This window comes from Medicago sativa, chromosome 5 (genome assembly GCF_051527215.1).
Source record: "Medicago sativa cultivar Bolivia chromosome 5, Bolivia_mono, whole genome shotgun sequence".
NCBI classification, from domain to species: domain Eukaryota; kingdom Viridiplantae; phylum Streptophyta; class Magnoliopsida; order Fabales; family Fabaceae; genus Medicago; species Medicago sativa.
In genome coordinates this window covers 18,448,862-18,577,799 of record NC_140753.1, presented here as the reverse complement: position 1 = coordinate 18,577,799, position 128,938 = coordinate 18,448,862, and the positions used below count along the sequence as shown (strand labels likewise).

The window sequence follows — 128,938 nt, the reverse complement described above, 5'->3', positions numbered from 1 at the left end:
TCTTGCAACACCCTTTTCCACTAAGAGTGGGGGACCTTCGCCTTCAAATCTAGAACCTTGATTTCCTCAACTAGGAGACAAATCCTGAGGTCGCGATATGCCCATGCACATCCTTACCCCACCTTTTCAAGTCTCTTTTGAGCATCTTGAGCTTCTCCTTCAAGATGAAAACCATCTAGTCGGAGATGGGTCGAGGCCAACTCTAGATAACCATCACATCGATTTCCTTATCAAAAAGGCATAAAATCATTAAATTTGAAAGGTTTAGGCTTTCGCAACTACAAGGATTACCTAAGAACCAAAGAGTAATAATACGAGACATCCATAGAGAGGTCCCACTAACTTACAACAACATACATATCCCACACCTGACATCAAAGTGCGGTCAAGGCGGCTCGTAACACTCCCCATTGAGACATGTGAAAGACAAGAAATATTATGAATTATTTGGATCAAGTTAAAATCTAAAAACATAGATCATGTAAAACTAAGCGCTAATAAAAAAATCAAGTGGTTATTTAAATTTAAGTAAGTGAAAAAGAATTATATTTTTAAAAGAAACTTTTTGTTTATTGCTAGTTAGCAAAACCCTCTAAACTCCTAAAGAATAGAAATCTCCACATGATTTTTTTTTTCCATGTATATATCATTTAAAAATCAACACAAAAACAAAAAGATTAGAAACACGCTCACGTGTCTTATCATATATATGATCTGGTCATACTTTATATCTTCCATGCAAGCTAGCTAAACTGCTAAAGGCCCCCAAAATAGGCAAAAGTTATGGTGCATAAGTCATTTCTTATGCACCATGCATAAACATATCACAACCATCAGATCAGGGACACATGTTATAATCCTGTGCTTCAGCTCTACATTTCCCCATCTCTCTCTGCATTTAACCAACAAACTTCTCTTTCTACAAAGTTAATTCCTCTCTCTACTCTCTCTATTATCTCATGAACAACGCTACCTATCACCATCTTCTCCGGCGAATTGTTCTTCTCCGGCGCGGTGGCCGGTGGTGGCACCACCGCGCCGGAGTTACAAAACTCCGTCGTTTCAAAAAGTTTTCACATATTTAAACATCCTTTTCTTCCCTCTATTCATTTTTGAAATCAATTTTTAGCAAAAACACTTAATAAAGCCTAGATCTAGAAATTACAGTAAAGTAAAATTTCTCAATCCTTTTGTTTTTGACCTTCTTTTCACTTCTGGATTCGTTCTCAGTTTACGCTCTTCTCCTTTTGAGGCGCGAGATTTGGTGTACACAGGCTTGGAAACTGTTCCGTTTTGCTCCTTCTTCCCTGGTCCGAACAGCTTCTGTATGTATGAATCTGGCTCGGTTTCTGTTGCTGGAATCGAAAATGAATGGTGTGGTTATGGCTATGTTTGAATCCGACTTTGAATGGGTTGAAAAGAAACAATGCGTTGTTGTGATTCGAATTCGGTTTGAAGTTGTTGTGAGTGTGGAATTCGAACTGTTTGTGATGTTACTGTTGCTGGAAGAGAGTTTTGAGGATGATGATTGTGATGAACTAGAAATGATAATTGTTGGAAAATGTTCCTAGTGTTCTTGATGAATTTTTTTTGATGATTTTGTGTTTTGATCTATTTTTGGGCGCAGCCGAACACTAGATCGGTGTAGGAGTGGAGAGAGAAGGCGGAGGAGAGAGACACGGGCGGTTCTGTTTTCAATTGCACAAGAAAACCATTAAGTATATCTAATGGTTTTAGAGTACAACTCACAGAAACCATTCCGACAGCAAAATGGTTTTGGAGTCCAACTCACGGAAACCATTTTCAGTGCAAAATGGTTTTGGAGTACAACTCGCAGAAACCATTCCCACAGCAAAATGGTTTTGGGGTACAACTCACAGAAACCATACCCATAGCAAAACCATTAGACAATTATTTTGGTTTCTCATAGAAGACTATCAAAACCATTAAACCATAATTATGGTTTCAGTAATAATTTCAGTGTATAACATCTTAATCATTATTCAAAACCATCTAACAATAATAATTTCAAAATACCATTTCAAAATACCTTAATTTGATATACTAATATAGGTTAATCTGTACTGAGTATGGATTATGGATGTGATGATAGTGTTGGGTTGGTAACAGTTATAAAGGATTCGAAATACCATATTTTACATTACATGAATTAAGAAAATAATATAACTAATTAAATATAGTCGTGTGACCGAAGCCATGTGAACTGTCAAATGAAGAAGGTTAGACTAATGAAATAAATATGCAGAAAGTGTTGAATTAAACTCAACAGCTAATATATGTATTATACTTAAAAAAAACTAATATATGTATTAATTTGATATACTGATAGAATTAGAAAGGTTAAATTGTTTTTGTTGGACTAGGTGTTAATGGGCTGGACTTATGCAGGACTTATTAGAATTAAGTTTTCACTTGGGATGTAGAAAGCAATTATGTTGGGTGTATAAAGCAATTATGCACGGTGCATAAGGATCTCCTTATGCATCATAACCACACCCCCAAAATAAGTAGTTTTCAATTAATTCAGACGATTGAGTAGCACGTGGACAAAGAAGATAAAACAGTCCATATATAGTCACACATTCTCAATATCTTAACATTTGAATTTTCTCTCTTTTGATGAATACTTAACATTTGCATATGTTGCCGAAAATGTCATGTTATATACATTAAAAATATATAAGGTCGCCGAAAAATTAGATGTGGTTAACGGTTAACATCATTTTTTTTAATAAGGAATAGTTAAAATCATAGGATTTACTTACAAGTTATATCCATCTGCATTACTTTTTTTGGGTGGTGGCCGGGGTTTGAACCCGGACCTTGCATATATTATGCATTGTCCATATCAATTGAGTTAAGCTCACGAGGACTCCATCTGCATTACTAACAAAAAAAATAGTTTGATAAAATTTATTTCAACCAATAAAAATGATTTGTATCCGAATTCTTTCACTTATGTGTTTGAGTATTTTAATAATTATTGTCATTTCGTCTGATAAAAAACAAAAACATGCATCCAACTGCATTACACTGAGAAAATCATCATCTTGGCAACATACACGAAAAATCATAAATCCATTAACTTCTGTCCTTTGTTCTTCATTTTGTATGTCGATTCAAAAGCGGAAATTTCTACGAATTTAGTAAAATTCATTTTGGTATAGCTAGAGTAATCTAAACGCAACTCAATTTACGTGTTTCTACCCAACTGTTTTACATATATTTTTGTTACATTGATATATTTATTTTGTCCTTTTTTTTATTTTGTCCTTTTTTTTCTTTCTTCTATCAAATCGCTGTAATAAACTTCACATGACTTCCAACTCACTAAGTGATTCCTTTTTAATAACATACTAGTAGAGTGTACTCTTGGGTACCACATCAATAATTCTACTTAATTACTTCGGCGCCATAATGTCTCTTGCAACATCAAACACTTTTTCAGCTGAATCTTAGGGAATGCAATAGTATGGACTAAATAATGAAGAATAAGTGTAAAAATATTAGATTAGATTATGTTCTTTAAATACAACTTATAAATGATAAATGGTTGGATAAATATTTGTATGTTGGGGGCGCAAGTTTGAACTGAGATTCCTCTTTGAGCAATGCTATAATGCACGATATTATACACCCACGAACCACAAGACATATTATGTGGCATCAGCTACATTGTTTAAATAAATTTTAATTAAAATAAATGAAAAAATATGTGAGGGTGGAATATGGCTGGCAATGAACCGAACCAACTCGATTAAAGTTCGTAATTCGATTCGATAATTGATTCGTCGAACTTGGTTCATGAACCAAATGAGCCGAACTTGAGCTGAAAATTAAGTTCGTAAACTAATTGAGCTGAACTTAAGCTATATGTAGTTCGACTCGTTTTGTTCACGAGATGACTCGATTATATATATATATATATATATATATATATATATATATATCAATTAAAAATATTTTTAAATTTATATATAATTGATTTTACAGAATTATATATATTGATTATTTATAATACTTTAAAAATTAAGACAAACACTTAGCAATAATAGGATAAAAATGAGCCACATTAAAATTGATAGACAACGTCATGCACAATATTGTTGTACTCCCTCCGTCCCTTAATGTAACCCCCCTTTGCATTTTTCACATTTCTTAAGAAAAGTTGTCAGTGTAATTAATGTGTCTGTTTTGTGTATTAATATTACCAAATTGTCCTTTGTTTGTATGTGTATTAAATTTGACTATTTATATTTCAAGACAAGTTAGTAGTATTAATTAGAGGTATGTTTAGGAAAAAAGTAATAAATGCATCTAGTAATTTGAAAAGGGGGTTACATTTAGGGACAAAAATAAAATCAAATGGGTGGTTACATTAAGGGACGGAGGGAGTAGTTTGTAAGGATTTCAAAACTCAAAATAGTCCCGCATCAGAACATGCATGAAAAATGGAAGATACCATTATCTATAATAAGTGAAACATATGACACAAGAAGGCAAAACTGGATTTGGCAGTTGAATACTGGTGTTAATTACTATGTGTAAATAATAGCCTCATCTTGTCCATTAAAAATTGGTATAAATTCCAATATATTTATGGGTCAAAAATTTAAATTCTTTGACTTTTGAGTTACGTGGTTCAAGTGGTTTTACTCATTTCCATACCTAAAGTTACGTGCTTTGAACGAACGAATTGAACTTAATGAACCGAACCAAACTGTTCGTGAATTTTAAACGAGCCGAACTTGAGCTGAAAAAAAAGTTCGTGTCAAACTCGAACCGAGGTTCGAACCGAGAAAATTCTTAACGAGTCGAGTCAAACTTAGACAGGTTCGATTCGACTCGACTCATTTTCAGCCCTAGCGTGGAATACAAAGTTGTGTGGATTCCATGACAATCTCATACCGTGCAGTTTAGCGTTTTTCTTCCTCTTTTCTCTATACTTAAAATGACATGCTTTCTCCATTTGCGCTTTATAACAAAAATTATGTTGGTAAAATAATGTTATACTTTTCACTAGGAACCCAATCCTCTTTCATGTTTTCTCTATACTTAAATAGGACTTTTTACGTTTTTTTTTTTTTTTTTTACCTAAATTCATGAGGAACCCAGTCCAAAAGACTAATTCATTAACCGAGGAAGTTTATAGTTTAAGTATTACATTGATCTCTTTTATCTACTCAAAACATGACTCTAACAAAAATTCATGTCGTCGAACTCATTAATGTGAATTGTTTTATGCCATATATTTTGGTTAAGGATTTAATATGTTTTTAGCCCTTCTAAATATACAAACTTTAAGTTTTAATTCCTCTAAAATTTTCTGATTTTAGGTCATCTATATTTACACAAGTTCACGGTTCATGTTCCAAACGCCTTTTTTGTTGTTGTTACATATCATTAATAAGACCTTAAAATATCACCAGTTTAACAGTTTATCTATTTAATCTTTATTAATTCATCGATAACTTCAAATTAAAGATTAAATTGATAAATTTAAGATTAAATGCTTGATTATTAAACTAATGGTATTATAATATTCCTATTAATGATATGTCATATAAAGTCATTTAGAATGAGAATCATGAACTTTTGTATAAGAGTAGGGAGTAAAATTGATAGCAGAAAATTTAGCAACAAAAAAGCGAGTAAAAATGAAAATTGGTATATTTAGTGAGATCAAATATATAGTCAACTTTTGGTTAACTTAAAGTTGAATGAAACACAATTTTTCCGGATGAAAAATGTGTTTTGATGGGGATACCCCATTAAAAATGGTCAACCGAGTTCTTTAACAAGAATGAGTCTTGTTAATGAGTGTTCCTGAGTCACTTTTTAAATATTTTAAAATAAACAATTATTCTTTTAAAAAAGTTAAATATTTTAATTTCTATTACATTGAATACACACATTTTCATAAATATTTACCACTTATATTCCTTAAAGAGGGCCCCTGAGTACTTGTTAACATTTTCCTTAATTTTTATGTAAGCTGCGAAGATCATCTACGTGCAACTGCATAAACTAATCTTTTAAGTTGGATATGATCTCAATAAGTGACAAAGATATTTATCGATAAAGTTGTTGAATATTCACACAAATAACATGTCATACAAAGTACAACACATTTATGTTTGTATTTGATTGACTTTTTGTTGCTAAAATAAAACATAATTATTTTTTGACACAATTGTTAATATTGACACAAATTATATATAAAATACATAAGTTAATCTAACATCAAAATATAAATGAACAATGGTTCATCATCCATTAAAGAGGAGGTTTTGAACTCTATCCGGACCTACCTACTACGTACTACATGCAGTTGAGTGTGTTCTCATCTACAGAGTTTGTAACCAACTTAGCAAGCTCACTGGAAACTTTATTTGGAAATAAAAGCATTCATTTGGTTAGTTGGGAAACTATACTAAGCCAAAGAATCATAGAGGCCATGATATTCAACTCACTATAAAGAAGTCATTATTTCTATGCTTGGTAAATGGTTTTTTCTACATTACCCTATCTTGTTTAGAGGGTATTTACCCCTTCAAGATATCAACAAATCAAAATGTAATATACAAATGTAACATTAAATGTCAAATAAATGAGTCAATTTTTTCTATAAAAAAAATGAATTTTAATAAGGTAACTTTTAATTTTTATTTAATTATATTTAGGTATACAATCTTAATTAATTTACACTATAGGGCTTGTAACAATTAAAATTTCACATCAAATTCAACCCATCGTGGCTGTGTTAGGTAACACGAATAAGCTAGCTTATAGCTTGTTGGACTAGCTTATAAGTTTGTTTTGATATAATAAGATATGTTGGGTAACAAGCTTTTTCCACTAGCTTATAGTGTTTTTTGAGAAGCTATTCAAGTAGCTTTTGAGCTTATAGCTGGTAGTTTTTTATATTTTCTTCCAATTTTAACCCTATTAATTTAATTTAATTATTTTTTAATAAAACAACATGTTCATGGCTTAAAAAATAACGGCCAAGTTCATAGCTTATTTTTTAATAAAACAACTGTCACGTTTTCTCCTTTGAAAAAAAACGGTCATGCTTTATTTTATTTTTTAACTAGTAATAGACTCGTGCGGTTACGCACATGTTACGTAACATTGTGGTAATCATATAAAAAATAATTACTTTGTTAGTACTATCAAATGTTTTTTTTCCATATATTATATATAAAACAAATTTTTATATACACATATAAGAAAGTCAATAAAATAAATTTTTTAAAACTCATGATTATTTTCAAAATATCAACATCAATGTAGTGTTTCTATTAAATAACTTTTTATTTTATATGCAAAACACCGTTCAATGTTTTCACCGTACCCGTTGTAGATTTTATGCGATTTATCTGCAGAAATAATTTTTTATGTTAATATATGAGAAAGTTGATATGATAAAATCGTAGAAACTCATTAATATTGTCAAAATATAAACATTAATATAGTGTTTCTATTGAATAACTTTTTATTTTATATGCAAAACACCGTTCAATATTTGCACCGCTCCCGGTGCAGATTTTATGTGTTTATATATGCATAAATAAATTTTTATGTGCATATGAGAAAATCGATATGATAAAATTTTGAAAACTCGCAACTATTTTCAAAATATCAACATCGATGTAATGTTTCTATTAAATCACTTTTTATTTTATATTTAAAACACCGATAAATATTTGCATCGCACTCGTTGAAGATTTTATATACTTATATATGCAGAAGATTTTTTTTTAACAATGTGTAATAGTCAATATGATAAAATTTAGAAAACTCGTGACTATTTTTAAAAATATCAACATCACTGTATTGTTTCTCCAAAATACCGTTAAATATTTACACCGCACTCATTGTAGACTTTATGTGCTTATATCTCCAAAATCAAATTTTATGTATACCGATATGAGAAAGTTGATATGCTTAAATTTTGAAAACTAATGATTATTTTAAAAAATTTAACATTATTGTATCGTTTCTATTAATTTTTTAAATATGCAAATTATTAAGATTAAGAGATTAAAAGAGATGAGAACAAAATGACGATATAGAAAATTAGTTAGACATGGAAGTGATAAATCTGAAAAATGAAGATACATAGAGAATTAGTTAGGCTAGAAAGATAAACAAAAATATATATAATAATTCTTTCAAAATGAATAAATTTGTATTTTATTTTGTAAAATGACGATTAAACCCATAAAATTAAGAAGATTGTGAGGATAATTATGAAATTTTACTCGAGTAAGATTTTCTAATTTTCTTATTATAGTATTAGCAGTAGTAGACTAGTAGTAAAAGTAGATATTTAAATTTGTTGTGTGGAATTGAAAAATAGTTGTCCGTAATTATCATGATAATATATTGGCTTTTAAGAAGGACAATTATGAAATTTTGTTGGATTTTGATTTTGATATTTTTTTTTAATAAATATATTGTTTCTTTAATATTTTTTTTTATATATTGTTAGTAGATTTAAAAAACAAATAATATTTAAAATTTTAAAGTATTCTAAAGACTTATTAATTTTGCAACAAAAATACAAATATTGGTGGAAATTTGTTATATCAACTTATCCGTGGAAGTACAAATTAGGAACATTTTTTTTTTAGAGAAAAAAATTGGCTACACCTTTTTGTTTTTAATTAAAAAACAAATAATGTTTTAAAAGTATTCCAAAAACTTATTAATTTTGCATCCTAAAAAATAAATATTTATGGGTTGAATTTGATGTGAAATTTTAATTGTTACAAGTCCTATAGTGTAAATTAATTAAGATTGTATACCTAAATATAATTAAATAAAAATTAAAAGTTACTTATTAAAATTGATTTTTTTGTTATAGAAAAATTGACTCATTTATTAGACATTTAATGTAACATTTGTATATTACATTTTGATTGGTTGATATCTTGAAAGGGTAAACACCCTCTATACAAAAGAGGGTAATCTAGCACTCACCTTGGTAAATTGGTGTGATATTTGAATTATGGTGCGAACAAGGTTGGGTCAACATGCTTTTCTCAAAATATTTAAATAATGCTCGCATGATTAGTTCACCTTCTACTCATGGCTCTCCAACATAGAATTATATTTCCCAACTCCATGAATATTATATTTATGATAATTGGTTTTGTCATTTAAAAAAATCTAACGGCGCAGTTTATGTCTGTTTGTCTTCTATTCATGTGTAATTAATCATTGATATATAATTGTAAAAAGATAGCGTGCTTAAGGGCAATAAATAAATAAAAAAAGCTAATCATAGAGTTAATGAAGGATATCATTATAAGATTAATACTGGAAAATTAACCTATCTTTGGTATGCTCCTTGGCTTATAAAAGATCCTTTGTGCAACCACGTGAATCATGGATCATGTTGAAAATGGCACCCATGACCATGATGATCATGATTTTCTTTTTCTAGATGGCTTATATATGGTGGAATTGAAAATCTAGAAATGTTTGGTATGTTGGTAAGGCTTCACTTTAGTATTTATTTGCGACAACTAAGATTAAGAAACTTGACATCCTTTGACCATAGACTGTATTGTTTTAAATGTTGATGATGGGAGTTTTGTTTTGGAGTCGGGTAGGAGTGATTTTGGTGGTTTATCCAGAAATGGTGATGCCATATGGATTAGTGGTTTTAGTGGCAACCAGATGAAACTATGGCCATTTTGCATGACATTCTTATATATTGCTAGAAGAGTGAACATGAATCTTATATATTGCTAGAAGAGTGAACATGAATCTTATATATTGCTAGAAGAGTGAACATGAATCTTATTTGTTTACTACATTAACTCCTTGAAAACAGTGAATTTTATGTCTTCCACGTTGAATCATATGCATCACTATGCGATAGAAATCCTACCAATCCAAGATTTATTAAAGCTTGATTGGCATTGATCCACACCTTTGGAGAAGATAATCATTGTGATGATTTTCTTACAAAAACTAGTTCTCATATAGAGAAGATAAGTTTAGCGATGGCAAACAAAACATGTATTTAATTACATGTATCCGCGGATAAAACCCATAAAATATACAGGTAGGTACCTTAATGAATATCCACATGTAAAATAAACAAATATTTCAATTGCATGTTACTTTATCATTTTGATGCAGATTTAATGATATATGTATCTGTGGTTTTCCGTACACGTTAAAATGCACAAGTTTCGATACAATCTTTCTATTTTAAACTTCTTAACATGTGCAAATTTGCACATGATAGAAAAACTCATTAAATAAACTACCAAATCTCCTTACTTAAATTAAGTACCCTTGCTTAAATTGCTTATCATATGTTTTTGTAAAAAGAAAATGAATTTTTGTTGTTAAATTGGAAGTAAAATAAATGTGATCAACTTTTGTTATTAAATTTTAGAGGTAATTAAAAAAAACATTCTTTTTTACAAAAAATCGATATTTTTTTTAGAAAATATTATCTATTTCTTAAAAAAAAAAGAGCAATGATATTCTAACAACCAAAAATCAACAACTTTTGTGACAACCACCAATTTTCAAAGGAAAAGTAGATAGTGACACGGAAACCAAAGCAATAGAGAGAGAAAGTAAAAAGATAATGTGAGTATGAGAGATAAAGTTGTCACATAGGTTGTCACAAAATGGTTGTTAGAATATCATTTCTCAAAAAAAAAATTACCCATGAATATTCGTAAATACTTGCGGGTACATCAAAATATGTGGATTACCCGTTTTGGAGATACACATATATCGTATATTTTGGATAGGATGGACACAAATATCATGATATTTGTGCTCATTGATACTCATTTACATTCATATATAAGTTTATTTATTGAAGTGCTCTCTCCCATGGTCTCTCATCTTTTGGAAGTTGACACACTCCATGCTGGCTTCATGAGATTGTAGTTGGTTGTTGTTTTCTCTTTTTATTTTTCCATTATACCAAAAAAAAAAAATGAAATATATATCGAAGTTTTTTCTGAGTAATTTTATAAAATTAATCACAATTTTTTATTCTCATACAAGATTAACTAATTTCTTTTTATCAAGGATATTTAGTGACTACAATATTACAATTTTTAAATGTAAATATTTTCAGAGTCGTGGGTTTGAACTAATACCTCTGTAAACGGATGTCCTTCGAATGAGCTATGCTCATAAACCAATTACTTTTTCTTTATTTGTGTATAATGTGACAAAGTAAATATATTTGGCACGAATGGAGTACCAAAGTAGTAGAGCACAAATAATCAAAATGAAAATAAAGATATACACTTGATCTCAAATTTTGACATGACACGTTATAAGAACTAGAAAACAAAGGATAAAGACCATCATAATGGAGATTAGGTGACGATAACATAGCAGTAATGCGAAATGGTTGAGAGAAGAAAATATGGGCTAGCAGCATTAGTAGTTGGCATGCTTTAATTAATAGTTGAAATGTAACCAATAAATTGATGCTAATTAATGCAGTTGTGGACTATGATAGGGACGAGTTTGTGCTCTATCAAAAATAACTGACCTATACTATAAAAATACACATATATATGCCTTAATCAATAGCCAACTTACAATATTTTTCCTCTCAATATTTATTGTGATGGTTAAAAAAAAAAAAAATCTTATGATCCTATCAATATCAGATTTAATGTCTCACTTTATGTTGTGTTTCCTTAACATATATACGAGTACAACATTACTCTATTCCTTCTGACTCTCATTGTCCTACAAAGGCATATCTTTACAGTTTACACAGAATTACAGACATTGCATTTCCTCATGTGACTCATCATCACCCAAATAATTTTGATATTTTATTTTAATGGCAAATATATATATTATATATCATGTGTCCTTAAGGTACATGTTAAAAAACTTAAAATGAAAATTTTGTCTAGGAAATTATGCCAATTTATTCTTCTAAAGATTGAAAATTAATATTTTGTAATAAATATTTACCGTTTATGAAATCCTTAACATGCACTCTAAAGACACATGTTAGCATGACTCATCTATTAAAAATAAAAAGGAGAAGTCTCCTACAAGAGCACAAAGAAACATACAAATAATTTTGATATACTAAGTGAAATTTGTGAAAATTAAAGAGATAAAGAGTTCTTCAAATAGATACAATTTTCTATAAATACCACAATTTTTCATCCCCAATTATAGATGTTCTTATAAAATCAGTGGGACTATGGCAAAGACTTTAGTGGCCTTATACTATTGCTTCTGTCAACTGCTAATTAAAGTCAAGCCAAGTATACCACTTTGACCATGTCCCTATTCCGTTTCTTCATTAATAGAAAGATGAAGATAATGGAGATCTCAATTAACATAAGCAAAAAAGTGTCTAGATTTGTTGGACTCAAATATTAAATATAAATAAAATTGAAGTATTATATGTACTTTAATTTATTATTTTAAAAATCTCCTTATATTAATTTCTTAATATTATGAGTAGTTTTGTCAAAATAAATATTATTAGGGTAAGCTACTAAATATATATTGCTTTTATGCCAAGAAAATTGAATACACCTGACTATATTTTTACTATAGCGATGCTAACAACACACATTTTAACACAACATCCTCTTTAACTTAGTTAAAATTTACACGAGTCTCACCAAATTATATGGGTTCTATATAAATTTGGTAGGAATCATTTGAATTTTAACCAATCAAAAAGAATGCGTTGAAAAATTTATGTTTCTAGCCTCTTTTTTACTAATGGTAAGAATATGTATTTTTGCTTATAATTAAATCTAATGGAAATAGTACTACTTAGAAAATAAGAATATTTGAGAAAGAGGATATTCCAAAATCTAATTGTGGATGCACATGATGTCTATGTCTCCAACAACTAACTAAGTCTACTGTGATTATTAGACTTTGGAGGTGTGAATTTATAGTGATGTTAAGTGGGTCAAACAAATTTGAATTTTGCTCTCCACCCAGCAACTTTTACTCGCACCCTGCACTGCTTCCAAATATACCCTTGCGTTAGTTAAGTCACGCAGCGTGACTTAACTAACGCGCGTTGTAAGCCATGCGTGAGTTAAGTCACGCACGTTGGCCGGTGGTCAGAACTGAAGAACAAACGTTTTTTTGTCTGTGGTCAATGTTTCAACATTCAATCCACACGTTATCTACCAAATTTTACACGTTTTTTGACCACATTAATGGTATTTACCACATATACTACCATTTCTACCTATAAATACATCTACATATTTCCCTAATTCCTCACACCATCTCACTTTCTCCCCCTCATCACTCTCTCCCTCTATTTCTCTTCTTTCTTCTTTTTCTTTTCAATATTCTCTTTGGGGTAAAAGGTGATCAATTTTCGTCGGGCTAAAATAGTGAGTAGCCGACTTGGGGAAATGATCGACCCTTGGGATAATTTTAAACCTGTTTTTTTAACCGCAGAAACTTTTTACCGTGGGTAAAAAGAACTTCGTGTGGTAAAAAAAAACAGCTTTAAATTTAGCCCAAGGGTTGATGATGTATTTTCCCCAAGAAGGCTGCTCACTATTTTACCCCACGAAGATTGTTCACTTTTTACCCCAAGAAGGATAAAATAAGTAGATTTAGTGAATAAGTAGATTACTTTTTATCATATGAATTATTGTAATGTAATTTATGAATTATTAATAAAATGAGAGATTATTTATGCCTCAATTTTGTTCCTTTGTTTTATATTTGTTGTATTTACCTTTATTTATATTTGTATTGTATTTACCTTTATTTATATTTGTATTAATTTAAAGAATAATATTGAATCAATAATTTAGAATAAAATTAAGAAAATAATTTAGATTAATGTAAACAAAATAATTTCAAAATAAAGTTAATAAAATAATTTTGAATAAAGTTGATAAAGTTAAGAAAATAACATAATTTGAATAAAGTTAAAATAAACAAAATAATTTCGAATAAGTTAATAAAAATAATTTGAAAAAGTTTCCTTGCGCCACTTAACTTGCGTTGCGGAAGTTAACTTGCGCAAGTTAACTAGCGCATGGGCATTTTCGGCATGGCTGCAGGGTGCGAGTAAAAGTTGCTGGATGGAGAGCAAAAATCAACAAATTTAAGTTTCATTGATCATCTTGTCTGGCAAAGTACAATATTAGTTCAATAGATACATGTATAATTCCTTTCTCCTTTTTACATACTCCATAGTTCGTGGTAATGGTATGTAGTATTATTCTCATTGATATTTAATTTATTTTGATTTTTAAATTGTCGTTTTCTTTTATTTCTTCACGGCCATCTCTTACATCATTGAATAATTAATTAAATGATTATCAAGGGTAAGTAAAATATTCGTCAAAAAAGGAAAAGTGTAAAGTATAATAATAGTAAAAAAAAAGAAGTGAAAAGTATGATTAATAAATACTTAAAATTTCCTCTATCGAATCTCATTTAAATTGTTTTCTTGGGATGTGACGATCATAGAAAGATTTCTTGAATTGATTGGAACACCATTTATAAGGAGAGGGAGGTGGGTGGTTTAGGGATCATGAGGATTAGAGAGTTTAATATTGCTCTGTTTGGTAGATGGTGTTGGCGGATGGTGACTGAGAGATGGGATGTAGTTGCGAGGTATGGCGTGGAGGGCAGTCGGTTACGGGAAGGAGGGAGTGCTGGTTCTATTTGGTGGCAGCAAGTTGTGCGTATTAGAGATGGTATTGGTGTTCAGGCAGAGGGTTGGTTTGCGGAGAATTTGATTAGGAAGGTGGGGAATGGAAATGACACTTTCTTTTGGACAGATAGGTGGTATGGGGACGAAGAGTTGTGTGTTAGGTTTTGGCGTATGTTTGATTTATCTAATAACAAATGGACGTCGGAGGCGGAGATTGAGCAGTTAGGGTGGGGGGAAGGTGGGAGCGCTTGGCGTTGGAGGAGGAGTTTGAGGGCGTGGGAGGAGGAACTTATAATTGAGTGTCAGGTGTTGCTTCGTGATGTGTCTTTGCAGGATGTTTCTTCATATCGCTGGATTTGGTCTCTAGATCCTGCTGCTGGATATACTATGTGGGGCGCATATAGCATCATTAGCAGGGAGAATCTTCACCAGGAGGTAAACTATTCCAGATACTATTTGGCAGCGGCATATTCCTTTAAAGGTGTCTTTGTTCGTGTGGCGTATCTTGCGTGATAGAGTTCCTACTAAAGTTAATTTATGACGTATAATATCTTTCGAAGATTAGCTGAGAAATCAAACAGCGTCGCACAAGATGGCTAACAAAAAAACGCCACACTCAGACGACCAAATCACAAAAGAAACACAAAAGAAAAACTTGATACATGTGAAAATCACTTATTTAGATCGAAAGAAAGGGGAAAAAAGATGTAGAGTGGTGATTCTATGTCAAAAAATGACATAAAACCATTTATCTTTAATGAGTGAAAGAGAAAGAGAACATAAGAAGAAGTTGAAATTTCTCTCACTAAAAAACTAAGGCCGACTGATGAACTACAAATGTTAAATGGTTGGTTTTTTATGCTGAGGGGGAATACAACCCTTGGTTTTTTATGCTGAGGGGGAATACAACCCTTATCTCCATATCAATTCACTTTGTAACTCTTCTATCTCAGCACCAAATCATTTTTATATCCCATGGTGTTTGGCTTAATGTTTATTCAACAAGCTTTTGTAGTAATACAAAATTTTACTACTTCATGTTCAAATACATGAAGAAAAAAAAGTCATTTGCTGCAAAAAAAAAAATCATTAGAATTAGAGATGGTAAAAAGGTCAACTCGTCTGTCTCGTCCCGTCTGTAACCCATCTAAAAAGGAGTAGTGCCGGAAGGGTCAATTAAAGATGTAGGGTTGAAAATATCACCCCGCCTCGTTTTATGACGGACCAATGGGTTGAACCATCAATGTTTTTTTTTAAAAAAAAATATTAATTAAAAACTTCACATATTGTAAAAGTACATAAATTTAAAGTCAATTTAAAGAAATCTAAATATATAACTAATGACTCCACTAAAAATATGAAAATGATCATTCGAACATATAAATTACATCATCTAAAAATCTATAATAAATCAATAAAACATTCAAAATAAAAACTTCATGAGTTATCAATTGACTAACTATTAAAAATTTGAGGGTAAAATCATGAAACAAAAGTGATAAAATTAATTGCATTTTTCTTCACTATATGAAGGAGAAAACTAGAAAATTGATTGTGGCGTAGAAATAAAAAGAAGTGAAAAGGAGAGTTTCTTTTTAATATCAAACCCAATAGATCAACTCGCCTTGTCTTGTCACCGCCCCGTTTTTAGCGGGTTAGACGGCGCTGGCACCATACCAATAGAGGTCAAAATCTCAAACCACCCCACTAAAAACTGGGTTAAACGTTCGAACCCGACGGATCTAATCCATTTTATCATCCCTAATTTGAATAATTTGTCATTTTTTATTGTGGTGGTTGGAGTTCGAACCCCGGACCTTGTATATATTATGCATTATCCATACCAACTGAGCTCACGAGGACGAATAATTTGTAATTTGTCACTATTGTCAAGCACGCAAATTAAATGAGTTGTTTGCATTTTGATAAGGACATTGAAAAGTAACGTCCTTCACATATCTTTTTCCTTCGGCAAAATATCTTCCATTTATGTAGATATATTTTTTTTTTCTCCTAAATTTAGTTTTTCACTTATTCCACATTTTCTAAATGCTTGAAAGTGACATGAATAGTATTAACTAGATGATGCGATTAGTATTAAATGTTGCAATGAAAATATAAAATAATACTAGTTTTGAGACTTTTTTTAATTAGCGACTTGCCATGAACTAAAATGCTACTTTGATGTGATGCTTAGTTTACCTTGATATGATGGTTCGTTAATTTATAGTTAAACATCATCTTCTCTTCTAGGGGTGGGCATGGTTCGGTTAACCTAAAAAACCGAACCGAAATTTTGAAATGGTTCGGGAAAACCAAACCGAACCGTTTCAGGTATGGAGTTAACCGAACTGAACCAAAGTTATGGTTCGGTTAACCGTTTTCTTACCTATGAACCGAACCAAAACCAATATTTTGAACTGAAATGTATTTTTTTTATCCTTTTGTGAATTTAATTGTGTTTTTTTATCCAAAATGCAAAATATTTTTTTATTTACTTTTTTTTAAGAATATAATTTTTTTTATTAAAAACAACTTATTCAAAACAACTTATTTTATGAAAATACCTTATTAAAAAAAAACTGCTTATTCAAAACAGCTTATTTGAATAAGATCAAATAATAACCATTTTTCCTAATATATCATGCAGAATTCAAAAGTACTGCAAAATATGACAATTCACAGTAACCTTTTGAATGTTATGTGGATGGAAATGCAATATTTTGAATGTTCTATGGATCTAAACTCCGTTGACTCTTCTCGATTTTATTTATGTAACCTTTTCATTTAACTCCTCCCAGCTCTTTGTCCTTTTCTTTTCTTATTTATGTAACCTTTTCGATTGTTTCGTATAGACATGAAAATTAGTGAGAAAGAAAGGAATTGTTTCGGAATACATCACTATTGTTAAAGTTACTTTGTTTTGTGCTAGTTTTATTTAGTATAGTGACTGTAATCCACTGGCCATTGAGGATTTGTTGTGTGATAGACATAGTTACATCGTGGTTTTTTTGCTGCCAAAATAGTTTAATCATTGCCCGTTAATTTTCAGCTAAGCATCTCCTACAAAATTCTGCAGTGTTATGTTCTTCCCGTCCTTGGTTTCGTTCATGTTTTATTCACATTGCGACACAGTTGGTATTTCTGTTGCCATATTTATATTATCCAGGACAGTTTGAAACTTTACTCTTCTTGTTAAGAGGTTGTCTTCGTTTTATTTCAAGGTTATATGCCTCTATATATATGCAACAAGGCTCTTCCATCCTTCATGCAATTGAAACCGATGGCTTTGAAAATGTTAATGCATAGAGAGAAGGGACATACTTTGTTTTATGTTTAGTGTATGTGATATTAATTAATGAATCATGGCTTTAATGAATTTGGCCTTTAGTATAGTATTACAGTGATGCTATATCTCGCGACTTGTATCCTCGCGAATATATCACGAACCTGATTTTAACACACAATATACTACTTCTCTATGATAAATATTTGCCATAAGATTAAAATATTTACCACTAACTAATAACCGTTAAGCTGTTTTGAATAAGTTGTTTTTTAAAATAAGGTGTTTTCCATAAAATAAGTTGTTTTCAATAAGTTGTTTTTTTTTTAAAATTAGTTGTTTTGAATAAGCTGTTTTTCAAATAAGCTGTTTTGAATAAGTTGATTTTTTAAAATAAGTTGTTTTCATAAAATAAGGTGTTTTGCATAAAATAAGCTTTTTAAAATAAGCTATTTCAAATAAGTTGTTTTTTTGGAAAGATCCAACAAAGAGTTCAAGTGGTTTCCTTAAAAAAAAAAAAAGTTCAAGTGGTTTGGTTCGGTTCAAACGGTTCGGTTCGGTTCAAGATGGTTCGGTTATGGTTCAAGAACTGTTAATAAATTAACGGTTCGGTTTGTGAACCATTATAATGGTTCAGTTATTTTTGGTTCGGTTCGGTTCGCGCGGTTCGGTTCGGTTCATGGTTCTTTTTGCCCACCCCTATTCTCTTCTCAGGGGCGGATGCATTTGAGAGCAATGTGGAGCTAAAGCTCCACATGAAATTTTCCTCTTTTTTTTAATAAATAAAACACATGTTAAAAATAAGATCTTTTTGAATGTTTTGTCACTTGTTAATGATACCAAAAAATAATTATAAGAAATGAGGAACGAGGGATGAGAAGAACTTATATCTAAAGTTATTAAAATTTGCAATAAACATGATATTGATGTGTCTGCGCAAAGGAAGTAACTTTTCATTGAAAATCATCAATTGTTTATTAAAAAGTTATATATTTAATATAAAATACACAAGTTATAAGATAAACGTACCATTTTAAATTTCTTAACATATGCAAATTTACACATGATAAGAAAACATTCTTCTTATTTTTAACATAATTTGCAATATTGTTTCATCAAAATTTTAGCTCCGCTTATACTAAATGTCTGGATCCGCCCGTCTCTTCTATATGTTGAAAATTGTTGTGTTTACAAGTAACAGAAAGCAGAAGCATAAAACTGAAAGTGGAGAACTACTAAAAAAAAGTTCACTTACATGAACTTATCGAATAAAAGTTATAAAACAAAGCACTGAATAGCTTGCTTTATAGTAATATCATAACCAAAACTTTAAGTATGCTGATTTGAGAATACAAACTTATCTTAACTGATTTCAAATGAATCGATTGATTACATGAGTCTACCAACATAGGTAGCTCGGGGATACTGTTGTTGCAACTGCGGCCATTGAACAAAAACTTGATCAGCCATCCACAACTTGTATAGGAGCAAGCCACTCAACGAGAGCCTTCTCACTCTTGCAATACTCTCAATGTAGAAAATGGATGACCATCTGACTCCTAGTACCTATGCAAAAGTTAAACACATTTCACAACACTAATAATCAAAAGAATTGGATAAATGGAATTATGTAAAAGATAACAGACGAATGAAGGGAAAACGAACCTTAAATATAAATGCAATAACACAAAGGGGAATGCAAGTTCCAGGTCCATTGCAAAGTATCTGTTTATTAGCAAAACAATAAGGATATTGCTGAAATTGTAACAACTTAACATTAATTAATGATGTAGCCAAATAAGGATAGACATGGTGGTACCACTTCAGGTCTAATTTTAATTATCAGCCATAGTGCATGCACCATTGCAACTAAAGTAGTCCAAACTGAGGTTATATATGACTGACCAACTTCCCTGCTACGATATATCTTCATGAACTGTGCAATCTCAGCAACATTTGTTCCACTCTGCATTAAAATCTATTTCTGATCAGAATCTGTTAGCCAGTGTTGACAAGCACACGAAAAATTCAGAACCCATTATAAACTATTCGCAAAATTTCACATTTTTCACCTATGCTAATATAAATAAATAAAAAAATAGAAAATAGAGTAGGTAACGTCCCATTTACTTCCCGTGTTTTCTGTTTTCATTTCCACTTAAACTAATAAACACAAGAGAATAGAGATTTGAGATTTCCTCGTCATTATTTTCTTCAATTTTTTAAAACAGAAATGCCAAAACATTGGTTTTATAGTTTCTGAAAATGCATTCTTCTTAACTTGCCTTCCATATTCTCTCTATCATAATTGTTAATTACACGAGTCTTCGATCTCCTTATTTGCAATTTGAAACAAACATAAATTTTCGAAAATTTTAGAAAGTAAACAGGATCTAAAATTTCATAGAAATATACACTTTATGTCCAATCTCCCAGTCTGCAAGTGGAAAAGCTTCAACATTTGAAATTTGACAAGTTGCACGATTTGCAAACCAGAATGGCAGAAATATAAACTACTGGTACCGTACCGAAAACACCGACTTTGATGAAGATTTATTATTTGATTATAATTTCAAACACGGTTGATATCAGCCAATTGAATGACTACAAAATGCTCGCGACAAATAGACAGATTCCTAAATACACTTAAGCAAGCAATAAACCTACATGGAATCAGGGAGCATTCCCTTAAATTTAGTTATTCAAGCATCAATTGGTGAATAATAAATAGCTGCGTCTATAATCGTCAGTCAAGTCTAATTCTTTTCACACCCAAACAGGACTTCAGGCAATATAAATATAATATACCTAAACAGAAAGGGTTCCTTGGTAAAAGCAATCTAAGACATAAAATGTTCAACATATATTGCTCTAGTCCCTTACACATACTAATCCTGTCGCACATATGTCGCAATAAAGTTGCACCAACCAGGTAACCAACTATGCAATCTAATATTGCACCCCCACCCCCACACTCTATAAACAACAATAATGATAACATGAGGGAAAAAACATCTCATTAGATAAAAGGTACTTGTAGAGTGTAGAGGCAAGTTTGCAAAACAGTACCTCAGAAGCCAGAGAGTTTTCCAACAATAGAGCTTTTTGAAGACTCATATTATCAGTAGCAGCAGCAATGTAGAATCTCGGTTTAAACCTATCGTTTTGTAGCACTGCCAATAGATTAAGCATCTCGGCAGTATGACCACCTACAGTAGCATAAAACTAAAAATTGCAGAATTGTCGTAAAACGTTTTGATATGGATGGAAAAGAAGGAAGGTAATCTCAAACCTGATCCTAAAATAATAAGGGTACTAACAGGTTTTAAAGCTCTTTTGCTCAAGGGCTTTCCGCTACGATATATGACATGAATGACGCGAACCAAGATAAAGATGACAATAAAAGCGACACTTGAAATAATAGCAGTTGAAGATACACTAGAGAAGCAGCAGCCATTGCATCTTTCCATCAGAGACAGTTTCAAGACTTTAAGTTGGCACTACACATACATCTTCGCCACAAAATTCTAGAGAAAATCAATGTAGCAGAAATTATTAGTTTCATACGCATGTATTCAAATCACAAGGAAATACCTACTCATATGCTAAAGAGAGGCGCGTTGTAAATGCGAAATGAATCATAACCATAATTTAATTTCATCGTATATACACCAAGTTATATTATAAGATCCTAAAAATTGGTTACGAGGAATAAAAAGAATTGATTGAAAATGGTATTTGGCAAAATTAGGAAAAACCGAATCTTTTAAATGAAGAAGTTTAGAGAAGGGACTCACCAAGAAATGAGGAAGTTGGTGGAAGAAGCAATGTGCGACGATTTTTCTGTGAATCCACCAGTTTTCGGTCAGCCTAGACGGCGGGACGAAAAATATTGTGCCTTTTGTGAAAGAAACTTATTTCTCATTAACAAAACAAAAATTATGTTAAATATATGAGAAATGATATTTTGACAACAACTTTTTGACAACTTTCTCTCTCATACTCACATGATGTTGTTATTCTCTCTCTTCCTTTTTCTCTCTCCATTGTTTTTGACCAATAAGAAGTGAGAAAAACAAGGTTGTCAACAAAGTTGTCATCAAATGGATGTCAAAATATCATTACTCTAAATATATTAGGATTTGTATAAATATTTTAACTTTTCTTTTTAATTTTCTAAAATTTTCCTTCCACTTTTGCAAGAATGACAATGATATTATACTAAACATTCATTAAATATCAATTTTTAAATGAAAACATAAAAATTCATGTTAAATTCATTTGTTCTTAAAAAAAAATTTTTTTTTGCAAAAACGAATTTTATAATGCATTAAATTTGATTGTAAAATTTACTGTGAGTTTAACTCAGTTGATAAGGACAATGCATAATATATACATGGTTTGGGGTTCAAACTCTGGGCAACACAAAAAAAAAAAATTGATTGTAAAAATAAAATAAAATTCTGAATAATACACATTAATTATTGACTTAAAAGTAGAGGTAATTTAACTTAAAAGTAGAGGTCAAAAGTGGTAATGCCAAATTTTTTAGAGCCAAAGGTGAAAGGAAAATTTTAGAGGTATTAGAACAAAAGTTTGAATATTTACGGAGAAAAAACAAATTCAATTCAAAAATATATAATAAATAATAGATTACATATGCTCTTATTATTTATTTTTTTCGTTAAGAAGTATGGTAACTGGAAATTCTTCTTTTAAGATAAGGTGGGGAATTAAGGATTCAAACTACAACTTTTGCATATATAATACAATATTCATACTAACTAGTTAGGTTCATGGACCATGCACACCCTTATTTAATCCTTCTAAATAATTTTGTCCTTATTTAAAAAAGGAATAATTAAGTAAGTGATCTTTATAAAGATCTATAATGTTTTTTTTTCTTTCTCTTTTCTCTTGTGAACCGTCACCAAAATCATAGTTTTTTTTCTCCTTTATCCACTAAAGAGGGGTGATTTGGGGTTTTTTGACCCAAAATCACCCTAACTCGTTTTTCTCATTCCCTTTTATTGAAATAAGTGATTTTCACATCTATTTTGTTTTTATTTTGTGATTTCGTCGTCTTAGTGCGATGTTGGTTTGTTCATCGTCTTTATGCGGCGTTGTTTGTCTTTCTTGTTTCGTTCATGTATTTGTTCAGATTGTCAAATCAGTTTCGATCAAGTGCATATCCAATTAATGACTTTGGCGTCGTCCACATTGCAGATCCAGAGACATGAGTGTTCCAGAGACTTGAATATAGTCACATGTGTATGCTTTTGTACTTTGTCGTTTTATGTTATTAACATGGATGTTGTGAGTTTGATCGCAGATTCATCTTTTTTGTTTTTAGCGAATTTGTATTGCATCGATGTACTCAATCAATTTGAATGTATGAATATCATTTATTTTTGTAAAAAAAATCAATAATTTTGTTTTTAATCCTTACATAGTAAATTCATACTCCCTCCGTTTCAAAATATAAGCAAAATTCACTTTTTAGGTTCATTCATTTAATGATGTATGTGGTTCATAATATGGACCACATACATCATTAAATGAATGAACCTAAAAAGTGAATTTTGCTTATATTTTGAAACGGAGGGAGTAAAATTTAGTCTTTGTAACATTTTACTTAAGTATTTTAAAGACAAAAAATGCTTAATTTTTTTTCACAAGGACGAAAAATATTGGTGAAATTTTTTACAAGAGCGTCGACGAAAATTTCACAATCTAATTTTTTCAATAGAACTAAAAGCAAAATTCTGAATATTTCAACAATTATTTACTTTTTTTAAATAACAATTATTTACTTAATTAAACCAAAAAAAAAAAAAAAAACCATGTGATTAATGTGGAATAGTCAAAGTGAAGGGTTTTGTTTTAGACTTTGTGTGCATAAATATGTTTGAAACATCATTAACGGCGGAAACTTGAAATTGAGGAGGAGGTGAATTCAATTCCATCAAACATGAATGGTAGTAGATATCACCGCAACAAATCACAACAACAACATCGTACCAAATCGAAACTTCGCTACGTTAACAAATCCGAACTTATTGTTTCTTCACCTAACTCTGCGGCGGTTGAAGAACCAGTTTCCCCTGAGGTTGTTGATGTCAACAGTAATAACAACAAGAAGAACAACACCGTTGATGACGTGGCCAGTTCAAGCAAGACCAAGGAAGAAGATGATTATGATAATAATGATATTGATTTTGGTATGAATAATACTAATAGGCTTGATAAGTTGCTTTGTGATATTCAACAAATTGAATTATCCGAGGAAGAGATCACAATCAATGATCAATTGCAGCAAGATGAGGTAATTATCAATCTAATTGGCTTATTGCTCAATACTTTCCTTTTGATGTTATTAGTAGTATTAACATGTTTTGCAACTTCGATAAATCGCATAAGTGCTTATGTATAAGTTATAAGCTGTTTTCATAGGCTATCTTGTAGAATTTTTAAAAATAAGCTGATAAGAAGAATGGCATAAACTGTTATCATAAGTTTTTTTCGAACATAACAGTCTCACAATAAGCTATTCCAAGCAGGACTAACACTGACACGTAGACATCACTGATAGTTTAAGAAAATAGAAGTGATGACATGTGCTAGGAGACAGTTTCGCGTGTTAATTAAATTAAGAAGGTGATGACATGTTGTTGTAACTCGCAACAGAAATCTAAATAGAGTAAAAAATATACGCAAATAGCAACAACAACGGTTTATTCACGAGGTTCTACAACGTAATTATGTCTCCGGTGTCCTGAGAACAGAGCAGTTAGGTTTTCTGTTATTTCAAGTTTATGGTTACATTTACAACTCATATTTAAACAGTACATATTACATCATTAAACCATGTACCATACCACTCTGCTCCACTGCGCTCTAGCGTCTGTCCGCTTTTCACAAATAAGAGCCATAACAACATATGTGGTGGAGCAAAACACAATTTATTGATTGGTAATAGAGAGATAGATGGACGTGATATTTGGAAATTTATTTGGATGCTGAAAAATACCATTGCGCTCATGGTAATGACTGCATCAACTGAATATTATTTTATGTTTTGCAGTTACTTGTGGTGGAATCAATTTATCGAGAAAACGTTTTCAGCCTTGATACATGGAAAGGTCTGCGTTGTTTTCAGGTATTGATCTATGCCAATAACATAGTTTTGGCAAACTTATCTTTGTTTTTAATTACAAGAAATTTATCTGAAACCTATTCGTGACTCTTTTTTTTTGTGTCCTTTCCTCAGATACACATAAACATTGATGTTTTGGGTGAAATAGGCATTACTGCCAAGGTTAACTCTGTTAATGAACTTGAGACATTAAGCAACAATTCAGACGACTTCTTATACTCTTTCAAAGTTCAATATCTTCCACCGATTGTTTTGACATGTTTATTACCTAAGTCATATCCGAGTCACCAACCGCCTATATTTACAATCTCTGTTAAGTGGCTGGAATCTGCGAAGATTTTAAGTTTATGTTCCAAGTTGGATTTAATATGGACAGAACAACAAGGGCAGGAAGTGATTTACAGTTGGGTAGAATGGTTACAAAATTCTTCTCTTTCTCATTTGGGATTTGATGAGGAGATTAGATTAGGTCCTTATGGTGTGAATCGTGTTGTGGACGCACGCGTGGTTTCGGGAATTGGATGCATTGATGCTGATATTCCTTTTTTACAAAGCTACAACAATGAGAGACGCCATCAAAACTTCCTTAAAGAATTGCATGAATGTTGTGTTTGCTATAGTGAATATCCAGGTTATTTTCAACATATGCTTGACTTAATATTCCCACTATGCTTGACTTAATATTCGTAGTTGATGCTTTTTCCCGCGCTTGCTCAAATCAAATTAACTTTGACCATGGTTGTTATGTCTTTCACTTTATCCACCAATTTTTTTTATTTAATAACTTTCTTTTTCATCCAACAGGTACCGAATTCGTCCGGTTACCATGCAAACATTTTTTTTGCCGCAAATGCTTACAGACCTTTACACAGATACATGTAAAGGAAGGAAACGTTGGTAATCTTCGATGTCTTGATGCAAAATGCAAGGAGATGATTCCACCAGGCCTTTTAAAACACTTTCTTGGCGACGAGGAATACAAACGTTGGGAATCTATGATGTTAGAGAAAACACTTGCATCAATGTCTGATGTTGCTTATTGCCCGAGATGTGAAACACCCTGTATAGAGGAGGAAGACCAACATGCTCAGTGCCCGAAATGCTTTTTTAGCTTTTGTAACCTTTGCAGGGAACGCCGCCATGTTGGCATTGCATGCATGACCCTTGAAATGAAGCTTCAGTTTCTTCAGGTATGATATATATGTCCAGAAATCCATAGGAGCTGCTTCATTTTATTTGATGTTTGAGTTTCAATATGTTAATTATCAGCTTAAACTTTATTCATAAGAATCGTAAAGAATACACTTAACCAGTGATGTCAAATAGTGGCGCTATACCATAGCACATTTTGATTAACTCACTATCAAAACTGCGACACTACCTAGTTTTGCTATTAGGGCAATAATGTCCGCTACTCCAGTTGTTAGGGGCTTTAGAAATGATAAATTTGAAGAATCTGCATGTGTGGCAAATATGGCCTTTTTTTTTATAAAAGAAAAACTGAAGAATCAATGAGTATTACTTATTTACTCCTATTTGCTGTAATATGTAAACCTTGCAATATGTAAACCTTGCAATATGTCCATTCCCTTTTTATTTGTATGTAGGATGTCATTTTTTTTATATATAATAATTGACTTATTTCAACCGCCACGTGGCTTCGCTATTCACCCGCAACACTATCTGCTATATGACATAGAGGATTTTTGGTGTTCCTCAATTTTCCGCAATCCGCTACTGATAACACCGCTCTTAATCTTTGCCAGCTATGCCAATCATGTTTGAATCTCCCTTTGAAAATATCCAAACCATAGTTTGTCCAAAAGCTTTTTCCCAAACTATAGCTTTTAGCATTCCAAATGGGAATCCAAACACACATTTATACTTATTTATTGTAGATTTGATAAGAGTTCTATGTTTTTCCTCGTATATTAATTTTCACCAAAAACTTCGGAAATTTTTGTGGTTGAATAATATTCAATTATGAACTAAATGATAGAGTTTTCTAGTTTTCCTTACATCAACAACATAACTGTTTGGATCTTGTTCTAATTAGAATAGGATGATCCACTAGTTGTACCTGTGGGATTTCCTCATTAACTGTTATTATACGAGGCGATTATTTGAATGCTTGCATGCACTGTAGTCCATGATGTCCACAGAGACATGTACTTTGACATGTGTTTTTCCTGTAATTTTTTTAACCTAAAAAAGGCTTCAATTTTTCTGGATTTCGTCCTTGTCATAGGATCGTCAAAATTCATCTCGTTTAAAGGGGAATCAAAGGCAAATTGAACTTGCAAAAATCAATGAAATGCTCAGTATCAAAGCAATTCACAGTGATTCCAAGTTGTGCCCTTTTTGTGGTATGGCGATTTCTCGAACTGGAGGTTGTAACAAAATGAGGTGCGGTAATTGTGGAAAGTACTTCTGTTACCTCTGCAACAAAGCACTTGACTCATCAGATCCATATGGACATTACAGGTATGGCTTTAGAAATTCTTTTGCATGGTTTTCATATGCCAAACATTCCAATTTTAAGAAACCTGTTTTTGTCATTTAAGGAAATGTGAATTGTACCCACGAGAAATGGTTGACAATTGGCAAGCACGAATAAATCCTCGCCAGGAAGTACAACAAATACATGCTGAACTCTTTCACCTTCGTGGCTCAGCTTGTCCTAGTTGTCGCCAATTTAATGTAAAGGTATGTAAAGTTTTCTGTTTGTTTCCTAAAATAAAAATATGACATGAAATTATCTGTTTTATGCTCCAAAGACTAAAATGAATGGTTTAATGATTGCTGAGTTACTGGACTAACAATAACATGTGGAACGTTGAGACTTGTGGTTCTAGTATTGGGTTAGCCTGTGATATTGCTCTTGTAAACTAAAATCTATTTTAGTATCTAGAAGAGAAGTGACCTTCCAGTTTTTGTAGAGAATTTTAAGTTGTATGCAATGACAATGTACAGTAGTTTTACATAGACATTCAGCCAAATCTCACAATTATTTGTGTAGGTTATTTTGGAAATAATATTATATGTCCAAATAGTGAGATTTGATTGAAGGACTGTGTAAAATTACTAAACAGTGAAATCTGATTGGTCTGTGTAAAAACTATTTTACATTGTCATAGTATACAAATTAAACTCTTTTTCTGATGTATTTGCATATTTTGGAATACCTGACTTAGTACAGTGCAAAACCAGAAAGGCACGCTCGTGCATTATAATTCAATATATTGTTGCCGACATTTACACTGTGTATCAGCTATTTACTTGAGAAATCTCTAAAACATTTTTCTCTTCATTTTTAATGTGCTTTTGCTACTCAAAGGCATATCTTTTTATTTAATGATTAGGAAAACGTTGAACCTATGATTCCCTAAAAACTAACCAACTCTGTTAGAAAGTGGGGAAGATAAGTGCAGTTTAGAAAAGAACTGCGTGATGAATGTTTTTAATTTGACAAACCTTAGATACATTTCCATTAGGCGCTTTCCATGCTGAACAATTAAAATATCCATAATGACCATGATTTTCTCAAGTGGGACTCTAGAACTTGTCTCAAACTTATCTATTGATTGAAGCAAAGTTTTGTCTTCTATTTCTTCATCATCACTAAGAACTTTCTCTATTACCATTTTGAATTCATCAACAGATTGGAAACAATAATCGCATGTTTTGTGGGGCATGCCAAAGCCATTACTGCTACTTATGCAACAAGAATGTGAGGCGCGGGTCTAAACATTATGGACCAAAAGGTTGCAAACAGCACACTGAAGGATAGCATAAGCACAATGCCATGGACCATTTTTTCCTTGGCATTGTGAAATGTAACTCTTTCATTAAATTATTTTATGCCCAATGAGTTTTGTAATACAATAAATATAAATTAGGTGTGTTGCGATTATTATCAAATTTTCGAAGAGGAAGAGAATCAACAAGGTTCGAATTTAAGAACTCGATCGGATTAAATATGTACATGTATGTGTTATGTATTGTTGAATTCATTCTTTACCTAAAGTATCATAATGTTATTTGTTGCTGTTGTAAACCAGCGCACGAGATCAGTAAAAATGTAATGCTAGAAGCATCAAATGCTAGGCACACTAAATATTAAATCATTAGAAGAACATTTAGATGTGTGACCGTCATATTTGCAATAATGTTGTGAGACTGTGGTTGTTAATTGTAAAGAGCTACCAATAAAAAGTTAGGGTGATTCCGTGGCCGTGTTTCTGAGTAACAGAGAATAAACAATGTAAGTATGAAACACTTGCTAGATTATTTTCATGAATTTAATTAAAAAAACTCGGTTTTGAGAATTTGATATAATTTTCTGTAACCATACATCAAATCTATAAAATTAATTGTACATTGATTCAGTAACATAATATAAGAGGAGTGTTTGAAACGCCTCTTTCCAACACTCATTCAAACACTCTCTTTTTCATTGAAAGAAATTAACGTGGATAATTATAATGGAAGTGTTTAAGTGAGTGTTGAAAAGACAATCTTATTAGTATTTCTCATAATATAAATATTGGTCGAGATAAGTATTAAAATATATTTGGACTTTCAACAAAAAAAAAAATTAGTGCATTGTGTTCATAAATATGTTTGAAACATCATTAGCGGCGGAAACTTAAAATTGAGGAGGAGGTGAATTCAATTCCATCAAACATGAATGGTAGTAGATATCACCGCAACAAATCACAACAACAACATCGTACCAAATCGAAACTTCGCTACGTTAACAAATCCGAACTTATTGTTTCTTCACCTAACTCTGCGGCGGTTGAAGAACCAGTTTCCCCTGAGGTTGTTGATGTCAACAGTAATAACAACAAGAAGAACAACACCGTTGATGACGTGGCCAGTTCAAGCAAGACCAAGGAAGAAGATGATTATGATAATAATGATATTGATTTTGGTATGAATAATACTAATAGGCTTGATAAGTTGCTTTGTGATATTCAACAAATTGAATTATCCGAGGAAGAGATCACAATCACAATCCGAGATAGATGGACGTGATATTTGGAAATTTATTTGGATGCTGAAAAATACCATTGCGCTCGTGGTGATGACTGCATCAACTGAATATTATTTTATGTTTTGCAGTTACTTGTGGTGGAATCAATTTATGGAGAAAACGTTTTCAGCCTTGATACATGGAAAGGTCTGCGTTGTTTTCAGGTATTGATCTATGCCAATAACATAGTTTTGGCAAACTTATCTTTGTTTTTAATTACAAGAAATTTATCTGAAACCTATTCATGACTCTTTTTTTTGTGTCCTTTCCTCAGATACACATAAACATTGATGTTTTGGGTGAAATAGGCATTACTGCGAAGGTTAACTCTGTTAATGAACTTGAGACATTAAGCAACAATTCAGACAACTTCTTATACTCTTTCAAAGTTCAATATCTTCCACCGATTGTTTTGACATGTTTATTACCTAAGTCGTATCCGAGTCACCAACCGCCTATATTTACAATCTCTGTTAAGTGGCTGGAATCTGCGAAGATTTTAAGTTTATGTTCCAAGTTGGATTCAATATGGACAGAACAACAAGGGCAGGAAGTGATTTACAGTTGGGTAGAATGGTTACAAAATTCTTCTCTTTCTCATTTGGGATTTGATGAGGAGATTAGATTAGGTCCTTATGGTTTGAATCGTGTTGCGGATGCACGCGTGGTTTCGGGAATTGGATGCATTGATGCTGATATTCCTTTTTTACAAAGCTACAACAATGAGAGACGCCATCAAAACTTCCTTAAAGAATTGCATGAATGTTGTGTTTGCGATAGTGAATATCCAGGTTATTTTCAATATATGCTTGACTTAATATTCCCACTATGCCTGACTTAATATTCGTGGTTGATGCTTTTACCCACGCTTGCTCAAATCAAATTAACTTTGACCATGGTTGTTATGTCTTCCACTTTATCCACCAATTTTTTTTATTTAATAACTTTCTTTGTCATCTAACAGGTACCGAATTCGTCCGGTTACCATGCAAACATTTTTTTTTGCCGCAAATGCTTACAGACCTTTACACAGATACATGTAAAGGAAGGAAACGTTAGTAATCTTCAATGTCTTGATGCAAAATGCAAGGAGATGATTCCACCAGGCCTTTTAAAACACTTTCTTGGCGACGAGGAATACGAACGTTGGGAATCTATGATGTTAGAGAAAACACTTGCATCGATGTCTGATGTTGCTTATTGCCCGAGATGTGAAACACCCTGTATAGAGGAGGAAGACGAACATGCTCAGTGCCCAAAATGCTTTTTTAGCTTTTGTACCCTTTGCAGGGAACGCCGCCATGTTGGCATTGCATGCATGACCCTTGAAATGAAGCTTCAGCTTCTTCAGGTATGATATATATGTCCAGAAATTCATAGGAGCTGCTTCATTTTATTTGATGTTTGAGTTTCAATATCTTAATTATCAGCTCAAACTTTATTCATAAGAATCGTAAAGAATACACTTAACTAGTGATGTCAAATAGTGGCGCTATACCATAGCACATTTTGATTAACTCACTATCAAAACTGCGACACTACCTAGTTTTGCTATTAGGGCAATAGTGTCCGCTACTCCAGTTTTTAGGGGCATTAGAAATGATAAATTTGAAGAATCTGCATGTGTGCCAAATATGGCCTTTTTTTATAAAAGAAAAACTGAAGAATCAATGAGTATTACTTATTTACTCCTATTTGCTGTAATATGTAAACTGATAGAGGTTTGACAAGTGCACCAAATACTATCGAAGTAGTAAAAATATCGATCCCACGAGGACTGTTTTTAACTTCAATAATTCAATCGCGTTATAAAAATAGGATGTATAAAAGTTTATTTTAGTTTGCCACTAGGCAGTAGATTTGGTTTGATTTTATGAAATCAAATAAAAGAATTAGATTTGATTAAGAAAATATGAGAGAGATGAGATCAGGTCTTTGAATCCTCTATGTTTCCCCTAATTGGTTACTGCACCTATTGTTACTAATGATTTTCTAGTTTCACGATAGTTAACAAATTAGCCCTAATCAATCCCTTGAGTTAGGACCCTCTTCTTAAACTACAGCCCCTAATTCCTTAGGTGGTCTAATAATCCTTGAAGGTTTTATGAACGTTAACCTAATATCACTAACAAACGATTATCCATTCCTAGACTAACCATGTTTATTAGAACAATTCAATTAGGTCCAAGTCGAAAGCTATGGTCAGTAGTCATTCGTTCTCACAAAATCATGTTTATATTTGATCAGGATATAAAAAGCATTAAGAACAATTGAATTGAATAAAGACTAGAAATTCATTAATAAACAATAGAGTTTCACAGCAACATATGATCAATTAGGGTTACATAGGTTCATCTCCGACCTAATCTCTAAGAGATTTAGCTACTCATAATTGAGTTTACAAATAGCATAATCAATGAAAGAATTAAAACATACATAAACTGGGTTAGAGATGATGAAATCCTCTCCGCTGCAGCCTTCTGGGTGTTAAAATCGCACTTTAGTTCTCCAAAATCGTAATCCTTATGTTTGAGAGTGAGTTGAGCTTAAATAGGCAACTTCTGGATCGCCCAAAATCGCACTACGATTGGAAAATCGTACCACGATGGCTTCATTAAACCCTAAATTACCTTCTGCTCCTTCTTGAAATCGTATTGCGATTGGCTGGATCGTATTACGATTCAGCTCCTTCAAAAACATGCTCTCTGACTTCAAGAAATCGTATTGCGATGCTGAAAATCGCAATACGATTGACAGCTTCCAGATCTTCCAAATTTGTTGCTTTTAACTGCTCCTGGACACTTAATGTTGCTTAGAACTCTATCAAAATGTCAAAATAAGTCCTAAAAATTACATAATGACAGCATGTCATCATAAACCTTGCAATATGTAAGCTACACTCTGTCTCCATTCCCTTTTTATTTTGTATCTAGGATGTCATTTTTTTATATATAATAATTGACTTATTTCAACCGCCATGTGGCTTCGCTGTTCACTCGCAACACTATCTGCTATATGACAGAGGATTTTTGGTGTTCCTCAATTTTCCGCAATCTGCTACTGATAACACCGCTCTTAACTTAATCTTTGCCAGCTATGCCAATCATGTTTGAATCTCCCTTTGAAAATATCCAAACCATAGTTTGTCCAAAAGCTTTTTCCCAAACTATAGCTTTTGGCATTCCAAATGGGAATCCAAACACACATTTATACTTAGTTATTGTAGATTTGATAAGAGTTCTATGTTTTTCCTCGTATATTAATTTTGGCCAAAAACTTCGGAAATTTTTGTTGTTGAATAATATCCAATTATGAAATAAATGATAGAGTTTTCTAGTTTTCCTTACATCAACAACATAACTGTTTGGATCTTGTTCTAATTAGAATTTAGGATGATCCACTAGTTGTACCTGTGGGATTTCCTCATTAACTGTTATTATACGAGGCGATTATTTGAATGCTTGCATGCACTGTGTCGTAGTTTCTAGATGCTGTAGTCCATGATGTCCACAGAGACATGTACTTTGACATGTGTTTTTCCTGTAATTTTTTTAACCTAAAAAAGGCTTCAATTTTTCTGGATTTCGTCCTTGTCATAGGATCGTCAAAATTCATCTCGTTTAAAGGGGAATCAAAGGCAAATTGAACTTGCAAAAATCAATGAAATGCTCAGTATCAAAGCAATTCACCGTGATTCCAAGTTGTGCCCTTTTTGTGATATGGCGATTTCTCGAACTGGAGGTTGTAACAAAATGAAGTGCGGTAATTGTGGAAAGTACTTCTGTTACCTCTGCAACAAAGCACTTGACTCATCAGATCCATATGGACATTACAGGTATGGCTTTAGAAATTCTTTTGCATGGTTTTCATATGCCAAACATTCCAATTTTAAGAAACCTGTTTTTGTCATTTAAGGGAAGGGGAGGAGTCATGTGAATTGTTCCCACGAGAAATGGTTGAGAATTGGCAACCACGAATCAATCCTCGCCAGGAAGTACAACAAATACAAGCTGAACTCTTTCACCTCGGTGGCTCAGCTTGTCCTAGGTGTCGCCAATTTAATGTAAAGGTATGTAAAGTTTTCTGTTTGTTTCCTATAAAAAAATATGACTTGAAGTTATCTGTTTTATGCTCTAAAATGAATGGTTTAATGATTGCTGAGTTACTGGACTAACAATAACATGTTGCATGTTGAGACTTGTGGTTCTAGTATTAGGTTAGCCTCATAGCCTGTGATATAGCTCTTGTAATCTGAAATCTATTTTAGTATCTTCAAGAGAAGTGACCTTCCAGTTTTTGTTGAGAAGTTAATTTGTATGCAATGACAATGTACAATAGTTTTACATAGACATTCAACCACATCTCACAATTTAGATATTTGTGTAGGTAATTTTGGAGATAGTATTATATGTCCAAATAGTGAGATTTGATTGAACGACCGTGTAAAATTACTAAACAGTGAAATCTGATTGGATGTTTGTGTAAACTAAAAACTATTTTACATTTTCATAATATACAAGTTAAACTCTTTTTCTGATGTATTTGCATATTTTGGAATACCTGACTTAGTACACAGTGCAAAACCAGAAAGGCACGCTCGTGCATTATAATTCAATATATTGTTGCCGACATTTACGCTGTGTATCAGCTATTTACTTGAGAAATCTCTAAAACATTTTTCTCTTCATTTTTAATGTGCTTTTGCAACTCAAAGGCATATCTTTTTATTTAATGATTAGGAAAACGTTGAACCTATGATTCCCTAAAAACTAACCAACTCTGTTAGAAAGTGGGGAAGATAAGTGCAGTTTAGAAAAGAACTGCATGATGAATGTTTTTAATTTGACAAACTTTAGATACATTTCCATTAGGCGCTTTCCATGCTGAACAATTAAAATACCCATAATGACCATGATTTTCTCAAGTGGAACTCTAGAACCTGTCTCAAACTTATCTATTGATTGAAGCAAAGTTTTGTTTTCTATTTCTTCATCATCACTAAGAACTTTCTCTATTACCATTTTGAATTCATCAACAGATTGGAAACAATAATCACATGTTTTGTTGGGCATGCCAAAGCCATTACTGCTACTTATGCAACAAGCATGTGAGGCGCGGGTCTAAACATTATGGACCAAAAGGTTGCAAACAGCACACTGAAGGATAGCATAAGCACAATGCCATGGACCATTTTTTCCTTGGCATTGTGAAATGTAACTCTTTCATTAAATTATTTTATGTCCAATGAGTTTTGTAATACAATAAATATAAATTGGGTGTGTTGCGATTATTATCAAATTTTCGAAGAGGAAGAGAATCAACGAGGTTCGAATTTAAGAACTCGATCGGATTAAATATGTACATGTATGTGTTATGTATTGTTGAATTCATTCTTTACCTAAAGTATCATAATGTTATTTGTTGTTGTTGTAAACCAGCACACGAGATCAGTAAAAATGTAATGCTAGAAGCATCAAATGCTAGGCACACTAAATACTAAATCATTAGAAGAACATTTAGATGTGTGACCGTCATATTTGCAATAATGTTGTGAGACTGTGGTTGTTAATTGTAAAGAGCTACCAATAAAAAGTTAGGGTGATTTCGAGGCCGTGTTTCTGAGTAACAGAGAATAAACAATGTAAGTATGAAACACTTGCTAGATTATTTTCATGAATTTAATTAAAAAAAACTCGATTTTGAGAATTTGATATAATCTTCTGTAACCATACATCAAATCTATAAAATTAATTGTACATTGATTCAGTAACATAATATAAGAAGAGTGTTTAAAACGCCTCTTTCCAACACTCGTTCAAACACTCTCTTTTTCATTGAAAGAAATTAACGTGGATAATTATAATGGAAGTGTTTAAGTGAGTGTTGAAAAGACAATCTTATTAGTATTTCTCATAATATTAGTCGAGATAAGTATTAAAATATATTTGGACTTTCAACAAAAAAAATTAGTACATTGTGTTGTTACTACAAAAAATGTATTTTTCGTGTTAACTGTATGTTCTCTGCACCGCAACTACTGCAACTACATGCAGAGACTGATCCTTCGAGTCAAATAGAATCATCATAATACATTAATAAAAAAAAATATTTTCTATACATATATTAATCCATATCTATATTATATATAAAGAAAATAACCCTTTCAACTCTTTTGGGTTGACTTTTACTCTTTCAAAAAATGCTCTCAATTTTCAATGCAAATAACACATGTAACAAAAGAGATAAGAATAAATTTAAATATTAAAATAAAATTGTAACAAACACAAATGTTCATTTTATTCCTTTATCATTTCGCTAGTATTTATAGTGTAAATGTACTTTTGATTTCCATATTTTCAAAAAATAAAGTTTTATTGAATAAAATAAATTAAAGTTTTGATTTCTCAATTTTAAAAAAATAATGATTTGTGGTTGTCGCAAAGAAAGACAAACTCCCTCTAAAAATCCACTGAAAATGAGAGAAAAAAAAAGAGTAAAAGATAATAAATAAAATTGAAACTAAAACAGAAAAGATCACAGACAAAACACAAGTACTATGATGTTTCAAAAAGAACCAAATTGTTGAAACCAGAAATTGAAAAAACATAACAGCCGCAACGCCGTCGTCGGAAAACAGAACTCTCTCTCTATGATTAACCTGTAAACGTTAATGGCAGTGAAATGCTTACTCCGCAGAAGACTTCACTTCCACCAACAAACTTTCTTCAGGTTCTATTCTCCATCTTCTTCTGCATTAATGTTAAAACCTGAAACTGAAATTCCAATTTTCAACGCCCCACTTCCCAAAACCACCACAAAACTCTCTCGTTTAGTTTCCAAAGTCTTCAAAACCTTAAATTGGGGTGTTGCAAGAGAAATTAAATTCAAGGGTTGTGTTCAAATTCATGATTTTGAAAATTCAATCAATTCTTTAGTATCATTATTCACACTTATGCTTTAGCTGGTATGTCTTGGAAAGTTTTTATTTTGCTTAGAGATATTGTTACATTTTATAAGGAAGAGAATCGTGACGTGGGTGAATTGGTTTCGGTTTTGCTTGATGTGTAAAAGTCTAATGTTGTGTTTGATATGCTTATCAAAGTGTTTGCTTCGAATGCTATGCTTGACCATGCTTATTATGTTTTTATTCGTGCTAAGGATGCGGAGATTGAGCTGAATATAATGTCGTGTAATTTTTTGTTGAAGTGTTCAGTTGATGAGAATAGAGTGGATGACGTGGGATTTTTGTTTGAGGTTTTGATAAAGTTTGGTCCGAGGCCGAATATTCATACATATACGATCATGTTGAATCTTTTTGTAGAGGTGTTGGGTGTAGTGTTGAAATTAGACGTGCGTCCGAGATTTTAGGGAGGATTTTTAGGAGTGGAGAAACCCCGAATGTTGTTACGTATGGTACTTATATTAAGGGACTTTGTAAAGTTGGTTCACCTGGGGTTGCGCGGAGGTTAATTCAAAACTTGTGCCGTAAAAACCAGCCTCTCAATAACCATTGTTTTAATGCTGTCATATATGGATTATGTCAAAGAGGTCTAGTAGATGAAGCTTTAGAAGTTCTTAAAGAAATGAAGAACTCTGGAATGTTTCCCGATGTTTATAGGTATAGCATTTTAATCAATGGATTTTGCAGGAAAGGTAGAGTAGACAAAGCTTCAGAAGTTTTTAAAGAAATGAGGAACTCTGGAATATTGCCCAATGTTTATAGTTATAGCATTTTAATCGATGGATTTTGCAGGAAAGGTGATATGGATTCAGCCATAAAGATTTGGGAAGAGATGACTAGCAATAATTTTTCTCCTTCTGCTTTTAATTATTGCAGTTTAATTAAGGGGTTATACAAATCGAAACAATTCACTAACGCATTGAAAGAATTTTGGGTCATGCAAAAACATGGCATGTGGCCAGATACAATCGCTTGCAATCACATTCTTAGTATTTACTGCAGGAAGCGCGATTTCAATAAAGCCTTAGCATTGTCGGAGAAATTTCAAGAAAATGGAGTTTACTTCAACCCATATTCATATAATGAATTCATCCACAGGATTTGCAGAGAATGTCACGACCCAAAATTCAAAATCGTGACCGGCGCACGAACTAGAACATCCCATTTCGGCAAGCCTATTGACAACACTTAGCAAACTAAAATTTAGACTATTTCCAATTTGACTTTAATTTCAAAATAATATCCACTAAAATTTCAACAGAGCATCCTCTGTATTTTCAATATTTTTCCAAGATTTTAATCCTGTTTGTCAACCTGTATTATCATCCAGACTTTCAATATGATATATTTACATAACTGTACATCTCAAAAGAAAACATTCATACTTCAAATAGCTGCAGATACTCTGACTCCACATATGCATAAACAAAAGAGACATTCTTCAAAGAAACCTACCAAACAAGAGACGGGTAAACTTTGACTACTAGCAGCTTTTTACCTAGCTGCTTGGAAATCTGAAAAAAAAAATAGAAAATAAAAGAGTAAGTCACAAGGACTTAGTGAGGAGACAACAACCACTACCAACTAGAAGGGAAACACACAAGGACACGATTATTTATTTTTCTCAAATCTAATTTTTAACTTACAAGGCTAGTAACCGTATAAAAATATAATAAATTCACAATCAAGTGTACCATGAAAATTCATAAAACTTTGTAAATTTATCATCAAAATTTCAATGTCGTCAAGAGGTGAAACCAAATCCACAACTTTAAAGAAAATATAGAAATTGAGTATAATTAAAAGGAATCGTGATAATCAAATCCAAGTAGAATATAAAAATCGGACTTAATGAAATGGAATCAATATAATCACTTCAAAGAAAATATAAAATCATATTCAGTTTCATAATACCAAAATAATCAACTTTAAATAAAGTATAGAAATCTAACTTTAGTGAAAATAATCAAATGGGTGAATCGAGAACTAGCTTTATCTCGTTGATAGCCCTCCCCTCCTAATGGTGGCCTTTCCATGGGGGCAGCTCCATCTAACGGATAACTTTCCCAAATCGAAATCGCATACTAGGTGCACCTAGGACGTCGTCATTATATCCGAAATTCTCAAAACATTATTCTTAAAACCCAATGTTAAAACCATATTTCACAACATAATGAAACTTATCTCAAAATATGTATCATCAAAACTCAATCGAAAATCTACTACTTAGAGTCATAAGTAAATTCAAATCCAAATCAAAATCCAAATCGTATTCAATTTAACATCAAACCTTTGAAAAACGCATATTTCAAAATCACGTTTCACAACATATCAAACAACTACGAAAATACGTAAAATCAAATCCTCCGTTTCAATTTCTTTACTTTATAAATCACAAATACAATCCAAATCCAAATGAAGTGTATTTTAACATCGAAAATTCTCAAGAACATATATCTCAAAACCGTATTTCCCACATCTCAAAACTCATATCATTGTATATGCAACCAAATCTCAATTTCAAATCCTTTGCTCAATAAGTCAAAGATAAATCTTAATAGAGATCATAATAATATCAATGACTTTTAACATATGTATCAATGAGAGGAAAAAAATGTTCAAAAGGCGTGTTCCCCATTTTTGTAAACACTTTAACATATAAAATCATAAAGATATCAATAAAAATCATAAAGATATCAATAATAACGATAATGAAAATAAATGATAATGATCGTCATCAACTCACAACTTTGACGAATCCACTCCGTTCCTAGCAATGCCTTTCAAAATAACCACCGGAGCAATTCTCACCGAATCTGATCATCATACATTTATTCCAGCTCTTGTTAAAACCTCAAAGAGTTTCAATGAACAACTTTCAAGAAATGTGTATTCTTCTCCTTTTTCTTAGAGCACTGCCCATACTCCAAAATATTACCACATAGCACTTGTGTGGTATGAGAAAGCTTTTATTTGGAATATGAGTAGATTCTTGAGAGATGGGTGTTTAATTTTGAGCTTGTGAATTGAAATGTGAAGAGAAAGAAAAATGGAGAAGGTTCTGGTAACGAGAAGAAGAAGAAAAGAAAGGAAAAGAGAGATATGAGAAATGTGTTGAAAAATGTTTGGTGGGGTACGGTGGGTTTAAACATATATCTTTATTATTTTTTTATTTTTTTTTACTTAATAAAACGGTGCGTTTCATTCTTCCCCCCTTAAAAAAATTCGTCCTCGAATTTTAACCACTACCGGCCTTTGGTTTCAAATAAGCATGATTACTTTTCATGCATCACTTCTTCGGATTATATTGTTTCTTCATTGAACAATCCTTGCCATAGAATACTCACCGAAACAATATCCTAGTAATTATCATAATCATATATCCAAAATATCATATTCTCATATAGCTTATACTTTGGCATATTTATCTGAGTATGTCTCTGATCCTTTTCCGTTAACAACTAGTTTCGGCTAACTAAGCCGGAGTTCCATAATTAAAATTCCTCATTTCCAACTATTGGTAAAATGCCCATGAAATACTGCTTCGTAGCTAATTCATTCTAAACATAACTTTAATGTTAATGTGTGTATGCTATGTTAGTATTCATGTTGGAGGGTCCTTAGAATTTTTCCTTGGTTCCATAATTTTATTTTTGTTCTCTTTCAATTATTATTCGAATAATTCTTGACTTAAAATTTCATATCATTAATTATATATTTCATTCATTACTATGAGCCGTACCTCATAGGGTACATTATCTCTCGTTGTAGCAAACGGATTACTATGACCCGTACGTCATAGGCTACATTATCTCTCGTTGTAGCAAACGGATTACTATGACCCGTACGTCATAGGCTACATTATCTCTCGTTGTAGCAAACGGTGTTTTTCTCAATATTCTCATTTCTTTCTTTCTTTTTTTTTTCTATGAGCATGTTACTCATTTCAATTTTTCTCATCATTTCCATTTTCTGTGATTTTCTATAATCCACTATGAGCATGTTACTCATAGGTTGCATTTCAAATTTTCTTTTAAATCATTTCTATAATTTTATACATCAATTGTCTTGATAGAATTTCCCTCCAACATTTATACTAGCATAAACATACTTATTACCATAAAAGAAATTTTAGGATAAACAAGGGTGCCTAATCAAGATATAATCATTCTAACTATCTTATATTTATTCTACTGGATCCATCCTTTTGTGATATTACTATTTGTTGACCATCAAAATTCGTTTGTTAAAAATTAACAAGCTTCTTCCCAACAGAAACCCCAACAAGTTGTTGCAATAACATCAGCAAAGTTCGTCTTCCTATAGACACTACAATATTAGCTACTAATGTAACCAAGTCACGTTCGTCAACGTGAACGTCGCTACCTCCATCATCTGCTTTAAATCGACCACGAGTACGACCTAAACAACGACCTCTTAGACTAGGCTCTTAAGGTTAGGCAGTAGACCCAAAACGAACTATTTTCCCTTCTAGTGTTGTGCGGCATCCTCACCAAATGAAAGAAAATTGATCAAAAATAGGACGAGACGACAAGCAAAGTGAGACAATTCAAAGACCCAAAAGTAATCATAAGATTGAACAACAAGTGACACTACCATAGAATGCAAATAAATTTTTGCAAGTAAATGGTGCCGCGGTTCACAATTTACTAGCAAGAATCTATTTTCATTCTATGTCTGCAGCTATTAGGACCTACAACCGAGCTCTGATACCAACTTTGTCACGACCCAAAATTCAAAATCGTGACCGGCGCACGAACTAGAACATCCCATTTCGGCAAGCCTATTGACAACACTTAGCAAACTAAAATTTAGACTATTTCCAATTTGACTTTAATTTCAAAATAATATCCACTAAAATTTCAACAGAGTATCCTCTGTATTTTCAATATTTTTCCAAGATTTTAATCCTGTTTGTCAACCTGTATTATCATCCAGACTTTCAATATGATATATTTACATAACTGTACATCTCAAAAGAAAACATTCATACTTCAAATAGCTGCAGATACTCTGACTCCACATATGCATAAACAAAAGAGACATTCTTCAAAGAAACCTACCAAACAAGAGACGGGTAAACTTTGACTACTAGCAGCTTTTTACCTAGCTGCTTGGAAATCTGGAAAAAAAAATAGAAAATAAAAGAGTAAGTCACAAGGACTTAGTGAGGAGACAACAACCACTACCAACTAGAAGGGAAACACACAAGGACACGATTATTTATTTTTCTCAAATCTAATTTTTAACTTACAAGGCTAGTAACCGTATAAAAATATAATAAATTCACAATCAAGTGTACCATGAAAATTCATAAAACTTTGTAAATTTATCATCAAAATTTCAATGTCGTCAAGAGGCGAAACCAAATCCACAACTTTAAAGAAAATATAGAAATTGAGTATAATTAAAAGGAATCATGATAATCAAATCCAAGTAGAATATAAAAATCGGACTTAATGAAATGGAATCAATATAATCACTTCAAAGAAAATATAAAATCATATTCAGTTTCATAATACCAAAATAATCAACTTTAAATAAAGTATAGAAATCTAACTTTAGTGAAAATAATCAAATGGGTGAATCGAGAACTAGCTTTATCTCGTTGATAGCCCTCCCCTCCTAATGGTGGCCTTTCCATGGGGGCAGCTCCATCTAACGGATAACTTTCCCAAATCGAAATCGCATACTAGGTGCACCTAGGACGTCGTCATTATATCCGAAATTCTCAAAACATTATTCTTAAAACCCAATGTTAAAACCATATTTCACAACATAATGAAACTTATCTCAAAATATGTATCATCAAAACTCAATCGAAAATCTACTACTTAGAGTCATAAGTAAATTCAAATCCAAATCAAAATCCAAATTGTATTCAATTTAACATCAAACCTTTGAAAAACGCATATTTCAAAATCACGTTTCACAACATATCAAACAACTACGAAAATACGTAAAATCAAATCCTCCGTTTCAATTTCTTTACTTTATAAATCACAAATACAATCCAAATCCAAATGAAGCGTATTTTAACATCGAAAATTCTCAAGAACATATATCTCAAAACCGTATTTCCCACATCTCAAAACTCATATCATTGTATATGCAACCAAATCTCAATTTCAAATCCTTTGCTCAATAAGTCAAAGATAAATCTTAATAGAGATCATAATAATATCAATGACTTTTAACATATGTATCAATGAGAGGAAAAAAAATGTTCAAAAGGCGTGTTCCCCATTTTTGTAAACACTTTAACATATAAAATCATAAAGATATCAATAAAAATCATAAAGATATCAATAATAACGATAATGAAAATAAATGATAATGATCGTCATCAACTCACAACTTTGACGAATCCACTCCGTTCCTAGCAATGCCTTTCAAAATAACCACCGGAGCAATTCTCACCGAATCTGATCATCATACATTTATTCCAGCTCTTGTTAAAACCTCAAAGAGTTTCAATGAACAACTTCCAAGAAATGTGTATTCTTCTCCTTTTTCTTAGAGCACTGCCCATACTCCAAAATATTACCACATAGCACTTGTGTGGTATGAGAAAGCTTTTATTTGGAATATGAGTAGATTCTTGAGAGATGGGTGTTTAATTTTGAGCTTGTGAATTGAAATGTGAAGAGAAAGAAAAATGGAGAAGGTTCTGGTAACGAGAAGAAGAAGAAAAGAAAGGAAAAGAGAGATATGAGAAATGTGTTGAAAAATGTTTGGTGGGGTACGGTGGGTTTAAACATATATCTTTATTTATTTTTTATTATTTTTTACTTAATAAAACGGTGCGTTTCAGAGAAAGTGTTCCAGAAAAGGCACTGCAGCTTTTGCCAGTAATGCTGAAAAGGAACGTACTTCCTGATGTTGTTAATTATAGTACTCTTATATCATGCTTTGCCAAAAAGTCGAACTTTGAAAAGGCTTGGATGTTATTCACAAAAATGACAAAAGTAGGAATCACTTTCAATGTCAAAACTTATACAATTCTTATTAACCTATTCATCCGTAATTGTAAACTGCCTACGGCATATGAATTATTAAAGATAATGAAAGAAAGTGAGATAATGAAAGAAAGTGGTGTATATCCAGATCAGTTGCTGCTTTTTGTAATACTGGAGAAATGAATAAGGAGGAGGCGTTATTTCATGAAATGTCGAGAGAAGGTTGTTCACCAAATGTAGTTACGTATACCTGTTTCATTAATGCGTATTTGAAGTCAAACATGAACGATGAGGCTCATGAGTTGTACTCTCTCCATCCCTTAATGTAATCACCCATTTGATTTTATTTTTGTCCCTAAATGTAACCCCTTTTCAAATTACTAGATGCATTTATTACTTTTTTCCTAAACATACCCCTAATTAATGCTACTAATTAACTTGTCTTGAAATATGAATAGTCAAATTTAATACACATACAAACAAAGGACAATTGGTAATATTAATACACAAAACAGACACATTAATTACACTGACAACTTTTCTTAAGAAATGTGAAAAATGCAAAGGAGGGTTACATTAACGGACAGAGGGAGTATAAGAAAATGAAAAAAAGAGGTGTAAAGAGCACACTGAAGGATAGCATAAGCACAATGCCATGGACCATTTTTTCCTTGGCATTGTGAAATGTAACTCTTTCATTAAATTATTTTATGTCCAATGAGTTTTGTAATACAATAAATATAAATTGGGTGTGTTGCGATTATTATCAAATTTTCGAAGAGGAAGAGAATCAACGAGGTTCGAATTTAAGAACTCGATCGGATTAAATATGTACATGTATGTGTTTAAGTGAGTGTTGAAAAGACAATCTTATTAGTATTTCTCATAATATAAATATTAGTCGAGATAAGTATTAAAATATATTTGGACTTTCAACAAAAAAAAATCAGTACATTGTGTTGTTACTACAAAAAATGTATTTTTCGTGTTAACCGTATGTTCTCTGCACCGCAACTACTGCAACTACATGCGGAGACTGATCCTTCGAGTCAAATAGAATCATCATAATACAATAATAAAAAAATGTATTTTCTATACATATATTAATCCATATCTATATTATATATAAAGAAAATAACTTCTTTCAACTCTTTTGGGTTGGCTTTTACTCTTTCAAAAAATGCTCTCAATTTTCAATGCAAATAACACATGTAACAAAATAGATAAGAATAAATTTAAATATTAAAATAAAACTGTAAGAAACACAAATGTTCATGTTATTCCTTTATCATTTCGCTAGTATTTATAGTGTAAATGCACTTTTGATTTCCATATTTTTAAAAAATAAAGTTTTATTGTATAAAATAAATTAAAGTTTTGATTTCTCAATTTTAAAAAATTAATGATTTGTGGTTGTGACAAAGAAAGAAAGACTCCCTCTAAAAATCCATTGAAAATGAGAGAGAGAAAAAAAAGCGTAAAAGATAGTAAATAAAATTGAAACTAAAACAGAAAAGATCACAGACAAAAACAAGTACCATGATGTTTCAAAAAGAACCAAACAGTGGAAACCAGAAACTGAAAAAACATAACAGCCGCAACGCCGCCGGAAAACAGAACTCTATCACTATGATTAACCTGTAAACGTTAATGGCAGTAAAATGCTTACTCCGCAGAAGAGTTCACTTCCACCAACAAACTTTCTTTAGATAATGAAAGAAAATGAGATAATGAAAGAAAGTGGTGTATATCCAGATCAGATAGTGTATACAAGTCTAATTGCTCCTTTTTGTAATACTGGAGAAATGAATAAGGCGGATGCATTATTTCATGAAATGTTGCGAGAAGGCTGTTCACCAAATGTAGTTAATTATACATGTTTCATTAATGCATATTCGAAGTCAAACGTGAACGATCAAGCTCATGAGTTGTATAAGAAAATGAAAGAAAGAGGTGTAAACTGCACACTGAAGGATAGCATAAACACAATGCCATGTACCATTTTTTCCTTGGCATTGTGAAATGTAACTCTTACATTAAATTATTTTATGTCCAATGAGTTTTGTAATACAATAAATATAAAGTGGGTGTGTTGCGATTATTATCAAATTTTTGAAGAGAAAGAGAATCATCGAGGTTCGAATTTAAGAACTCGATCGGAGTAAATATGTACATGTATGTGTTATGTATTGTTGATTTCATTCTTTACCTAAAGTATCATAATGTTATTTGTTGCTGTTGTAAACCAGCGCACGAGATCAGTAAAAATGTAATGCTAGAAGCATCAAATGCTAGGCACACTAAATACTAAATCATTAAAAGAACATTTAGATGTGTGACCGTCATATTTGCAATAATGTTGTGAGACTGTGGTTGTTAATTATAAATAGTTACCAATAAAAAGTTAGGGTGATTCCGAGGCCGTGTTTCTGAGTAACAGAGAATAAACAATGTAAGTATGAAACACTTGCTAGATTATTTTCATGAATTTAATTAAAAAAACTTGGTTTTGAGAATTTGATATAATCTTCTGTAACCATACATCAAATCTATAAAACTAATTGTACATTGATTCAGTAACATAATATAAGAGGAGTGTTTAAAACGCCTCTTTTCAACACTCATTCAAACACTCTCTTTTTTATTGAAAGAAATTAACGTGGATAATTATAATGGTAGTGTTTAAGTGAGTGTTGACAATCTTATTAGTATTTCTCATAATATAAATATTAGTCGAGATAAGTATTAAAATATATTTGGACTTTCAACAAAAAAAAATTAGTACATTGTGTTGTTACTACAAAAAATGTATTTTTCGTGTCAACCATATGTTCTCTTCACCGCAGCTACTGCAACTACATGCAGAGACTGATCCTTCGAGACAAATAGAATCATCATAATACATTAATAAAAAAATGTATTTTCTGTACATATATTAATCCATATCTATATTATATATAAAGAAAATAATCTCTTTCAACTCTTTTGAGTTCACTTTTACTCTTTCAAAAAATGCTCCCAATTTTCAATGCAAATAACACATGTAACAAAATAGATAAGAATAAACTTAAATATTAAAATAAAATTGTAACAAACACAAATGTTCATGTTATTCCTTTATCATTTCGCTAGTATTTATAGTGTAAATGCACTTTTGATTTCCATATTTTCAAAAAATAAAGTTTTATTGTATAAAATAAATTAAAGTTTTGATTTCTCAATTTTAAAAAATTAATGATTTGTGGTTGTGGCAAAGAAAGGCAAACTCCCTCTAAAAATCCATTGAAAATGAGAGAGAGAAAAAAAAGAGTAAAAGATAATAAATAAGATTGAAACTAAAACAGAAAAATCACTGACAAAAACAAGTACCATGATGTTTCAAAAAGAACCAAACAGTGGAAACCAGAAACTGAAAAAACATAACAGCCGCAACGCCGCCGGAAAACAGAACTCTCTCTTTATGATTAACCTGTAAATGTTAATGGCATTGAAATGCTTACTCCGCAGAAAACTTCACTTCCACCAACAAACTTTCTTCAGATAATGAAAGAAAGTGAGATAACGAAAGAAAGTGGTATATATCGTGATCAGATAGCGTATACAAGTCTAATTGCTGCTTTTTGTAATACTGGAGAAATGAATGCGTTATTTCATGAAATGTCGCGAGAATGCTGTTTACCAAATGTAGTTACTTATACATGTTTCATTAATGCATATTTGAAGTCAAACATGAACGATCAGGCTCATGAGTTGTATGAGAAAATGAAAGAAAGAGGTGTAAACAGCACATTGAAGGATAACATAAACACAATGTCATGTACCATTTTTTCCTTGGCATTGTGAAATGTAACTCTTACATTAAATTATTTTATGTCCAATGAGTTTTGTAATATAATAAATATAAATTGTGTGTGTTGCGATTATTATCAAATTTTTGAAGAGAAAGAGAATCAACAAGGTTCAAATTTAAGAACTCGATCGGATTAAATATGTACATGTATGTGTTATGTATTGTTAAGTTCATTCTTTACCTAAAGTATCATAATGTTATTTGTTGCTACTGTAAACCAGCGCACGAGATCAATAAAAATGTAATGCTTGAAGCATCAAATGCTAGGCACACTAAATACTAAATCATTAAAAGAACATTTAGATGTGTGACCATCATATTTGCAATAATGTTGTGAGACTGTGGTTGTTAATTGAAAAGATCTACCAATAAAAAGTTAGGGTGATTCCGAGGTCGTGTTTCTGAGTAACAGAGAATAAACAATGTAAGTATGAAACACTTGCTAGATTATTTTCATGAATTTAATTAAAAAAACTCGGTTTTGAGAATTTGATATAATCTTCTGTAACCATACATCAAATCTATAAAACTAATTGTACATTGATTCAGTAACATAATATAAGAGGAGTGTTTTAAACGCCTCTTTTCAACACTCATTCAAACACTCTCTTTTTTATTGAAAGAAATTAAAGTGGATAATTATAATGGAAGTGTTTAAGTGAGTGTTGAAAAGACAATCTTATTAGTATTTCTCATAATATAAATATTAGTCGAGATAAGTATTAAAATATATTTGGACTTTCAACAAAAAAAATTTAGTACATTGCGTTGTTACTGCAAAAAATGTATTTTTCGTGTTAACCGTATGTTCTCTGCACCGCAACTACTGCAACTACATGCAGAGACTGATCCTTCGAGTCAAATAGAATCATCATAATACATTAATAAAAAAAATGTATTTTCTATACATATATTAATCCATATCTATATTATATTTAAAGAAAATAACCTCTTTCAACTCTTTTGGGTTGGCTTTTACTCTTTCAAAAAATGCTTTCAATATTCAATGCAAATAACACATGTAACAAAATAGATAAGAATAAATTTAAATATTAAAATAAAACTGTAACATCCCAAAATTTGTAAAGATTATTTTATATTAATTATTTGATAATTTTATATGATGAGTTATTTGTCATTATAAATATTTAATTAAAAGAAAAATTTGCTACCCACGTTTTTCTAAAGCCAGGTTGAAATTATGGTTAGTTAACACTCAGAGTTATTCTGATTCATTTGTTCCTATCTATTAGGTCATAACTTTGATTAATTAGAGTAGTTAGTGGCATTTACGGTTACCCCATAACCCACCCACGTTTAAGATTTGATGGAGTGGAGGCAAAGTTCTACTAATTAGCTATTTCATTCTATCACATGTAAAATCTCTTAGTTGTTTATTTCTCGGACTCTCAAAACGGTGCCCTTGCCAGTCTCTCACCAACATGTGTACGATACACTGCCTCTCTTATATCTATCACACACCATTCCCTATCACAATGTTCTCTGATTATTTTCCATAGCCTTTGACAGTTACTCACATTGATTTCATTCTCTCAATTTCATTAAACCTTCTGTGCTTGGTCCAACGTAACCATACCTTTAGTTTTCTTATGAATAAATCCATTAACCCAACTAACCCATTTGGTTGCATGTCTCTTCCCACATCGGCCTTGAATTCAAATACCATTCACATATATTATTCAGCCACACGAGTATATTAGTATGTTACAGTTTTAATAACCTTATCATATTCGACTCTTGTCTCATGAAATTGCAACCCAACACTTATACTTCTCTCCCTCTATGCCTTTGGATATTTTCTGCAATGGCCATACAATTTTATTGGTATTATATAGTATATCCTTGATATTTTTTCTGAACCATATAGTCTCCATCACTTTAAAATTCCCTTGCCACGCTAGTAGCAAATCTTACACTCTCATGACTGCAAACCTTATGTAGAAAGACATAGGAAATATACCCTAACAACCTCCTTGTCACGTTTATTAGAATGAGGGCACATGGTTCTCTATTATCAACGGTCAGATCGTCAAAATAATGTCGGGAGCGAGGGAAATTGTATATGCATTGCAGCAGTGAACATGTAGAATGAGCTTAGCGTATCAAAAGATCAATGTCTTTTGAGAGTTTTGCTAGGAAGTAAAGCGGCGTCTAAGGTAAGAGCTTTTTCCTCCATACGTCCATACTAAGTGCTAGGGCTGTGTTATTGAATAGTGATAGCAATTCTTGTCTTTTAAAAAGAAAAATAATTAAAATGTATTTTACGGTAAAAATTAATCTTTACTAAATGTGATTATTTTTTATTATGAGCGCTTATTCTTACTTGTGCTTTATATGAAAGTTGTGTATGATAATGTGGTGTGAATGGATATGTTCAACATTATTATGCTTTATATGTTTTGTGATGTTGGAAAAGAAATGTTACATTTTTTTATGAATTAAAGAAGAAAAAGATGAAGATGTGAGTTTGTGAAATGATTGACTTTTGGTTTGTGTACTTGATGATGCACTAATACTTGTAATTGCCTTAGTGGCGGGTTAATATCATATTTCTTAGTGGTGCCTAAGTGGCGGGATTTAGTTTGCATTTCTTAGTGGTGCCTAAGTGGCGGGATTGAGTTTTCATTATCATTATCATGCATGTCATATGCATCTGTGTGGTGCCTGTGTGGCGGGAAATTGCAATTATATTCTGTGTGGATGTCTGTGTGGCGGGAATTGCAATTATATTCTGTGTCGATGCCTTAGTGGCGGGAATTATATCCGGATCATATAGTTATAAGAGCATGCATCTTGCACATCATAGCATTGCATTTGGTCTATTATACATCTATGTGTTGTGTTGATAAGTGATTAAACTGTTATATATATAAAAAAGAAATGTGTATGAACTTTACCTTAAAGCCTTAAATGTATCTTTCTTATTTCTTTTTGATTGGGAAGTTTTGATACTATCTATTTTGTGGCATTGTTCTTGTGCTTTGAGTATGAACCAATTTGGATAAGGAAATTGACCCTTACAACTAACATTTTAGGTACCAAAGAAGAGATGGTCTATGCTTTGAAGTTTTTGCTTGAAGTGCGTACGGGGGACAAATTGGGTTTTTATTTGAATTGTAATTTAGAAGTAATTTTGAAGGATATTAGTCTAAGAATTTTTAATTAAATTATGTAAATAATTTTGTATATATTTTGCTAAGAATTTATTATTGAGGAAAGAAAAATAGTAGTGTTTTTCAGAAAAAGAAAATGATTTAGGCGTAATGTCTTGGACCAAAATCCGGGGCGTTACATTATGGTATCAGAGCAATAATCCTCGGACAAATATTTTTGGGTGGGACGTTTTTGAATGACGCATGCTTTGATTGATGTGTATGTGTGGATGTTTTGATCCTTGTGTGCTTGGTTTTGATATCCTTCTCTATTCTTGTTATTTGGTGATATAAAGTTACTGGTATTCATATGTAAACTGTTGCATTGGTTTTGCAAATTTTGAATCAAGGTTAATCTTGAGATGATGTTTTTATGTGGTTTTGTGAGTGTTAGATTGTTCCTTATTTTGATGGCTATGTTTTGGTGTAGTAGGGGTACATGCCTGTTTTATTCTAGATTTGCACTGCAACAACTTTATTTAGCGCTGTCTCTAAGAAACTGTTAGGCCAATTCTTATTTTTATTTAGGTCTTGCTGTACAATGGGTTTTACCTTGGTCCCCATTCTTTTGTTTGCTTTCCCTTTTGGTTTGATATTTTCTTGGCTTTCGTTAAAAAAAAAAAATAAATGAACGGTTTCTAATAAATCTATTTCTTTTATAAAAAGAATAACTTTTATGAAATAAATAGTTTTGTGTTGTATGAAGAGAAACATACATCAAGAGAATAGTATCAACTGTACTCTAGATTATAGAAAATTTAATGCAAGTAACATATTCAAAGGTTCATCTATTTTGCTTCCTTTTTGGCCTTGTTGTGAAAGCTCTCCTAATTTTCTAGCTTGTGCTAATCTGCATTTTTCTTTCCGGAAAGTCTTTCTTTATTAATCTAAGTAGTGGTAGCCATATCATATATGCAAGACAATTAGATAACAGGATTAGTACTCACTCACTCGAATTCAGTGGTCCTATCCTTGTATTGTGATATATTCTTTTGTTCAATCATGTTGTGATGGTATGAGTATATATTTTAATGATCATAATCAGTGAATTAAAAATGATTTAAATGATGATATATTAGCTTATAAATGATTTTTATAGGATTGGCTTCAGGGGCGGAGCCACTCACATGGTTGTGGGGGCTCCTGCCTGCACAAATTTTGCTATTTTTTTTTTCATATACATATACATATACTGATATTAACACCCCACCCACAATTGTTTTAGTAATTTCAAATATATCAAACACTTTCAACCCAACTTCCCAAGCCCAAGGCCCAATTGGCTAACAAAAATCTGCTTCACCAAACAGCACAAAACAGCCGCCCCATCAGTTCACAAAATCACAGCAAGCTTCTTTCTTTCATTCTATGTCACAAGGCACAAACAAATTCCCTCTCTGTTTCAACAACATCAAAAATTCAACCACATCCACATCCTTCTTACAAAATAAAACTTCCTCTTCCTTGTTTCTTGGTCTCTAATCTTCTTTTTTTTTTTTTCTCTCTTCCTCCATTGGTGGTGATCTAAGAGGTACACTATCTTCCTTATTTTTATGATTTTAAACTTATTTGTTTTATTAGTTTATTATTGTAATGAGAGTTAACATCTATTATTACCTTGTTGATATTGAATTTATGTTGATTGTGTAAACTTTATTGTTAGGGTTTGATAAGTGATTATTTGAAATTATTCAACAATCTTAAACTTTACTGTTATTTTATTGTTTTAAGTGTTTGTGTTGATGATTTTATGTTCTTTTTATGATTGATTTCCTATGATTTTTATGTACTCATGAGTAGTGTTTATAGGGTAGTTATAACTTCTAAAAAAAAGTAGTGTTTTTAGAATTATAAATTGATTCTACTCTGATGAATAAACTTGTAATTTGCAGCAGTAAACATTCAATGAAGAGATTTTACAAACCAATTTCAGAATCAGGACAATCATCAACTCCAAAATAGGTGTTTATTTGCCTTTTGCTGCAGTGCTGTTGTGTTTTCCTGCTAAATATTCCAGCGGCCTATTATAGGTGTTTATTTGTGTTTTCTGTTCTTAGTTTTTTGACACTTTGTTGTTAATATATATATTCCTGCTATGTAAAAAAAAAATAGTGCCTCCACTAGTTGAAATTCCTGGCTCCGCCCCTGATTGGCTTATCAATTTTTCTTTGTGTTGATGTTCTCATTATTATAATTAGTATTGTTGTTGTTTGTCACTAAAAGTCATCTTATATGAAATTGTGTTTTTGTTGTTTGTCACTAAAACCATTTTAGTGTGTATTTATGTTTTCTGGTGTCTGTCACTAAATGTATTGTCTGTTTTTGTGGCTTCTGCTTTCTACAAAACTGGTGTTGCTGAAAAAAAAAAATTAATTAATGTATTTATTATGTTAAATTGGTTGGATTAGTTGGAATAAAAAAAAATTGATTATGTGTAAATGTATGTCTTGAAAGGATATCATTTTGACTGTGGTTGAAAGGAAAGAGCTGAAAAACTAAAAACTGATTTGATTGTGTAACTTGTGTGTTCTATTGAGAAAATGATAATAATAAAATGTGTATCTTGTGTGTTGCATGCATACAACCTGTTGTTAAGTTGGTTGATTCTTTTATTGTTAGTGGCTTTGTGGTTGAAATTTTTAGTAAAACATTGCTAGTTGTAAGTTAGATGTTACTTTTGGAAGCTCCTAGAGCTAAGATTAAATTGTAAATATCTTTTCCGACTCAAATAAAATTGTAGGACTTAGATGACTCTTCTCTCATCTTCAAGAGATGGTGTGTGTTTGTTCCACCACTACTCAAACCTTGTCTCAAAGTTTCTCTTGTCAAATAGTGTATGTTTTAGGTACAAGTTTGCGAAAATCTTGACCTTAGTTGTTATATGTCTTCTTAGTTCTGGATGAGAGTAAACCAAGAGTGTTGAAGACTAGCGGAAATTCGGCGAACTTTGAGTGCAAGTTGTAGAGAATAGTATGATTGTTGGGGTAGGATAGTATGTTCCACCATTAGGATTGTTGACTAACCGGTTAATATCAAAGTGCGCAACGGAAGCTTTGGTGTTTTATTTTAATCGACATTGTTTGTTTTAATCAATTCTTCAATTTTCTTATTTGTCGTTATCTTTGTGAAAGACTACTTTTACACTAGATTTTTCATCTTTTGAAAATTATTTAAAAATATTTTGGACGAAATTATTATTATTACTATTTTTAGTTGACGAATAGTTTTACAATAGATTTTTGTTATATATATCATAATCTTTTATTATTATCTAGTTTCGAGGACGAAACTATTTTTAGGTGGGTGGAATGTAAGACCCTGTAATTTTCTTTTAACATATACATATATATTTTGTTCTATTTATGTTCAAGAAAATTTTATTTTCATGACTTTATCTTGGGAAACTCTAATTTTGGCATTTTTCTGACTATTTAGTTTCGAGGACGAAACTATTTTAAGGGGGTAATAATGTAACATCCCAAAATTTGTAAAGATTATTTTATATTAATTATTTGATAATTTTATATGATGAGTTATTTGTCATTATAAATATTTAATTAAAAGAAAAATTTGCTACCCACGTTTTTCTAAAGCCAGGTTGAAATTATGGTTAGTTAACACTCAGAGTTATTCTGATTCATTTGTTCCTATCTATTAGGTCATAACTTTGATTAATTAGAGTAGTTAGTGGCATTTACGGTTACCCCATAACCCACCCACGTTTAAGATTTGATGGAGTGGAGGCAAAGTTCTACTAATTAGCTATTTCATTCTATCACATGTAAAATCTCTTAGTTGTTTATTTCTCGGACTCTCAAAACGGTGCCCTTGCCAGTCTCTCACCAACATGTGTACGATACACTGCCTCTCTTATATCTATCACACACCATTCCCTATCACAATGTTCTCTGATTATTTTCCATAGCCTTTGACAGTTACTCACATTGATTTCATTCTCTCAATTTCATTAAACCTTCTGTGCTTGGTCCAACGTAACCATACCTTTAGTTTTCTTATGAATAAATCCATTAACCCAACTAACCCATTTGGTTGCATGTCTCTTCCCACATCGGCCTTGAATTCAAATACCATTCACATATATTATTCAGCCACACGAGTATATTAGTATGTTACAGTTTTAATAACCTTATCATATTCGACTCTTGTCTCATGAAATTGCAACCCAACACTTATACTTCTCTCCCTCTATGCCTTTGGATATTTTCTGCAATGGCCATACAATTTTATTGGTATTATATAGTATATCCTTGATATTTTTTCTGAACCATATAGTCTCCATCACTTTAAAATTCCCTTGCCACGCTAGTAGCAAATCTTACACTCTCATGACTGCAAACCTTATGTAGAAAGACATAGGAAATATACCCTAGCAACCTCCTTGTCACGTTTATTAGAATGAGGGCACATGGTTCTCTATTATCAACGGTCAGATCGTCAAAATAATGTCGGGAGCGAGGGAAATTGTATATGCATTGCAGCAGTGAACATGTAGAATGAGCTTAGCGTATCAAAAGATCAATGTCTTTTGAGAGTTTTGCTAGGAAGTAAAGCGGCGTCTAAGGTAAGAGCTTTTTCCCCATACGTCCATACTAAGTGCTAGGGCTGTGTTATTGAATAGTGGTAGCAATTCTTGTCTTTTAAAAAGAAAAATAATTAAAATGTATTTTACGGTAAAAATTAATCTTTACTAAATGTGATTATTTTTTATTATGAGCGCTTATTCTTACTTGTGCTTTATATGAAAGTTGTGTATGATAATGTGGTGTGAATGGATATGTTCAATATTATTATGCTTTATATGTTTTGTGATGTTGGAAAAGAAATGTTACATTTTTTTATGAATTAAAGAAGAAAAAGATGAAGATGTGAGTTTGTGAAATGATTGACTTTTGGTTTGTGTACTTGATGATGCACTAATACTTGTAATTGCCTTAGTGGCGGGTTAATATCATATTTCTTAGTGGTGCCTAAGTGGCGGGATTTAGTTTGCATTTCTTAGTGGTGCCTAAGTGGCGGGATTGAGTTTTCATTATCATTATCATGCATGTCATATGCATCTGTGTGGTGCCTGTGTGGCGGGAAATTGCAATTATATTCTGTGTGGATGCCTGTGTGGCGGGAATTGCAATTATATTCTGTGTGGATGCCTTAGTGGCGGGAATTATATCCGGATCATATAGTTATAAGAGCATGCATCTTGCACATCATAGCATTGCATTTGGTCTATTATACATCTATGTGTTGTGTTGATAAGTGATTAAACTGTTATATATATAAAAAAGAAATGTGTATGAACTTTACCTTAAAGCCTTAAATGTATCTTTCTTATTTCTTTTTGATTGGGAAGTTTTGATACTATCTATTTTGTGGCATTGTTCTTGTGCTTTGAGTATGAACCAATTTGGATAAGGAAATTGACCCTTACAACTAACATTTTAGGTACCAAAGAAGAGATGGTCTATGCTTTGAAGTTTTTGCTTGAAGTGCGTACGGGGGACAAATTGGGTTTTTATTTGAATTGTAATTTAGAAGTAATTTTGAAGGATATTAGTCTAAGAATTTTTAATTAAATTATGTAAATAATTTTGTATATATTTTGCTAAGAATTTATTATTGAGGAAAGAAAAATAGTAGTGTTTTTCAGAAAAAGAAAATGATTTAGGCGTAATGTCTTGGACCAAAATCCGGGGCGTTACATTATGGTATCAGAGCAATAATCCTCGGACAAATATTTTTGGGTGGGACGTTTTTGAATGACGCATGCTTTGATTGATGTGTATGTGTGGATGTTTTGATCCTTGTGTGCTTGGTTTTGATATCCTTCTCTATTCTTGTTATTTGGTGATATAAAGTTACTGGTATTCATATGTAAACTGTTGCATTGGTTTTGCAAATTTTGAATCAAGGTTAATCTTGAGATGATGTTTTTATGTGGTTTTGTGAGTGTTAGATTGTTCCTTATTTTGATGGCTATGTTTTGGTGTAGTAGGGGTACATGCCTGTTTTATTCTAGATTTGCACTGCAACAACTTTATTTAGCGCTGTCTCTAAGAAACTGTTAGGCCAATTCTTATTTTTATTTAGGTCTTGCTGTACAATGGGTTTTACCTTGGTCCCCATTCTTTTGTTTGCTTTCCCTTTTGGTTTGATATTTTCTTGGCTTTCGTTAAAAAAAAAAAATGAATGAACGGTTTCTAATAAATCTATTTCTTTTATAAAAAGAATAACTTTTATGAAATAAATAGTTTTGTGTTGTATGAAGAGAAACATACATCAAGAGAATAGTATCAACTGTACTCTAGATTATAGAAAATTTAATGCAAGTAACATATTCAAAGGTTCATCTATTTTGCTTCCTTTTTGGCCTTGTTGTGAAAGCTCTCCTAATTTTCTAGCTTGTGCTAATCTGCATTTTTCTTTCCGGAAAGTCTTTCTTTATTAATCTAAGTAGTGGTAGCCATATCATATATGCAAGACAATTAGATAACAGGATTAGTACTCACTCACTCGAATTCAGTGGTCCTATCCTTGTATTGTGATATATTCTTTTGTTCAATCATGTTGTGATGGTATGAGTATATATTTTAATGATCATAATCAGTGAATTAAAAATGATTTAAATGATGATATATTAGCTTATAAATGATTTTTATAGGATTGGCTTCAGGCGCGGAGCCACTCACATGGTTGTGGGGGCTCCTGCCTGCACAAATTTTGCTATTTTTTTTTTCATATACATATACATATACTGATATTAACACCCCACCCACAATTGTTTTAGTAATTTCAAATATATCAAACACTTTCAACCCAACTTCCCAAGCCCAAGGCCCAATTGGCTAACAAAAATCTGCTTCACCAAACAGCACAAAACAGCCGCCCCATCAGTTCACAAAATCACAGCAAGCTTCTTTCTTTCATTCTATGTCACAAGGCACAAACAAATTCCCTCTCTGTTTCAACAACATCAAAAATTCAACCACATCCACATCCTTCTTACAAAATAAAACTTCCTCTTCCTTGTTTCTTGGTCTCTAATCTTCTTTTTTTTTTTTTTCTCTCTTCCTCCATTGGTGGTGATCTAAGAGGTACACTATCTTCCTTATTTTTATGATTTTAAACTTATTTGTTTTATTAGTTTATTATTGTAATGAGAGTTAACATCTATTATTACCTTGTTGATATTGAATTTATGTTGATTGTGTAAACTTTATTGTTAGGGTTTGATAAGTGATTATTTGAAATTATTCAACAATCTTAAACTTTACTGTTATTTTATTGTTTTAAGTGTTTGTGTTGATGATTTTATGTTCTTTTTATGATTGATTTCCTATGATTTTTATGTACTCATGAGTAGTGTTTATAGGGTAGTTATAACTTCTAAAAAAAAGTAGTGTTTTTAGAATTATAAATTGATTCTACTCTGATGAATAAACTTGTAATTTGCAGCAGTAAACATTCAATGAAGAGATTTTACAAACCAATTTCAGAATCAGGACAATCATCAACTCCAAAATAGGTGTTTATTTGCCTTTTGCTGCAGTGCTGTTGTGTTTTCCTGCTAAATATTCCAGCGGCCTATTATAGGTGTTTATTTGTGTTTTCTGTTCTTAGTTTTTTGACACTTTGTTGTTAATATATATATTCCTGCTATGTAAAAAAAAAATAGTGCCTCCACTAGTTGAAATTCCTGGCTCCGCCCCTGATTGGCTTATCAATTTTTCTTTGTGTTGATGTTCTCATTATTATAATTAGTATTGTTGTTGTTTGTCACTAAAAGTCATCTTATATGAAATTGTGTTTTTGTTGTTTGTCACTAAAACCATTTTAGTGTGTATTTATGTTTTCTGGTGTCTGTCACTAAATGTATTGTCTGTTTTTGTGGCTTCTGCTTTCTACAAAACTGGTGTTGCTGAAAAAAAAAAATTAATTAATGTATTTATTATGTTAAATTGGTTGGATTAGTTGGAATAAAAAAAAATTGATTATGTGTAAATGTATGTCTTGAAAGGATATCATTTTGACTGTGGTTGAAAGGAAAGAGCTGAAAAACTAAAAACTGATTTGATTGTGTAACTTGTGTGTTCTATTGAGAAAATGATAATAATAAAATGTGTATCTTGTGTGTTGCATGCATACAACCTGTTGTTAAGTTGGTTGATTCTTTTATTGTTAGTGGCTTTGTGGTTGAAATTTTTAGTAAAACATTGCTAGTTGTAAGTTAGATGTTACTTTTGGAAGCTCCTAGAGCTAAGATTAAATTGTAAATATCTTTTCCGACTCAAATAAAATTGTAGGACTTAGATGACTCTTCTCTCATCTTCAAGAGATGGTGTGTGTTTGTTCCACCACTACTCAAACCTTGTCTCAAAGTTTCTCTTGTCAAATAGTGTATGTTTTAGGTACAAGTTTGCGAAAATCTTGACCTTAGTTGTTATATGTCTTCTTAGTTCTGGATGAGAGTAAACCAAGAGTGTTGAAGACTAGCGGAAATTCGGCGAACTTTGAGTGCAAGTTGTAGAGAATAGTATGATTGTTGGGGTAGGATAGTATGTTCCACCATTAGGATTGTTGACTAACCGGTTAATATCAAAGTGCGCAACGGAAGCTTTGGTGTTTTATTTTAATCGACATTGTTTGTTTTAATCAATTCTTCAATTTTCTTATTTGTCGTTATCTTTGTGAAAGACTACTTTTACACTAGATTTTTCATCTTTTGAAAATTATTTAAAAATATTTTGGACGAAATTATTATTATTACTATTTTTAGTTGACGAATAGTTTTACAATAGATTTTTGTTATATATATCATAATCTTTTATTATTATCTAGTTTCGAGGACGAAACTATTTTTAGGTGGGTGGAATGTAAGACCCTGTAATTTTCTTTTAACATATACATATATATTTTGTTCTATTTATGTTCAAGAAAATTTTATTTTCATGACTTTATCTTGGGAAACTCTAATTTTGGCATTTTTCTGACTATTTAGTTTCGAGGACGAAACTATTTTAAGGGGGTAATAATGTAACATCCCAAAATTTGTAAAGATTATTTTATATTAATTATTTGATAATTTTATATGATGAGTTATTTGTCATTATAAATATTTAATTAAAAGAAAAATTTGCTACCCACGTTTTTCTAAAGCCAGGTTGAAATTATGGTTAGTTAACACTCAGAGTTATTCTGATTCATTTGTTCCTATCTATTAGGTCATAACTTTGATTAATTAGAGTAGTTAGTGGCATTTACGGTTACCCCATAACCCACCCACGTTTAAGATTTGATGGAGTGGAGGCAAAGTTCTACTAATTAGCTATTTCATTCTATCACATGTAAAATCTCTTAGTTGTTTATTTCTCGGACTCTCAAAACGGTGCCCTTGCCAGTCTCTCACCAACATGTGTACGATACACTGCCTCTCTTATATCTATCACACACCATTCCCTATCACAATGTTCTCTGATTATTTTCCATAGCCTTTGACAGTTACTCACATTGATTTCATTCTCTCAATTTCATTAAACCTTCTGTGCTTGGTCCAACGTAACCATACCTTTAGTTTTCTTATGAATAAATCCATTAACCCAACTAACCCATTTGGTTGCATGTCTCTTCCCACATCGGCCTTGAATTCAAATACCATTCACATATATTATTCAGCCACACGAGTATATTAGTATGTTACAGTTTTAATAACCTTATCATATTCGACTCTTGTCTCATGAAATTGCAACCCAACACTTATACTTCTCTCCCTCTATGCCTTTGGATATTTTCTGCAATGGCCATACAATTTTATTGGTATTATATAGTATATCCTTGATATTTTTTCTGAACCATATAGTCTCCATCACTTTAAAATTCCCTTGCCACGCTAGTAGCAAATCTTACACTCTCATGACTGCAAACCTTATGTAGAAAGACATAGGAAATATACCCTAGCAACCTCCTTGTCACGTTTATTAGAATGAGGGCACATGGTTCTCTATTATCAACGGTCAGATCGTCAAAATAATGTCGGGAGCGAGGGAAATTGTATATGCATTGCAGCAGTGAACATGTAGAATGAGCTTAGCGTATCAAAAGATCAATGTCTTTTGAGAGTTTTGCTAGGAAGTAAAGCGGCGTCTAAGGTAAGAGCTTTTTCCCCATACGTCCATACTAAGTGCTAGGGCTGTGTTATTGAATAGTGGTAGCAATTCTTGTCTTTTAAAAAGAAAAATAATTAAAATGTATTTTACGGTAAAAATTAATCTTTACTAAATGTGATTATTTTTTATTATGAGCGCTTATTCTTACTTGTGCTTTATATGAAAGTTGTGTATGATAATGTGGTGTGAATGGATATGTTCAATATTATTATGCTTTATATGTTTTGTGATGTTGGAAAAGAAATGTTACATTTTTTTATGAATTAAAGAAGAAAAAGATGAAGATGTGAGTTTGTGAAATGATTGACTTTTGGTTTGTGTACTTGATGATGCACTAATACTTGTAATTGCCTTAGTGGCGGGTTAATATCATATTTCTTAGTGGTGCCTAAGTGGCGGGATTTAGTTTGCATTTCTTAGTGGTGCCTAAGTGGCGGGATTGAGTTTTCATTATCATTATCATGCATGTCATATGCATCTGTGTGGTGCCTGTGTGGCGGGAAATTGCAATTATATTCTGTGTGGATGCCTGTGTGGCGGGAATTGCAATTATATTCTGTGTGGATGCCTTAGTGGCGGGAATTATATCCGGATCATATAGTTATAAGAGCATGCATCTTGCACATCATAGCATTGCATTTGGTCTATTATACATCTATGTGTTGTGTTGATAAGTGATTAAACTGTTATATATATAAAAAAGAAATGTGTATGAACTTTACCTTAAAGCCTTAAATGTATCTTTCTTATTTCTTTTTGATTGGGAAGTTTTGATACTATCTATTTTGTGGCATTGTTCTTGTGCTTTGAGTATGAACCAATTTGGATAAGGAAATTGACCCTTACAACTAACATTTTAGGTACCAAAGAAGAGATGGTCTATGCTTTGAAGTTTTTGCTTGAAGTGCGTACGGGGGACAAATTGGGTTTTTATTTGAATTGTAATTTAGAAGTAATTTTGAAGGATATTAGTCTAAGAATTTTTAATTAAATTATGTAAATAATTTTGTATATATTTTGCTAAGAATTTATTATTGAGGAAAGAAAAATAGTAGTGTTTTTCAGAAAAAGAAAATGATTTAGGCGTAATGTCTTGGACCAAAATCCGGGGCGTTACATTATGGTATCAGAGCAATAATCCTCGGACAAATATTTTTGGGTGGGACGTTTTTGAATGACGCATGCTTTGATTGATGTGTATGTGTGGATGTTTTGATCCTTGTGTGCTTGGTTTTGATATCCTTCTCTATTCTTGTTATTTGGTGATATAAAGTTACTGGTATTCATATGTAAACTGTTGCATTGGTTTTGCAAATTTTGAATCAAGGTTAATCTTGAGATGATGTTTTTATGTGGTTTTGTGAGTGTTAGATTGTTCCTTATTTTGATGGCTATGTTTTGGTGTAGTAGGGGTACATGCCTGTTTTATTCTAGATTTGCACTGCAACAACTTTATTTAGCGCTGTCTCTAAGAAACTGTTAGGCCAATTCTTATTTTTATTTAGGTCTTGCTGTACAATGGGTTTTACCTTGGTCCCCATTCTTTTGTTTGCTTTCCCTTTTGGTTTGATATTTTCTTGGCTTTCGTTAAAAAAAAAAAATGAATGAACGGTTTCTAATAAATCTATTTCTTTTATAAAAAGAATAACTTTTATGAAATAAATAGTTTTGTGTTGTATGAAGAGAAACATACATCAAGAGAATAGTATCAACTGTACTCTAGATTATAGAAAATTTAATGCAAGTAACATATTCAAAGGTTCATCTATTTTGCTTCCTTTTTGGCCTTGTTGTGAAAGCTCTCCTAATTTTCTAGCTTGTGCTAATCTGCATTTTTCTTTCCGGAAAGTCTTTCTTTATTAATCTAAGTAGTGGTAGCCATATCATATATGCAAGACAATTAGATAACAGGATTAGTACTCACTCACTCGAATTCAGTGGTCCTATCCTTGTATTGTGATATATTCTTTTGTTCAATCATGTTGTGATGGTATGAGTATATATTTTAATGATCATAATCAGTGAATTAAAAATGATTTAAATGATGATATATTAGCTTATAAATGATTTTTATAGGATTGGCTTCAGGCGCGGAGCCACTCACATGGTTGTGGGGGCTCCTGCCTGCACAAATTTTGCTATTTTTTTTTTCATATACATATACATATACTGATATTAACACCCCACCCACAATTGTTTTAGTAATTTCAAATATATCAAACACTTTCAACCCAACTTCCCAAGCCCAAGGCCCAATTGGCTAACAAAAATCTGCTTCACCAAACAGCACAAAACAGCCGCCCCATCAGTTCACAAAATCACAGCAAGCTTCTTTCTTTCATTCTATGTCACAAGGCACAAACAAATTCCCTCTCTGTTTCAACAACATCAAAAATTCAACCACATCCACATCCTTCTTACAAAATAAAACTTCCTCTTCCTTGTTTCTTGGTCTCTAATCTTCTTTTTTTTTTTTTTCTCTCTTCCTCCATTGGTGGTGATCTAAGAGGTACACTATCTTCCTTATTTTTATGATTTTAAACTTATTTGTTTTATTAGTTTATTATTGTAATGAGAGTTAACATCTATTATTACCTTGTTGATATTGAATTTATGTTGATTGTGTAAACTTTATTGTTAGGGTTTGATAAGTGATTATTTGAAATTATTCAACAATCTTAAACTTTACTGTTATTTTATTGTTTTAAGTGTTTGTGTTGATGATTTTATGTTCTTTTTATGATTGATTTCCTATGATTTTTATGTACTCATGAGTAGTGTTTATAGGGTAGTTATAACTTCTAAAAAAAAGTAGTGTTTTTAGAATTATAAATTGATTCTACTCTGATGAATAAACTTGTAATTTGCAGCAGTAAACATTCAATGAAGAGATTTTACAAACCAATTTCAGAATCAGGACAATCATCAACTCCAAAATAGGTGTTTATTTGCCTTTTGCTGCAGTGCTGTTGTGTTTTCCTGCTAAATATTCCAGCGGCCTATTATAGGTGTTTATTTGTGTTTTCTGTTCTTAGTTTTTTGACACTTTGTTGTTAATATATATATTCCTGCTATGTAAAAAAAAAATAGTGCCTCCACTAGTTGAAATTCCTGGCTCCGCCCCTGATTGGCTTATCAATTTTTCTTTGTGTTGATGTTCTCATTATTATAATTAGTATTGTTGTTGTTTGTCACTAAAAGTCATCTTATATGAAATTGTGTTTTTGTTGTTTGTCACTAAAACCATTTTAGTGTGTATTTATGTTTTCTGGTGTCTGTCACTAAATGTATTGTCTGTTTTTGTGGCTTCTGCTTTCTACAAAACTGGTGTTGCTGAAAAAAAAAAATTAATTAATGTATTTATTATGTTAAATTGGTTGGATTAGTTGGAATAAAAAAAAATTGATTATGTGTAAATGTATGTCTTGAAAGGATATCATTTTGACTGTGGTTGAAAGGAAAGAGCTGAAAAACTAAAAACTGATTTGATTGTGTAACTTGTGTGTTCTATTGAGAAAATGATAATAATAAAATGTGTATCTTGTGTGTTGCATGCATACAACCTGTTGTTAAGTTGGTTGATTCTTTTATTGTTAGTGGCTTTGTGGTTGAAATTTTTAGTAAAACATTGCTAGTTGTAAGTTAGATGTTACTTTTGGAAGCTCCTAGAGCTAAGATTAAATTGTAAATATCTTTTCCGACTCAAATAAAATTGTAGGACTTAGATGACTCTTCTCTCATCTTCAAGAGATGGTGTGTGTTTGTTCCACCACTACTCAAACCTTGTCTCAAAGTTTCTCTTGTCAAATAGTGTATGTTTTAGGTACAAGTTTGCGAAAATCTTGACCTTAGTTGTTATATGTCTTCTTAGTTCTGGATGAGAGTAAACCAAGAGTGTTGAAGACTAGCGGAAATTCGGCGAACTTTGAGTGCAAGTTGTAGAGAATAGTATGATTGTTGGGGTAGGATAGTATGTTCCACCATTAGGATTGTTGACTAACCGGTTAATATCAAAGTGCGCAACGGAAGCTTTGGTGTTTTATTTTAATCGACATTGTTTGTTTTAATCAATTCTTCAATTTTCTTATTTGTCGTTATCTTTGTGAAAGACTACTTTTACACTAGATTTTTCATCTTTTGAAAATTATTTAAAAATATTTTGGACGAAATTATTATTATTACTATTTTTAGTTGACGAATAGTTTTACAATAGATTTTTGTTATATATATCATAATCTTTTATTATTATCTAGTTTCGAGGACGAAACTATTTTTAGGTGGGTGGAATGTAAGACCCTGTAATTTTCTTTTAACATATACATATATATTTTGTTCTATTTATGTTCAAGAAAATTTTATTTTCATGACTTTATCTTGGGAAACTCTAATTTTGGCATTTTTCTGACTATTTAGTTTCGAGGACGAAACTATTTTAAGGGGGTAATAATGTAACATCCCAAAATTTGTAAAGATTATTTTATATTAATTATTTGATAATTTTATATGATGAGTTATTTGTCATTATAAATATTTAATTAAAAGAAAAATTTGCTACCCACGTTTTTCTAAAGCCAGGTTGAAATTATGGTTAGTTAACACTCAGAGTTATTCTGATTCATTTGTTCCTATCTATTAGGTCATAACTTTGATTAATTAGAGTAGTTAGTGGCATTTACGGTTACCCCATAACCCACCCACGTTTAAGATTTGATGGAGTGGAGGCAAAGTTCTACTAATTAGCTATTTCATTCTATCACATGTAAAATCTCTTAGTTGTTTATTTCTCGGACTCTCAAAACGGTGCCCTTGCCAGTCTCTCACCAACATGTGTACGATACACTGCCTCTCTTATATCTATCACACACCATTCCCTATCACAATGTTCTCTGATTATTTTCCATAGCCTTTGACAGTTACTCACATTGATTTCATTCTCTCAATTTCATTAAACCTTCTGTGCTTGGTCCAACGTAACCATACCTTTAGTTTTCTTATGAATAAATCCATTAACCCAACTAACCCATTTGGTTGCATGTCTCTTCCCACATCGGCCTTGAATTCAAATACCATTCACATATATTATTCAGCCACACGAGTATATTAGTATGTTACAGTTTTAATAACCTTATCATATTCGACTCTTGTCTCATGAAATTGCAACCCAACACTTATACTTCTCTCCCTCTATGCCTTTGGATATTTTCTGCAATGGCCATACAATTTTATTGGTATTATATAGTATATCCTTGATATTTTTTCTGAACCATATAGTCTCCATCACTTTAAAATTCCCTTGCCACGCTAGTAGCAAATCTTACACTCTCATGACTGCAAACCTTATGTAGAAAGACATAGGAAATATACCCTAGCAACCTCCTTGTCACGTTTATTAGAATGAGGGCACATGGTTCTCTATTATCAACGGTCAGATCGTCAAAATAATGTCGGGAGCGAGGGAAATTGTATATGCATTGCAGCAGTGAACATGTAGAATGAGCTTAGCGTATCAAAAGATCAATGTCTTTTGAGAGTTTTGCTAGGAAGTAAAGCGGCGTCTAAGGTAAGAGCTTTTTCCCCATACGTCCATACTAAGTGCTAGGGCTGTGTTATTGAATAGTGGTAGCAATTCTTGTCTTTTAAAAAGAAAAATAATTAAAATGTATTTTACGGTAAAAATTAATCTTTACTAAATGTGATTATTTTTTATTATGAGCGCTTATTCTTACTTGTGCTTTATATGAAAGTTGTGTATGATAATGTGGTGTGAATGGATATGTTCAATATTATTATGCTTTATATGTTTTGTGATGTTGGAAAAGAAATGTTACATTTTTTTATGAATTAAAGAAGAAAAAGATGAAGATGTGAGTTTGTGAAATGATTGACTTTTGGTTTGTGTACTTGATGATGCACTAATACTTGTAATTGCCTTAGTGGCGGGTTAATATCATATTTCTTAGTGGTGCCTAAGTGGCGGGATTTAGTTTGCATTTCTTAGTGGTGCCTAAGTGGCGGGATTGAGTTTTCATTATCATTATCATGCATGTCATATGCATCTGTGTGGTGCCTGTGTGGCGGGAAATTGCAATTATATTCTGTGTGGATGCCTGTGTGGCGGGAATTGCAATTATATTCTGTGTGGATGCCTTAGTGGCGGGAATTATATCCGGATCATATAGTTATAAGAGCATGCATCTTGCACATCATAGCATTGCATTTGGTCTATTATACATCTATGTGTTGTGTTGATAAGTGATTAAACTGTTATATATATAAAAAAGAAATGTGTATGAACTTTACCTTAAAGCCTTAAATGTATCTTTCTTATTTCTTTTTGATTGGGAAGTTTTGATACTATCTATTTTGTGGCATTGTTCTTGTGCTTTGAGTATGAACCAATTTGGATAAGGAAATTGACCCTTACAACTAACATTTTAGGTACCAAAGAAGAGATGGTCTATGCTTTGAAGTTTTTGCTTGAAGTGCGTACGGGGGACAAATTGGGTTTTTATTTGAATTGTAATTTAGAAGTAATTTTGAAGGATATTAGTCTAAGAATTTTTAATTAAATTATGTAAATAATTTTGTATATATTTTGCTAAGAATTTATTATTGAGGAAAGAAAAATAGTAGTCTTTTTCAGAAAAAGAAAATGATTTAGGCGTAATGTCTTGGACCAAAATTCGGGGCGTTACAAAAACTGTAACAAACACAAATGTTCATGTTTTTCCTTTATCATTTCGCTAGTATTTATAGTGTAATTGCACTTTTGATTTCCATATTTTCAAAAAATAAAGTTTTATTGTATAAAATAAATTAAAGTTTTGATTTCTCAATTTTAAAAAATTAATGATTTGTGGTTGTGGCAAAGAAAGAAAGACACCCTCTAAAAATCCATTGAAAATGAGAGAAAAAAAAAAGAGTAAAAGATAATAAATAAAATTGAAACTAAAACAGAAAAGATCACAGACAAAAACAAGTACTATAATGCATAGTTTTAAAAATCGGACCGGTCATCGACTCGGTAAGGTTGTTGGGTCACTGGGTCAATGGTCGAACCATTGAGTCGCTGGTCAAACCGCATGATTGAACCGGATTAAATCGGATGGGTCGGTCATATAACTCGATCTCTCTAAACAATTATTTATTTTAAAATTATTACTAAAATATATGTTTCTAGTTAAGTATAATGAAAACAATAGACAAAAAAGTGTAATGAAAATATAATTTCTAAAATAATGAATATGTTTTTTAATTATTTTGGGTGGAATATGTTTATTTATGTATATAATAAAATATTAAACTCATGCTAATAAATAAATTCTCCTGCGTCAAAACCAACTCATAAACACATTTACAAATGTAAAATATAATGAATATGTTTTTTAATTATTTTGGGTGGAATATGTTTATTTATGTATATCATAAAATATTAAACTCATGCTAATAAATAAATTCTCCTGCGTCAAAACCAACTCATAAACACATTTACAAATGTAAAATAAAAAGTCAATTAACAATCTTTCAAAAAAAAAGAGAGAAAAAGTTACTAGCAAAACTAGAAGTTACTATGTAACCTTTTTTTTTTGAAAGAAGTTACTATGTAACCTAAAATGTAAAAAAAACTAGAAGTTAACGGCTGAAAAGTAAACCCGGCTCATATAGCCCAACCCACTAACAAAACTAGAAGTCACAACCAGGTTTACCAGTTTGTTAACAGCCGCCCCCAAACTTTCAAGATTCGTCTGTCTTCAAACTATAACTTTCAACTTCTGTATCTTTTCCATGAACATTGCATGCACCTGCCATTATATTCTCATATTTTTCATCTATATTTCTCTTATTTTCCTCTATTCTCTATCTATTTGCATCTAAAATCTGAAAACGGATCAGTGAATGTTGGTATGTTGCGTGCAAGAAGAAGATGAAACAACTCAGATGGTGTTTTGATAGATGACCCGGCCGAGTCTCTTTTACGACCGGTTCACCGGTTTTCTGAAAAACCGGCTGGTTTTGACAGTTTCCACCGGTCTAACTGCATACCCGATCCGATAAAAGACTCGAACCGGTCACAAAGCGGCCGCCGGAAAACAACTCTCTCATGTAAACGTTAATGGCTGTGAAATGCTTACTCCGCAGAAGACTTCACTTCCACCAACAAACTTTCTTCAGGTTCTATTCTCCATCTTCTTCTGCATTAATGTTACAACCTGCACCTGAAACTCCAATTTTCAACACTCCACTTCCCAAAACCACCACAAAACTCCCTCGTTTAGTTTCCAAAGTCTTCAAAACCTTAAATTGGGGTGTTGCAAGAGAAATTAAATTCAAGGGTTGTGTTCATACTCATGGTTTTGAAAATTCAATCAATTCCTTTAGTATCATTATTCACACTTATGCTTTAGCTGGTATGTCTTGGGAAGTTTTTATTTTGCTTCGAGATATTGTTACATTTTATAAGGAAGAGAATCGCGACGCTGGTGAATTGGTTTCGGTTTTGCTTGATGTGGAAAAGTCTAATGTTGTGTTTGATATGCTTATCAAAGTGTTTGCTTCGAATGCTATGCTTGACCATGCTTATTATGTTCTTATTCGTGCTAAGGATGCTGAGATTGAGCTGAATATAATGTCGTGTAATTTTTTGTTGAAGTGTTCGGTTGATGATAATAGAGTGGATGATGTGAGATTTTTGTTTGAGGTTTTGATAAATTTTGGTCCGAGGCCGAATATTCATACATATACAATCATGATGAATTTTTTTTGTAGAGGTGTTGGGTGTAGTGTTGATATTAGCCGTGCGTCTGAGATTTTAGGGAGGATTTTTAGGAGTGGAGAAACCCCGAATGTTGTTACATATAGTACTTATATTAAGGGACTTTGTAAAGTTGATTCACTTGAGGTTGCATCACTTAGGGTTGCGTGGAGGTTAATTCAAAACTTGTGCCGTAAAAACCAGCCTCTCAATAACCATTGTTTTAATGCTGTCATATATGGATTGTGTCAAAGAGGTATAGTAGATGAAGCTTCAGAAGTTCTTAAAGAAATGAAGAACTCTGGAATATTGCCCGATGTTTATAGTTATAGCATTTTAATCGATGGATTTTGCAGGAAAGGTAGAGTAGACAAAGCTTCAGAAGTTTTTAAAGAAATGAGGAACTCTGGAATATTGCCCAATGTTTATAATTATAGCATTTTAATAGATGGATTTTGCAGGAAAGGTGATATGGATTCAGCCATAAAGATTTGGGAAGAGATGACTAGCAATAATTTTTCTCCTTCTGCTTTTAATTATTGCAGTTTAATTAAGGGGTTCTACAAATCGAAACAATTCGCTAACGCATTGAAAGAATTTTGGGTTATGCAAGAACATGGCATGTGGCCAGATACAATCGCTTGCAATCACATTCTTAGTATTTACTGCAGGAAGCGCGATTTCAATAAAGCCTTGGCATTGTTGGAGAAATTTCAAGAAAATGGAGTTTACTTCAACTCATATTCATATAATGAATTCATCCACAGGATTTGCAGAGAAAGTGTTCCAGAAAAGGCACTGCAGCTTTTGCCAGTAATGCTGAAAAGTAATGTACTTCCCGGAGTTGTTAATTATAGTACTCTTATATCATGCTTTGCCAAAAAGTCAAACTTTGAAAAGGCTTGGATGTTATTCACAAAAATGACAAAAGTAGGAATCACTTTCAATGTCAAAACGTATACAATTCTTATTAACCTATTCATCCGTAATTGCGAAATGCCTACGGCATATAAATTATTTGAGGTAATGAAAAAAAGGGATGTATATCCAGATCAGATAGCGTATACAAGTCTAGTTGCTGGTTTTTGTAATACTGGAGAAATGACTAGGGCACGTGCGTTAGAAAATGAAATGTTGCGAGAAGGCTATTCACCAAATGTAGTTACTTATACTTGTTTCATTAATGTATATTTGAAGTTAAACAAGAACGATGAGGCTCGTAATGTGTATGAGGAAATGAAAGAAAGAGGTGTATATCCAGATCAGATCTTGTATACAATGCTAATTGCTGCCTTTTGTAATACTGGAGAGATGAATAGAGCGGAGGTGTTATTTGATGAAATGAAGCGGGAAGGCCGCTGTACACCAAATGTATTTATTTATACTTGTTTGATTAATTTATATATAAAGTTAAACAAAAGAGATCAGGCTGAGAAGTTGTGTGAGGAAATGAGGGCAAAGGGTTTGTCCAGAGTATGTAGCTCAGAAGTTGTATGAGGAAATGAGGGTGTGTCTGAAAGCTGGTGCAATTCATGGAGTTAGGTAGCTCTGTCAAGGCTTCCATTATATCGAGCCAGTATGTGTTTTGACATAATATCTTTCTTTTTGTGTGTTCTATTTCTCTATTATTATATAACCTGTTATTCAACTTGCTAATAAATTGATAATCCAATTTAAACTTTTGATCGTAGATTCATTATAAAACCTGTGTATTTTGATCTTTATCACTTCCGGGAAAGCTCGCAGATTGTTCATCGTCAAGTCCTATACTTCTGTTCTGCGGAAATTAGTTTGCGTCATAGAGAGACATTCCTTTGAACTAAAATTGTGTGACATTTTTTGACTTAGATCAACGAGAGAAAAAATGATTCCTATTAATTCCCAGTAGCTTTCTATGATCAAAGAATGGCCAAATTACTATGTTTAGCTTTCTATGATCCTAATGTCATCTCTGTAGTATAGTTTTCCTTGGTCTCTCTTTACCTTTGACTTGGCTATCCTTCATCTGGTCTATACACTTATAAAATATGCATTATATTTACGGTTACTTCACACATGTTGATGTGTAGAGCTTAGAGTTGTGTTCCGGCATAGTTGATTCATGTCAAATTAGCTGAGATACTACTAGCATAACCTTTTTATTGAGACCCTCTGTCTTAAAATTTAATTGATTCATGCCAAATTAGTTGAGTGATCCTTTTGAGTTAATCTTTTGATGAATAGGATCGTGTTTTCAATCGAAAATTCATTGTTCTTTATCCCCATGTTGCAGAAATTTTATAGTTGAAGTGGAAGCTTGGAGGAAGGGCTAAGCAAGGCCGTGACAGGCGCTTCCAGGTAAAGTACACATTACTACCTGACAGGTGCGGGCACACACACACACACACACACACACACACACACATTCATGAGTTTTATACTTGCCCCTTCATGCAAGAGAGTTGTGTGTTTACATGCTATGTTTGAAAATTCATTTTTTCATTGGAAGAATAAGAGTGGTTTAGACGTCTTGGTCATAGAGGCCGTGACGTCAAATCATGAACAACTGTCTTAAAAGCTTAATCTGTTTGGTAAAAACACCTGTATGCTTTTGATACTATATCTGTAACATGGAACAACCTTTTAGGCTTGAAGTTTTACACTTAGTGTAAACAAAGCACAATCTCACTAGACTTTGTGCTGATACTGAACCTTTTAATTAAATAGGTTCTAAGGACTGAACTCCCAACTAACAACCACTTGTCGATGAGGCTTTGATATCATATCAAGGGATAATATATAGCCCTGGAAGTTTAAACTCTTGGGTTAAAGACAATACTGGATTTATTATGTTTGAAACAGTAACTGTTTTTTTACTGGATTAAACTTGTTGACTAATTTATGTGCTAAAGTGTCACTTGGAAGAAGCAAAGATACGCAAAAATATGAGTCATGCTTTAAAAAATTGCCATTTGAGTATTTGACTACATTTTGAAAGGAAAATAACTAAAGTTGAGTCATCCCTTACAAAAATACTTTATTTAGCATGGAAATAATGTTTGTTTGCCGAACCCTTCTTGTATGATATGTCCCGTGTTACCATATGTGGACGTTAATAACTACCTTCACATAACGTTGATGATACGGTGGAGGGGTATTTTGAATTATGAGGACATTTTTTTCTCTGAAAAAATATTAAATTAAACTTGAGTAATTTTGTTAATATTTGTTAAAGCCATTTATCTCCTTTAGATTGTAAAACAATTTGAACAAAGGTTATGTTTGATGTGATGACTGGAAATTTAGAATTATTTTGTGACTGAAGTTATCACGTTCGGTTTTGGATTTCATTTTCCCGACATTTTCGTCATTCTGTATTCTAATACCCATTTTTCTAATTATATTATCTGATTACTTGTATTATTTGTTAACTGGTGTGTCGAGCAGTTAATTTGCTATATTGGTGGTTCATTACATCAACCAAAAAATATATTTGTGAGTTGTGTTAGTCATGTATTTATCACACCATATTTTTTGCAGGTCATTCTCCCATTGAGGGGGGAAGGTTCTGAATATTGAAAGAAGGAATGAAGCAGCGTTGTACAAAAATGAAGAGATCCAAAATTTAATTCTTGGTCTTGGATTTGGAGTGAAGGTTAAAATCACATTCATGTTTCACTAACTTGCTATTTGATGGAGTTAAAAGAAAATAGGAAGGTCTGATACTTCATCCTCATTTTTTTTGCTTGCCATGTGTGTCACAGAATAGGAAGGTCAAATACTTCATTTCCAGTGTGGTGATCCAAGGAAAACATATTGGATTTGGTCGTAAAGAGAGTCAAACACGGTGAGTAAAATAGATGCCCATGGCACTGTCAACAATTGATACTTCAAAGTTCAAACGGCATATTTCCTGCTAAGATTAGCATTACTTTTTGAGAGTATTGTTCCATGAACTATTTTACTTAAAGATATTTTCTATCGTCGTTCCCTTTTTAATTTGATGTTCATTGTCATATTATGATGTAGCAGACAATATCTTCACGATAAGTCATGGTGGTGAATTCATTTTCTATGAAAATGCCAAATCATCACAAAGTGATTGAATGCAAGATATAGTCGCTGCAAAAATGAGGTGAGTCTCTAATCCCTGTTCATATTTATAAACATTAGGATTACTAATGTAATTGGCACATAGAAGTTAGATGTTCGAGTCATAATGAGATGGTGAAATAATGTCATCAAGTCACGGAAATACATAATTATTATGGGTGCTCTTTAAAACAAGGTTAATGTTCAGGTTACTTGAAAACTAATAATGACTGATGTGTTGTACGAGCTCTTGCTCTTGCACTATTGGATAAAAGCTAGCCTAATCCGCTTTGTTTTTCTTTTTTATGAGTCTTGTGTACTTGATGTGAAGAGGCATTTTACATTTGATGATTGTTATAAGAAACAATTTAGGATATTCAAATATCGTTGAAGTAGAACCAAAGTTTGCATTTTCTTGTGCAGCAAAGCTTCAATTTTGCTAGGCAACTTTAAAACATAATTTCTGATAGATATCAATACTTTAGCTACAGTGCTATCTTAAATAATACTTTGCACAAGCACGATTGCGGCCATTATCTGCATTTGTACTCTTAGCCTGGTACTTGATTAGGAGGGTGTGCATTTGTCTTCCTTGTCCGTTAGTTATTCCTTGATGTCCATACATATATAAATTAAAACACACAAGTGACACAAATGTCCTCCTAGTCTAACTACTGTCTGAAACAATTCTCATCCTTGTAGCATATAGACTTTCCAAGACCTTGGGCCTTCGCTCGCTGGTATATTTGAAGGGGTGTGGGCATTTTTGCTCACGACACAACAGAATCTGTTGGTCTCATCTTTCCAAAACAGTAATAGATTAGAGGTTGAGTTAGATGCGTTTTTTGATGTAGTCGTCATTGGCTGATGCTCCTAGAGTTGAATCTGAATGTGTTTGCACGTTAGTCTGAGCACGATGTAAGGCTTCAAAAGAGTATTGTTTAAATTGTTTGTGCATATGGACAGTAACATGGGGTAAATGTCGCATTCAACCAGCTGCACCTGTGGGTTTAATAATTTAGTTGTGGTTGGACATTAAACGTCGGTCTCTTGTTTCGTCTACTAATATTGCCAATCCTAGCACTAATAATATTGCTATTTTCTTAGGTCAGTTGATGAAAAGAATCATACGTGGCCTGGTTTTGCCTATTCTTGTTAATATTTTGTCGAAAAATAGACCGTTCGTCATTATTTGATGTCACGACTTTTCCTTCCTTGAGTCATTTACCTTTGAGCAAATGTGCTATCACAAAAGAACTATTGAAATTCATAAGGTTTGAACCGTAACTCATTGACTATTGTTGTACTCTCTCCATCAAGTAACTGTTTTCCTGTTAATGTTTTACTTTCTTCGTCTAGTATAAATTCATATATAAATTCATATCTTTAACTTTAGCTTTATTTTTCTGTAATATTGAAAGCCTGTTTTTTCAATAAATCTAAGCATAGATGCAGAATGCTGAAGATAATTTTTGGTGAAGTGGGGTTGGATCTTATATTATCTTTGATTCTTTACAGTATTAGATTCTGATATTTTCAATATAAATTCATTAATTTAGGTTCATTGGGACGCGTCTTCATCGTTTGGTACGAACAGAATTGAATTTATTAATGTTAGAGAACTATGTGACATCACTACTTTATGCGGTGGACTTCACAAATTGACGAAGGCGGGTCCTTGCTCTCTTCAAAGGAAAGTATATTTATCTCTCAAAGGAAATATGTTCTCGATCGTCTAAGGTGACATGTAAATTGGGTTGCAAAACTACTAGAGCCCCTATAGAGAAAATTCACAAGATTTGTAGCAATGAAAAAAGCCCTCGAGCGGAGAAGTCCCGGTATGCAAAGACTTGTTGGAAAACTTGTATCTAGCTCTCACCTGGCCGAACATAGCATATGCAGTCATTGTGGTGAGCGATTCATTCATGATCCATGAGAAAGCATTTACATGCATTTGATAGAATCTTTTAAGTATTTGAAGACAAGTACAAAAAGAGGACTATTGTTCAAGAAAGATGGGAAACTTTCCATGGAGGTGTATACAGATTCTGACTACGCAGAGGGTTGATTGTGGATAGGAGATCTACTTCAGGATATTGTATGTTCCTGTGAGGAAATTTGGTGTCATGGCAGAATGTAGTTGCAAGGTATAGTGCAGAAGTAGAATTTCAAGACATGACTCAAGGAATTTGTGAGCTTTTATGGATGACAATCATACCAGATGACCTCAAGATAAAATATGAAGCTCCTTTGAAGTTATTCTGTGACAATAAGTCATCCAGTAGAGACATAGTTTAAAGGACACAATCAGTTGGCTTGAGGGGCATTAGTTTATCACGGGTGTCTTTTGAACTTGACTGTAAGCAAGTGATTGACGGTATCCGTGGTAAATTCAGGGTCAATTTCAATTTTGATGTTATTTTAAGTTTTTGTAAAGCTTCGCTTAATTGTACACAAAACTTAAGATAAATTTTATTCAGAGACAAGAAAATAATGTTGTTTATCCGTTAGTCAGAGCAACATTGTCTTACACTTGTTCCTAAATTCACGAGGATATGTCATCTTGTAGTATTATGAATACAACTATGAATGAAATGAATTAATTGTGCTTTTGTAAAATTATGAAGTGCCCCCGTGAGCACAACTCAGTTGGCAGAGACAATGCATTGTTATATGCAAGGGTGGGGGTTCAAACTCTGAATACCCTACTTATTCACTTTATAAAGTGAATTCTAGCCGGTAAACTATTTGAAAAAGAAAAATATGAAGTATGTATTATTGGTTCCATTTGCACTTCAAATTGGTTCAACATGATTTAATTAACTATAGTTTAAACAAGGTCAAGCCAATAAAGAAACTCTAGTTTAAATAGAATAGAACAAATCGACCAGCTATGATTTGAAATACAGGTGAAATATGTTAGCCTAGAAAATATTCAAGCTTGACCCTAGCTAACACACACCAAACAAAAAAAATAGCCATGACTAATACCATATGTTTTGAACTATCTATATCATATTCAATCAAATTAATATTAATTTCTTTAATTATATGATATTTATTTTGTCAAAAAAAGATTATATTTTTATTTTCTTTAACTTCTCAATGTTATTTATATATTTTTTCGATCAACATTAGATGTAATAAATATTTATAAATTATTTTAGCCAAAAATATTTTTTAATTTTGTAACATGTGTTTTATTAGTTTTTTTAATAGAAAATGTTTGTAATTAGTTGTTAGATTAATAATTTTACTCTTTCGTCTAAATTTAAACCTAAGACTTTTTCTTTCAATTTTACTCTTTATTTAACTTATTTTAATTATAATTTTTTTCAATCATTTAAGCTAAGGGTTAAGGAGCATCTTGTCTTCACATAAAACCAAAATACCTAAATAATATACTGATTTATTAACTTGTTTATAAATTATAAAAGTTGTTTGGCTACATAAATAAGAGTTTTTTTTTTTGTCGGGTAGCCTAGTGGCTAGAATTCACCTTATACCTTATAAGGTAAATAAGAGTTTTATAGAGATGCACTAACTATGTAAAATAATTTATTATTTATTTTCTATTTTACATTTACAAGCGATTGCAATGAGTTTAATTTACATTCAGTGTAACAAGTTTACTCAGTCAACACATCATAATCATTCATATGTTTGACGCCGTAAAAACTCTTTAAACTGACAATGTATATAAATTAAATCCGTGTTCAATGCCCCAATTTTATTTTTGTTCTTTCAAATCCATGAGAGTGTAAAATAAGTGTTATTCAAAATGAAGACTAATGTTATTCAAAATATCTAAAATATCTCAGATATTCTTTTGTGTGATTAACACTTGATCAAGAAACAAAAAGTAGATAGTCTGCTTAGATAAATAACAAGATATCTAAAATATCTCAGATTTATTTTGTTGTGATTATCACTTAATCAAGAAACAAAAATTAGATAGTTTATTTAGATAAATAACTTATTTGCAGCTTATAACATAAGTGTTTATCATAATAAGTGTTTGTGTAAAAATTTAAATAAATCAATGTTTTTTGCAAAAAAAGAAAAGAAGAAAAAGTTAAATTATTTTTGTATATGCTATAAGGTCTCTTTTAATAATCTATATTCATCTCTAACCCTCTCACAAAACTTTTAGTATATGCTATAAGTCATTCTAATCATACCTAAATCGGTAATTTAGCTCACTCAACTTAAAGGGCAAAATCCCTAAAAAAAAAAGTGAAAAGAAAAGGGTAGTGTCCTCCATAATCCCTCCCCCACCCCACACACAAAATCAATTAAATCCATAATATCCTGTCCCCTTTTCTCCCTTCAAATTCAATCCCCAATTTCACTTTTCAACATTTAAAAAAAAAAAAAAACTCAAAATCACACTTTTAGGGTTTTTCAATTTCTCAACATCCCTTGATCAAAAAATTTATCAACATTCAAAAACAAGAATTCTCCGAAATGGATGGAGCAAGCGGCGCAAGTGGCGGCGGAGAGGGTTCAACCACCCAGATACCGGCGCCGACACCGATGCAAAACGCGAACGCGCCGCCACCGTTTTTGAGCAAAACGTATGACATGGTGGATGATCCTTCAACGGATGCGATAGTTTCATGGAGCGCAACCAACAACAGTTTCGTTGTTTGGGACCCACCTGAATTCGCTAGGGACCTTTTGCCGAAGTTCTTCAAGCATAACAATTTCTCAAGCTTTGTGAGACAGTTGAATACTTATGTGTGTTCTCTTTCTTCTTTCTCACTCTTTTAACGGTTATTGTATTTTGTTTGATTTGAGTTTTGGATTTGAAGTGATTAGTGATTTTTTCTGTGAATTAGTAACTCTTTTGATGATGTTTTAATTTGAATTAGAATAAAGTGTTTAATTTACTTTGTGGGGTTTTGATTTGAATATTTTGATTTTTTGTTAATTTGTGGGTAAGTTTGATCTATGATTATACTGTGGATGTTTTTGAACTGTTTGTTTTGGTGAAATATAATGAGGAGTGGAAAGATGGTTTCACCCTTTGTAGCACCACCGACATCCGACATTTCTGATGGAAGGCGTGTCCGGTATCTGACACGTGTCGGTGTGACACTACACATGATTACATTCAATTAATTCACTTTTCTCAAAAAATTTACCATCGTTGATGTACCCTGTCCTTGTCTTGTTCAGTGTCAGTGCTTCATAGGTTTCACCCATTCTCACAATCATTTTTTTTTTTTTGGGATTTGTTAAGCTCTAGTCCCTCTTTATCATTTAGTGTCATGGTTTTCTTCGAGTGAAATGGTGACGGTTGAGAGTCACACATTTGATAGTGATGTGATCTGAATTGTGGTTATAAGGGGGAGACAGGACAACCTTCGCCGTACACGCTGATTTGGTGTGGTTGAATTAGGTCTAAACGAAATTGTATGAGCAGCCTCAACTGAACCGTGAAAGTAAGGAAATTTACTTTAGCCTTCAATTAAAATGAAAGAGATAGGGTGGGAATTATTGTTTTTGTTTCCTTCTTTCAAAAGAATGGATAGACTGTAAAAATCAAATTTAATATTTTACCCTCCTACATTGTCAGCAACTAGATGGAGCAGAAGAGGGAAATTTGACAAAGAAAGCTATTCTCAGGTTAATCAGTTACTTGATTATGGTTTATTGATCCATGCATTGTATATTCAATATCAAAGGCGTATATATTATAGTATGTAAGGTATAAACGTAGTGAATTATTATGAAGAGGATTTTAGGGTTCTTAGAGAATTATTTGCTATGAAGCTGGTATTGGCCCTGTATTGCGAGGGACATGTTTATGTCTTCTGCTCAGCAACTCAAACAATTTATATGAAGCGAGAGCTTTCAAAGCGAGATACAGTATGTATTCAATTTGGTGATACCTCGTTTCTTGAAAAATGTAGTTTATGATACGATAGGATGTGTATATAACAACATAGGCTTCTGTGCTTTATAATTAACTGCTTTAGGAAGATGGTATGAACTTTGCAATGATGTGGAATTGATCAGTTACTATAGCTGCATAGAATGCATGTTTTTATGTAGCATGAGGCCGTTGCATTCTTACTTTTAAGCTAGTATTTTTCTTATAATTTGAGGATAAGACTGCATTCAATACGCCAAAATGGTGGGACCCCTTCCCGGATCCTGCGTTTGCAGGAGCTTTAGTGCACCGGGCTGTCCTTTTTTAAGAGGATAATAAGAATGTAATGTAGCCACTTGCTATGAATTTATCATAATTGATTGTATCAAAACACTAGGACAGCAATAAGTTCTGTTCTGTTTTCCTTGTGAAAAGCCCAGTTGATTTTGTTATTGGCATTCGTTAAGGATTCCAATCTACTAGTTTCCTGAACACTCTTGGGTGTGGAATGAGTATTTTTTTTTTTTGTTAGTTTCTAACCTTCTCTGCAGATCAGTTTAACACAAAACTTTAGCTTTTTGTTATGGAAAATAAACTTTCTTGGATTCAACTTCTGGCAAATCCATTGATACACATAGCTTATTGATGTGAGCTGCATTACTTCATATTCCATTTATCTTTTGAACCTTAACTAAGTTGACAATAAAGAGATAGTGGTGTTGCTCAATTTATCCTCAGGCTCAGTTTCTGGACATAAGACTTTTGGGATGGCATGTCTACCTGAGTAAAATATCAGCACTCAATTTGGTTGGGTGACTGGTATACATCCTTTATGGGTTCGATAAAACATCTGCATCTCAAATTCTTCCCTCTTCAAACCTGGCCAGAATTGAGTGTGTAATACTACAGCTTTCTTGTATCCTTTAGCCATATTGTTGCACATCCTTAATTGTCTTCTCTCTTTTTAGTTTGTTTGTGTATGAGTCTTTTTGTGTTTTATATAACTCGAAAGTTGTGTTTTTTTATGGTGTGTTTGACATCCTTCCTGACTATTTTTCCTATAAAATTTCAAACAGGGTTTCAGGAAGGTTGACCCAGATCGTTGGGAATTTGCAAATGAGGGCTTTTTGAGGGGTCAAAAGCAATTGCTTAAGAGTATTAGTCGAAGAAAACCTGCCCATGGTCATACTCAACAACAGGCTCAGCAACCGCATGGACAGAGTTCATCAGTAGGGGCATGTGTAGAAGTCGGCAAATTTGGGCTTGAGGAAGAGGTTGAGAGGCTTAAAAGAGATAAGAATGTTCTCATGCAAGAGCTTGTGAGGTTGAGACAGCAGCAACAAACCACTGACGGCCAGCTGCAAACAATGGTTCAGCGCCTTCAAGGAATGGAGCAACGACAACAGCAAATGATGTCATTCCTTGCCAAAGCCGTCCAAAGCCCTGGTTTCTTTGCTCAGTTTGTGCAACAACAAAATGACAACAATAGGCGCATTACTGAAGTCAACAAAAAGCGTCGGCTCAAGCAGGATGGTATTGCTGAAACAACAGAGCAAGCTACCCCTCCTGATGGACAAATTGTTAAATATCAACCTATGATGAATGAAACAGCAAAAGCAATGCTAAGGAAGATCATGAAATGGGATACTCCGCGTGTAGAATCTTTCAATAAAAACCCTGATAATTACTTGATTGGTGATGGTACTTCACCATCCAGTGCAATGGACAGTAGTAGCTCTACAAGCTGGAACTCGGGAGTAACTCTTCAAGAGGTTCCTCCATCTTCAGTGCAGTCTACTCAAATTCCAGTGTCAACAGGGACTCAAGGACACATCCCCTCAGCAGAAAAACCTGAAATTCTATCTGTACCTCAAGCTGCAGCATCTGCAAATGTTATGAAGGATGGAACACATGCAGCATCGACTATCCCGACTTCTCAAGCAGATGTTATAATGCCTGATATACCTTCAGTACCAGAGATTGTGCCTAAAAGTATTCTTGATATACCTGAAGACAATTATATGGCTCCCGAGACAGATGATGGATTTATGGATCCGAGTTCACTTGGATCATTACCCATTGATTTGGATTGTCTTTCACCCGGTGCAGACATTGATGATTTGTTAAGCAATTCTATTTGGGATGATCTTCTGCAAACTCCAATTCCAGAGGATTTTGAGGCCAACATTGACGAAATATCCAGAGGGAATGAGGTGCAGCCAACAGAAAATGGCTGGGACAATAATACTCAGCCCCTGGATCAACTAACAGAGCAGATGGGTCTTCTTTCTTCTGATGCCAAAAGAATTTAATCATCTATGAAATTTGTATTGACCTTTCATACTGTCCAAGGTAATCCCTGACCCAAAAAATACACAAGTGATGATGTCTATAATATACTTACACCTCCATTTGCTCACCAAGAAGCTTTTCGTTTGGTATTTGTGTGCTTAATTTGTGCATATACTCTCACTTAAATCTAATTTTCTTTTTCTGTGGCATTGATAAGTTCTTTCACTTCATGTTGAAAACAAGTTATGAACTTTTTGGCCTAGTCATTTAATCCTTGTTGAGTGTTCATTAGTTACCTGATCTGTTCTTCCAATGTTATAGGAAATCTTTGGAGTTGAACATATGTGAAATATATAGTGCAGTTTTGTCCCCAACTTGATGTTTCCTTGGTGATGGGAAAAATGGGAAAAACGAAGATATTTGTAATGATCACCCAAAGTGTCTGACAAGTGCACGTTGGTTCTTGCTTTGAAGATTTACACAAGGACAGGAACATTGGATGCAGTTGTTGCTTTGAACATTACTCTGTTTAGTTGCTGGCTGTTTCTTCTTATGTAACTGATTTGTGGTGTTTCAATTGGTGAAAAAGAATGAGATAAAAGAGAATGGAATTGAATGCCACTAGATGGAATGGTACCTAGTGATACTTATTTCACCCCCACTATTTTTGTTTTTGAAAAATTAAATCAAATTTGGGAGTATGAAATGGAACCAAATTATTGTTTTCTAATTGTCATACCATTTTGATCACATTTATATGTTTAGTTGGTATCCAATGTCTGTCTAAAACAGGTATACACAGACATACATCCATACACATGTCACGTGGATATTTTGTGGAGAGTTTTTGGAACTAATTAATATTAAAAAGCGACGGTATGGTTAAAGACATGATTGGATGCATATGCCTATTTTTTTTACACATCAATATAAATTAAATCTGTTCTCATTCTTGCCCTTTGCATTCCATGAGACGAATTGCTTCGAATTTAACATTATCTCCACCGTTAATGAGAACAAACAAACAAAATAACAACTATGAAAACAATCCTTAAAATAAACAATTATGAAAACAATTGTAAAAAAAAAAAAATTAAACCTTCCCTGACTTAAATTATTCTTATTGGTTTATTCTTTTTTTTTTTGGTACACTTATTGGTTTATTCTATTTGATTGTTTTAAGGAACTATTGTGCGAATTTTGAATAAGCAAATTTGAGATTACAATTAAGACATACATGATACATGGCCCTCTAAAAAAATGTAAGGAGGAGCATCACAATCCGACAGCTATGGCGTCATATTTCTAATGACATGAAACAGTATATGCAATGTTTTTTTTTTTTTTGCCAACTCTATTGGGGATGTTCATCCCCTGTTATTTTGTTTTAATCCTCTTTTTTATGCTTAGGCTCTCGTATTCAAAAAAATAAAATACAGTAAGCTGGCTCCGCCATTGGTGGATCCTGTAGTATCGAAGGAGGGTATCCGTCAAGGGGATTCTTTGTTGCTCTATCTTTTTACTCATTGTGTAGAAGGTCTTGCAACATTACATGAAAGATCAAACAGAAAAAGAGATACCAAGACACTGAAATTTGTAAGAATGCATCTATTATTATTATTAACCATGCTCCATATATCCACAGAAGGTCTTGCAACATTAACATTACACTGAAAGTTGAAATTATTGACTACATATATCCAAATTTATCAAAACAACCAAAACCTCACCTGTCCTATGAATTCGGAGTAATCACAACACACTTGTCACCACTCTCAAATCTTTCTTCAATCATTTCCCATTCTCACACTCTTTAAACCCTATTTCAAAGTGTTTTTTCTTCTAGTGAAAATCAAGGTAAATGACATGACATTGGTTATCAGAGAAAGAAGACACAGGCAAGCTCTAACACTTTCCTTACCATAACCTCAAATTCCATCTTCTTCTCATAGTTTCCCTAACCAAATCCACATGCCATCATTGATTTCATCACCATCCTCTCATGGCATCAAAAGTCTCTCGGACCTTGAAAAAGTAGCAGTACACAGTACTGTACTTGGCCATGGAAATGGTGGAATAGTGTACAAAGTTCATCACAAGAAGATTAATTCCTTTTATGCATTGAAAGTTTTACACTTTTCACAAGATGGTATTGGATTTCACCAACCACCAACACTTGAAGCTGAGATTATCAAAAGGGTCGTCGATTCTCCTTAATCCTTATATTGTAAGGTGTCATGCAGTTTTTTACATTCCAACATATGTAGCACCGACACTTGAGACTAAAGGCATGTCTGGTGAGAATGTTGATGAATTTTTGGAGATGTTGAGTCATTTTCCTTTGATTGATCCTCAACAGAGGCCTGATTGGGCTACTTTGATGTGTACAATTTGTTATGGTGAGAGTATAGAGATGCCTGAAAAGGCTTCAGAAGAGTTTCCAAGTTTTGTCAGGAGATGTCTTGAGAAGGATTGGAGGAATTCTGCATCACCCATTTTGTGGAAAGAGACAATTATTGTTCTAATATAAGGGATGAGGGCGAAGGTCACCATATTTTGGTTTTGTTCTTGCATTCTAAGTTTTGTTATGAGGGTTTTAGCTTGACACATAGGCTTTTATTATTTAAGAACACTGAAAGAAATTTTGAGTTAAGCTGTTCAGATTAGAGGATCAATAATGCGACATGTGAGTAAAATATGAGTCATGACTCATGAGTATGTCTTGCATAAATGTAATTTACATGAATAGTTGTATTTTCGTTTTTAATGTAAAGTATGTCAATAATGTGACATGTGAGTCAACAGTGTCATGAATGTGTCTTGCATAATTGTAAAGCATGTCATTAATGTTTATAATGAATGTGTATGAATAATTTTGTTTTCGTCCTTTAGTGTACCTCCTTTTTTTTTTTGGTTACAGTTTAGTGTACCTCCTTGGCTATAAAAGAAGAAGTGTTGTAACATATTAAGCATAAACAAATAAAATAAAATCTTTGTATTTAAGTAAAAAAAAACCATGTCCTAAATTTCTCTCTTCTTTTTGAAAACTCTAGTTATTATGTTTATATCATTAATTCCTCTATAGAGATACAAGTATGCTCTACACTACACTCGCCTCATAAATGAGACAAGTATGAGAAAACATCTGACTATTGATCCATGTTACAATCCTCTCTATTTTGAGATGATAGTTTTAATTGTCAGTCTGTGCTTGAGACTTTTGTATGCCTGTGAATGATTGTATGTTGTCTCGCTTGTCAGTTCAGTTAAAATTAATCTCATAATATGTGAGGCTCCCGGCCAACATGGTATCAGTGCCTCAACTAGAACATGGGTGCATATGGTATGAATACAATGAAGAGAGTGAGTAAGAAAGGAAATCACTTTTGTGAAAAGAGACCATTGTTGTTCTAACAAAGGAAATTACTTTTGTGAAAAGAGACCATTGTTGTTCTAACAAAGGGATGGGGGATTATGTTCTTTGTGGTTGAAACTCACCTGATTTTGAGTTTTGTTTTGTTCGTCATCCAAATTTTGTTCTGAGGTTTTTAGCTACTAGCTACTAGCTAGTATATTTCAGCTTTCATTATTTTAGATCGTTGTGAAAGAAATTTTGAGTTGGACATTTGTAAACTTGCCTTGGAGTTAGAAGTTAGAATGACAATAATTTTGCAAACTTGTTGCTACATGCTGATGGCAGGCAAGGTAACAAGTAATTAGTTTCTGGCTCTGCATGGGAGGGGATACTTGAGTACATCCTTAATAAAGTTAGCAAAGAAGATTCACAATTTTAATGGAGGATTCCAATTTGATTTACCTAAGCCATATTTTAAAGTAGAAAATGAATATTGTAATTATAATAAAGGAAAAACAATTTTATTTCGTATAAAATCTTTAAAAATAAATCTCTTATTTTTCTGAAGTTTAAACAAACATTCCCCGCAACTTCATTTTCTATTTTAAATCAAACGGGTATCACTAATAATTTTCATCATAAAAACTTCTGTGAAATTCCTTATTCATATCAAATAAATATATCATACGGTACTCGGATATTTATAGACAGGTAAAATATCCTGTCAAAAAATAAACAGGTTAAATATAAAAATACAAACTCACATTATCTTGGATTTAATGATCCCCACTAAATTAAAATACATCAATTTTGAAACAATCAACTGCAATCAACCACTGATCCCTCAAAACTGAAGCAATGAAAAGGACACCAACTTCTCTACAGAGACTATAAAGGCCAATGGCAAATGCATTGAATGGCACCTATGCAATCATCAACTCATCATGTTCTTCCGGAACTATAAATCACGTGAAATTGTAGCATAATCGAAATGCTTTCTGTCAATGCAGCCTAATAACTCGTATCTGCAGAACACAACCGTAATCACTGGATAATTAAACAGAGGCAGGGCGCTTCAAGGTGACAGAGTTCTGTTCCAACTATTTCGGTGGAGTAAAATTCCAATTCTTTGAAATTTCTGTGGGCCTATGGAGGTGACCACCTGCAGCAAAATATTTAGAAGAAACAAAGCTTAAGTCTCTCAGGATTCCTTGGTCAATGTAAAGAGGGGATACACTCGTCTATCATCTAAACCAGGTAAACAAAACCGAGCAAACAAGATAACCATACTTCAAAAGAGCAATACTCTACTTCCTATCATACTACTATTCTGCTTATTTCAGAGACATCAACAAATGAAGAGGAAATGGGGCGGGGCAAGTTGAAAACATTAGCAAAAGAAAAAATCTAACTAAATATCACAGTACAGGTACACAGTCATCCTTAGTCCAATGCTACTTTCTTTCATAAAAACATTAATACCTACAGATCTTGCAAGTGACCAAACTAGATTTCAGCGATGTACCATGAACGTGATTTGTTTTTGAGAATTTATCACTAGATAATGTAACAATTATATTGACCAAGCTAAAGGCACTAAATTCTGTTTGTTAATAGGTTAGCAGTGAAGTGAAGAAATAAACAGCAACTTAGAAACATATGTCAAAACGAGAACTGTTGTGAAAGATGCCAGAGTTGATAATTATCGAATTTAATTTAGGATTTAGAAAATATATTTAGTTTTCTATGAGAAAGTGCATGCATATAATGAGAAGTGTACACCGGCGCTATTATACAAATATTTTTTTCAACCACATTTAGAATGAGTTCATTTAGTTTCAACACCATAAAATGTTTGGTTATGAGAAGGGACTAAAAAAATAGCATCAATTAGCTTAAAGCCAGAATCAAGTAAGATTTAGTGTCTCATGTTTAAATCAGTGGCAACAAAATGCATCAAAATAATTCTGTAAAATATTGCAGGGATCCCTGAAGATAATTAAGATACCCCAATAAGGCGGTTAACAAAATTGACATACTAACCACCTCGACGTGATACAAGGTGAATCCGAGAACGAGGTCCTTCAAATTTCCAGTTATCTTCATCCAGGGATTTAACCTCCTTGTCAAGTGCAGCCATAAGATCCGACTTTAGCACTGCAAAAATCAGAAATCAAAATGTCTAAATGCACGAGTTATGTGAAAATACAGGAAAACCAGACAAAAGAATGCACTGTAATTTGGTTCGAAACCCCACATAGATGCTATTTAAACCAAAAATTCATTTTGGCCCTACATTGTTTTGGTAATCATGATTAAGATTTTGACACAAGACAATACAAAAAGGCCTTACTGATATGAATCATAACCAGAACAAAATTTAAGGCTACATAGTACTAATTCAAACCTTGAGAACCCCTAAATAATCTGCATTGAATGTTAATCAATGGCTGTTAACAATAACTTTTTAGAAAACTCCGCAAGGTTAAAGTCTATCCTCTCTTCCTTCTCTTTTCCCTCCCCTTTGTTTCTCCCTAAATCCTTGTTATAGCCTGAAAGAGAGCCGTTCATTAACTTCACCGAAAAGGTAATACGGTATCATAAGAGTAATAAGGTGATTTGGGAGAGGAACATCGAGGTTGGAGAAATCAGGGATGGTACATATTAAGTTTTTATATTGGGCCTAACTCAATCTTACAAAACCGGATTGTAAAGTGAGGCGTGCCACTCTTTATAAACTCTAATCAGGCCTTATCTTTTACATATGTAGGACTTGGTTTTTCCAATAGTTCAAATCTAATCCACTAACATTACTAACAACTAACCACTCACATATGTTGTTAAAAAACAATAAACCTTCAATTTACCTCGAGTATCACTCTCTAGTCCCTCTCGTACCAAATTGGATCCTCTACAGCCGGCTGGGTGGTAAACCCAACTGCAGAGAATCCAAATCCCTCTCCTACTTAGGGCCCTTCTGGATTGGCTTGTTTTTTAGGTTATTAAAAATAGCTTATGCAAATAAATAAGCTTTTAAGTTAGTAATTCATAAGTTCACACTAACGAAAATTGTCTCTTCATAAGCTGTTTTTTACATAAACTTCCTTGACAAACTTATGAATAATACATAAAAGCTTGTTTATTTGCATAACATGTTTTGCATAAGCTCAAAAATAAGTCAATCCAAACAGACACTTAGAGTATGTTAACAACTAATGACATGTTTATAAGCTGTTTTCAGCTTATTTTCATAAGCTAGAGCTTATACATAAATAATTTCACTTTACTTAGCACTTATCATGAATAAGTGCTAATGTTATAAACCCACTTGGGTTGTCCTGGTGGTATTGGCTTGGGACCTGGGAGTGTGCTCCTCCTTGAGGTCTCAAGTTCGATTCTCTCCGGTGTCAATTTAAGTGGGCTAATTTAGCTTCTTCAAAAAAAAAAGTGCTAATGTTATAATCTGCAAATTAAATTGTTTATCCAAACAGAGCCTTAGTTCCTAAAATTTATGAAAATATATCTAATCAATTATATATAGTACTTTAGAACTACTCGTGAAACTATCAAATTCATACCCGTTTTGAAATAACAGCAAAGTTTGAATTTTTAAAGAAGATCAAAACAAATAGAGAAGAAAGAAATAAAATTGAACGAAACCCACAAAAAAACAACCAACCTAGCATGGCTTCATCTTTTCGCTCTTCGGTTGAAATGTGATCATAAGGAAAATGAAAATCATCAACGGAAACGGCGGCGTTGCTCATACCTCCGACTCCGCCGCCCATGACTGCCGTGGTTGAAATCGAAGAATGAGCCGGAGATGAACTGTTCATCGTTCGTTCTTCTTCTAAATGGAACACCACAACAACGACAACGACAACGACAAGAAGAAAGTATCTTAAAGTGGATCCTCTCAAAAGTAGCAATGAGTAAATAGTATCAAGTCCACAATTTTTTTTTTTTTTTTTTTTTTTTTGAGAGATCAAGTCCACAATTTAAAAGCCATAGTTTACGTTAAAATAACCCAAATAAATTTCAAATTGAAATAATAATTATTTTTTATTACATTACATTTTTTTAAATTTTGATTTTGAATTTTTTTTAGAGCAATTATGAATTTAATATTTATATAGACATGTATTTATTAATTTTTTTCACAGGTGCATTTATTAAATTGTTCATATTAATTTATATTTTTATGATTTTATTAACTGTATATGTTTTTCATAAAATCATAATGGGTGCCCTTAATATGGTCCTTATTTATAAGGGTGCACCCATGGTCCCTTCAAAATGACCTTCAATTGCAGGTTCCACATAACAAAAATTATTTTTTAAAATGAACATGAGTAACTACTTTTACTTTTACACCCTTTAGTAGAAGCCCCCCAAATAGAGAAACATTTGTCTCCTCTCTCTCTCTCTTCAAGACCGCAGGATAGTTGCTGGAGTGGGATAATAGTATCTGCAAATAAATCCAAGAAACATGATGTTAATGCTTTTGAAATAAATCCTCCAATGGTGGAAATTAAAGGAATATTGGTCTAGAGGTTCAAACTTTGAGTCTCCTGCAAATTGAATAATAAAACACTCCAAGGTCCATGAAATTAGTATGACCTGATAGGATAGTTGTGATAGTCTAGAACCAGTCAATTCCATACGGGTGCAATTGTGGTGGTTAAGAATTTGATGAAGTAGTAATTTGATGCTGGATGTGATTGAATCGCGAATTCGGAAGAGAGAATTGCTCCGAGAATCGTGAGTGTGTATATGAAGGAGGAATGATTCTGGAGCAATTAACAGAGAAGAGAGATAAAGGAGGAAAATAAATGGGTTTCTAAGATTGGTTTTATGAAGGTGAAGGAGAGATAAAAGAAGAGGAGGAAGAACTGTTGTCATGAAGAGAGAGAAAGAGAGGAGGATGCTTCTCTGCTTAGGAATTTTTGGCCTATACTGAAGGGCATAAATGTAATTACCTATGTTCACTTTAAAAAAAAAATGTTATGTGGGACCTTGAAACAATTTTTGTTAGTGTAACCTACAATTAAAGGTCATTTTGAAGGGACCATGGGTGCACCCCTAAAAATAAGGACCATATTAGGGGCACCCAATCATAAATATCTTATTTTTAATTTTTTTTTGGTGAATATCCTATTTTCAAATTTACTTTTATGTTTTCTGTTTTTTTTTTTTACTATCACCCAATGTCTTCTAAAAAAATGATTGATCTAGGTGAAGTCAATGGGGGTAGTTTTGGCCACCCAATTTTTTTTATTTGAATAAGTTAATATATTTTGTAATTAGATATTACAAATTCATAATATATGCAAGGTATGTGGATCAAACTCCGACAGGGGCGGTTCTAAGGCCCGGCTCGCCCGAGCTCCGGCCCAAATTTTTTGCAATTTCTTATGTAAATCCCCTTGAATTTCTTATATAAACCCCTATAAATTGGGCAATTTCTTTAAATTTTTTATTATTTGCTTGCAATTTCTTATGTAAACCCCTATAAATGTATTGCAAATTTTTTTTCGCCCGGGCTTTATAAAAATCCTGGCTCCGCCACTGAACTCCGACCACCACAAAAAAAAATACCACAAATGAGTTTATTTATCAAAAACTAGTAGAAATAGAAAAGTCAAAAGATATATACTTATGTGATAGATATATTTTGTTTTATTTTGAAACTTTCAATCTCTTAAATAATTAGGAGGTCTTTCTTAGCACTTAAAGCCATTTTTTTCCCTTCGCTTATACTTTTTTGTTAATATGTGTGAAAAGAGCAAATAGTTCGCTTAATTGATATCATTTTGTTGTAGACAAAAATCACCATTCTCAAAATAATTTTTTGAAAAATTATTGTTAACAACTTCTGCACCCACACAGCAGCACGCACATCTGCAGAATCCAGCTGCTGCTGCTCAACAGCCTGCTGCGCACCTGCATCAATCTCATGTTGCCTCGGCTGTTTCTGCATAGTAGCCTCTTGTGCCTTATGTTTCTTGCCAACGACCTTCCCGTGATCGCTTTAAGTGCAACGTGGATGCAGGCTTTTCTACGTTGAAGAACAGAACCAATATTGGTATTTGTGTGCGAGATGATGATGGTGCTTATGTGCTCGTTAAAACAGTTAGTTTTGATGTTGTTCATCCGGTTCGGGTTGGCAAAGCTTTGTGTTTATATCATGCTTTGGAATGGCTAAGTGATATGCAATTTGATAATGTGGACTTCACGATGGATTCTAAAATTACTTATGATGTTTTTCACTCTCAGAAAGACAACATTTCCGAGTTTGGACATATCATTTCGGCTTGCCAATCCCTTTTCTACACTCACTTCACAAACTCTCAGGTTGAGTTCACTAGGCGACAAGCGAATGCGGCAGCTCATGCACTTGCAGGGGAGGCCACTTTTTTAGCTAGTCCTGTCATTTATTTTAATATCCCGCACTGTATAAACAATATTATCTTTAATGAAATGCTATAAGCAACTTTCCTTAAAAAAAAGGTTATTTTCTAATTATTTTTAGATTTTGGGTTTTTTAAACCATAAGTAACACATACAATAGTGTTTAATGTGATTATTTTCTACAAAATCATTAAAAAACAGTCTCTATTATTATAAAAAGTTTAGGTGAGTTGGACTATATAGCTTATTAGAATCAGAATAAATCTCAAGAATAAAAGAATATTTATAAAAATAGTTACAAATTACAATTTTTACATCAATACTCAAAGTTCAAGTTACTTATCGATTTTTTTTTTGTGGTATTCAGGATTCGAACCCCAAACCTTACATATATTATGCATTGTCCTTTGAGTTTTACATTGTCCTTACCAACTGAGCTAAGCTCACGGGACAAAGTTGCTTATCGATTATATCGATTATCAAAAGAAAGTAGAGTACTAGAGTGCAATCCAAATTTTTTGGTGGTGTCCAAGATTCGAACCCCGAACTTGCATATATTATGCATTGTTCTTAACAACTGAGATAAGCTCACAGGACAAATTTAATTATCCATTATTTGTGATGTCCAAGATTCGAACCCCAAACTTGCATATATTATGCATTGTCCTTAACAACTGAGATAAGCTCACAGGACAAAGTTAATTATCCATTATCAAAAGAAAGTAGAGTACTAGAGTGCAATCCAAATTTATCGATGAGAAATGATATTTTGACAACCACTTTTTGACAACTTTTGGACAACTTTCTCTCTCATACTCACATGATGTTGTTATCCTCTCTCTTCCTTTTTCTCTCTCCATTGTTTTTGACCAATAAGAAGTGAGAAAAACAAGGTTGTCAACAAAGTTGTCATCAAATGGATGTCAAAATATCATTACTCTTTATCGATTATCTCTTTTGTAATTTTATTTATTTATCATACCGACGTTGGTGTCGGGACAGGTGGTTAATTCACGTGGTTTCGTGCATAACACTTTAGAAACGTAGAAATCCATGGTAGTCACTCACACGCTTCACTCGTGCGATCAATCCCTCTTTTTTTTTTTTTTTTTTTTTTTTTTTTTGAATGGCATCAATCCCTCTTAAATCTTCTTCCATAGACAAACAGTTTCTTCTTCTTCTTCTTCTTCTTACATCGGACAAAATAACTGGAACACACGACGACGATGTTGCATTCCAGTAAATCAAGGTAACACGGCTTCCATTAAATTCTCCAATCACAGTTTTGATTTCGTGAGCATTTTCTATTCAATCTCAGTTAACACAGTTCTCAAAGGTTGATGCTTCATTTTGCACGAGACCCGTTTGATGAAATGCTTCACCCAAGTCTCAAACTAAACCTAACTCCAACATTGAACACACGGTGATTTAACTATTCAACAGTGATTGTTCCACCAGATTCAGTGTAGTATCTTTTACAAATTTCCAAAATCATTCATTTTTAAGTATTTTCAATTTGGGTTATCATGGCTAGTAAAACTTTGTTTAAGTGGCCAAAGCAAATTACAAATTCAGTAGTTGAAAAGCTAATAAAAGCCAAAAAGGACGTAAACAAAGCTCTTGTTATGTTTGATTCTGCAACAGATGAGTATAGGAATGGATTTCGTCACGATCACAACACTTTCGGTGCAATGATTCATAGGCTAGTTTCTGTGAATCAGTTTAGGCCAGCTGAAGGAATGTTAGAGAGAATGAAGCAAGAAGATTGCGAGGTTACGGAGGACGTGTTTTTAACTATATGTAGAAGTTATGGACGTGTGCATAGGCCACTTGATGCCATCAGGGTTTTCTATAAGATGGAAGGTTTTCAGGTTAAGCCGACGCAGAAGTCTTACCTTACGGTATTTGATATTCTTGTGGAGGAAAACCATGTGAAAAAGGCTATTGGTTTTTACAAGGAGATGCGAGAAAAGGGTATTCCACCAAGTGTTGTTTCCCTCAATATTTTGATCAAGGCGCTCTGCAAAAACGAGGAAACTGTTGAGTCTGCTTTTCGACTATTTCGTGAAATGCCCAATCGTGGATGCCAGCCTGATTCGTATACATATGGTACGTTGATTAATGGGCTGTGCAAACTTAGAAAAATTAGTCAGGCAAAGGAACTGTTGGATGAGATGGAGGAGAAAGGTTTGTCGCCTTCTGTTGTTAGTTACACTAGTTTGATACATGGCTTGTGTCAATCTAATAATTTGGACGGAGCTATAGAATTGCTCGAAGAGATGATAATAAATGGCATCAAGCCAAATGTTTTTACTTATAGTTCTTTAATGGATGGTTTGTGTAAAAGTGGACATTCTTCACAAGCAATGGAGTTGTTAGAAGTGATGGTTAGAAGACGTCTTTTGCCTAACATGGTCACTTATAGTACTTTAATCAATGGACTGTGTAAAGAAGGAAAGCATAGAGAAGCTGTAGAGATTCTTGACAGGATGCGGCTTCAAGGGTTGAAACCAGATGCAGGGATGTACGGGAGAATCATAAACGGCCTTTGTGCTGCTTGCAGCTTTCAAGAAGCAGCAAACTTCATTGATGAGATGGCTCTTGGCGGTATCTCACCTAATCGAGCAAGTTGGAGCTTTCATGTCAGAATGCATAACATGGTTGTCCAAGGTCTTTGTAATAATGTTGATCCAACTCGCTCATTCCAATTGTATCTTAGCATGCGTACTAGGGGTATCTCTGTTGAGATTGGCACTTTTGATTGTTTAGTCAAATGTTTTTGCAAGAGAGGAGACCTGAACAAAGCTACTCGAATTCTGGAGGAGATGATATTAAATGGCTGCATTCCGGATGAGGGAATGTGGAATGTATTAATGTGTGGACTTTGGGATCGGAAAAAAGTTCGAGGAGCTACTGAGCTATTGCTGGCTGAGCTGAAGCAGAAGTTTGTTGAAGCTGACAGTTGTAGTTTGTGACTGAAATGTATTAATGTGTGGACTTTCTCTGATGGTCATTGATTCCATGACCAAGAATAAAGGTTTAATCTGTGACAGTAGATTTGTTGTGCGTAATTGGAGGCTAAATTTACACATAACCTGCTCTGTTTGTAGACACTCTTAGTTCTTGCCCGACCTTTTTTGAAACTGTATCGATGCAAATATTTGTTGCAAAAAGATTTTCCATGGTTCTAGCCTGGTGGATAAGGCAAACATACAGGTTATTAAAAATCCTCTGTTTTGATCAAACCCATTACATGATGGTTATTTTTATTTTCCATTTTCTAGAAACCTTGTCAGTTCCAGTAATTAGGCCAAACTTTAAGTATACCAAATTCTTTTCATAGTGCAAAATTAACATTTAAGTTGGCATTCTTATTTTTCTGATTACTATTTATATGGTCTGACTCCTCAGATATTTTAACTATTATTGTGTTGTTTAACGGTGAATTCTCACTATACTTTAACAAGGTTCTGATGTTCTGTTTTATATGTTACAACAAAATTGGAGAGGTTCAAAATTCCTGCTAGATAGGGTAAATATGTAGATTGCTAAGTAAATTGATTGTATTTTTGACACACCATGTCTGTCGGTGTTTGTGGATCATGATCAGCTAATGCTGAAATTTTCTGTTGGGGATAAATAAATACATTTTTTTTGACAAAAAAATAAATAAATAAATACATGTTTACACATTAAGTTAAGTTTCTGATCAACAATTGTATTCTTTACCATAGTCCTGTTCAATAATAATCATTACACAATCCAGAAACAAGACAAAAAACCTGAAGAAAAGAAAGTCCTATCTTGAGTGGAAGAGAAAAGTGAAAGCAAAGTAGTGGAAGATGGGTTTGGATTACTATGAGATTTTGGAGGTTGACAAGAATGCTACAGATGATGAGTTGAAGAAAGCATATAGAAAACTTGCCATGAAATGGCACCCTGATAAGAATCCTGACAATAAGAATGATGCTGAGACTAAATTCAAACTCATATCCGAAGCATATGAGGTATATGTAACTTCATCTTGTTTTTAGTTTAGTTTAATTGCTACAAAACTATGGTCAACTGATCATTCATGTTTCTGAGGATGTTGTTAGTTACAGATCAGATTATCTTGTTTCTCTGTTTTGGTCAGATTTTTTGTCTGTTTCTGTTGTTTACTGTCTTTTGTTTGAGGATTAATTTTGTGTGTTTGAGATCCAATTTGATGGCTACAATCAGTGATATACAGTCGGATGAAAACTGAGGATCCCCTAAGAAGGGTCAAAGAATTTTATGAATTTAGAACTTTGACCCTTACCAAAATCCTCAATTTTCAATTTTTTCCTTCATTATCCAATCTGAATGTGGCGCTATTTGCGATGTTTTTCATTTAGTTATAGATTGATAAGCATTTGACTTTCATCCTAAGTAAGGAGTGCCATGTAAGCATCATTGGTCCAGGGTTTGATCTCCGGCCGTGGTATATGGAAAAACATATCTTATGATAGGTCAACCTCTTAAATTGATCTTAGTTACTTCAAAGGATTTTCTATACAGTTGCACGTAGATGATACCTTGGTTTTACCAAAATAAAAAGAATTGTGTGCTGTTGAGTCAGTTAGTTACTTTCAGTTGTTGAGTAATGTTATAAGGGTCGCTTCACCTTGTTGTACTTATTTTCCATCATTCAGTAAAATTTCAATTTGAGTTAGTTTCATCAATTCATGAACCAACTCTGTCTATCCATGTTGTGGGGAATGGGGATGTACAAACCATGAAATGTTCACAGAATCTGACTTAGTATATTGATTTGGCTTCATGGAGGTTCTAAGTGATCCGCAAAAGAGAGCAATTTATGATCAGTATGGAGAGAGCAGCCTTAAAAATGAAATGCCTACAGCAGGTGACAGTGCAGCTCCATACTTCCAAACTCATGATGGCAGAAGGTTTAGGTTCAATCCCAGAAGTGCAGATGGCATATTTGCAGAAGTTTTTGGCTTTTCAAGCCCTTATGGAGGAATGGGAATGAGGGGCGGCGGCTGCAGAGGCATGGGCATGAGAGGTCAGTCGTGGGTGTCCAGGACTTTTGGCGATATTTTCGGCAAAGATGTATTTGGAGAAAGCAGACAAACGAGTCAAGCTCCAAGACGCAAGGCACCTCCCATTGAAATTAAATTGCCTTGCAGCCTTGAGGAACTTTTTAAAGGTACTTCCAAAAAGATGAAGATCTCAAGGGAAATTGCATATGCAAGCGGGTAAATGCTCTTCCCCTGGCTTTTTAATTCACATCAACTTCAACTTGAACTTTCTCAGAACTAAATTTCATGAGCAGAATGAGAGTTTTTTGTTGGATTTGTTGATATATAAAGTTTCAATACATTTCTAACTGGCGGTGTAGATTATTTTTACACAAACATATTGTCACATAAACCAACTTTGTAACTACATTTTATAATAACTGCAAAATACAAGCTTCTCATTAGACGTTACTAACTGTGTATTCCCGTTCCCTTTCATGTGTGTCTACAAGTAGCAACTTATTCATCTAATATCCCGCATGTGTGTTTGCAGCAAAACTGTACCTGTGGAGGAAATACTAACAATTGAAATCCAACCAGGTTGGAAAAAGGGAACGAAAATCACTTTCCCAGAGAAAGGAAATGAACAACCAAATGTCATTGCTGCAGATATCGTATTCATTATTGACGAGAATCCTCACAATGTATTTACAAGACATGGTAATGATTTGGTTACGACACAAAAGATATTACTTGCAGAAGGAGAAGCTCTAAGCAGAAGCTACACCTTCCAACTTACTACTTTGGATGGACGAGGTCTGACCATTGCCATAGACAATGGAATTGATCCATCCTATGAAGAAGTGGTTGCCGGCGAAAGGATGCCAATTTCCAAGAATCCTTCACAGAAGGGTAATCTTAGGATCAAATTCAACATCACATTCCCTAGCACGGTTGATGCTGAAACAGAAAGCCAGAACTAAGAAATGTTCATAGCGTCATAATAAAGTGTTAACCATTACCAAGTGCATCTTGTGTATAGTACTATAGTTCAGTAGTCTTTGTTTTGCTCTTGTTCTTAACTCTCTTTTCTTCCATTTTATGATTTTGGTCTATGTAGTTTATGTGAGATCCCTTGTGTCATAAATAAAGTCCAACATTATTACTTGAAGGATTGAGATATACTATTTTGAATTATGATTGCCAGAGTACTTAATTTTTTTGTATATGTAGTCTGCAATCTGCATTATTAAATAATCAATAAACAACAAGTTTTCCATACATTGGCCATTAGGTAAGGCCAGCAACATCATGGCTTTGGTTTCAAAATTAAATTGTCTTTACTAAAAAATTACACCCTAAAAAAAAGCAGTCTGGTGCACTAAAGCTCCTGCATACACCAGGTCCAGGAAGGGGTCCCGCCATTCGATGTATTGTACGCAACCTTACTCTGTTTTTTGCACAAGAGGTTGTTTCCAAAAGTTGAACTCATGACCTTTTCAGTCACATGACAACAACTTTACCGTTGCGCCAAGGCTCCCTTAAAAAATTACACCCTTTGAGAGAAAAAAAAACTCTGGCAGATCTTCATAATCTTTACGTGATAATTTAAAAGTAGAGGTAATTCCCCTATTAAGCACTGTAACATTTTCGACATATTTGAAGCTTAATCTTTGGCTCACTTCAGATTGGAAAGTAGTTTATCAGGGCCAAGTATTTCAAACAATGAAAAAGACAGTCGAAGTGTAATAAAACTTTATTAGTTGATGAGCATCTATTACAAGGAGAGGATGATAAAACAACAACAAAATGAAGTTGGCTACAAAGCCCTATGCTTAAAGCTTAAAAATACAAGGCTCCATTTTGCATGGATAATATACACTAAATCTACTCAACCATTAACTCAGCCGCGTGATTTGTAAACATGGAACTGACGTATTCGTAAAACTGCGATAAAAAAATGTAAAGCAGCCTTAATATGCAAATTCCTACATTGATCAGATTAAAAATGGATGTTCTAATCAGAAGAATCTTCACTCATAACATCTTCAGAGCCCCCTACATTCACTACTCTATTCAGCATTCCATCCGAACCTTCACTCATAACATCTTCCTCAGAATCTTCCTCTTCATTGTCTTCTTCATCTTCAAAATTGTCCACATCTTCATCACTCATTCCAACCAAATCCCTATCCCATCTGTTAGGGGAGACACCGTTGTAACCTATCTCCCAATTTCCATGATCATATTCCACTGCTTGAGCATCATCATCGGATTCCACTGCTTGAGCATTATTATCATCAGACTCCACCTCTTCAGCACTGTTACTATTCTCAGCAACCCCAATGTGAACAGGAGCCATAGGACTAAATTTTTCTACATCCCATTCTTCATCCAAGTTTCTCAATGGTTCTCTTCCACCCTTGGAACTATGACTGGCTGCTGCATGGCCCAGCAACAAATCTTCAACAGCTCTTTTTACTCTACGTTTTCTGACCGTTCGGCAACCTCGTCCACCCCCTTGTCCTTGTGTTGCCTGTCCCTACTGTTTTAATTTCTGACTTAGATTCTCGGTGACCTTAATGTTTTGACGGCCAGTATCTTGTTTGGAATTGTACATTCTTTTAGACAGCTTTTTACCCCGTCCAAGACCACGACAACGACAAGAAGAAAGTATTTTAAAGTGGATCCTCTCAAAAGTAGCAATACCAAGTCCACAATTTAAAATAACCCAAATAAATTTCAAATTGAAATAATTATTTTTTATTACATTACATTTTTTTAAATTTTGATTTTGAATTTTTTTTAGAGCAATTATGAATTAATAAGTACATGTCTAAGACATGTATTTATTAATTTTTTTCACAGGTGCATTTATTAAATTGTTCATATTAATTTATATTTTTATGATTTTATTAACTATGTATATGTTTTTCATAAAATCATAAATATCTTATTTTTAATTTTTTTTTTGGTGAATATCCTATTTTCAAATTTACTTTTATGTTTTCTGTTTTTTTTTTTTTACTATCACCCAATGTCTTCTAAAAAAATGAATGATCTAGGTGAAGTCAATGGGGTAGTTTTGGCCACCCAATTTTTTTTATTTGAACAAGTTAATATATTTTGTAATTAAATACTAAAAATGCATAATATATGCAAGGTCTGGGGTTTGAATCCCGACCACCACAAAAATAAAAATATCACTAATGAATTTATTTATCAAAAACTAGTAGAAATAGAAAAGTCAAAAGATAGATACTTATGTGATAGATATATTTTGTTTTATTTTAAAACTTTCAATCTCTTAAATAATTAGGAGAGCACTTAAAAGCCATTTTTTTTCCCTTCACTTATACATTTTTGTTAACATGTGTTTGTTAATACGTGTGAAAAAGCAAATAGTTCACTTAATTTGACGGAGGGAAACACAGTTTAATCCGCTTGAATCAATGATCCCCGACCAAAAATACTCCATGTTATCCTACAATGAAAGTAAGCAGAGTTTCCTACACTAAAAAAGTCTCCTTCTCCACCTACTGCCCACCTCACCACCGTTCACCCCATCTGAAAACATATCTTCATAGTGCACAGAGCATAGCTCAAGTAACATCATAATCCATAATTAATATGTAATAATCAAATTTATAGTGATAAAGTTAAATATGAATTCCCCCGTTTCTCTATTTTTACCAAGGGTTTACATTTAATGGCAGTCTAATTATATCCCTAATTAGATGCTTATGTAAATCTCAGTTATGAGATCGTATCTTGTCCTTTGACGCATTACTCATTTAGAGATACTGTAACTACAATTAGAACCTACAATTACCAGGTAACAGGTTTCAACACATCAATTATTTTGAAACAAGATAACAACAAAAACTATATATAGAATAAAGAACTATCTCCATGTTTTCTTCAAGGCAATTACATTATTTACTTGCTGAACAAATGCATTTCAGGGTTTACTTCACAGATTGTAAGTAATGTTAATATAGATGACTTTGCAGTTTAGGAGTCAGGGTTTATCTTTTGATTGGTTCAACGGTTATACATCTGCTTTTTCCAGCTCTAATATTCAGAAAATTCTTCAGTTAATGACACATGCGAAATTCCACACATATGTTCGTTATCAATTTTTTCCTTCAGATATCCATGCAAACTAGGGGACCTTTACTAGTTTGACCTGGTCATGTAGACCTATAAGTTTCAATTATCGGAAAAGAAAACCAGCAATCCAAGAGGAGGAAAAAATGATTTTCCTAGATCGAGATACCGCTTTTTGAGTAGCAAATACAGGTAAAGAAGGAATTAAATATTTCTTTTATTAAATATAAACAAGTACATAATTTACACAACAAGCAGGATGTGACACATCCTTAAAATCCCAAACACAAACATAGAGAGGAGAACATACCACCCTAAACAACAAAGAGAAGACAAAGTAAGTGATTTCCCCCGCCGTGCACGAAACCAGATGAGAAAGTGACAAAACCCAGTTATTCATGAGATCAGGTAAAACATCACTTGGTGAAATTATCAGCAAGAGAGATTTTGTGGCTCAGTAAATACTGCATTTGATTGATAATGGACTAAGCAGCAACAACAATGATGATGATGAGAAGCACGACTCCAAATATCACCATAAGTAAGCACGCCTAGATAAAAGGGGGAACACAACAAACAGTGAAGAACATTTGATATTGACAGAAAAAATTACACGAAGCTTTAAAAGATAAAAGAAAAAGGATTGATGAAAAAATCTACCTCAACTCCCATAATTAGAAAATTGTGCTGAAATTACTTGTTACACAATTCATCCACCAAAACCTCACACCCCTGCCCCCCAAAACAAATCCCTTTCTCCATATAAATAGAAATGAAATACATTATGCAAGCCGAGAACCATACTGAATTAAACCAATGGCTACATATTCTATTAGGTTTAGCTGTGTATGACCCCTTTTTAACTCCTAAAGTTATTAACTATATATTATGTAGGCTGTAGTCTTATTTAAGTTCAGTACAATATGTGAGGAAGGTTTCAGTTCACTAAACAATGGCGCGCATCTATATCTACTCAAGAATTCCCACACCTAAATTAATTTGGTGGGAGGAAGAGGATACTTAAAACCAACAACCCAATTATAAAAAGAAAATTTATATATACCAAAGATGAACTTGATCTTTGTGTCTTTGAAGCTTGAACAAGTTGCGATTTTGCCTGGGCAGTGGCTTCATGAGAATTCTCGATGTTGGACCCAATATCATCTACAAAATGAAATTTTTAACATCAACTAACTACTGTAAACAAAACCATCAATTAACATAAATTAGTCTAGACCGGTAACATTAGAGTTGATAGAGGATGCATAATTAGCAACAAAAAATAAAAAATAAAGGGTGGGAGGGGACAAATTACCAATCATTGCTCCTTGTTCATGAACAAGCACAGCAAGATCTTTGAAGATCTCATTTACTTCACCTATCTGCTGCTGGATTTCTTGAATGCCTTGTTCTCTTTCCTCAATGATAGCCTCATTGAAGGAAATCTCATTATCTAAGGATATTACCTCCTGTCTGCAGAATGAATAATGCAGGAGCTAAGAAACTACAACAATCAAATGGTTAAATTTGAAAAGTGAAGTTTTTCATCAAATTTAATTTCATGTGGTAGAATACTGCCAATGATCATGTCAACAAATTCTTCGCGCCAGCCAGAAAACTTAAAAGAAGTCACCTTATGGTGTCAATTCCATTTCAGCCTAATATAATTACATATAAATAATACAATAGGTCAAATTTAAGAAGTAACCTTTTGAGAAATAATTGATGTTGAGTTTTTCATCAAATATAATGATGCATGAATCATTGCATTTATATGTTGCTGAACTACCAACCCATAACAAAGAAAAGGACATGAACAGGAAGTGCATCGATTATCGCCTCATAAATTTGCAAATGCATGACTCTAACATTTGATCTAAAATTACATTCAAAATACTGTTTTATCACATCATATATTATATTGGAAACTAATTATTATCCGAAGTTTATGAGGAAGGTATTGATCTGTTTTTTAAATAAATAATATCTGGAAAGTGGATCTGCAAGTCAATTCAATAACTATAGTATAAGATACAAGAAATCACCTTCTGGATTCCAAAAGAAGGGCATGCTGTTCTTGACTTTTATCGGAACTAACACCTACTTCACTGCCTGTATAGCTGCAGGGCAGAAAGAAAAGCCCGTGCTATAAGTATTGCACAATTGTATGCATAGGTAATAGAAACTAGTAAGACAGCGCATTAGCAGTCTTGCCCTTTCGACTATTAAACACCAATAACATTGGTCAGTCACCTGGATGGCTGAACTTCATGCGGAACAAAAGGAGTGTAAGCTGTCTCCCTCTCAGCTGCAAGACGTTGTGCCTTCTGAAATTCTTTCAACACTGCCTGAAAATTTTTCGCCAATTTAGCATCTGCTATCTTCTTGGTTGCCTGCAAATACAATAAAGAAATTGAAGATCTGTTCTCATTTTATTTTCAAGTAAAAAGAAAAATAATTCAAGATCACGTCACAAAGCAATAAACAACTAACAGAACATGGTTATTAGTTCCTTAAAAAAAAAAAAAAACATGGTTATTAGTATCTTATGATGCATACAAGTCGTATCTCAATTTAATACAAAGCTCTATTGTGTATCTATTTTGAACATGAATTTCATCTTGAATCCCGATTCATTATGATCAATTTAGTATGAACATGGCATAAGTTGTTTTCATAGGTTCTCCCAAACAGTCTCACAAGTGCTTATGTCAGCAGATAAGTCAATCCAAACAGACCCTTGGTTTGTGAGATGAATTTTGATTATTTTTTAGTTCCATCGATGATATATCATCTTATAATTTTGATGTGTCAACTTGTTTTTACTTTAAAAGCAATATTTTTATTGATAGTATATCTTATGATTCATAATAAGATTTGATTACGATTCAAAAAATATTTAAGATTTGTTAGTATCGTCTTAAGATTTGATAACCAAGCAACAAACATTTATTTCACAAGCAAGGTTCCATCACAGTTAAAAACCGCAATTGCAATCACAACTTTACAACATCTTACTTGCAATTACAGTCTCATCAGCAGTAATCATCCTCAATTTTTCATAAAAATAAATTACAACACAAATGTAACCGCCACCGAAACCGTAAGTGAAAAGGCTGAACATAATATTCATTCAAAAACTAATAATATGTTCACCTAAACCATCAGTCAAATTTCAAAAGAATAAACCATCAATTTAACCCCTGAACTATCACTTTCTCCAATTTAATCCCTAAACTAATATAAATATAATAAGTAGTCTGTAAATTATATGAAATTCGTCAGTTTAATCCTTAAAGTATCCGTCAATTTAGTCCATAACATCTTAGATACCGTTATATTTGCATAGTTTAGAGACTAAATTGATGGTTTACCACGCATTAGATACCATTAAACTTTGATTAATTTGCACATGCAATTGAAATAGAAAGAGATGAATAGAAGCAAAAGCTTAAAACTGACATTAACATCAGCATGATGATCAATTTCACTAGCTTGTTTAAGCTTATCCGAAGTATCCTTCACCAATTGTCCAATATGAAGTCTCGTCTTGTGCCTATAGAAAAAGATTACCAATCAAATATCTTAAAATTGAAGTAACCAACAAAATTTCCTATTCAGCGATAGTGAAGAGTGATCTCTCACAGTTTCTCGCGGAGTTCGGGCGTGTCTTTGGGGGTTCCGAGAGTGTTAACGAGTCTCTGAAAAGTAGAGACGGCGGTGTTGATCTGAAACACGCCGGAAGCCACCGCTTGCGTCGGGTCTTGTTTGCCGTTGATTTGGTTTCGCCGGCCGGATTCTAAGTCTTGAAAACTCATTCTGAGGTAAGCGTATCACTGAGTTTCTAGAGCAGAGAGAATCGGTGAAATTGTAATTGGAATTTGGTGGAAATTGGAGTGGAAGCGAGGAATGGAATGTGTTGTTGGTGAAGAAGGGATGATTGAAATGATGAAAAGACTTTGGATTTTGATTCTCATTCCTTCCTCGTACGTCCACGTGGACACACAGCACACGTGGCACTCCATGTATACACAACGCCACGACAATATATATATATATATATATATATATATATATATATATATATATATGGGTTTTTCTAACCTGTGCAATCTTGCACAGCTTAAGAAGTAATAAATGCCTAATTTTTTGGGTTTTTCTAAAATCTTATTAACGAGTCATTTAATTAACCATTTCTTAAAAACTAGTATTTCTTTTCTCTCTCATATTAACATTTGCCAATAGAGCCTGTAGGAAGAACGCATTAGAGGTGACATTTAATATACACAAGCAACTTTTTTTGTGTATCATACAAAAATGATTTTTTTACCATATATATATTAGTATTTTATTCAATGGCTAGGATTAGAGATGAGTTACCTCTTCAATGGGTTTATGTGATACAAGGGGTTTATTGGAGTGTCACCCCAAATTTGTATGTAATTATATTTATGGATTTTTGAATATTAATTAAAAAATTGATGAAATTTTTGACAAATAAAAAATTGATGAATTGTCCTTTTATGACAAAATTTAGTCCATATAAATTTTGATATCTTGACATTTATAAATTAATAAATGCCATATATTCACAACCTAATCAAGTAAATAACATTTAAGTAAAATATTATTTTTTTACTTTAATTGGGGAGCATTAATTTTGGGCATTCGTTTGGCTATTATTTTGGACTTTTTGCCTTCTTTCATTTCAATTTTCTCCTTTATCCATTGAAATTTAGCCATTAATTTTGGGCATTCTTCTCCTTAAAAAATTATGATCATAAGAAACTACAGATTGCAAAAGGGAAATAACAGATCGCAAATTGCAGATCGAGAGAGAGGGAGACCTATATGAAAATGATAATGACGGTGAAAATGATGGTGTTAGAGTGAGAACCTGAGAAAGAAATTTCTGGACAAATAATAAGTTTTTTGTTTGACTAACATTTATTGTTTGGTGAAAGATTGATGAAGAGTTCTATAGATTAGTTCTGGTCAATTAATAATGGAGAAATTAATTTGGCCAAAGTCTTATATTGAGTTGTTTTGGGGAGGTATTTTGATTTAAACAACAAAAGGGACAATTTAGAATTACATCTAAAACCTATTCACCTACTACTAAGGGTTAAATAAGCTTTTTGTATGGTACCCAAAAACAGTCACTTGTGTATCCTAACCTTCACCCGCATTAGACCTTCACTTTTAATCTTTGTCAATAGAGCCTGTAGGAACGTATCAGACCTTCACTTTTAATCTTTGTCATTTTCAATTAAATTCTCCATGAATTATGTTTCGTCCCTTCCCCCTTAATCTTCATCAGTTTTTCTTTTGCCCATTAAACAAAATTCAATGTTAAAGATTATGATTCTTTCCTCTCTAATTTACAATATTTTATTTCATTTAGAATTTGATTGTAGGGTAATATATTGATTGATAGGAACCTGCATGAATCACTAATTAATATTGAAATTTCAACGAGAAGTATGTATGTATGGCAAGGGTACTGTGATCTGATTCGTTGGCAATTGTAAAAGGAGAGAGAGAGCCTTTCAGGAAAAAAAAATAGGAGAAAGAAAGAAAAGATTTTAAGAAATGGTTAATTAAATGACTCATTAATAAGATTTTAGAAAAACCCAAAAAATTAGGCATTTATTACTCCTTAAGTTGTGCAAGATTGCACAGGTTAGAAAAACCCTATATATATTTATTTTTTTTAAGTTTAATCTTTTCTCCACTTTTTTTACAATCAAATTTAAAAAATATAAACCATTTTGTCAAAAAAAAATATAAACCATTATTTACACTATTTTTAACTGTCAACAAGGGAAATCAAATCTTAGTCTTTGATTACGCCTTGGTGAAGGCGCTATGGGCGAAGGAGAGTCTCTCATGTTATTCCTTCTAAGTGAATTTTGAAGTCTAGATTCGTTGTTGTTAGCATGTTTTATATCATCTTCATTGTCGTTGATTGGTTTATGATGACTTGATCGATTTTGAAAACCTTCGTGTGAGAGTTGCTCCAAATGGGGGGTGGAGATGCAAATGGCACTTAGATGCTAAAGTCAGAAATGTACTATCAGATAGCAAATAAGTGTGTCAAGAATGTGATCATAATTGGGGGGAAAAGGCCCCTTATTTATGGTATTGTGTCATGATGGTGTACTCATATTAGTTGATATCTTTGCTCCTAAATAGATTTTGTCTGTTTGGGAGAAGTTGAATTTAAGATATGCGTTGCGACCTATTTGATTTAAATTCATTCCTTGTTGCTATGAACGACCTTGAGTTTATCTTATAGTTTGTTGGTGTTAAAGGTGGTGGATCGCGTAAGTTTTGTTTTACTTCTGGCATGAAGACGATATAATCTTATGAGATGGTGTAGGGGGTATAGCTATGTGTTACACCATGCTTTTATCGAGTCCAAATTGAATGCTTTCCAAAATATTCAAAGTAATCTTAATTGATATCATTTTGTTGTAGACGAAAATCACAATTCTCAAAATAATTTTTTGAAAAATTATTGTTAACAACTTCTGCACCCACACAGCAGCACGCATATCTGCAGAATCCAGCTGCTACTGCTCAACAGCCTGCTGCGCACCTGCAGCAGTCTCATGTTGCCTCGGCTGTTTCTGCACAACAGCCTCCTGTGCCTTCTGTTTCTTGGCAATGACCTTCCCGTGATCGCTTTAAGTGCAACGTGGATGCAAGCTTTTCTACGTCGAAGAACAGAACCGGTATTGATATTTGTGTGCGAGATGATGATGGTGCTTATGTGCTCGCTAAAACAGTTAGTTTTGATGTTGTTCATCCGGTTCGGGTTGGCGAAGCTTTGTGTTTATATCATGCTTTGGAATGACTAAGTGATATGCAATTTGATAATGTGGACTTCGCGATGGATTCTAAAATTACTTATGATGCTTTTCACTCTGAGAAAGACGACATTTCCGAGTTTGGACATATCATTTCGGCTTGCCAATCCCTTTTCTCCACTCACTTCACAAACTCTCAGGTTGAGTTCACTAGGCTACAAGCGAATGCGACAACTCATGCACTTGCAGGGGAGGCCACTTCTTTAGCTAGTCCGGTCATTTATTTTAATACCCCGCGTTGTACAAACAATATTATCTTTAATGAAATGCTATAAGCAACTTTCCTTAAAAAAAAAAGGTTATTTTCTAATTATTTTTAGATTTTGGGTTTTTTAAACCATAAGTAACACATACAATAGTGTTTAATGTGATTATTTTCTACAAAATCATTAAAAAACAGTCTCTATTATTATAAAAAGTTTAGGTGAGTTGGATTATATAGCTTATTAGAATCATAATAAATCTCAAGAATAAAAGAATATTTATAAAAATATTTACATATTACGATTTTTACATCAATACTCAAAGTTAAAGCTACTTATCGATTTTTTTTGGTGGTGTCGAGAATTCGAACCCCAAACCTTATATATTATGCATTACCAACTGAGCTAACCTCACGGGACAAAGTTACTTATCGATTATCAAAAGAAAGTAGAGTACTAGAGTGCAATCCAAATTTATCGATTATCTCTTCTGTAATTTTATTTATTTATCTATCATACCGACGTTGGTGTCAGGACAGGTGGTTAATTTGGACAGCACTTGAGTGACATAATGTTACCGTGACATTAAATCTGGACCACACAACACATATTGTCATTTCCATCTGGGCCACACAACACATCCATGAATACATTTGTGTGACCCAAATTTAATATCACGGTGACATTATGTCACCCAAGTATTTTCTCGTTAATTCACGTGGTTTCGTGCTTAACACTTTAGAAACGTATTCCTCAAAAAAAAAAAAAAAAAACACTTTAGAAACGTAGAAATCCATGTCAGTCACTCACACCCTTCACTCGTGCGATCAATCCCTCATAAATCTTCTTCCATAAGCAAACAGTTTCTTCTTCTTCTTCTTCTTCTTCTTCTAATTTGCTCTCTCAACCCAAAGATATTATATTACCAATTACTCTTTTTATTTTTTCAGCAACATTGGAAACAAAATGAACCAAAACATCGGACAAAATAACTGGAACACGACGACGATGTTGCATTCCAGTAAATCAAGGTAACACGGCTTCCATTAAATTCTCCAATCACAGTTTTGATTTCATGAGCATTTTCTATTCAAACTCAGTTAACACAGTTCTCAAAGGTTGATGCTTCATTTTGCATGAGACCCGTTTGATGAAATGCTTCACCCAAGTCTCAAACTAAACCTAACTCCAACCTTGAACACACGGTGATTTAACTATTCAACAGTGATTGTTCCACCAGATTCAGTGTAGTATCTTTTACAAATTTCCAAAATCATTCATTTTTAAGTATTTTCAATTTGGGTTATTATGGCTAGTAAAACTTTGTTTAAGTGGCCAAAGCAAATTACAAATTCAGTAGTTGAAAAGCTAATAAAAGCCGAAAAGGACGTAAACAAAGCTCTTGTTATGTTTGATTCTGCAACAGATGAGTATAGGAATGGATTTCGTCACGATCACAACACTTTCGGTGCAATGATTCATAGGCTAGTTTCTGTGAATCAGTTTAGGCAAGCTGAAGGAATGTTAGAGAGAATGAAGCAAGAAGATTGCGAGGTTACGGAGGACGTGTTTTTAACTATATGTAGAAGTTATGGACGTGTGCATAGGCCACTTGATGCCATCAGGGTTTTCTATAAGATGGAAGGTTTTCAGGTTAAGCCGACGCAGAAGTCTTACCTTACAGTATTTGATATTCTTGTGGAGGAAAACCATGTGAAAAAGGCTATTGGTTTTTACAAGGAGATGCGAGAAAAGGGTATTCCACCAAGTGTTGTTTCCCTCAATATTTTGATCAAGGCGCTCTGCAAAAACGAGGAAACTGTTGAGTCTGCTTTTCGACTATTTCGTGAAATGCCCAATCGTGGATGCCAGCCTGATTCGTATACATATGGTACGTTGATTAATGGGCTGTGCAAACTTAGAAAAATTAGTCAAGCAAAGGAACTGTTGGATGAAATGGAGGAGAAAGGTTTGTCGCCTTCTGTTGTTAGTTACACTAGTTTGATACATGGCTTGTGTCAATCTAATAATTTGGACGGAGCTATAGAATTGCTCGAAGAGATGATAATAAATGGCATCAAGCCAAATGTTTTTACTTATAGTTCTTTAATGGATGGTTTGTGTAAAAGTGGACATTCTTCACAAGCAATGGAGTTGTTAGAAGTGATGGTTAGAAGATGTCTTTTGCCTAACATGGTCACTTATAGTACTTTAATCAATGGACTGTGTAAAGAAGGAAAGCATAGAGAAGCTGTAGAGATTCTTGACAGGATGCGGCTTCAAGGGTTGAAACCAGATGCAGGGATGTACGGGAGAATCATAAGCGGCCTTTGTGCTGCTTGCAGCTATCAAGAAGCAGCAAACTTCATTGATGAGATGGCTCTTGGCGGTATCTCACCTAATCGAGCAAGTTGGAGCTTTCATGTCAGAATGCATAACATGGTTGTCCAAGGTCTTTGTAATAATGTTGATCCAACTCGCTCATTCCAATTGTATCTTAGCATGCGTACTAGGGGTATCTCTGTTGAGATTGGCACTTTTGATTGTTTAGTCAAATGTTTTTGCAAGAGAGGAGACCTGAACAAAGCTACTCGAATTCTGGAGGAGATGATATTAGATGGCTGCATTCCGGATGAGGGAATGTGGAATGTATTAATGTGTGGACTTTGGGATCGGAAAAAAGTTCGAGGAGCTACTGAGCTATTGCTGGCTGAGCTGAAGCAGAAGTTTGTTGAAGCTGAGAGTTGAAGTTTGTGACTGAAATGTATTAATGTGTGGACTTTCTCTGATGGTCATTGATTCCATGACCAAGAATAAAGGTTTAATCTGTGACAGTAGATTTGCTGTGCGTAATTGGAGGCTAAATTTACACATAACCTGCTCTGTTTGTAGACACTCTTAGTTCTTGCCCGACCTTTTTTGAAACTGTAACGATGCAAATATTTGTTGCAAAAAGATTTTCCATGGTTCTAGCCTGGTGGATAAGGCAAACATACAGGTAATTAAAAATCCTCTGTTTTGATCAAACCCATTACATGATGGTTATTTTTATTTTCCATTTTCTAGAAACCTTGTCAGTACCAGTAATTAGGCCAAACTTTAAGTATACCACATTCTTTTCATAGTGCAAAATTAACATTTAAGTTGGCATTCTTATTTTTCTGATTACTATTTATATGGTCTGACTCCTCAGATATTTTATCTATTATTGTGTTGTTTAACGGTGAATTCTCACTACACTTTAACAAGGTTCTGATGTTCTGTTTTATCTGTTGCAACAAAATTGGAGAGGTTCAAAATTCCTGCTAGATAGGGTAAATATGTAGATTGCTAAGTAAATTGATTGTATTTTTGACACACCATGTCTGTCAGTGTTTGTGGATCATGATCAGCTAATGCTGAAATTTTCTGTTGGGGTTAAATAAATACATTTTTTTTGACAAAAAAATAAATAAATAAATACATGTTTACACATTAAGTTAAGTTTCTGATCCAAAGTGAAGTTTCTGATCAACAATTGTATTCTTTACCATAGTCCTGTTCAATAATAATCATTACACAATCCAGAAACAAGACAAAAAACCTGAAGAAAAGAAAGTCCTATCTTGAGTGGAAGAGAAAAGTGAAAGCAAAGTAGTGGAAGATGGGTTTGGATTACTATGAGATTTTGGAGGTTGACAAGAATGCTACAGATGATGAGTTGAAGAAAGCATATAGAAAACTTGCCATGAAATGGCACCCTGATAAGAATCCTGACAATAAGAATGATGCTGAGACTAAATTCAAACTCATATCGGAAGCATATGAGGTATATGTAACTTCATCTTGTTTTTAGTTTAGTTTAATTGCTACAAAACTATGGTCAACTGATCATTCATGTTTCTGAGGATGTTGTTAGTTACAGATCAGATTATCTTGTTTCTCTGTTTTGGTCAGATTTTTTGTCTGTTTCTGTTGTTTACTGTCTTTTGTTTGAGGATTAATTTTGTGTGTTTGAGATCCAATTTGATGGCTACAATCAGTGATATACAGTCGGATGAAAACTGAGGATCCCCTAAGAAGGGTCAAAGAATTTTATGAATTTAGAACTTTGACCCTTACCAAAATCCTCAATTTTCAATTTTTTCCTTTATTATCCAATCTGAATGTGGCGCTATTTGCGATGTTTTTCATTTAGTTATAGATTGATAATCATTTGACTTTCATCCTAAGTAAGGAGTGCCATGTAAGCATCATTGGTCCAGGGTTTGATCTCCGGCCGTGGTATATGGAAAAGCATATCTTATGATAGGTCAACCTCTTAAATTGATCTTAGTTACTTCAAAGGATTTTCTATACAGTTGCACATAGATGATACCTTGGTTTTACCAAAATAAAAAGAATTGTGTGCTGTTGAGTCAGTTAGTTACTATCACTTGTTGAGTAATGTTATAAGGGTCGCTTCACCTTGTTGTACTTATTTTCCATCATTCAGTAAAATTTCAATTTGAGTTAGTTTCATCAATTCATGAACCAACTCTTTGTCTATCCATGTTGTGGGGAATGGGGATGTACAAACCATGAAATGTTCACAGAATCTGACTTAGTATATTGATTTGGCTTCATGGAGGTTCTAAGTGATCCGCAAAAGAGAGCAATTTATGATCAGTATGGAGAAAGCAGCCTTAAAAATGAAATGCCTACAGCAGGTGACAGTGCAGCTCCATACGTCCAAACTCATGATGGCAGAAGGTTTAGGTTCAATCCCAGAAGTGCAGATGGCATATTTGCAGAAGTTTTTGGCTTTTCAAGCCCTTATGGAGGAATGGGAATGAGGGGCGGCGGCTGCAGAGGCATGGGCATGAGAGGTCAGTCGTGGGTGTCCAGGTCTTTTGGCGATATTTTCGGCAAAGATGTATTTGGAGAAAGCAGACAAACGAGTCAAGCTCCAAGACGCAAGGCACCTCCCATTGAAAATAAATTGCCTTGCAGCCTTGAGGAACTTTATAAAGGAACTATCAAAAAGATGAAGATCTCACGGGAAATTGCATATGCAAGCGGGTAAATGCTCTTCCCCTGGCTTTTTAATTCACATCAACTTCAACTTGAACTTTCTCAGAACTAAATTTCATGAGCAGAATGAGAGTTTTTTGTTGGATTTGTTGATATATAAAGTTTCAATACATTTCTAACTGGCGGTGTAAATTATTTTTACACAAACATATTGTCACATAAACCAACTTTGTAACTACATTTTATAATAACTGCAAAATACAAGCTTCTCATTAGACGTTACTAACTGTGTATTCCCGTTCCCTTTCATGTGTGTCTACAAGTAGCAACTTATTCATCTAATATCCCGCATGTGTGTTTGCAGCAAAACTGTACCTGTGGAGGAAATACTAACAATTGAAATCCAACCAGGCTGGAAAAAGGGAACGAAAATCACTTTCCCAGAGAAAGGAAATGAACAACCAAATGTCATTGCTGCAGATATCGTATTCATTATTGACGAGAAACCTCACAATGTATTTACAAGACAAGGTAATGATTTGGTTATGACACAAAAGATATTACTTGCAGAAGGAGAAGCTCTAAGCAGAAGCTACACCTTCCAACTTACTACTTTGGATGGACGAGGTCTGACCATTGCCATAGACAATGGAATTGATCCATCCTATGAAGAAGTGGTTGCCGGCGAAGGGATGCCAATTTCCAAGAATCCTTCACAGAAGGGTAATCTTAGGATCAAATTCAACATCACATTCCCTAGCACGGTTGATGCTGAAACAGAAAGCCAGAACTAAGAAATGTTCATAGCGTCATAATAAAGTGTTAACCATTACCAAGTGCATCTTGTGTATAGTACTATAGTTCAATAGTCTTTGTTTTGCTCTTGTTCTTAACTCTCTTTTCTTCCATTTTATGATTTTGGTCTATGTAGTTTATGTGAGATCCCTTAGTGTCATAAATAAAGTCCAACATTATTACTTGAAGGATTGAGATATACTATTTTGAATTATGATTGCCAGAGTACTTAATTTTTTTGTATATGTAGTCTGCAATCTGCATTATTAAACAATCAATAAACAAGTTTTCCATACATTGGCCATTAGGTAAGGCCAGCAACATCATGGCTTTGGTTTCAAAATTAAATTGTCTTTACTAAAAAATTACACCCTAAAAAAAAGCAGTCCGGTGCACTAAAACTCCTGCATACACCAGGTCCAGGAAGGGGTCCCGCCATTTGATGTATTGTACGCAACCTTACTCTGTTTTTTGCACAAGAGGTTGTTTCCAAAAGTTGAACTCATGACCTTTTCAGTCACATGACAACAACTTTACCGTTGCGCCAAGGCTCCCTTAAAAAATTACACCCTATGAGAGAAAAAAAAACTCTGGCAGATCTTCATAATCTTTACATGATAATTTAAAAGTAGAGGTAATCCCCCTATTAAGTACTGTAACATTTTCGACATATTTGAAGCTTAATCTTTGGCTCACTTCAGATTGGAAAGTAGTTTATCAGGGCCAAGTATTTCAAACAATGAAAAAGACAGTCGAAGTGTAATAAAACTTTATTAGTTGATGAGCATCTATTACAAGGAGAGGATGATAAAACAACAACAAAATGAAGTTGGCTACGAAGCCCTATGCTTAAAGCTTAAAAATACAAGGCTCCATTTTGCATGGATAATATACACTAAATCTACTCAACCATTAACTCAGCCGCGTGATTTGTAAACATGGAACTGACGTATTCGTAAAACTGCGATAAAAAAATGTAAAGCAGCCTTAATATGCAAATTCCTACATTGATCAGATTAAAAATGGATGTTATAATCAGAAGAATCTTCACTCATAACATCTTCAGAGCCCCCTACATTCACTACTCTACTCAGCATTCCATCCGAACCTTCACTCATAACATCTTCCTCGGAATCTTCCTCTTCATTCTCTTCAATGCCAATGTCATTATCATTATCATTGCCATTGTCTTCTTCATCTTCAAAATTGTCCACATCTTCATCACTCATTCCAACCAAATCCCTATCCCATCTGTTAGGGGAGACACCGTTGTAACCTATCTCCCAATTTCCATGATCATATTCCACTGCTTGAGCATCATCATCGGATTCCACTGCTTGAGCATTATCATCAGACTCCACCTCTTCAGCACTGTTACTATTCTCAGCAACCCCAATGTGAACAGGAGTCATAGGACTAAATTTTTCTACATCCCATTCTTCATCCAAGTTTCTCAATGGTTCTCTTCCACCCTTGGAACTATGACTGGCTGCTGCATGGCCCAGCAACAAATCTTCAACAGCTCTTTTTTCTACTCTACGTTTTCTGACCGTTCGGCGACCTCGTCCACCCCCTTGTCCTTGTGTTCCCTGTCCCTGCTGTTTTAATTTCTGACTTAGATTCTCGGTGACCTTAATGTTTCGACGGCCAGTATCTTGTTTGGAATTGTACATTCTTTTAGACGGCTTTTTACCCAGTCCAAGATCACTAGCTCCTCGCCCATGTTTGTTTCCACTTCGTGCAATTTTATTAGCAGAAGGTTTAACTTTGGTGAATCCATCATGATCAAGAGCTGCTGCCTCAAATTCTCTGTTAGGCTTGAAGGGAGTATATCTTGATGGAAGCCTCTGCTAATAAGCAAAAAAATAAAATGTTCCATTAGATTATGATGAAAATTTCAAGCCAGCGACCCAGATGCTCAAAACCAAATAACACAGGAAAATGAAAGAGACTCACAATGTATTCTGTTGCTTCTTTGTCCTCAACAGGCTCAAGTCTCTCAAGCTTTACGTAGTTGATGGATGAATCGAACTCAAAAAGCCTGAGAGACAATGCTGCAGTGGTTAGAGGAAACCATGGAAGTAGAGCAACTGATTCAGGATCAGAGGACACGTGTGCAGCACTTTTTGACACACTGCTTTTAATCCCAACAATTCGTCTGTTGTAGAGAAGTTTGATGATAGAAAATCACGCCGTAGCGCTTTTTCAAATAAGGTCAACATCTGCAAAATAGGTTTTTAATTTATGCATGTCAGCATTGACATGGATTGTCGATTTTTTTTTATCTCTGTGTGTGTGTGTGTGTGTGTGTGTGTGTGTGAAGATGAACTTCAAGAATTGAAACGGCATGAAACCTGTAAAAGTTCCTCCACGGATGATGATTTACTCAACTTCACACCCCAACGCTTCCTAAAATCAGTTGTCCAAATTGTTCCGAATGCTTCAGAGAGAACAGATGCCTGTAAATCAAAATGTAAGTACAATAATACAATTCTCAAAGGTAAAAATAATAATAGGATGCAGAATGATATCTTTAAATTTACAAAAAGATTAGGTTCGAGATTAAGAATCCAAAGTTGCCATCAACTCACCTCCATACATGACAGCAGGACCTTAAGCAATCTTGTCCTCAGAGGAAGAGAATGTTTCATAATATCTTTGGATAAATTGCCAACACATTGAAATGTGTGTTTAGAAAAATTAAATTCATCATTTGACGGAAATGTTTGGTGGCAGGAATTGCAGTGGGAGTCTTCCATAAAATAAGGATCAAGACAGATTTCACAAATATCCACCTGAGGTTTGCATCTCTTTACCCCAAATTTTATTGCGCATAAAATTGATGAGTTATAGCATTCTTTCCACATCCACTTCTGAAAATCTTGATACCTTCTCAAGGCAGCTTTCTTTTCATTCTCACTTTGGCCAAGCTCAATTTTGAAGGATGATGAAGTTTCATGAAGGGTACTGCTAGGAGTAGGACTGCCAGATCCTGAATGGCACTCGGGTACTGGATATGCTTCATCAGCTTCAGTTTTCATAGAACCTTCCCCTTTGCTTCCAATTTTTGTATATTGTGTATTTTTTCGAACATTTTCTCTAAAGGATTTCTCAATCTTTTGCAACATTAAGCGCAAATGAGACTCCCTGATCCCGCGTGAATCCAGTGATGTCAAAAGAATATCAAAGGCCTGCATATGAATGGTAGAATAAATAATATATACATTACAAAAAAGTAAGCTCAAAACAGTATAATTCGTCCAAAACAATGGCTATGCTCTGTGAGAGAAAAAAAGGCAAGCTCAAAACGGTAATAAAATACTAATCAAGGAAAAGTATATAAATACATTACGAATTCGCACAAACATTGACATCTTCAGATTTAAAAGAATAAAGTACGAACAAAGACATCAATGTGGCAGGTCGATGAAGTTACCTCTTCAGAATTAATAAGCCTCCAACTGCCATCATGATGTTCAACAAAGATCCTGCCAGAACCAGGATCATTACTAGAAGCAGATGCAACAAACTGCCAATATCGGTTACGCCTGCGGTCCTGGCCAAGGGGTAGAGACCTGTAGACATACATCTCCTCTGCTATGTGGGAAATATAAGATTTTAACTGTGATCGTGACCTTTTTGAATATTGTGCATGCATCTGACTCTGAGAGTTGTCCGGACCTGTGCCTGGGCAGAAATCATGAGCTACCAATGGCTTTTCAATAAGTAGACTGTGCAGAAGGAGTTCCTCTTTGGTTTTCTGCAGTGATGGGTGATGCTTCATTCCTAATGTTGTTAATATTGATGTCGAGCAATGGGCTTTGATTTCCCTCCACAGCAGGATATGTGTCTTGTGTTTCAAATTTATTTCCAGCAAGTGATGGGAAATCTAATTTACTAATATAATCATCTTTCAGACGAACTTTATCTATTTGTGCTTCAGCCCACATTTGCTTTTTCAGAGCATTTGCTGCTTCCAATCGATCCTGAGAAACAGTTCACGTCAACTAAAAAACTAAATGTAAAAGTAAACTAGAAGATATCTATTACATGTGAGTTTAATTCACCTCAAGAATAATGCGGATTGAATTTCCTTCATTTGCCACACCAACCAATGCAACAAGAGCGTTTAGAAGCTCTTCTACACTGAGATCAGAGTATTCTCCTTCCGTAAGTCCTTGAACCCATGGTTCTCCAGACTTGCTTTCATCGATTTCCATATTATCATCAAGATTTTCAGTATTTAGATTTCCACAAGCAACTGGTTGTCTGGTGACAGAAGAGGGACAATTGGCATCCTTGGAACCATTCTCAGGAAAACAAGACAGATCAGTATCAAGCTTATTTTGAATAAGGTCTACATCATTGCCAAAATTTTCTTTTACATTTACCAAACTAATATTCATATTATCGTATTGTTCTGAATTTTGGTTTCCACTTGAAGGATTTACCAAATCATCGTCTTCAGGATCCTCATCAACTTCATCACTTTCTGACTCTTCTCTTTCAACATCAACGACATCTTCACCAGCTAGAAACCCATTTTCAAATATCTGGATTTTCTTTCTTGCTTCTGAAAGAATGGACTCAGCATCTGCAGGATCCTGTCTAAATGCAGTTCGTACACGATATGTTGATGGAGCTATTCTTTCGAAAAGTTTGCCATCTCTTGTCAAAGCAACCGAAATTGATGCTTCAGGTGTCTTGCTGGTTGTCAGGTCCCGAAGACCAGATTTCTGACAAGAAAAGAAACATAAGAACGAAGTTGACAATTTTTAAAAGAGAATTCAATCTGTTGATGATAAACAATTCACCTGAATCTTCTCTGCAAGCTCTAGTACATTCAAACCTTTGGGGCCCTCAAGAGAGAGAACATGAAATGCTGCAAATTTAACTGTTACTGGAGTTAACCTGTGTCTCGATCTTCGAGGAGCTAATAAACGTTTCGCATTTTTGCCACTGCACTTACGGCTGCTGAACCATTACGAAGTGTAGAAATGACATCATCACTTTTTCCCTGCAGTTACAAATACATTTAGCTCCACTTAGTTCATTAACAAATGTATGATGAGAAATTCTATTGTTGATTTTACATGCATGCAAAATCATATATGGTCGGTGAAAATAGTCAATGAGAACAAAAAACTCATGCAGAACCAGCAAACTAAAATGATAATACTTTTGAGCTGAAAATTAAAAAAGTAGAATAAAGAAAATGAACCTCTTCTTTATCATTTGAACAGGACCAAGTAATACTTCTTTTTTTCAACTGTGGTCCAAATCCTGCAGATAGTGCTAACTGTCGCAAAATTTCAGGCCATGTCAATTGATTCAAGTTCTTCTGCCAATTTCGTATGTCAAAGCCCCATGTATATGCCTAGCATAAAACACAGCATTATTGATGTGGAATGCATCGAATAAAAATACCATTTGTCTAAAAATAACAGATAATTTTTTTGATATAGTTCAACTTACTCCTTCCACAATCTCTGGATGGCCACCGGCAGGATTAGCAGCTCCATTCTGGTTCACTCCTAATCCTGTAGAAGGTGTCCTTGCAACATCTTCAATGTCTTTTATTATCATTTTAAGAACAGCAACATGTATCTCACCCAACAATCTTGAATCCTGTCATGATTAAGTTTTAATTTTAAACACCCATAAAGGAGCCAAAAGTTGCAAGAAAAATAGTTCACTTGTAGTACAAAATCATTAGGAAAGGCCAGATTTACTCACATAATCATGAAATGCTTGTACAAATTCATCAAGAGTAAAAGGCCATAACTCGAGAGCATCAGCAAAGGTAATCAAGAATCTCCAAACCTGAAATAGAACACCACAGGTTTCATACATTAGATTCAGATTCCTCAATTTAAGCTAAAAAAACAAATTAAGAATAAAAAATGTTAATAAAACTTGTACTGCAAACAGAAGTGCATCCACACGTTACAATTATATCAATAATCTCAGTGTAACATACATGGAAGGTCAACTTAAAACCAACTTCACCCCCCGCCTCTTGACAGTACCAAAAAAAGAATTTTGCAATCAATGTTGTATGTTATATATGTACACTATAAGGAAACAAATGGGGCAATTCAAACATACCATGAGAAGGTTGCCAACATCTTGTTCCGAGTTGATCCAGGGCTGGATAGCAAATGGTTTTTTTAGCTTTACACTTTTGGGCGGGAAAACACACAAGGAATCTACAGTACAAATGTTGAAGTACAACATTTTTCTTAGTATTCCCAGATAAATACTTACGGTTAAAAGAACCAAATTATGTAATATCACCAAGTAAAATATGAGAAATTTCTCACCCCTAAATGATTCAAGGTTTTGCAAAGTATCAAGATCAATATGGATGATAGAGGAAAGCCACTTGCTTGCTGCAGCCAACTCCATCAATTCTAACTGTTCATCCTCAATGAGCTCCGTAGACTCTTTAGCTATTCTACGAGCATTTGCCTTTCAAAGGGCAGCTTTCCTTCTCTCCGCCTCTTTCTCTTTGCGAATCTCTTCTTTTTGCTTCCTTTTCTCAGCCTTCATTAATACATACCACAAGAAGGTATAGTAAGCTACATTTAATATCTTTAGATCAATTTGATTCAGTAAAGCAATAACATGGGGCTTAAAACTTACTCTTAAATGTTCTTTCATCATATATTTTTCCCTTCGTTCTATCTCCCGCCTTTGCTCACGCTTCAATCTTTCCTCTTCTCTCTGCCTCTCACACATCATCCTTTCTTCTTCCTTCCTTCCTTCTCTCACGATCTAGCCTTTCCATTTCTTTCCTCATTTGCTCTTCATTCTACAAGGAGATGAAAATAGAAGGATTAGCTAAAATAGAATAGGATGTCTTTAAAGCTCCATCAATATATAGTGACATGTTATGTTCATTGAATAAGACCTTTCTTCTAAGGATATCTTGTTTCTCAAGTTCTTTCTTCATCCTTATTTCATAGGCTTCAACTTCCTTGGCAACTCTGGCATCGTCTACATGAATAAAGTTAAAAATATAAATCATCCTCAGCAGAGAATATTACATTAACTTTGTATTGTTGGGGGAAATAATAAAAAATAACACTTAGCTTACAAATTCAATTAATACCTTTCGTTTCTTCTCCACCTGCAAGACCGTGTCATTATGGAAAACTTGTCCACCAGGTAAAGCTAAAGGATTTTCTTGTCCACCAATTTGGTGATCAGTGAATTGGGAGTTAATGCCAGTATTGGCTATGTTTGGGTGAGGTTCCCTTTTGGGGACAACATCATTATCTCGAGGAGGAGATGGATAGGGAATTGATTGCTTGTCCTGCTGAGATAAAAAGGGAGGAGGGGAACTATAGGGAGTCACTGGCTTGTCCTGTTGAGACGATAGGCGAGCACGGACCCTCCATTGGATCGTATGAATGGGGTTGACTCAATTGTCCAAACATATCAGATCTAATGCTGGGCTGGTTCGGAGCAAATGGATATTCAGGGAATGTCCTTGCCATTGCCTGCAATGGAGCCCGTTTTAAATCAGAATTTCAAATGAAACAACCAAACAGATATAGGTGTCCCATCTAGATAACTATCTCACACAACTGTGAATGAGAAAGAAAAGGTTTTTAAGAAGCATATCTAAACAGCATCTGCAAAGACTTACCTTATTCGTTCTAACTTCATGTCTTTCGTATATTTTACTGTCGTAGGCAAGACTAGGCCGCTTCTGCTGTTCTGCAACAGCTGCACCAAAAGAAACTACCAGAAGTGAGTAGCCAAACAAGACTCATGGACCCATCGGAATCATTCATTCATATATCACTAACAACTTGTACCAAGACAGCATTGTTTCTCGCAACATTTTGGATTAAAAAAAATCAGCCAAATCGATGGCATTTTATCTCAACATTGCTACCTTAATACAGAACATCTAAAAAACTAGTTAACCATTTACCACAAATATATGCCAGAAAAGGAAACGCTCGTCAACAATAAGAACAATCACCATGATCCCTAAATAGAATATACAATATACAAACAAAAAACAAAACACAAAAAAGGAAATACATCAATTATCATAAGCAGAACTCAACATAAGTATAAAATCAACTACAAAAAAGTAACTCATTCTAAAACAGCAAGTGAAAGATAGCTAAACAAAGCTGAAAGAGCATTGACTAACCACCACTGCAACTGTAAGTGAAAAGGCTGAACATAAGATTCATTCAAAAACTAATAATATGTTCACCTAAACCCTCAGTCAATTTTCAAAAGAATAAACCACAATTTAACCCCTAACTATCAACTCTCTTCATTTTAGTCCCTAAACTATATAATAGAAATATAATAAGCAGTCCCTAAATTACATGAAATTTGTCAGTTTAGTCCCTAAAGTAGTAAAGTATCCGTCAATTTAGTCAGTAACATTTTAGATACCAGTATATTTGCACAGTTTAGAGACTAACTTGATGGTTTATCATGCATTATACAGATTGAATATAAAATACCATTAAACTTTGATTAATTTGCACATGCAATTGAAATAGAAGTAGATAAATAGAAACAAAAACTTCAAAACTGACATTAACATCAGCATGATGATCAATTTCACTAGCTTGTTTAAGCTTATCCGAAGTATCCTTCACCAATTGTCCAATATGAAGTCTCGTCTTGTGCCTATAGAAAAAGATTACCAATCAATATCTTAAAATTGAAGTAACAAACAAAATTTCCTATTCAGCGATAGTGAAGAGTGATCTCTCACAGTTTCTCGCGGAGTTCGGGCGTGTCTTTGGGGGTTCCGAGAGTGTTAACGAGTCTCTGAAAAGTAGAGACGGCGGTGTTGATCTGAAACACGCCGGAAGCCACCGCTTGCGTCGGGTCTTGTTTGCCGTTGATTTGGTTTCGCCGGCCGGATTCTAAGTCTTGAAAACTCATTCTGAGGTAAGCGTATCACTGAGTTTCTAGAGCAGAGAGAATCGGTGAAATTGTAATTGGAATTTGGTGGAAATTGGAGTGGAAGCGAGGAATGGAATGTGTTGTTGGTGAAGAAGGGATGATTGAAATGATGAAAAGACTTTGGATTTTGATTCTCATTACTTCCTAGTACGTCCACGTGGACACACATCACACGTGGCACTCCATGTATACACAACGCCACGACAATAATTTTCTTTTTTTAGTTCAATCTTTTCTCTACTATTTTTTCAATCAAATTTAAAAAATATAAACCATTATTTACACTATTCCTAACTATCAAAAAGGGAAATCAAGTTTTAGTCTTTGATTACGCCTTGGTGAAGGCGCTATGGACGAAGGAGAGTCTCTCATGTTATTCCTTCTAGGTGAATTTTGAAGTCTAGATCCCTCGTTGTTAGCATGTTTTATATCATCTTCATTATCGTTGATTGGTTTATGATGACTTGATCGATTTTGAAAACCTTCGTGGGGGAGTTGCTCCAAATGGGGGGTGGAGATGCAAATGGCACTTAGATGCTGGACCGTCATCATATTCCTAGATGAATCAAATGATCCCAGAAAGACTCTTCGCACGTCATCATCACTTCGCCTTGTCCCAAGACTTGTGCTTGGGGGGCTGTGGACCGTCATCATATTCCTAAAAGCGTAAAAGCCCTCCAAAGAAGGCTCTGAGCCCTCCAGAAAGGCCTGGGCGCCCTCCAGAAGGATTCCTGAGCCCTGGCGCGCCCCCTAAAGGCGCCGCCTCATTAAACTTCTAGAAGCCTCTAGAAGACGCCTAAAAAAGCCCAAAATACACAAATGCCCCTGTTGCTTGGGAACCAAGCAACCGAAACCCAAGCCCATGGCAGGCTATAAATACCACTCTTGAGAGCATTCTCGGGGGATCCAATAATCAGTCTAAACCCTAGAATCCTAGTATTCCTTACCGTACTTTTTGCAAGTACAGTTGGCGCCGTCTGTGGGAAACAGGTAAAACTAACCTTGACCACGTTTCTGGATCGCAAATCGTGATTCAGGAACCCTTAAACTAGACCTCTGAATCGTAAAACTCTTTTGCGATTTAGAAACCCTAACCCCTTTCGACCAACCTAAATCGCACCTCACGTACGATTTAGAGAAAAGCCTCTCATCATGGCAACAGCCGAAGAATTGGAATCCATGCGAACCCAACTCGCTCAACTGAAGGATCACAACGATGCCCTTCAGGCCTCAATGGAGACCATGCAACAAAAGCAACTCGAGGAGAAAGAAGAATCACACCATGGCGAGTTAGATGACCCTGAACCACAACCATTATCCACTGAAATCTGGGACGCACCAGTTCCAGAGGGCTTCAAGCCGCCCCACCTATCCACCTTCGACGGAAAGAACGACCCCATGGAGCATGTCACGGCCTTCAATACACGCATGGCGGTTGTCGGGGCTCCCGATCTCTGAAATGCAAATTGCTAGCAGGTACTTTCACTGACGCCGCCTTACGCTGGTACATGAATCTCCCGCGGTTCTCCATCCTCAGCTACCAGGACATGACCAGAAAACTCATACAACAGTTCTCCGCTAGTCGACATCGCAAGGTCCCAGCAACTAGCCTTTTCAATGTGCGACAAGGGCATAATGAATCCCTTAGAGACTACCTGGCTAGGTTCAACGATACAACCATCAAGGTAATCAACCCCAACCAGGAAGTGTTCGTAGGAGCTTTCCAGAACGGACTAAGGGCAGGGCAGTTCAACGAGTCTCTAGCCCAGAAACCTGCAGATTCCATGGAAGAAGTTATAGCCAGGGCAGAATGTTACATCAAGGGCGAGGAGAGCAACGCAGAAAAGAAGGCCAGAGACGCCAAGGAGCGCGCAAACAATCCAGAACGGCGACCTTATCAACCAACAGCTGGCAGAGATCGCGCCCCCTACAGAAGGCCGGAGAGGCGACCGTTCAATCCGTATTCTCAAAGGGACTTCACGCCCTTAAATACTAGGCCAGAGCGTATCATGAAGGAGGTTTTCGAAGCAATGCTGATCCCAGAGCCCTTGCCAGCCCGCAGCCCCGTCATGGGAAAGGATGAAGACAAATGGTGCAAATATCATAAGGTACGAGGACACGACACAGACTCGTGCATTCATCTTCGCCAAGAAATCGAGCGACTAATACAAAGTGGGAAGCTAAGAGGGTATGTCAGGGACAGAAGGGGCGAGAATAAACAAAAAACGGATCATAAAAAGAAGGAAGTGAACGACGAAAAAAGACACGCCATAAACACTATTTCAGGCGGTTTCGCCGGAGGAGGGGAGTCAAGTTCGTCGCGAAAGAAATATGTGAGGCAGGTAATGTTGTGCCAGGAGTATGAAGAGACGGATCAGAAGCACGAACCAGAGGTGTCCTTCACGCCCAAAGATTATCGAGACGTAGTACCCCACGACGACGACCCCATGGTCGTCACTTTACAAATCTTCAAGTGGGATGTGAAGCGGGTGTTGATAGACCCAGGGAGCTCTGCGGATATTCTTTACTACGACACATTTGACCGAATGGGGCTAGACCCGGAGCAGCTGCAACCTTTCAGAGGAACTCTGGCAGGCTTCACGGGCGAGCAGGTTCATGTGAGAGGATACATCACCCTAAAGACAACTTTCGGAAGCGGATCTCACGCCAAAACCATTCGAGTCAGGTACCTCGTCGTAAACTCGCCTAGCTCCTACAACATCATCATAGGTCGCCCTGCCTTCAACCTGTTGGGCGGATTCTTATCCACGAAGTTCCTAGTAATGAAGTACCCTCTTGACTCTGGAAAGATTGGAACCATTCGAGGCGATCAAAAACTCGCCAGGGAGTGCTATCATAACAGTTTGCGTTTGCAAAAGACCAGAAAGAAGTCAAGTAGTGAGGTAACGCACGAAGTGAACATGATCGATCTGGATCCCAGAGAAGGCTTCCAGCAAGAACGCCTAGAACCCACTGAAGAATTAAAAGAAGTCTCCATCGGACCAGAAGCCCACCATACAACAAAGATTGGCACGTCACTATCTCCTGAAGAGGAGGTCGCCCTGATCAAGCTACTAAAGAAGAATTTGGACCTCTTCGCCTGGCACCCATCAGAAATGCCAGGGATGGACCCCGACATTGCTTGCCACCACCTATCTATCAAGGCTGGCGTGAAACCGGTAGTACAACGGAAAAGGAAGATGGGCGAGGAAAGAAGGAAGGCGGTTGATGAGGAAGTGAAAAAGTTAGTTGAAGCCCACTTTATCAGCGAAATAAAGTATCCCACGTGGCTAGCCAACACCGTCCTTGTTAAGAAAGCAAACGGGAAGTGGCGAATGTGCGTGGACTACACGGATTTGAACATGGCGTGCCCCAAAGATCCTTATCCTCTCCCTAACATTGACCACCTGATCGACAGCGCCTCAGGTTACAAAACTCTAAGCTTTATGGATGCCTATTCAGGTTACAATCAAATACGGATGGACCCTCTGGACGCTCCCAAAACGGCCTTTATGACCAGCACGAAGAATTATCACTATGAAGTCATGTCTTTTGGTCTAAAGAACGCAGGCGCCACCTTCCAGCGATCTATGGACACCGCGTTCTCCGCGCAGATAGGACGAAATCTTGAGGTATATATTGACGACCTGGTCGCAAAAACGAAAGAAGGATACAGTCACTCTGAAGATCTGGAGGAGATACTGAGCCAGGTTCGAAGATATAGGATTCGTCTGAATCCAGCAAAATGTTCTTTCGGAGTGCAGGCGGGAAAATTCTTAGGTTTCCTCTTAACAAGACGAGGCATCGAAGCAAACCCTGACAAATGCCAGGCGATCATCAACATGAGAAGCCCCACCAACATCAAGGAAGTGCAGCAACTCACGGATAGGCTCGCCGCTCTTTCTCGTTTCTTGTCCTGCGCCGGCGACAAAGCCTTCTCTTTCTTCGCCTCCATTAGGAAAAAGGAGAGATTCGAGTGGACTCCAGAATGCGAAGATGCTTTCCAGCAAATTAAGAAGTTCTTAGCTAGTCCGCCCATCCTTCAGCGGCCAAATCCGAACGCCATTCTTTTCCTGTATCTGGCGATATCTGACAACGCCATGAGCACAGTCTTGGTAGAAGATTCAGCAACAGGAGAAAAACCAATTTATTTCGTCAGCAGGGTGTTCAAGGGGGCGAAGCTGCGATATCAGAAGATAGAACGTCTCGCCCTTGCTGTCGTCGTAACAGCAAGGAAGCTTCGCCCCTACTTCCAAAGTCACAGGATCGTCGTAAAATCAGATTACCCGATCAGGCAAGTACTGGGGAAACCTGACCTGGCCGGAAGAATGGTAGCCTGGTCTGTAGAGCTTTCAGAGTATGACGTCCAGTTCGTACCAAGGGGGAGCATCAAATCCCAGGTATTGGCAGATTTTGTAGTAGAGCTCGCCTCCCCAGTACAGGAACAACCTCCTTTCGTATGGCTCTTATCTGTAGATGGCTCATCCAACCTGAAAGGCAGTGGTGCAGGCGTTATCTTGGAGGGACCAGACGACGTTCTCATCGAACAATCCCTCAGATTCGAATTCAAGGCAAGCAACAATCAGGCCGAGTATGAAGCTTTAATAGCTGGCATGACCTTAGCCCTAGAGATGGGCGCCGAAAATTTAAGAGCCAAGAGTGATTCCCAGCTCGTAACAAGCCAGATCACGGGCGACTACCAGACGAAAGACACACAGCTAGCCAAATACCTAACTAAGGTACAGAGCCTCGCCAAGAAATTTAGCTTCTTCGAAGCCATTTATGTACCACGGGAGCAGAATTCCAGAGCAGATTTGTTGGCAAAACTCGCCAGCACCAAACGACCAGGCAACAACAGAACGGTTATCCAGGAAGTAGTTGCAACACCCAGTACGAAGGCGGACGAAGTACTTCAGGTCGTAGATAACACAGGAGGATGGATGGAGCCATTGCTTAGATATTTGACAGGATCATTCACACCAACCGACGACGAGGAAGAACAGACAATCAGAAGGCGAGCGTCCAAATTCACTTTGATCTCTGGGAAACTCTACAAAAGAGGCCGCATGACTCCCTTGCTACGATGCCTAGGAGAAGACGAAACACACTCGGTCCTTCTGGAAGTTCACGAAGGCGTTTGCGGTAGCCATATAGGCGGGCGAGCTCTAGCCGCCAAACTCCTCCGCGCCGGCTACTATTGGCCCACCATGCTTCAGGATAGCTCGACTTTCGTAAAAAAATGTGACAAATGCCAAAGGTTCTCTGACAGGAAGCATGTCCCGGCTCAGGAGTTAACCTCTGTATACTCGCCATGGCCTTTTCACAAATGGGCAGTCGACATCGTTGGACCCTTTCCTCTCGCCCCAGGGCAGCTGAAATTTCTCATAGTGGGAGTGGATTACTTCACCAAATGGATCGAGGCGGAAGCAGTCGCCAAGATAACTGCGGAAAGAGTAAAGAAATTCTACTGGAAGAAGATCATCTGCCGTTTCGGCCTACCTAAATGCATAGTGTCAGATAATGGAACTCAGTTCGCAAGCTCAACAGTGTTGGACTTCTGCAAGAACCTAGGGATACAGACAAAATTCGTCTCGGTAATTCACCCGCAAGCCAATGGGCAAGCCGAATCGGCCAACAAAGTTATTCTTAGTGGGATCAAAAAGAAATTAGAGGCCGCCAAAGGTTTGTGGGCAGAACAACTCCATGAGGTATGAATAATTTTCAGAATCAATTTACTCTCGCCTCAACTTTCCAAAGTTTTAAATTCCTTTCAAGCTACTATACTATATATAAACAAATGCGTCGATCAAAATAAGTACAGGTACTATGGTCCTACCACACTACCCCTCATTCTACAACCAAGGAGACGCCGTTCACTATGGTTTATGGCACAGACGCCATGATACCCGTCGAAATCGACACCCCCACATGGAGGCGAGAT

The 128,938-nt window shown here is 33.9% G+C and overlaps 9 protein-coding genes, 6 long non-coding RNA genes and 5 pseudogenes across 27 annotated transcripts; 14 read left to right on the top strand and 6 right to left on the bottom strand.

Moving 5' to 3' along the window:
• Positions 1-19,218: 19,218 nt before the first annotated feature.
• On the bottom strand, positions 19,219-21,922 carry LOC146920739 (uncharacterized). 2 transcript variants are annotated; one of them, XM_085714190.1, is made up of 6 exons: positions 21,779-21,922; positions 21,274-21,508; positions 21,051-21,190; positions 19,801-19,959; positions 19,647-19,706; positions 19,219-19,547 (listed from the first exon to the last, which is right to left on the bottom strand). In XM_085714190.1, exons 2-6 carry the CDS (start codon positions 21,449-21,451, stop codon positions 19,371-19,373), a joined length of 714 nt encoding a protein of 237 aa, XP_085570316.1. In that variant the 5' UTR covers positions 21,452-21,508; positions 21,779-21,922; the 3' UTR covers positions 19,219-19,370. The 2 variants fall into 2 exon arrangements, with proteins under 2 accessions (XP_085570316.1, XP_085570317.1); XM_085714191.1 differs by having other exon boundaries at positions 19,801-19,947.
• A 1,995-nt stretch (positions 21,923-23,917) lies between these two features.
• LOC146920738 (uncharacterized) lies at positions 23,918-29,197 on the top strand. The gene is made up of 7 exons (XM_085714186.1): positions 23,918-24,306; positions 25,066-25,140; positions 25,252-25,768; positions 25,942-26,327; positions 27,386-27,621; positions 27,702-27,843; positions 28,799-29,197. Exons 1-7 carry the CDS (start codon positions 23,953-23,955, stop codon positions 28,925-28,927), a joined length of 1,839 nt encoding a protein of 612 aa, XP_085570312.1. The 5' UTR covers positions 23,918-23,952; the 3' UTR covers positions 28,928-29,197.
• A 584-nt stretch (positions 29,198-29,781) lies between these two features.
• On the top strand, positions 29,782-35,532 carry LOC146920737 (uncharacterized). Of its 2 annotated transcripts, none has more exons than XM_085714189.1 (7): positions 29,782-30,144; positions 30,232-30,339; positions 30,450-30,966; positions 31,140-31,526; positions 33,775-34,010; positions 34,091-34,244; positions 35,214-35,532. In XM_085714189.1, the coding sequence occupies exons 3-7, from the start codon at positions 30,832-30,834 to the stop codon at positions 35,340-35,342; spliced, it is 1,041 nt and encodes a 346-aa protein (XP_085570315.1). In that variant the 5' UTR covers positions 29,782-30,144; positions 30,232-30,339; positions 30,450-30,831; the 3' UTR covers positions 35,343-35,532. The 2 variants fall into 2 exon arrangements, with proteins under 2 accessions (XP_085570315.1, XP_085570314.1); XM_085714188.1 differs by having other exon boundaries at positions 29,782-30,157; positions 30,254-30,339.
• Positions 35,533-36,820: 1,288 nt separating this feature from the next.
• Positions 36,821-46,137, top strand: LOC146920734 (uncharacterized; annotated as a pseudogene).
• Positions 38,361-40,125, bottom strand: LOC146920736 (uncharacterized). Its single transcript, XR_015011893.1, has 2 exons — positions 39,883-40,125; positions 38,361-38,650 (listed from the first exon to the last, which is right to left on the bottom strand). It is a non-coding gene; the product is annotated as an uncharacterized LOC146920736 (long non-coding RNA).
• On the bottom strand, positions 41,990-43,731 carry LOC146920735 (uncharacterized). Its single transcript, XR_015011892.1, has 2 exons — positions 43,513-43,731; positions 41,990-42,279 (listed from the first exon to the last, which is right to left on the bottom strand). It is a non-coding gene; the product is annotated as an uncharacterized LOC146920735 (long non-coding RNA).
• Positions 46,138-52,247: 6,110 nt separating the features above from the next.
• Positions 52,248-53,269, top strand: LOC146920733 (uncharacterized). The gene is made up of 2 exons (XR_015011891.1): positions 52,248-52,670; positions 53,032-53,269. It is a non-coding gene; the product is annotated as an uncharacterized LOC146920733 (long non-coding RNA).
• A 4,817-nt stretch (positions 53,270-58,086) lies between these two features.
• Positions 58,087-58,847, top strand: LOC146920732 (uncharacterized). Its single transcript, XR_015011890.1, has 2 exons — positions 58,087-58,248; positions 58,610-58,847. It is a non-coding gene; the product is annotated as an uncharacterized LOC146920732 (long non-coding RNA).
• Positions 58,848-63,664: 4,817 nt separating this feature from the next.
• On the top strand, positions 63,665-64,425 carry LOC146920731 (uncharacterized). Its single transcript, XR_015011887.1, has 2 exons — positions 63,665-63,826; positions 64,188-64,425. It is a non-coding gene; the product is annotated as an uncharacterized LOC146920731 (long non-coding RNA).
• Positions 64,426-68,996: 4,571 nt separating this feature from the next.
• Positions 68,997-74,032, top strand: LOC146920730 (uncharacterized). 4 transcript variants are annotated; one of them, XM_085714167.1, is made up of 4 exons: positions 68,997-71,645; positions 72,342-72,406; positions 73,589-73,703; positions 73,813-74,032. In XM_085714167.1, the coding sequence occupies exon 1, from the start codon at positions 69,431-69,433 to the stop codon at positions 71,564-71,566; it is 2,136 nt and encodes a 711-aa protein (XP_085570293.1). In that variant the 5' UTR covers positions 68,997-69,430; the 3' UTR covers positions 71,567-71,645; positions 72,342-72,406; positions 73,589-73,703; positions 73,813-74,032. The 4 variants fall into 4 exon arrangements, with proteins under 4 accessions (XP_085570293.1, XP_085570296.1, XP_085570297.1 ...); XM_085714170.1 differs by having other exon boundaries at positions 68,997-70,895; positions 73,813-74,028; XM_085714171.1 differs by lacking the exons at positions 73,589-73,703; positions 73,813-74,032 and having other exon boundaries at positions 68,997-70,895; positions 72,342-72,430.
• Positions 74,033-74,191: 159 nt separating this feature from the next.
• On the top strand, positions 74,192-76,759 carry LOC146920729 (uncharacterized). Its single transcript, XR_015011886.1, has 2 exons — positions 74,192-75,414; positions 75,700-76,759. It is a non-coding gene; the product is annotated as an uncharacterized LOC146920729 (long non-coding RNA).
• Positions 76,760-78,416: 1,657 nt separating this feature from the next.
• HSFA1D (heat shock transcription factor A1D) lies at positions 78,417-83,040 on the top strand. The gene is made up of 3 exons (XM_085714185.1): positions 78,417-78,880; positions 81,095-82,370; positions 82,632-83,040. The coding sequence occupies exons 1-2, from the start codon at positions 78,608-78,610 to the stop codon at positions 82,328-82,330; spliced, it is 1,509 nt and encodes a 502-aa protein (XP_085570311.1). The 5' UTR covers positions 78,417-78,607; the 3' UTR covers positions 82,331-82,370; positions 82,632-83,040.
• Positions 83,041-84,047: 1,007 nt separating this feature from the next.
• On the top strand, positions 84,048-84,978 carry LOC146920727 (mitogen-activated protein kinase kinase 9-like; annotated as a pseudogene).
• Positions 84,979-86,295: 1,317 nt separating this feature from the next.
• On the bottom strand, positions 86,296-90,482 carry SAMBA (valine-tRNA ligase). 2 transcript variants are annotated; one of them, XM_085714183.1, is made up of 4 exons: positions 90,286-90,482; positions 89,345-90,133; positions 87,709-87,822; positions 86,296-86,827 (listed from the first exon to the last, which is right to left on the bottom strand). In XM_085714183.1, exons 2-4 carry the CDS (start codon positions 89,499-89,501, stop codon positions 86,766-86,768), a joined length of 333 nt encoding a protein of 110 aa, XP_085570309.1. In that variant the 5' UTR covers positions 89,502-90,133; positions 90,286-90,482; the 3' UTR covers positions 86,296-86,765. The 2 variants fall into 2 exon arrangements, with proteins under 2 accessions (XP_085570309.1, XP_085570310.1); XM_085714184.1 differs by lacking the exon at positions 90,286-90,482 and having other exon boundaries at positions 87,712-87,822; positions 89,345-89,587.
• Positions 90,483-93,170: 2,688 nt separating this feature from the next.
• Positions 93,171-98,287, top strand: LOC146920724 (uncharacterized). Of its 3 annotated transcripts, XM_085714177.1 has the most exons (4): positions 93,171-95,292; positions 95,811-96,083; positions 96,883-97,313; positions 97,630-98,287. In XM_085714177.1, the coding sequence occupies exons 2-4, from the start codon at positions 95,919-95,921 to the stop codon at positions 98,057-98,059; spliced, it is 1,026 nt and encodes a 341-aa protein (XP_085570303.1). In that variant the 5' UTR covers positions 93,171-95,292; positions 95,811-95,918; the 3' UTR covers positions 98,060-98,287. The 3 variants fall into 3 exon arrangements, with proteins under 3 accessions (XP_085570303.1, XP_085570304.1, XP_085570306.1); XM_085714178.1 differs by lacking the exon at positions 93,171-95,292 and having other exon boundaries at positions 95,944-96,083; positions 96,891-97,313; XM_085714180.1 differs by lacking the exon at positions 93,171-95,292 and having other exon boundaries at positions 95,962-96,083; positions 96,848-97,313.
• LOC146920725 (pentatricopeptide repeat-containing protein At5g46100 pseudogene) lies at positions 93,603-95,131 on the top strand (annotated as a pseudogene). The gene has a single exon (XR_015011888.1). The product of XR_015011888.1 is annotated as a pentatricopeptide repeat-containing protein At5g46100 pseudogene (transcript).
• Positions 98,288-101,379: 3,092 nt separating the features above from the next.
• On the bottom strand, positions 101,380-105,128 carry LOC146920723 (syntaxin-22-like). Of its 2 annotated transcripts, XM_085714182.1 has the most exons (7): positions 104,832-105,128; positions 104,649-104,742; positions 103,440-103,579; positions 103,232-103,306; positions 102,502-102,659; positions 102,250-102,350; positions 101,380-101,737 (listed from the first exon to the last, which is right to left on the bottom strand). In XM_085714182.1, the coding sequence occupies exons 1-7, from the start codon at positions 105,002-105,004 to the stop codon at positions 101,672-101,674; spliced, it is 807 nt and encodes a 268-aa protein (XP_085570308.1). In that variant the 5' UTR covers positions 105,005-105,128; the 3' UTR covers positions 101,380-101,671. The 2 variants fall into 2 exon arrangements, with proteins under 2 accessions (XP_085570308.1, XP_085570307.1); XM_085714181.1 differs by lacking the exon at positions 101,380-101,737 and having other exon boundaries at positions 102,031-102,350.
• A 3,920-nt stretch (positions 105,129-109,048) lies between these two features.
• Positions 109,049-111,883, top strand: LOC146920722 (pentatricopeptide repeat-containing protein At5g46100 pseudogene; annotated as a pseudogene). The gene is made up of 2 exons (XR_015011889.1): positions 109,049-111,259; positions 111,797-111,883. The product of XR_015011889.1 is annotated as a pentatricopeptide repeat-containing protein At5g46100 pseudogene (transcript).
• Positions 111,259-114,281, top strand: LOC146920721 (uncharacterized). Its single transcript, XM_085714176.1, has 3 exons — positions 111,259-112,069; positions 112,871-113,301; positions 113,618-114,281. Exons 1-3 carry the CDS (start codon positions 111,905-111,907, stop codon positions 114,045-114,047), a joined length of 1,026 nt encoding a protein of 341 aa, XP_085570302.1. The 5' UTR covers positions 111,259-111,904; the 3' UTR covers positions 114,048-114,281.
• A 522-nt stretch (positions 114,282-114,803) lies between these two features.
• Positions 114,804-122,976, bottom strand: LOC146920720 (homeobox-DDT domain protein RLT1-like; annotated as a pseudogene). The gene is made up of 19 exons (XR_015011103.1): positions 122,804-122,976; positions 122,618-122,715; positions 121,987-122,052; positions 121,703-121,782; positions 121,445-121,553; positions 120,962-121,047; positions 120,694-120,862; positions 120,372-120,594; positions 120,157-120,257; positions 119,785-119,871; positions 119,524-119,676; positions 119,270-119,425; positions 118,863-119,065; positions 118,116-118,784; positions 117,485-118,034; positions 116,640-117,239; positions 116,403-116,507; positions 116,005-116,270; positions 114,804-115,895 (listed from the first exon to the last, which is right to left on the bottom strand). The product of XR_015011103.1 is annotated as a homeobox-DDT domain protein RLT1-like (transcript).
• Between the last annotated feature and the right edge of the window lie 5,962 nt (positions 122,977-128,938).

What these genes read in the sequence shown, in the direction of transcription:
- LOC146920739 (XM_085714190.1), bottom strand. Translation starts at nt 21,451, where the DNA reads ATGGAAAGATGCAATGGCTGCTGCTTCTCTAGTGTATCTTCAACTGCT. An exon ending in AAAACTCTCTGGCTTCTGAG is followed by an intron (nt 19,960 to 21,050) that starts GTACTGTTTTGC and finishes GATCAGAAATAG; the next exon opens with ATTTTAATGCAGAGTGGAAC. An exon ending in TTAAAATTAGACCTGAAGTG is followed by an intron (nt 19,707 to 19,800) that starts GTACCACCATGT and finishes GCTAATAAACAG; the next exon opens with ATACTTTGCAATGGACCTGG.
- LOC146920738 (XM_085714186.1), top strand. Translation starts at nt 23,953, where the DNA reads ATGAATGGTAGTAGATATCACCGCAACAAATCACAACAACAACATCGT. An exon ending in TGAAGCTTCAGTTTCTTCAG is followed by an intron (nt 26,328 to 27,385) that starts GTATGATATATA and finishes TCCTTGTCATAG; the next exon opens with GATCGTCAAAATTCATCTCG. An exon ending in GTCGCCAATTTAATGTAAAG is followed by an intron (nt 27,844 to 28,798) that starts GTATGTAAAGTT and finishes ATTCATCAACAG; the next exon opens with ATTGGAAACAATAATCGCAT.
- LOC146920737 (XM_085714189.1), top strand. Translation starts at nt 30,832, where the DNA reads ATGCACGCGTGGTTTCGGGAATTGGATGCATTGATGCTGATATTCCTT. An exon ending in TGAAGCTTCAGCTTCTTCAG is followed by an intron (nt 31,527 to 33,774) that starts GTATGATATATA and finishes TCCTTGTCATAG; the next exon opens with GATCGTCAAAATTCATCTCG. An exon ending in GATCCATATGGACATTACAG is followed by an intron (nt 34,011 to 34,090) that starts GTATGGCTTTAG and finishes TTGTCATTTAAG; the next exon opens with GGAAGGGGAGGAGTCATGTG.
- LOC146920730 (XM_085714167.1), top strand. Translation starts at nt 69,431, where the DNA reads ATGGCTGTGAAATGCTTACTCCGCAGAAGACTTCACTTCCACCAACAA.
- HSFA1D (XM_085714185.1), top strand. Translation starts at nt 78,608, where the DNA reads ATGGATGGAGCAAGCGGCGCAAGTGGCGGCGGAGAGGGTTCAACCACC. An exon ending in TGAGACAGTTGAATACTTAT is followed by an intron (nt 78,881 to 81,094) that starts GTGTGTTCTCTT and finishes AATTTCAAACAG; the next exon opens with GGTTTCAGGAAGGTTGACCC.
- SAMBA (XM_085714183.1), bottom strand. Translation starts at nt 89,501, where the DNA reads ATGAACAGTTCATCTCCGGCTCATTCTTCGATTTCAACCACGGCAGTC. An exon ending in AAAAGATGAAGCCATGCTAG is followed by an intron (nt 87,823 to 89,344) that starts GTTGGTTGTTTT and finishes TGATTTTTGCAG; the next exon opens with TGCTAAAGTCGGATCTTATG. An exon ending in CCTTGTATCACGTCGAGGTG is followed by an intron (nt 86,828 to 87,708) that starts GTTAGTATGTCA and finishes ATTTTGCTGCAG; the next exon opens with GTGGTCACCTCCATAGGCCC.
- LOC146920724 (XM_085714177.1), top strand. Translation starts at nt 95,919, where the DNA reads ATGGGTTTGGATTACTATGAGATTTTGGAGGTTGACAAGAATGCTACA. An exon ending in TCATATCCGAAGCATATGAG is followed by an intron (nt 96,084 to 96,882) that starts GTATATGTAACT and finishes GGCTTCATGGAG; the next exon opens with GTTCTAAGTGATCCGCAAAA. An exon ending in GAAATTGCATATGCAAGCGG is followed by an intron (nt 97,314 to 97,629) that starts GTAAATGCTCTT and finishes GTGTGTTTGCAG; the next exon opens with CAAAACTGTACCTGTGGAGG.
- LOC146920723 (XM_085714181.1), bottom strand. Translation starts at nt 105,004, where the DNA reads ATGAGTTTTCAAGACTTAGAATCCGGCCGGCGAAACCAAATCAACGGC. An exon ending in CCCGAACTCCGCGAGAAACT is followed by an intron (nt 104,743 to 104,831) that starts GTGAGAGATCAC and finishes CTTTTTCTATAG; the next exon opens with GCACAAGACGAGACTTCATA. An exon ending in CTTCTTTTGGAATCCAGAAG is followed by an intron (nt 102,660 to 103,231) that starts GTGATTTCTTGT and finishes TTCATTCTGCAG; the next exon opens with ACAGGAGGTAATATCCTTAG.
- LOC146920721 (XM_085714176.1), top strand. Translation starts at nt 111,905, where the DNA reads ATGGGTTTGGATTACTATGAGATTTTGGAGGTTGACAAGAATGCTACA. An exon ending in TCATATCGGAAGCATATGAG is followed by an intron (nt 112,070 to 112,870) that starts GTATATGTAACT and finishes GGCTTCATGGAG; the next exon opens with GTTCTAAGTGATCCGCAAAA. An exon ending in GAAATTGCATATGCAAGCGG is followed by an intron (nt 113,302 to 113,617) that starts GTAAATGCTCTT and finishes GTGTGTTTGCAG; the next exon opens with CAAAACTGTACCTGTGGAGG.